The following is a 144179-nucleotide window of genomic DNA, read 5'->3' as shown; positions in this document are numbered from 1 at the left end:
CACGCCCCCAATGACATAGCTTTCTTCCATTAGGCTCCACCTCTTAAAGGCCCCAGCACCTCCCAACAGCACCCCAGGCTGGTGACTAAGCCTTCAACATATGGGCTTTTGAGGACATTACAGATTAAAAATGTAGCATTGGCCGAGGTAAATAATACAGGTCTATTTAAGACAAATGGAAAATTGGGGAGTTTTTTTTTTAAGTAGAATAATAATATGAGCTAACTAGCTTTTGCAAAATGTCATTTATTTCTGACTGTTCCACGAACCATAACAAGGTGGAGATGGGATGGGGAGACTCCACTTAGTGCCAGCTGAGGAAGAATTATATAGCAAAAATATAAAACTCCTGAAGTGGGCTGAGCGTATGACCTTCAGGATGCAGAATCTGAGCTGCTATGTGTGGTCAGAGCCATATCTATCCAAAAGTGAACATCTTTGCATCCCAGCAGCAAGAGGTTGACGAGACGGTGTGCACAAGAGCCAGAAGAGCAAGGCTGTGGATTCCGAGGGAGTGGGCGGGACCTGTGGAAAGGAGCAGGCAGCCATTGTGATTTCCATTCATTGAAAATGAAAAGAAGAAAGGAAATTAAATGAAGTAAGCAGCCAGCCGACTCGAGAAGTAAGAAAAGGAGCTGAAAGTACTGTGCTAGCAAATTGGAAAATTGTGATGAAATTGGTGTTTCTCTGGAAAATCATTACTGAAGCTCATTTAAGGCACAAGGTAATCTTAAATAAGGAGCAGAGTGATTAAGAGGGCAGGTGCCATTGATAGATGGATATGGTTCAACTCCAGGCTCTACCACTTACTAACTGGGTGAACTTGGGAGAGTTGGAATCTCTTCACTTCTAAAATGGGGGTAAAGCTAGGTGTTGGGGTGCACACCTGTAATCTGAGTACTTGAGAGGCTGAGACAGAAGGATGGTAGGTTTGAGGATAGCCTCAGCAATATAGCAAAGACTCTCAGCAACCCAGTGAGACCCTGTTTCAAAACAAAACAATTGAAAGTGGCTGGGCTCTAATGGGCATTTGGAGATAGAATGCCCCTCAGCTCAATCCCTAGTACCAAAGTATAAACAAATAAAACGGAATAAAAAATAGTACCTGCCTATGAATGAATGTAAGAAGAAGTGTGCAGACATATATGAAAAAGTAACAAAAGGCCATCAAGGAAATTCAAAATAAGATCAGATAAACAGAATTAAAGAGTGATTATTGCCGGGCGTGGTGGTGCACACTTGCAATCCCAGCATTTGGGAGGCTGAGACAGGAGGATCGTGGTTCGCGGACAGCCTCAGCTATTTAGTGAGGCCCTCTGCAACTCAGTGAGACTCTTTTTCAAAATAAAGAATAAAAAATAGGGCTGGGGGTGTAGCTCGGAGGTAGAATGCCCGTGGGTTCCATCCCCAGTACTGCAAAAAAAAAAAAAGAGTGATTATTTAATAATGCCATTTCTTTCCAAGTAAATATATGAGTCTGATGCAATTCTAATAAAAGTCCCTACACAATTTTATTTTCATTGTATTTGGTTTCCTTTGATGGGAAGGGAAGGAAGAGAATTTGACAAAGTGACTCTAGAATTCAGCTTGGAGGATGAATGGGCAAAATAGCAAAGCACAACTGGAAACTGAAGAACAATTAGGTTACACTTGCACTATAGATACTAAAATAGGTTATAATGTCTCAGAGATTAAAAGAGCACGTACATAAATGCTGCACATAGATCAATACGATTTATGCCACAATAACTATAACAGTAGCATAGTCAATGGGATAGAATAGATAGCTCCAAGTCAGTCTTTCATGGATCTGACTATATTAGATAATAAAAGTGGCCATGCGAGTCTATGGGGGAAGGAGAAGAATAAATGAGGCCGAGGCCATTGATTAATATTTGAGGGAATAAATAAAGCAAAATTAAATCCTCATCTCACAGTACACATCAGCATAAATTGCGGATTGATTAAAGAGTATAAAGTAATATAAAAATTAATTAAAACTAATAAACAATCTAGACAAAGTTCTGGCAACTTTATCACTGCATCACAGGCATCTGACATCATTTAACTGCCCTTCTGTGTTCCCAGATTCCCTCGAGATTATGTATAAATATATATGATATGTATGTGTGTGTTTTATACATGTTTATATGCGTGTATATGATAGAAATATATTTAAGATTAAGTAAGGTACATATATGCATCCGCATTTGTATTTTGTAAGCAGATGAGTACACACATGTGTATTCACATGTAAACATGCACACACATACACACAGGTAGTGCCCAGGCCCTTGATTTTGTTTTCCAAGGTTGCAGTTGCCCGTGGTCAACCGGAATTATATCATCTCACACCAGCACAAGAAGAAGGGCTGGTAAGTGCGTTAAGCTCTTTTGATGCCGCTCAAAGGTAGAACATTTGCCCATCACATGAGAGACCCTGGGTTCAGTCCCTGCACTGCAAACAAAACAAAGCAAAACAAAAATTTAAAAGAAAGGCTATGCATTCATGTAACTTTGTATTATAGCCGATTGTTATGATTGTTCTACTTCATTATAGTTGTTGTAAGTAATCTCTCTTTCTGTGCCTCATTTATAAATTAAGTGCCATAGATACGTATAAGGAAAAATGTGTTATGCGTGGGATTTGGTACTATCTGCAGTTTTTATTCATTGGGGGTCTTGGAATGTATTCACAGCATGAATAGAGGAGGGATACTGAATGTATGTTTGTGTATTTTGTTTATATTATTTGTTTATGACAAATATAAATATAGAAAGATTTTAGAACAGTACTACACTGTTTCAATTATTGTAGCTTTATATGGTTTGAAATCAGAAAATATATATCTGCTAGCTTTGTTCTTTTTCAAGATCGTTTTGGGTATCTAGAATTCATATTCCATATTAGGATAGATTTTTTTTTCTGAAAAATAAATATATAAATATATGATAGTTTCACCTAAAAAAACAGAAAAAAATATGCTCTAGTAAGAAAGAAAGCAAAAAGAAATATTGAAATGCTATCTTTAAATCATCAAACACTTGGTATCAGACAAATGAAACTGTTATGTGAGATTATCATTTTTAATTTTGGATAAATTGCTATAATACTAGATGTCAACCACTAAGCCAAGCATGGGAAGGAGGGATGGGGAGAGAATGGGGTGGGGATCGGGTGGGGGCTGACTGGGCGATGTGTGCATGTATGTCTACAAAAGTTTGTATCCCACTATGATGTATGAATACAGTGCACCAATAAAATAAAATTAAAAAAAAAAAGAAAGATTAGGGAGAAAGCTTAATTAAGAGTAAAGCTTTGGCCGGGCGTGGTGGCGCACGCTTGTAATCCCCGCGCTTGGGAGGCGGAGACAGGAGGATCGCGCAGGTTCATAGTCAGCCTCGCTGGCTCAAGAGACCCTGTTTCCAAATAATATAAAATAGGTCTGGGAGTGTAGCCCGGAGATAGAAGGGCTTCCAGGAACCCCAGGACCACCAAAAAAAAAAAAAAGAGTAAAGTTTTATCTGTGCTAGAAATTGTGGAAGACTCTTGTCCATATATTTGAAACTTTAAAAATATTTATACTCAATATGTTGTGGATAAGATAAAACTCAAAATTGGACCTTTGGCATGTGTCGGGGGGTGATCAATAAAAAAAAAAGAGAAAGGATTCTTTAGTTAATGTAATCAGTGAGAAAGTCTATTATTGGGAATATGAAAAAAATAATCAAGCCGGGCGTGGTGGTGCACGCTTGTAATCCCAGCATTCGGGAGGCTGAGACTGTAGGATCGCGGTTCGCAGACAGCCTCAGCTACTTAGTGAGGCCCTCTCTGACTCAGTGAGACCCAGTTTCAAAATAAAGAATAAAAGAAATTGCACAGGGGTTGTAGGTCAGAGGTCAAATGCCTCTGGATTCCAGCCCCAGACCTGCCAAAAAAAATAAAAATAAAAATCAGAATTACAGGTAAAAAAAAAAAGCATACCAGAAAATACTGCTCATAACTTCATGCTGATAAATTAGAAAAAGGTGGTAAAATCGATGATAAGAAAACATATATGGCCAAAAAGAGATTCCAAAAAGGAATTAAATCTAAGACAAAACCATGGGAAAAGCAAAAATTACTCGAAGAATGGCAGGGGGCCCAGGTGATTTCACGGATGAGATCATACATTGTTTGAACAAATGTATGAAAATTGCTGGAATGTCTCATCGGTAACACACCCAGGGTCCCACGGAGCCAGGTGGATGGCCGAGGACTGCTGCAGGTGGCAGGTCATAGGGGAGGACTATGGGCTGTGGCAAACTAAGCAGATATGTGTCTCTGCTGATCGATTGCTGGCAGAAAGGTGGACTCATACTGGATTCAATTCAGTACAAATTATAAAATTAGGATGGTGGCCGGGCATGGTATCATATGCCTCTAATGGAGGCTGAAACAGGAGAATCACAGTTTGAAGGCCAGCCTCAGCAATTTAACAAGACCCTATTTCAAAATAAATAAATAAATAAATAAATAAATAAATAAATAAATAAAAGGCTGGGGGTGTGGTTTGGAGGCAGAATGCCCCTGAATTCAATCCCCAGTACCAAAAAATAAACAAACAAAAATGGAAGAGCAAGGAACATCAGCAAACTGGAAACTGAGCTACCAGTTTGCAAGTTCTCCTGGAATTGCTAAAAATGAAACAAACGAGCTCCGCAACATTATCTAGAATTAGTCCTGAAACTCCTTTTTAGAAAAGATAATTCTAGCCTGGCTTGGTGGTGCATGCCTGTAATCCTGATATTTGGGAGGCTGAGACAGGAGGATCGCAAGGTTCGATGACAGCCTCAGCAACTTGTGAGACTCACCAACCTAGCAAGACTCTGTTTCCAAATAAGAAATAAAATTGGGCTGGGGGTATAGCTCGAAGATAGAATGCCTCTGAGTTCAATTCCCAGAACCATAAAAGAAAGAAAGAAAGAAAAGGTAATTCTGATCACTTACATTGACATTATTCAAATATGTGAAATTATCAACGTAAATCTCAATATTAAATATGAGGAAAGAGGGGAGTGGGGAGGGAGCTGGGGGGAGCCCACCAAGTGCTATGTGCACGTATGCACCTATCACTCTGAACTACATCATGATGTAAGACTATAATGCACAAGTCAAGATAACAAGCGATTTCAAAGAAAGTTCTAACATCTGTTTCACATGTCTGTAAAAAAAAGGTAATTCTGTGAGTCAGGTGGGACTTTTTTTTTTTTTTTTTTTTTTTTGGTGGTACTGAGGTTCCTGGAAGCCCTTCTACCTCCGGGCTACACTCCCAGACCTATTTTTACATTTTTATTTGGAAACAGGGTCTCCTAAGCCAGCGCGTGGGGCTGGCTTCGAACCTGCGCGATCCTCCTGTTTCTGCCTCCCAAGCGCAGGGATTACAAGCGTGCACCACCACGCCCGGCCAGGTGGGACATTTTGCTTAGTAACTTTGGTTCAGTACTGAAGCAAGCCAACTTAGTAACATAAAATAAAGAGTTTGGCTGGGCGTGGTGGCGCACGCTTGTAATCCCCATGCTTGGGTGGCGGAGACAGGAGGGTCGCGCAGGTTCGAAGCCAGCCATGCTGGCTTTAGAGATCCTGTTTCCAAAAATAAAAAAGTATAAAATAGGGCTGGGAGGGGCTGGACCGCGCAGAGCACTCCAGACCCCTGGAGAAACCGGTCGTAAGACCCTGGGTCCTGGGCGGGGGCCAGGCGGGGCACGCCGGACCCCAGAAGAGTCGGAGTCGGGGCCGGACCCCAGAAGAGTCGGGGCCGGGGTCACAGGACTCTGGGCCCCGGGCGGGATCGCACAGAGCACGCCAGACCCCTGGAGAGACCGGGGCCCAATCGCAAGGCCCTGGGCCCCAGGCGGGGGTCAGGCAGGGCACGCCGGACCCCTGGAAGAGCCGGGGCCCAGGTCGCAGGACTCCGGGCCCCAGGCAGAGTAGTGCGGAGCACGCTGGACCCATGGGGAAACCGGGCCGGGTCATAGTGCTACTGAGTGCCTGATCCCACAATCTCCTCAAACCACACATACTGTCTTCTCTTATTTTATTTATTTATTTATTTATTTATTTATTTATTTATTTATTTATTTATTTTTGGTGGTACTGGGGTTCCTGGAAGCCCTTCTACCTCCGAGCTACACTCCCAGACCTATTTTTACATTTTTATTTGGAAATAGGGTCTCCTAAGCCAGCTCGCGCGGCTGGCTTCGAACCTGCGCGATCCTCCTGTCTCTGCCTCCCAAGCGCGGGGATTACAAGCGTGCGCCACCACGCCTGGCTGTCTTCTCTTATTAAAAAAAAAAAAAATAGAAAAAGAAAAGGAAAAAAGAAAAATATCGGAGAGGGGTCAAGGCCATGGTGGATGCCAGGATACTGGAGATGCAGACAAAACTTATCCAAATGAACTGGAACTTTTGGAAAAATTCTCCACTAAGGAGGACTGCTGCTTCTCTACATTGATAAGAATCTTGTACATCACCTGTAAGGAGAGAGTTTAGCGGATACCAAGGAGAAAGGCGGTGTTGAAAGCGTTCTCCGCGATGGTGGTGGGGACTTGTATTCAGGAGAAACAGAAATTGGATCCTACCAACCTTATATTTTTGGAGAAATTACACCAAATGTCAAATGCTACCGTCGCGCATGCTTAGGAACACTGGACAACATTCAGAGTGGAAAAAGAGCTTGGGAAAGATTTGAAATGGTGGAGGCAGTGGCAATGGCAGTGGCCAGTACTCAGGGAAGGCAGAGATCAGATGCATTACACCCGGAACCTTTGAAATAATAACCCCAGAGGCAGAATGCTACCACCATGCACCCTCGAGAACGTGGTACAAATGGTTGGGTGAAGAGGATGCTTGGATTAGAGCCTGCCAAGGGGTGAGGCCGCCGATGGGCACAGCAAAGCTGGGATTGGAGCCTGCCGTGAGGCAAGGCCGGTGCTGGAGCTTCCAAGGCCAGGATTGGAGCCTGCCGAGGGGTTAGGCCGGTGCCGGGGCCAGCAAGGCCGGGATCGGAGCTTTCCATGAGGCAAGGCCAGCACTGGAGCCTCCAAGGCTGTGATCGGAGCCTGCTGAGGGGTTAGGCCAATGCCAGGGCCAGCGGCCAGCATCGGAGCCTTCCGTGAGGCAAGGCCACTACTGAGGCCTCTGAGGCTGGGATCGGAGCCTGCCGAGGGGTTAGGCTGGTGCCGGAACCAGCAAGGCCAGGATCGGAGCTTACCGTGAGGCAAAGCTGGTGCTGGGGCCTCCGAGGCCGGGATCGGAGCCTGCTGAGGGGTTAGGCTGATGCTGGGGCCAACGGCCGGTATTGGAGCCTGCCATGAGGCAAGGCCATTACTGGGGCCTCTGAGGCCGGGATTGGAGCCTGCCAAGGGGTTAGGCTGATTCCAGGGCCAGCGGCCAGCATCAGAGCCTGCCGTGAGGCAAGGCTGGTGCTGGGGCCTCCAAGGCCGGGATCAGAGCCTGCCGAGGGGTTAGGTCGGTGACAGGGCCAGCGGCCAGCATTGGAGCCTTCCTTCCACTACTGAGGCCTCCGAGACCAGGATCGGAGCCTGCTGAGGGGTTAGGCTGATGCTGGAGCCAGTGAGGTCGGGATCAGAGCCTGCCGAGGGGTTAGGCCGGTGCTGGGGCCAGTGAGACCAGAATCGGGGCCTCCCATGAGGCAAGGCCACTGCTTGAGCCAGCAAGGTCTGGATCAGTCCACCGGGTAGCCAGGCCACTACTGGGGCCGTCAAGAGTGGGATCGGTACTTGCAACGTGGCATGCACGGAGAAATATCGCAGAAAATAAAAACCAGATGCTTCCCCTAATCAGCAATAACTAGGAGGAAAGGGGCAACAGGAAGAGGTCAAGCTATAGAAAGGGCCCTATAGTGAAGCAATTAAGGTGACCAATCAGAGGCTATGGAATAGGGGAGGATGGAGCCTCTTTAAAACGCAGGAGGTACATAAACAAATGTATCAAAGTTATTCACCAAACAAGCATGGGATCAAGGGAGGGGGAGGGAATGGGATGGAGGCTGGATGAGGGGTAATTGGATGATGTGTGCTTGTATATCCTCTCAAGTTTTGTATTCCAATGTGATATATGATTACAATGCACCAATAAAAATAAATAATAAATAAATAAATATATTTACAAAAAAAAAACAGGTCTGGGAGTGTAGCCCGGAGGTAAAAGGGTTTCCAGGAACCCCAGTACCACCAAAAATAAAAAAGATTTAAAAAAAATTAAAGAGTTTGTCCTTCATCTGAATTTAGCCAAAGGTAAAGGAAAGCTGGACTGCTTTGAACATATTCATTCATTCACTCAACAAACATTTATTGAGCACCCACTATACATCATGCATGCGGCCAGAGCTATAAATAAAGAGCTGTAAATAAAGTTGAAAAATTCTCTGCCCCTATGAAATTCTATGTTCCAGAGATTGTAGAAACAAACAGTGGGCAGAAGCCAGGGTCTTCTGGTCCATTTTAATTTTAAGAATTTTACTTTTGAGCCCGACATGGTGCTGCACACCTCTGATCCCAGTCTTTGGGAAGCTAAGATAGGAGGACTGCAGGTTCTAGGCTAGCCTCGACAACTTAGCAAGATCCTGTTTCAAAATAGAAAAGAGAAAGAAAAAAAATGGAGGTATAGCTCGATAAAATGCTTCTGGGTTCAATTCTCAGTACAAAAAAAAAATCTTACTTTTATAATTAGGACTCCAATCCCAGTCCTGAAACAACACAATGTGTGGGACTCTTCGACCAGCATGAGGGCCAGTCCATGGGGTACAGAGTTGCAACAAGATTGGGCACAGGTCAGTTACTACTGCGGCTGCTGATGGGAACTGGAATTCATTCGTTAACCTTTCCTAACCAGTTCTAAACATGTTCGTTAGAACATGAAGAGAAGATGTTGAAAGTCCAGTTCAGTCAAATTCAAAGCTACAAGCTCATAATCAATTCAAAGCCTTTTTTTCTGTCCAGTCGCAGCTGACCAGGAGTGGAGGTCCTCCCCTGGGAGGAGGCTGGATGTCCTCTTTCTGCCCTCCTTCTCCTTTTGCTGGCTCCCTGGGCCAGCATGGGGTAGGTGGTCTTGGAGGTGGGTAAGAGGTAAATGTCAGGCTCTATTTGCCAGTCACTGCTCTCTGCATAGCTAGCATTCAAGTGCTGTTCCCAAAAAGCGAGCCTGAGTTCAGTTACTCACCTGGTACCCAGGGTCCATGGACACGCCCCTTTTCAGGCATGGTGGCTGCCTGCTCTTTCCCCTTTCCCTGTGATTGTGGGCAAATCCAGCCTTATTTACTTACTTACCTATTTTTGCTAGGGATTAAGCCCAGGGGCATTCTACCTCCAAGCTAAACTCCTAGCCCTATTTTATTTCTTATTTTGAAACAGGGTCTCACCAAGTGGCTGAGGACCTTGCTAAGTTGCGGAGGCTGGCCTTGAACCTGTGATTCTCCCACCTCAGCCTCCCAAGTCCTGGGATTCCAGAAATGCACCCCCATGCTCAACTGCTCCAGCCTCAGCCTCTTGCTAGCATAGTTCTCCAGCTGGGATCCAAGCACCAGCCTACATCCAGGTGTTCACAGACATCGCCCAACTCCAGACAACACCCATGGATTTCTCCCCAGCACCTCGTGGTGCTTGTCTCCAATCCATTGCCAACCTGGAGTCTCCACAGCTCAGTGAGCACTGGCCAGGGAGGGAGATGTCAGTTTCCCTTCCTACAGACCTTACTCCCTTCAAGTGGCCAATTGGCTCTTCTCATTTAACATGATGGGGAAGACCCGCTTCCTCCTCCACCGCAGGGTTGTGATGACAAAGGCTGATGTGCCATGTTTCCCCGGGCCTGCTGCTCACTCCTCCCCTCCCCCTGGAAAGAACGCCAGTCTTTTGCCTGCACAGTCCAGATGGGCATCATCGGCATTATCAGAACGAAGGTGGCAAGACCTGTCTGCATCCCGTCGTAAACTCGGGAGACTCATTTGCCAGCTTCCTGGCTCTGGATGTGGAAGTATCTCCTGCCTATTGTTTTGGGGTTTAAGGCTTTAGCCAACTTTCTAAACCAACAGGAAATGCCCCACACTACATCTTATTTTGCTGATTTTAGGAATGTTTCCAAAGTGATTTTAAGCCTCTCAGCTGTCCATTGAGGTGTTTAACTCATCTCTCAATAATGGCACCTTTGAATTTCTAAATGCCTCTTGGGTCATTTGGTTCTCCTGGTACATAAGTCTCAAGGAAACTGATGAACCATATACTAGGCAGCCATTTGTTATTCTCAGGATGACAGATTAAAACAAATCTCATTAAGAAAGCCAGCGTCTTTAGCATCACAGTCTTATTTATAGCCATAGCTGACATTTATTGAACAGTTAATACGTGCCAGGCACTGTGTTAAGCACTTGTGTGTATTATCATGTGTAATCCTCATTATACAAGAAAGAAAGCCTATTGCTCAAAGTGGTAGGTCCTATTAATATTCTGATTTTATTTTTGAGGGTGGCATGGGAAGGTTATGTAAAAATTTCTCAAGGTCATTCAGCAGTGATGTACTCTGGACCAGAACCCAGCTTCAGTCTCTCCAGACCCCATGCTCTCTACCAATCCATCCGCCAGGTGCTAAGTATGGCTTTTGGTGCTTCTATGGAGTCAGGTATTTCTCCCCAGATCTGGTATGAGTTAGAGAGGAACAAGAGTTCTTTCTCCTGGCAAAGTTGATCCAGGACACCATCCAGGCTCTACCCTGAGTCCAATGTCCATAGATAGGTCTTGGAGAAAGAATAGCTCCAGGCTTCTCCCTCAAAATACCTCAACCTAGAAGGTGGGGGGAAAAAACAACTGCTTGGGGGAAGCTTGGAACCAAAGGGTTCTGCTACTTTCTTGCCATCTTCAGGGTCTCTGCTGTCATTTCTATCCCATGGAGCAAAGCTAAGTCTCCAGTATACTACTGAACAAAATGCAAACCTTCTCCTGCTTAAAACCTCTCAGTGTTCTCCACGACCCTCAGGGAAGTGTCATATTCCTTAACATCCAAGATGCTAATCTCTAGCGAGAGTTAATGCCAGAGCCTCCCACTCTGTCCCTTGGCTCCCACTCTTACCCTAGTAAAGTCCATTATCTACTTGGAGATTAGAGCGAGCTTTCCAAACCATACATCAGACCACGCTACTCTTCTGCTTAAAATCATGCCATGTCTTCACACTGGGGAAGAGTAAGACCCATGCTGTCCATACTGGCCAACTAGGTCTACAACATCTGGCCTGGTCCACCTCCTGCCCTCATCTTCTACCATTTTTTTTCTTGTGCATGAGATTGCTATAACACTATCCTTTTTGCCCTCCCCCAAGCCATGCTCCTGGTTTTTCTGCTGGTAACATTTTCCCTAGATCCCATGAAAGCTAACTCCTCCTACATCCCTGACTCTCCTCAACTCAGTCACCTCTGCACAACACTCCCTTGACCAAGTTACCTAAATCAGTCCCTCTACTGCTGCCAATGCTAGTCAGATGTCACATTGCCTGATATCATTTTATTCACAGATTTTTATCACTACATGAATGATGGAGTTTAGATTTTCGATGTCTCCCAAAGACCCATGTATTAAAGCCTTGGCCACAGGCTGGCTCTGTTGAGAGATTATGGAACCTTTGGAAGGTGAGAACTAGTGGGAGATCTTTAGATAATTGGGGGTGTGCTTCCAAGGGGGCTTGTAGGACTCAGCCCCTCACTTCATCTCTCTCTCTCTCTTCTCTTCTTCTCTTCTTTTTTCCTCTCCTCTTCTTCTCTCTTTTCTCTCTCTTTTTTCCTCTCCTCTCCTCTTCTCCTCTCCTCTCCTCTCCTCTCCTCTCCTCTCCTCTCCTCTCCTCTCTCTCTCTCTCTCTCTCTCTCTCTCTCTCTCTCTCTCTCTCTCTCTCTCCCCCTCTCCTCTCTTCCTAGCCATGAGCAGTTTTGCCTTGTTCCGCACTCCAGCCATGATGCGCTGCCTCACCAGAGGCCCAAACAAGGAGGCCAACCAACCATGGACTAGAACCTCCAAAACTATGAGCCAAAATAAATCTTTTCTCTTTAGAAGTTGATTGCCTCAGGTAATTCATTATAGTCACAACAGGCAGTATAACACATTGCACTGTTTGTTTGGCTGCATATTTCCTTTCTCACTTAGAATGTGAGTTCCTTAGAGGCAGGGAATCTACTTGTCCTGCTCACTTCTGTAGCCTCTGTACCTACAACAGTACTTGGCAAATAAGCATTTCTTAATTTGTTGAGGGGCCTAACACAGCTAATAGGCCTTGCATGGTGTAGTGTTTGCTGTCTGCAGTGAATAGTAAGTATCTGTAATGTTTTGCTTCTTATCTATCAATCCTCTGGAAACAATATCCTCAATTTCCTCTTTTAAAAAATCCCTCATTTACCTCACTCTCAGTCCATGTGGATTAAGATGAGGTGCGTGCCTGTAACCCTAATACTTGGGAAACTGAGACAAGAGGATTGCAGGTGCAAAGACAGCCTTAGCAACTTAGTGAGAGCCTGCTTTAAAATTAATAAATAAGCCATGCTTGGTGGCACAGGCCTGTAATCTCGGTACTTGGGAGGCTGAGACAGGAGAATCACAGGTTTGAAACCAGCCTTAGCAACTTAGTGAGATCCTGTTTCAAAATAAAAAAAATAAAATAAGGCTTTGGGTGTAGCTCAGAGGTAAGATGCCCATGGGTTCAATCCCCAATACACACACACACACACACACACACACACACACACACACACACATGCTCGGGTGATCTTTTTTCCTATGTATTTAGGGATATAAAAATTGTATTCAGGTGTGCATGAACCAAATGGGCCAATGAGATGTTTGTTGTAACTGTCGATAGAGAGATATCCTCTTTCTGCTAGAGTTGCTCAGCTGGTAGACTGTAAGCCACACGCTCTGGGTACCTGAGGACAGAGCCAGGGTAAATATGGAGCCAGTGCAGAGGGAGTCAGGGAGAGATAGAGACGCAGATCCTGGGAGCCATTGCGTAGGGTCCTAAATCATACCCAGTCATTTCTGAGCATCTCTGCCTTGAACTTTTAAGCTACCCCCAAACTGATTGATTAATTTTGTTTTATGCACTTTGAGTTGGGCTTCCATCAACTGTGACTAGAAGCTGCGTGGCCAGTGGAGCACCTCTGTCATTTCGCGTCTCCTTCCCTGTATGAGGGATTGTGCTCATCCGATAAACTTGAAAATGAGTGAAATAAGTTCAAGAGTCTATTGCTGTCATTGCAATAAGAATTTTGGAGATGAATAGTTCTGGCCTGGGATGGTGGCTCCATAATACGGGGACTCAGGCCTCTTTTATTTTATTTTTAGCAACTGTAAACATGTACTTGTTACCTTTTGGCCATATAAGGCAGGTGATGAACTGCCAGTATCCAATCCAAGATCCAGGCAGAAAGAAATTGAAGGGCAAAAGTCATCACACGGGTGCTAAAAAAGTCTGACCAGCAACCCTCTTTGAAGGATATTTTACAGGGAAGCCACAGAATAACCTTTCCCTCTATTTTTATTGTGATAAGATATAGATAACATAAAAGTTGCCATTTTTGCCATTTTAAGTCTATGATTCAGTGGTATTCATCCCATTCACATTGTTTTGTGATCTTACTACTTTCTCTAAAATATTTTATAAACCTAACAAAAATTTTATAAAGCTAACAAAAATTCCACAAAAATAAAGCAATAGCTTCCCATTGCCCTCTCTTCTTAGTGCCACATAACATCCAATCTCTTCTTATGTATTTGCCTGTTCTAGGAACCTCATATAAATAAGATATCTTGTGTTTGGTTTATCTCACTCAGCATAGTAATGTGTTCAACATTCATTCATGTTGTAGCGTATATTTAAACTTGATCCTTTCTCATAGCCAAATAATATCCTATGGTATATCATATGGTAGAATAGAGACAGACAGGTATCAATATATATAACCATATATATTGTAACAAATTATATATACAATTTATTGATAAACACATAGATTGCTCCTACCTTTAGTTTCAACAAGTTTAAATTTTTTCTTTCTTATTTATTTATTTATTTATTTATTTTTATTCCATATATGGTCAAGTTATTTTTGACAAGGTTTCCAAGAACATTGGGTAAAGGAAATAATAGTCTTTTCACTAAATATTGTTGAAAAGTAACAATTACATGATAAAGATTAAAATTGGACCCTTATCTAACACCATATACAAATATTAACTCAAAATAGATAAAAGACCTAAATGTAAAACTTAAGACTATAAACTTTTAGAAGAAAACCTGGGTCTAAAACTTCACAAGATTGAAATTGGTAGTAATTTTTTTGGATATGATTCCAAAGGCACAGGCAACAAAAGAATAAACAAACTTCATAAAAAATAAAAAAAACATTGTACATCCAAAGACAATGTAAACAGAATTAAAAGTTACTGATAAAATGAGATAAAATATTTCCAAATGCTATATCTGAAGGTATATTAATATTCCAAATAGAAATCCTAAAAATTAGCAACAATAAAAGCAGACAATACAATTTAGAAATACATAAAAGATTAAAATAATGAATCTCCAAAGATTTTTATATGACCAATAAACACATGAATATCACTCATAATTTTTATAATATAACTAATCATAACTAAGCACTGGTTTTGAAGACATAAATTCTTTCAGTTTCTGTTTGTCATGGAAGCTTCTTATTTCCCCATCTAATTTGATAGATAGTTTTGCTGGGTAGGAAATTTTTGGCTGGAAGTTGTTTTCTTTCAGAGTTTGGAATATGTTACTCCAAGCCCTTCTGGCTTTCATGACTTGGTTTGGGAAGTCTGGAGTGATTCTAATGGTTTTCCTCAGAATGCCACTTGGCCCTTTGTTTTTGTTGCCTTTAAGATTCTCTGCTTGGCTTCTACATTGGTCATTTTGACAATTATGTGGTATGGGGAACCTCTTCTCTGATCCTGTCTAAAGGTAGTTCTATAAGTTTTCTGGACCTGTGTATCGACCTCTTGCTCTGTGTTTGAAAATTTTTCTGCTATTACTTCTTTGAAGAGATTATTGATCCCTTTGGTTTCACCTTCTTTTCCCTCCTCTATTCCAATTATTCTTAGGTTAGCTCTCTTAAAATGGGCCCATATTTCTTCAATGTCAAATTCCTGCTGTCGAATTGTTTTTTCTAAGTTATAAATTATGCAATTGTTTTTGGAGTGATCATCTTCTAGGAGTGAGATTCTGTTCTCCATATGGTCTAATCGGTTGTTTATAGTTTGAATTGATGCCTTTACTTCAATGATTGCATCCTTTATTTCTTTTAGACTCTCTCTAAATTCTTTTTGAAGGTCCTGTATTATTTCTACAGTTATATTCCTGATTTGATCTTCTGGAGATCTCTGAATTTCTGTGTTATTAGGTTCTGATATTGTAGGGTTATGGGCCTTCATTGCCCTATTGCTGTTCCTCTTTCCTACGAAAGTTTGTGCCTTCTCTTGGTTCTTCCCCGGTCACCACGACTTCACTTAGAGTGCTCTGGATCCCGAGTTTGTGGTAATCTCAGCCGCCACTACACCTTTACTGGGTTGTATTGCAAGGTCTCAGACCCAGGGAGTTAATTGAGGCTGTGCGAGACTGTGGGGGTGCAGAGCTGGACATTTTCCCACAGGAAGCTGCGACTAGGGTTTGGTATCTTTGCCACCACTACTCCTTTACTGAGTTGGACTGCAAAATCTCAGACCCAGGGAGATTATCAAAGTTGTTCAAGTCCCTGGGGGTGCACTGCTGAGATTTCTCCTTTAGGGGCCACAATTTCACTTACGGTTATTGTGTGTGCTAATCTGGAGCTGTCACAGGCATCGTGAATTCACCACTACTGAGGGCAATATGGCGCCACTACCATGCCCTCGACCTTAAGGCTGGTGTATTTCTTTTCTGGTTTTGAGTTCTATTCTGAGTCCTTGGAAGGCGTGATGAGTTTGGCCACTGGGAGTTTTAGACATTCTTTGTGCTCAAAGAACTGCTGGATTACACCCAAATGATCCGCAGCTGCTCACTTCAGATCCTTGTTTACCTTTCCTCTCTGGAGCCTGGTGCTATGAGGCAAGATGGCGCTGGCTCAGCTCTGCAGCTGTGATACAGGCTGGTTTCTTTTCTGGTCTCTAGTTATTCTTCTAGTCTTCTTTTTTTCTGTCCCTTGTGTTTACATCTCTGCTGATAGTGTTTTCTGGCTATGAAAAGTGCTGATTTTGTGGCAATAGAGATCGAGTGTTAGCAGGACTCGTAAATGCTGCTTTTCTTGGTCGCCATCTTCCTGGAAGTCAACAATTTTAAATTTTATTGATCAGAATTTCATCACAGATCTACCCCTCTCTTAGAAAAACTAAAAATGTAATTTTCTTTCAACTAGACAAAAAGTATCTCCAATCTCTACGGGAGTTTTGTTAATGGAAATAAATGATGAAAGAGTGATAGCTAAGCAACTACAGCTTTTTGCAACAATCCACTCCTTTGCCAGCTATGTATTTCTATACCTTGAAAACATTGACCTTTGCTCAAAGGATAACACCCCAAAGTCTTGTCTGTTTAAAAGATGAGATCCTGAGCAACATACAACCTCTCCAGTAGGTTTAGATGCATCTCCTCATGGTCCAAACTAAAAGACAACTTACTTGCTACTAGCCTACCCATTATTCAATAGTGTGGAAATAACCAGATAGCCAATGAAAATGCCTTTTAAAATTAGGGCCTGGAGTACACATGGCAGTCACAGACAGAAATTTGAAATAGCCAAAATTCTTTCCAAGAATGGAAGAAATGTTCTAGCTAGGAAAATCTGTTCTTTTTTCTCTTTTTCTCCTTCTCCTCCTTCTCTTCCTTCTCCTCCTCCTTCTCCTCCGCCTCCTGAAAAAAGGAACTCTCTTATCCATTAATTTCCATCAGCCTCTTCTCTGCCCTCTGGAAGGTTCTTCTTTGTCCATCTCTCTCCCTGGTCTCATCTGAGGTGGAACTAGAGATGACAAGTGTCTTATCAAGCTCATAGATCTTTTAGGAGCATCCCTGTTTAAGGGTTTAACAGTCACAAGTTACTTCATATCAAGATGGAAAACTATTTGGTAACCTATTTTCTTCTCAAAGCTAATATTTAATTAGCTTTGAGATATTTTCACAAATTTTCTCTCAAGAGTATCTGAGACTAAACCTGTTGTTTGGACACAATATTCAAACATGAGGAGTCTGCCACATTGGGCCATATGACTCTCCTGGCATGCTAAACTTCTTTCTTTTCCTCAAACTCATCATGGACAGGGCTTTAAAATGCTAGCCTGTCTACCTGGAATATGGTTTCCCCCTGCTTTTCACTTGCTTATTGTCCTTAAGGGTTCTGTTAATGTGGAACTTCTGGCATACCTTCTTGATTATCTTCTGTGACATTCATTGCCCTAGACCTACCATTTCTCATCAGACCTCTTACCTGCTCTCCTGATGGTCTTAGGTAGGATGCCCTAGAAGCAGCACCCCAGGTAGGGTTTACGTGCACCTGACTTATTGAGGGAGTGATCTTTAGGGAGGAGAAACTCAAGGAGTATGAAAACAGGACGAGAAAAGACAATTGATTTTTTAATTGTGTTTTTAATTGCTGTTTCCTGGGGAGCAGCATAAGTAACCCCTGAGGACTTGCTAAAAATTTACTTTGTTAAGCACCATCCACCTTAGAAACACTAGGAGAAGAACCCACTAATCTGTCATTCACATGCCCTTTATGTGGTGGTGGTGATGGTGGTGGTGGTGATGATGTGTGTGTGTTAGTTGGAGGTTATTCTACCTCCAAGCTACACCCCCAGCCCTAACTTTATTTTTTATCTTGAAACAGGGTCTGCTAAGTTGCTGAGGGCCTTGGTAAATTGATGAGCCTAGCCTCAAACTACTGGGGTTGCAGGCAGGCATCACCACACCTGATTCTTTTAAGTGATTCTAATGCAAACTGATATTTAAGAGCCAGAGGACAAAGTCAAACAAGGGTGTGGTCTGAAATAAAGTTTAGTCTTAGCCTGACCCACAGAGGAAGCATAAATTATATCTGGGAGCTGTTCCTGCCTCTGGCAAGATGCAGCCATCTGCCACTCACCAACTTAGGGATGTCCTGGCAATAGGGGTTTGTAGTTCCTTGGGGAGGCATCTCCCCAGGCAGGGAGCAGGTGCCAACAGCACCTACTGCAATTGTCTTTATTTGCCCAACTGTCTATGTCCTCTTCATTAGACTCAACATGCCGGGTGACCAAGTGCAATGTGTGTCTTGCTGATTATTGATTCTCCAGTGCCTGTTGCAGGTATGACTTCAACATTATGTATGCCTCATTGATTAAGCACATGCTAATTGAGTGCCTACTGAATCCTGGGCACTGTTTAGGGTCTGGTAACTTGGATTTGAACAAGACAAAGCACCTGTCCTCATCAGAGAGATGACAGTAAACACAAACACAAAGAGACATGTATCTCTGTAGATGTGCACACGTGCACAGTACAGTGTTGGATATTAATAAATGTCACGAAGAAAATCAAAGCCAAGCCAGAGAATGGGGAGGAGAATGGGGTGATATTTTAGACAGAGGAGTTGAAGAAGAATTCTCTGAGAAGGTGACATTTGAGCTGACATATGAGTGAAGGGGGGATTTGAAACACAGGACTATCTCGTGGCAGCAGCAATTTTTATGTAAATTTAAAATTACTCTAGAATAAACTTTTTTAATAAAAATGATATCTCAGGGAAGAGGATTTCCGGTGCAGGGAATAGATGGATGAGTCACAGGAAACACCTGGTTTCAGTACTGATAGAGCAGAATGGGGGCTGGGAAAGATGGATAGGTGGCATGCTGATCACTGTCTTCATTTATTTTTAATTAACTTTAAACATTTATCAAGGTATACATGCCCAATTGATAAAAATGTCTGTAGTTAAAAAAAAAAAACTATTCTGGCTGGTCTGACCAGCTTCTTCTCCCCAAGGACAAGGATCATCAATTGTCCTTTTATTGCTGTGGTACCGGGGATTGGACTCAGGGGCGTTCTACCTCTGAGCTACACCCCTATGTTTTATTCTTTATATCCTCACTAAGTAGCTGAGGCTGTCCTCAAACATGCCATCCTCCTGTCTCAACCTCTGAAGTACTGATATTACAGATGTGCACCACCATGCCCAACTCCAGTCATCCATTTTTGTCTAAGTTCAGCTCAGTTCACTCCCATCTCTCCTCTTCTCTTCTCCAAATATAGTTGTAAGATATTTTTAATTCTTCTATTAGTTTCCTTTGTAACTTTCAATGAATGGCCCCAGCTCTCAATTTCCTTCTGTCAGTCACAGACACAGATCTTGTCTTCTCTCTTTGTAACATCAGGATGCTGCACCCCACCTTGCTTTCCAGCTCACAGGAGAGGCTGGTCCTGGCGGCCATGTTTGTACCATGTGCCCCCATCTCCTTGGACACAGATGATGTGGCACACAACACAAGCTGGGCCCATCAGATCACCTCTGCTGGAAGTTTTGAATTGGAACTCAAACTTCTCACTGCAGTTTAGGTTGGTTTCTTGAATGGAAATGACACGAAAACTTGAAAACTGGCACCCATCATCAAGATCAGTGTAGAGAAGGAAAAATAATCTTTTAAACTAAAATTGTGAAAAGAAGGAAAAATGAAAAATGGAATTGCTGCCCAGGCTCCTGCTGATTTCTAATTCTTTGTTTTTGTTCTTAAAACATTGCCATATACCTAGACAGGTGTGATGTCCCTCTGCAACTTAATGAGACCATGTTTCAAATTTTCAAAATAAAATAAAATGGGGCTAGGGGTATAATTTGAAGTTCAGTCTCCAGTAACCCCCCAGGGGAAAAAAAACATTGTCATATCCTTTTACCAAATTTCCCGTTTTTCTTAGCTAGTTCCAGTGAGTTTCTACAGTTTACAGACAAAACATATTCACTAATCCAATATCCCCTGCTACATAATTGGCTTCTTGGGGAATGAGATATGTATATCTTTGTTCAAAGTGCTGAGCAGATTGCACATAGTAGGTGCTCCAGCAGCAGTTACTGAGTTGAATTAGCTGTTGATACTCCTTCCTAAATAACACAAGCAGTCTCACATTCGTGGTGCACTTGTTCCTCCAGAGGTGAGATTAACTGATGTCAGAAAAAAAGCACAGATAGGGCCACTGTACCTGCTCCTCACTAGCTAAGAGTCCAATGGAAGAAAAAAAAAGTCCTTAAGAGAGAATCACACATCAGTCACAAGCTGTCTGAATGCCTCCCAGTTTCCTGCCAGATAAGTGGAATCAGAACGGGTCATCAGCAAACACAGAGGAAGGCTCTAGCGCCATCACTTTAAGGAGAGATAATGCCTTCAGTCTTTGGGGTCCCTGATTGATCTGGCGAAAGAGCCCTCTAGTGGTGAAAATGAGAAATTACATCTAGGCTTGGAAACGGATTTCTACGCAACCATGTACACACCTACACAGTCTATTGAATGAAAGGATGAGGTCACCCCCTAGTAAGTAGGGAGGAATTATCAGGAACTAACTGGCGGCCTCCTACCTCCACACTCCCACTCCAGTCAGGTGTTCTGACTTGCTCCGTATGCAGGTTCAGGACTTCCCACGCTCAGGATCAGCTTGGGTTCTGGACAAGTCACGAAGGATGGTCCTTCCTCCTCAAGCCAAAAGCTCAGTGTAAAGCTCTATTCCTGCAACTCGTGTCCGTTGCCCTTCTTCAGGAAAATTGTCCACATCATGACATAACTGTCACCATGGTCAGTGTGCCCTCCTGACTTTCCCTTTTCACTAGCCTACTACTCTGATACCTCCGTTTTTCTGCTGGGCCTCCTGCACACCACACCCTGTGTGCATGGGTCTCTAGCACAGAGAAGAGGGGGCAGTGATAGAGCTCTTCTTTTACTTGAGGGCTGGTGAGTGGAGTGATCGGCACACTCTTCCTAAAGCTGAAGCCCCTTGGCTTTTGGTTTGTCATCCTGCTAGGGTAAGGCTAAAGGTGGTCCTGGCCCCAAATGCATGTGTTTCCTATTGTGCTCAGTGCGGCAAATTTTCAGCATAAACCATGACACGTAGATATTCAATTAAATGCACATAACTGTACAAAGCTACATTGTCACACTAACATCATACCTACATATATTTACAGCAGCAAACCTATTCACCTGGCCCACAACACTGTACACAGATATATAAAAATATATGCATACATGCTTTACATCTCCAACATTTTCACAGACATCCAGGAGTCATAAAAAAAAAAGTTGAACACAGCAAGGGGAACATTCAAACACAAATCGCCCCATTAGTATCCATGCAAAGCTAAGCATGCACATACATCTATGTCTAACACCAAGAACCAAGTCTTCAGATGATCTCAAAACTAAAATAAAAGCAGCAAAGTCACTGGCAAGTTGTGAGTTGCATTTGAGAACTCTCTGACACATCGCTGCTACTCAGAGAGCCAGAGATGGCACTACTGGAGTGTGTGTGTCTATGATTATCTCCCATTATATTTTTGACAAGTTAAATAACACTCAAGCATGACAGCTGGTTGTGGGCATATCTCAGGGGCTGCAGAAACAACCCAGCAGGCTCAATTCCAGGCACCCACCTCTGACTATCATGTCACAAGGAAAAATAAATTATAAGGGCGACCCTATGGAATGCCTTCAGTTAACTTCACACATGCTTGTGTATATGCTAGAATGCATGGTACTTTTTAAAAATGGTTTAATGCTGATCCCTTGCAACACTGGCTATTTCCAAGGGAGAGAGCTTCGTACTTTGGACTAAGAAAGAACACAGAATTGACTTTACCTGTTTCATGGTCTGACTTAGACAAGGCTGTTAGCAACGGGGCATCACAGGGCCCTTTGGAATGAATCTGACGTCTTCAGTTGCTCTGACACCTTGAATTCCTCACTCTCTCAAATGTAAAGATATTGCAATATTTTGGAGACTAAACTCTCACATCCCTTCGCCCAAGGCCCCTAGTATGTGAAGAACAGAATGTATATATATACACACTTAGCTCCATCAGGAGTACATGCTCCTCTGTATATGAACAGCTCTGGGTCTGATCTGAGCATGTTGTCTCCGTGTTAACCAGAGCTCCAGAGAAAGGAGGGTAGACATATTGGTTTGTTTTCTGGGGAACCAAATTAAGACATATACTACGCACAGATGTGCCTGGAACAACACTTTTTGCCGGCCCAAGTAAGCCAAAGAACCACTTGGTCCCTTTAAGAAGACTCTGTCTTTCGGGTCTTTGGCCTCCCCAGTGTGCTCAGGCAGTTCCCGCAGCAAAGGCAAACTTGCCCTGCTCAAGGGGCCTGGGAGGAGGGGATTTGATTGGAGAATGCTGCGTCGGGTGGGCGCTGAGAGCGCGCCAGAGTGCGCTGCGGGCTTCTTTTCCCTTCCCTTCGCTTAACCCTTCACGGAGCGGAGGAATAGGACCGTGCTGCAGCGCCCAGCAGTCGGGGCGCCGACTGCCCTGGCTTCCCGAAACTTTGCGCGGAGCGTAGGTTTGACTCTGCAGAGCCGAGCCCGCCTGGCTGGCTTGCAAAGGGACGGGAGACAGGTGCAGAGGAAGCGACCCTTCTGAGCCCCCGGACCCCAGCCCAGGCGCTAGAAAGGCTGAGGTGCAGCCGCAGATGGGAGCTGTCCCTTCAGCACCACGGATCGTAAACCCCGGCGTTGGGAGGATGGAGCCTGGGCAACAGGCGGGGAGCTGTCCCTTTCAGCACCACGGACCTTGATCCTCCCGTGAAACCCTCCGGCCCCCGCCCCAGGACTCTGCCTTTTCTCCAGTTTGAGCGGGGGTGTCGGGAGCAGGCGGAGAGCTTTCCTGGGAGGCTGGGGAAGCAGTGAACACTCTTCTCAGCGACTCGCCTCTCAGCAGTGCTATTTTTTGCCATCCGCCCTCACCCCCAGCACACGCGCTCGCGAGCGCGCGCGCGCGAACACACACACACACACACACATACACACAAACGCAGGCACACACACATACACACGCGCACACACACACGAACACACACGCACACGCATAGACCTCTTCGGATTTCTTTGCCTTGAGTCTCCCGGGGCTCTGAGGAGCCAGGCGCATCTTTAACCGAGCTGGCAGCTCCAGGCTCTGGAGCCATGCCCTGCACGAAACCTCGTCCTTACCAAGCTCCCGAGGAATGAAAGGAACCCAGGGACCCTCTGAAGGCAGCAATGATGTGGACCAACCCCCTGGAACCAGCACCCTCCCGAGGGCCATAGAAGACCAGGAGAACTGGAGAGAGCTCAAGACAGGAAATCCCAGCTTTCCCAAAGTCCCTGTGGATGCCGATAAAAGGAGACCTGAATTTTTGGAAGAGCCTGTCCTAGGTTACACAGCCGCAGAGTGATTTCCCCCTCTGGCACTGAACCTCCCCCTCCCACCCCCAGCCGTCCAGAGTACCATGAAGAATTATGAGGATGTGTGACAGAGGTATCCAGATGTTGATCACCACTGTGGGAGCCTTCGCAGCATTTAGTTTAATGACCATTGCGGTTGGCACGGACTATTGGTTATATTCCAGAGGTGTGTGCAGGACTAAATCTACAAGTGATAATGAAACCAGCAGGAAGAATGAAGAAGTAATGACCCATTCGGGTCTGTGGAGGACCTGCTGCTTAGAAGGTATTTACAAATTCCCCTCAATGGCTCTGAATAATCCAGCTTCTGATATTTTGTTCGGGGAGATGGAGGCGGTGATGGGGAAAGAGAAATATTTCAAATCATTTCTGAGGATGACCAGGTGTCCAGGCTCTGCTCCCAGTGAGACGTATGCTGTGTGGGATGAAACTGTTGGGTCTTGCTAATTGTTTTTTGATATTGGCTTCATGCGATGAGGTTTTGTGACACTCTAGGCAGCTTCTGCAGTTGAGAAACCTTCAAATCCCAAATGCCTAGATATGGTGAACTGCTTGAATCTCTGGCTAGAGAGAGGGTCTTTAGATTTGTTTAAATTGCATATAGAAGGGGAGAGGTGGAGGAAGGAAAGGCAGGAGGAAGGTGAGAGAGAGAGAGAGAGAGAGAGAGAGAGAGAGAGAGAGAGAGAGAGAGAGAGTGACACTCTGATTTGGTGCATTCTGAGCTATCTCCTTATTTCCCAACATAGTCTTATCAGCTTCTTCTTCTGAGTTCGGTTTAACTAGATATTGTCATGAACTTCCATTGCCAACCAGTACCGGGGAAACATATGTGAACCCCACCCCCAACCACCCCAGACATTTAAGAAAAACTTCTTCACTAACACACGTTTTATTGTTTGGGATCCAAATAAAACCGAAGTCCTGGGATTTGTATCCACCTGGCTTCATTCCTAAATCATCTCCAAACCTAACAAATAATCTTTCCATGGCATTTACATAAGATCAATTCTCTGGGAACTGCAGATCATCCTATCTAATTCTAAAGATTAGGGGATTTGTCATAAATTAAAATGAAGAGGACAGAGCAATTTTATAATGTAAAGCCCCTGGGTAGCCTCACTCTTAAACTTGCTTTTGCCACCCCAGGACGATTACTCTCAGCACCACCGGGGAATGCCTGGTAATCATGGGGAGTGAACAGAAAGATAAAGAAAATCAAAGCTCTAAGAAACCTGCATGCCAGTGGGAAGACACTGGATTAGAAGGCCAGGAGGGAGTTTTCTTCCCAGGTTTCTCAGGAATCTGTGAAGTTTGTCACAGGCAAAAAAAAAAAAAAAGAAGAAGAAAAAAAATATATATGGGTTTCCGATGAGCCCCTCTCCCCTGCCTGCTATTGGTTCTCCACACCTGCATTCCCAGCGGCTGGCATTTGCCAGGGCTTCTCCAGAACTTGCATTTATGTAAATGACTTAGAGAATCATGCTATGACATCACTTACTAGTATAATATTGCATCATCTCCTGGCCTTCTTCCCATACCCTGATGCTCTGAACAACTCCTCTCCTGACTGTAGCGCGTTACTACAATCGATCGTGTTTCTAACACAGATTTGCAACTGGTGGGAAACCCAGGTAGGAAAGGGCTTACTCTCAATGCAAGTAGGATCATGTGAAGTCAAAAGACCTGAGTAATGCTGCAAATTAGCTTAGTAACCGTCAGCAAAATATTCACCCTCTGCAACTATCAGTTTATTAACCTGAGAGTTTTAAATCAATGGTCTTGCCAATGCTTATACTGGACCCGGTACACTGAGAAAAATTATAATAATTTTTTCCTGAACACAGACAAAAAAATCTAGTATTTGTGATTGTTTGAAATCGCATACAATCTGGCCTGGTGCAGTCATTTACCTTAAGGAAATTCCTATATTGACAATAAGGACTCGACAATAAGAGCTTTTGGTGACTATATGGTTCTAGAGATGACATTTTAAAAGCCCAGGGTATCTCCCAAGCCCAAAATGGCACATAGGTATACCATGTTTTGGTCATTCGCAATCCTTCTGCCTCTTGGAACTAAACCTGGAAATGCAAAATTAAACACCAATTTTGGCCTCCTCCATTATGCTCTGTGGGGGGAAAAAATCGAGCAGAGGAAAAGCAGAGCCCAATGTTCCTGAGCCTTTGCTCAGAATCTCTCAACTGATGGCTTCTCCTTTTCTCCAACATCAAGTCCTACACCCACAATTTGTACAAAGAATTGGAACTCCAGCCAGGCATTCTGTGGGCTTAGTGGGAAAAATGAGAAATTGGATAAAGAAGGAACTGGATGAACTGAAGATGTGGGCAGTCAGGTGAATTCTTTGGAGAAAATTTGTTGCAGTCTTCATACAATTTGGGCAAGTTAGGGTTTTTTTTTTTTTACATTTTAAAGTATTAAGTACAGTAGAATGCACAAACCTTAATGAATAACAGCTAAATTTTTAGCTATGTCTAACCCCCCCCCTTATAACCAACATGCAGATGGGCCTGAATAAAATTTGAAGCCAAAATATTTCTTAATATACTGAATACATCAAGGGTTCAAGGAACTTGCAGGAGCCTCTGACTTCTGCCTGGTGAGATGCATGCAGTAGGTAGCATCTGTCTGAGGCATTCCATTCTTAGTGAGAAGGAAGATGTAGTTCCATCTCCTATCTACCCTAGAACTACAACACCCTTGTTTTCTGATCCTTTAAGTAGCAAAGCATAACTAGGGGAGGGATTGCCTTGTAGCTCAATTTTCTTACAGATAAAATTAAAAGAGTCAGCTCTTCCATACTTTTTTAACAGCCCTGAGACAATGGGGCTATTTTGTTCAAGAGAAGAGAATGCTCTAGAGGGACTTGACAGCTGTCTGCAAATATCTGAAGGGCTGTCATTTGGAAGAGAGATTTGAAATGCTCTATGTGGCCTCAAGGGGGTAGAAGTAGGAGCTAGAGGAAAGCAGGTTTTACCTAAATATAAATATCTATCCAATGTGGCATGGGAGACTCATCAGGAGGTGATGAGCCCCCCAGTACCAATACTGTTCAAGGATAAGAAAGCTACATCAATTGTTTTCAAACTTGGCTAAACATCAGAATATCATGATGAGGTTTTTTTTTAAAAAAAAAAAAAACAAAACTAGATTATCAGCTTCCCACAACTAGATTTTCTACTTCTATATGTCTATGGTGGATATCTGAAATCTGAATTTCCTAAAAGTCATTCTAAGCAATTAGGATGTTAAGGCCGATGTGTATTGAATATTTACAAAGGGCCTAGAGTTGACTGGGTTTATTAATGAGGGTCGCATCACTCAAGCAAGAGAAGGACATTTCCAGTTTTCATTTCTAGAACTCATCAGAACCTCATTTATCTGTAGCTATTACCATGCACCAGCACTATTCTAAAATTTTTGAGAAATTCTTAAAATTTTGATGAAATTCTCTCATCTTCATAGAAGCTCAATGATGTAGGCAATTATTACTCTTATAACTCTGTTTTTTCTTCTTCCTTTTTTATTGGGGGGGGGATACTAGAGATTAAACCCAGGGGAATTCTACCTCCGAGCTACACCCCCAGCTCTTTTTTATTTTTATTTTTTTATTTTGAAACAGGTAGATTGTTAAGTGCCTGGCTAAGTTGCTGCGGCTGGCTCCAAACCTGATATCCTCCTGGCTCAGCTTCCCAAGTACTGAACTTACTGATGTGTGCCACCATGCCCAGCTCATTTTATAACCAAGGAAACTGAGGCCTGATAATGTTATATAACTTGCCCAAAGTCACAGACCTCAAGCCAGCAGTCAAGACTTAACCCAAGCCAAACTGCTTCTCAGAGCACTTGATAGAGAACATTAATTTGTGTTCTGATGGAGAATCTGCTCCAGCAAACGCCCAGACACCTGGGTTTTTCTACTCACTAGTCCCTGGCATTCCTGTTGAGCACTGGCCAAGGAGCAAGACATCCCCCTCCCCAGACAAGCATGAACTCAGAGGCAGCAAAGGACACGCTTTGAATGGAAAAAAAAAAAAAAAACAGTCAACCTATGTAGAGACACCCACACTGAGAAAGTGAATGCCTGACTCATTATCTGGAAAGCGTGTGAGACATTCACAAAGTAGCGCCCCAACCTGCTGCATGGTTTCAATGGCAGCCTGCGAATTTGAATGAGAACATGTTCAATATGTGACTCTCTCATTAAGAAAACCTCTTGAAGTCTTAGATACAATCAAAGTAGTGTATTTCGATCGTGGGAAAGACCGCGGGCCTGGCGGTCTGGGTTCTAATCACATTTCTGTTTCTGACAGTTATGTAAATTATGCCTGTTCTCCTTCAAGCCTCGGTTTACCCAATTCTATGATAAGCACTTCATTTATTCTTTTTTGGGGGGAGGTTACTGGGGGTCGAACTCAGAGGCATTCTACCTCCAAGCTACACCCCCAGCTCTACTTTTTATTCTTCATTTTGAAACAGGGTCTCACTAAATTGTAAAGGGCCTCACTAAGTAGCCGAGGCTAGTCACTAACCTGCAATCCTTCTGTCTCAGACTCTCAAGTAATGGGATTACAAGTGTGTACCACCAAGCCCAGCTGAAAAAGCACTTCAGATCAGACTAGGGGGTAATAAAGCCAAATGCCCACATCCCCTGTGCAGGTACATAAAGAAACAAGTATATCTTGGCCTTCTTAATTTTATGGGGGAAAGGGTGAAACAGTAGGTCTGGAAAGATCTGTGGTAACTGAAATTTGGTCTAAAGGGAACAGTGAGGACCATGGCAAACTAAAGGGCACAGGCACCATCTAAAGACCTCTTACTTGACCAAAGTTGACTCCTACCCTGGAGAAATGTGCACCCAAAGTGGCCCAATATTCCAAGTGAAGAAAAGCCAGATGCAAAAAAAAACAAACAAAAAAAAAAAAAAATCTCAGTCTTAAAATGCAGGCAACTAGCTGGGCGTGGTGGCACACGCTTGTAGTCCCAGCATTTGGGAGGCTGAGACCAGAGGACCGCGGTTCGCGGACAGCCTCAGCTACTTAGTGAGGCCCTCCGCAACTCAGTGAGACCCTGTTTCAAAATAAAGAAAAAAATTGGGGCAGGGGGTGTAGCTCGGAGGTCAAATGCCTCTGGGTTCCATCCCCAGACCTGTAAAAAATAAAAAAATAAAAAATAAAATGTAGGCAACTAATTCAATGATTTTAAAACATGGTACCAGTTTTTACATTGCCAGTTGAATTTGGCACATGGGTTGCAGTTTTGGAGTCCTGAAAATTACCTTAGTGCCCCTCCCCTTGAATCTAAATTTCTGATATTTTTATACCTGATTCCCGAATTACTCTTTATGAACCAATCGCCACCTTTTTTCAATTCGTTAAATAAAATTGGCTACTAAGAAAAGAAAGCCCACTTAGGATTTTAGGACAGAGAACTGAAAATTATGGAAAAGAGGTTCAATAGACTGCTATTTCTGCTGCAGACAGGCCCAGATGACACCAAACATCTGGCTAGAAAAGTGAAAAAAATTATCCAGTTATTAGAAGTTCCCCCATATTTCCAAATCTCCAGATGGCTGACTTTTTCAGCCAGATGGGGTTCCAGCTTTATTTATGTGTTCAGAAACCTTCAGAAAAGCTGCAGAGATGTGGCTGAGGATGAGGGCAAGATAAACACATAGCATTTATTCAGCATTTTCTGTGTGCCAAGCCCTGTGTTTCACATATATTAATTCAGTGTCTTCTGTCTCCCCCAGTAGACTATACACTCTACGAGGCATAGATTCCAGTTTTGGGGGACAGTGGTATATATCCCTGGAGATCAGAAACTGTACGAAGTAGTCATATCTCCTCCTTCAGCCCTAGCTGTAAAGCTGTACCTTCTCTTAGCCATGGGTGCAGATGTACTAGAACTCTCCTACTCCCTTCCGTACTTCTGACCTTCACCCCGTTCCTTTCCATGTACTCTTCCACCTCACTCATAAAGCTCAAGAGATACATGATAAAGTAAAATGGGACCTGGAGTCTTAAGACAGGAGTGAGTGACCTGGACTGTGTTTGTGGGTTGCAGTCAGGATTGGGGAGGTGGCAGAGGTCAGGACGTGAGCATGTCTAGCATGCAGCCAGAATGTGTCCATACAATCATCCGGGTTGTTAAAATGTTGAAATGTTTCAGCCGGTGTGGTGGAATATGCCTGTTATCCCAGCACGTAGAAGGCTAAAACAGGAGCATTGAAGGTTTCAGGACAGCCTCGGCAACTTAGCAAGACTCTCAGAAACCTAGTGAGATCCTGTTTGAAAAACAAAACAAAACAAAACAATAATATTAAAAGAGTCTGGGGCTGTAGCTTAGAAATAGAATGCTCCTGTGCTCAATCTTCAGTACCCTCCCCCCAAAAAAAGGTTAAAATGTTTCCCTACCTGTTGGCCAACAACATCTGTCCCAAGTGCCTGGCCAGCTCCCTAGTATTGCTACAACCACCCCAGCACTTCCTGGGACCTCCCAGAACTTCCTCAGATCCATCAGGTAAAGGGTTAAAACCTGGCTTTCTGACCCTGCCCCAGCCCTGACAAACCACCCATTCTTCATATCTGGTCTTATGCCTCTCTGATTACTAAATATTTTAAATCTTACTACTAGTTGCTTCAGCATTGGAAGAACCTACTCCTCTCTTTCTACCTCAAACCTGGTCCTGTACCTTATGACTCTGTAATCCCATACATCTTGGGAAGTAGACACCTTGAAAATACCTATATTGTTTCACTACTTGAATTTGTTCTTCTGTATCAAAGGTCAATGAGTGACCTGCAGTCTAAGGTTGGGTGGGTTATTTGTGTGGATAACTAGTGTGTGTGCCAAGACAAAAATTAAAACAAGAAATCAGGCAACGCAATGACATGTTCTTCAACGTTCTCATAAAGGAGCACATGATAAGCTTACCAAAGGAGTTGCTTGAGTCCCTGGGAGAGTGTACCTTTGTTTGATTTGGCTCTTTTTTTTAATGGTTTTGGGCCCATTTGCTATATATCTACTTGTAGGAAACCAGGAAAATGCACATTAATTTTTTGCTCAGCAGAGGTGCACACGATTTCTGTTGATTAAAAGAGATAACTCCAAATCGTGTGGATTTATTCCTGCCCTCTATGGCATTCATCAATTTTATATCTAACTTAGTGATCTTATTTCAGAATCTCTTCCACTAAAAATACATACATATAATATCCTCCATTGAACCAGTCTTGTCATTCTGATGGTTTCCTTATTGTTGAGTTGGATAAAACTTGACATGAACTCACTGTGGATTTTAGGAGAGTTGTGTTTTGAACAATTTGAAAATTAGACTTTAACAGGGGGAATAATCTCAGTGAAAAAAGATTTCTAAGGTTCAAGAAAAGGTTAGAAAAATCCCCAAATTGGTTTTCTTTTCTCATTTCTCCTACCAGAAAATGCTCTTCCAGTGTAGAAGCAAGTGCTCCTTTAGTGATTTATTAGATGCCACAGTGAATACTGACTAATAGCAGAGCACAGGGGCCAGGTGGACCTGGGGTCTTCTCTGGATCCTGCCATTTTCTGACTATTAAGACCTGGGAAGTTCCTGAACTTCTGAGCATTAGTTTTCTTATCTGTCTAGTGCTTTTAACCATTTCACTCTAGCTGGTGGTTTCTTCTACCTCTAAATATCATGTTGGCTGTCCACTTTCGGTTCACTCATTTTAGACAATATCTATTTGCTAAGAAAAATGATAGGTTAGCTTCTTACCCCAGTGCCCTCCTTGTTACCAAAACCTTCAGTTCCTCGATGAGTTACCTGTGGCTCCAAGAAGAATCATGCATAACAAATGAGGCTGCTTGAGAGAGAGACTCGCATGTCATTACCAGGTTGGACACTTGCTTAGGAAGCATGACTTCACATTTGCTCCTGTGCCAACCTCAGCAAGGGGGTTGGAGGGAAATGAGAGGGCATGGCAATGGGGCAGCATGTTTAAAGTTATGAGGTATCTTTCCAAAGGGGTTGAAATCAGAGAACTACAATAGCATATGCATACCCATGTTCATAGCAGCACAATTTGTAATAGCCAAAATATGGAACCAATCTAGGTCTCCATCAACAGATGCATGGATTGCAAAATTATGAGAAATACACACAATGGAATTCTACTCAGCAATAAAGAAGAACAAAATCATGTCATTCACAAGAAGATGGAAAGACCTGGAGAACATTATGTTAAGTGAGATCAGCCAAGCACAGAAAGAGAAGGGACATATGTTTTCTCTAATATGCCCAACTAGGAGTATTAGGGATACCAGAGGGACTCCAGATAATGGAGGGGAAACCTCACTAGAAAAGAAGGGTAGGAGAGAAAGAAGGCTGAGGTTGATTAATGAAGGAGCTACATTTGAATATGTGTTTAAGTTTGAATGTAGCCTGGTTAACCTGGACATTTATTGTTGGGACAGAGGGAAAGGGGAAGCTGGAGGAGGGGGAAGATTACCAAGCACTTTGTAAACATATGCCTTTTCCAATATGATCCACATAAAAATAAAATAAAGAATGATGAGGTTCTTGAGTTGACCAGATCTGATGGTAGAAAGCTGAGCTTGAACCATTGTGTCAAAGCTACCTGTTGTTTAAGAAGCCCCTAGCCAGGTCTGTGTGATGTTTGTTAAGAAATTTCTATGCCCAAGGCTGCCTGGCTTGGGAGTTCAACAGGGGCTAAAAGTCATGCCACACTCCACTCACAAAACTCTTACTTTGGTCCAGAACTAAGTCTATCCAAACGGGAGGAGGGCCTTTGAAGAAATGTTTGAACCAACTGCAGTACCAGCACCCCACATATGGGGATCTGAGTTGCTAAGGGTAAAAGCCAAGGTCAGATGGAAATTCCTGCTCCAGTTTGGGCATCCCATTTCAAGGAAGGAAGTCACAGTGGGTCATCACCACAGGTCAACATGCAGATGGAGCCCCAGCCAGTGTGGTAGCTGGAGAGGCAGTGACAGCCAGTAAGAAAGGTTTGCAACTCCCCACAGCTGGACGCAGTGACATGTTGATTTTTTTTTTTTTCCTGTTCTGGTCATGGGTCTCTCAGGGAAATGGAACTTGCTAGCATTGGGAAAAGTCTGACACCTTCTAAAGAAGGGAACCAGTAAAAATTGGGGGGTAGAAAAGCAGAGGTGAAGACGAGAGAGGAGGATCCAGGATTTTGCTAGCATTTTGAGAGTTTACTGAGGCTTGTTCCCAAAAGATGTCCAAAAGCTCTATAGTCTAAGAAGGAACAAAATGCAACGACATGATTTCGTTCTTCATAGACTTTGTGAGGCAGGAGACTCACCTGGGCTCGCTTCCTGGGCTTGCATAAGGTGTCCACCTTCAGGGGAAATCCACCCTTCTCCCTGGGATCAATAAGCAGGTGAGATGCTGTAATAGATGCTGGGGCCTGCTTTCAAGGAAGCTACAGAAGGAGAGGATAGGCCCCAAGAATCCCAGGAAGAGGTGCCAAGGAACTAGCAAAAACAATAGATAGCTAATACTTAATGAACAACTTCTATGTGCCAAATCGAAATTACTGTGGCAGATTGAGCATTCATTTCTGAGCCATTCCATGAGCATTTATTTCTTTATTTAATAGATATACAGATGCCGGGCATGGTGGCGCACGCTTGTAATCCCCGTGCTTGGGAGGCAAGAGACAGGAGGATCGCGCAGGTTCGAAGCCAGCCTCACACGCTGGCTTAGGAGACCCTGTTTCCAAATAAAAATGTAAAAATAGGTCTGGGAGTGGAGCCCAGAAGTACAAGGGCTTCCAAGAACCCCAGTACCACACACACACAAAAAAATAGATATACAGAATGCCAGGCACTCTTCTAAGCAAGCACTTTGCGAATATTACTTAATCCTCATGACTTCAGTTTACCATGATCCCCAATTTGCCAAGAGAGGCACACAGTCAGTAAGTTGGAGCTGGGATTTAAATCTTATCCTCTGCTATCTTTCATTACCTTAGGGCAGGGATTTAGATAAACACTTAGCATCAATAGACTCAACCAATTCTCATAGTAAGCCTTGTCTACTTCTAGTTGTCCAGTTCCAGGAGCGAGGATACTAAGGCTCAGAGAGGTGAAATAGCTTGTATGAGAGCCTGTCGCTGGGTGGTAGATGGCCTGGGATGTGAACTGCAGCCTTACCCTGACCACCACACAGCACTGCCTTGCTTTAAAAGGTCTAGTGGGGTGAGTTTTCTTCTACCTGCCCACTCCCATGTCAAGGAAGTGTGTGCTGGTCATTGGCTTTGAAGTATTCAAGGACTGGAAATATCATTAAAAATACAGGCATAGTGGTACATGCCTGCAATCCCAATACTTGGGAAGCTGAGAGAGGAGGATTGAAGGTTTGAGGATAGCCTCAGAAATTTATAGCAAGGCCCTCTATAATTTAATGAGACCCTGCTTCAAAATAAAAAAAAAAGCAAAACAAGGCTAAGGTTGTAGCTCAGAGTTAGTTCAATCCCCAGTAGCACACACATTAATAATAATAATAAATAATAATAATAATAATATAATAACAATAACAACAACCCTGGAAGTTGCCATTGCTGATCCTAAATCCAAAAATTAATGTCAAGGAAAATAAATGGTGAATAAGATTTAGACCTCATAGCACAAGGGTTGTGATGAAACGCCACCACAGGAGATTCAGTGGGAAATTTTTTCTTAAAAAGGAAACTGCAAACTGGGCATGATGGCACACACATGTAATCTGATTACTAGGGAGGCTGAGACAGGAGGATTGTGGGGTCGTGGCCAACCTCGGCAATTTAGTGAGGCCATCTGCAACTCAGTGAGACCGTATTTTAAAATACAAGAATAAAATGAGGATGAGCGTGTAGGTCAGAGGTACAATGCCCCTGGGTTCCATCTCCAGTAACACACACACACACACACACACACACACACACACACACGCACACGCACCCAGCATTTGGAAGTGAGGGCGAGGTCTCTGACTGTATGGAGGTGAGCCAACCATTGGACATCCTCATGTCTTCTGCATTGGAGCTGGGGTGTTTGCAAAATAGGGCATGTCATTAGGGGCCATGACTGTCCCCTTTCTGAAGATGAAACATGAACACAGTATTTATTTGGCCTCTCTGAGTTTTAAACTCTGGGTTGGGCAGGAGTCAAGAGTTTCCACCCCTATTCCACCTCCTAGTTTCCGGTTTGGACAATTCTATGACATAAGCGATTAGCAGCCAATTTATCATGCAGCATGGAGAGCACCAGACCACAGAGCAACAGAGCGCTGACCTTGGGCTGGAGTGGACCAGAAATGGCAGCTGGGATGAGACTAAGGGCAGGCAAGTTCTGACACCATCCACCCACCTACTAACCTCCTTGTTGTTACCAAATATCCTGTCATCCAAAAGATCTGTTCACCATGTTTTCCTGAATCAACAGACTGGCATCAGGGCCTGGAGAGTGTAGTAGGCGCTCAATAAATATACATGGACTTTGTTACCGAAGAGAAAGTAATTCAATTACCTTAGGCTTCTCCTAGTGTGCCCGTGTCAATTCCTAACAATCACTGTTCTGCTCTTTAGTGCTTACAAACCACCCTTTTAATAATACATCCCATAATCCCAGCCATGATTTCTTATAATCCCATCAGCCTATAGTTTGAGGAAGGCTGGCTTCCCAGGCCTGAAAGTCTCCATGTTATTTCTTGTCTGTTATTTTCCATTTAGATGATCCAGCGTAGCCCAACAGTCCCATTTTTAAAATCCCCTCAATAGCCTGGGTGCAAACTTGGGGAAAGAAAAAGAAAATACACACCATGTGGACATATTGTGCACAAATCCAGCAGACACTGTTTCTATCCCTTGCACCTGAGAGTCTGTATATATATTTAGTTACCTGTATGTTTAGAAACTGGAATTCCATCACTCTGTATTTGGGGGCATATGCTGTATGCATTGCTGCCTCGGAATGCCATAATATCTGCCTATTAAACTAAAGTGGTTCGAAAAGTCACAGGGAACTTCTGAGGCATCTCCTTCCATTATAAAATTCTCCTGTCACCTGTGGAAAATGGTTTCAGCATAGCGTAACTAATATAGATGCATATTTACAACTAATCAGTTTGACCCTTTGCAAGTTCCAGTACAGCAGGACCAATTAGCTGTTTATCAGATGCAAATGTCTTAACACGGGCATTAGCAAGTAAATTCTGACTTCTTGAAATATTATTTTTTGTCAAAGATGATGTTGGCATGGAGTCAAAATGCTCTAGGTGTTTAGGGAGAAACGAAAAGCCCTGTGATGAGCGATGGCTTAGCTCCTGAGCCATGGGGAGGTGTCAGGGGTTGGGATCAAAGAATTAATAAGGTCTTGGCCGAGGCAATTGGGTCTCGGTCATCCCCCAGAGATGATTTTCCAGTTTGAGTCCCCTGAGGTTCACCTGTAGGAACACGTCATTGGCTTAAAATATATGGAGTCTAATTCCAGTAGTATGGACTTCTTCCAAATTACCCTAAAGCAGGAAAGGAGTGTAGGTGAGGTGGAGGTCAAAGTGAGCTTCCTTGCGAAGGTGACATTCAACCTGAAATGAAAAGAGAAACCAGCCAAGTGGCTGTCTAGGGGAAGAGCCTTCCAGGCAGACGAAACAGCAAGTGCGAAGGTGGGGATGTGCGTGGCGTTCAAGGGAGCCAATGAGGCTGAGGAGGAGAAGCAAGGAGGAGAGATCAGCTGCGGGTCCTGGAGGCCACGTCCCAAGCGGCCTTGAAGAGTCATAAGGACTTGGACTTAGTGCAAACTGAGAGCCTTTGGAGGATTTGGGGCAGAGAGGGATGCTGGCAACTGAACCCAGGGGCATTCTACCTACACTCCCGCCCTTTTTATATTTGAATCAAGGTCTAAGTTGTTGAGGTCCTCTTTAAGTTGCTGAAGCTGTCCTCCAGCCTGTGATCTTCCTGTCTCAGCCTCCCAAGTACTAGAATCACAGGTGTAGGCAACCATGCCCACCTTGCCTTTGGAGAATTTTGAGCCCAGGAGTGACATGTCCTTGAGTCTACTGGGCCCCATCTTCTCAACTGCATCATCTTCTGCAGTTTATTCTACAACCGCCCTTTCTTCCCTCAGACAAGAACTTCGGCTCCAGCTTACGTCTTCCCCTGCGTTCTTACTCTGTGACTGGGCACTGTGGAAGAGCATTGCCTTCCTGCTCTCCCTGAAGGCGGGCCCATGGTCCCTGAATCTTTTCTGTGTTTTATTTCTCATAATGAAGAAATGAAGTAGCCAGGCGTGGTGGCGCACGCTTGTAATCCCAGCATTCGGGAGGCTGAGACAAGAGAACCATGGTTCGCGGCCAACGTTGGCTACTTGGTGAGGCCCTCCGCAACTTAGTGAGACCCTGTTTCAAAAGAAAGAAAAATAAAGAACAAAAATAGGGCTGGGCTGGGGGTGTAGCTCAGAGGCAGAATGTCCCTGGGTTTCATCCCCAGTACTGCAAAAGAAAGAAAGAAAGAAAGAAAGAAAGAAAGAAAGAAAGAAAGAAAGAAAGAAAGAAAGAAAGAAAGAGATGAAGTTAAACAAAAAAAGTTATCAATGTAAAAACTCCTAGTACTTAGAAAGTTCTAGTGCTTCCTGAATCTTGCAAAGCTCTTAGAAGCATCACTGGCGCAGGGTAGCCCTTTCCTAACTCAAAGATCCCCTCGCCCTTCTCCAGCTCAGGCTGGCCCCTCTCCCCTCCACAGCCCGTAGAGATGCTAAGGGACTGCTTGCATATGGAATCTCCGGCCTGGCTTCCCTACGCTGTGAGTACTTACCAAGCAGTCGCGGTGTGCTAGACACTCTGCCGGACCCTGAGGAGTCAACAGAGGATGAGGAAGGCAACTTTCCTGCCTCGGGAAGCTCACAGCGGTGTAGGGAGGATGCTGCCAAAGTGGGGGCACCTGTGTGAACAGCGCCTGAAGTTTCTGCAGCATGGAGTAGGAGGCCCTGGATTAGTCAATGTTGGGGGTTGTCATGGAAATGTTCCCTTAGGGATTATGCATCCCCGACACCCCGGCCCTCAGTGGGTGCTCAAAAGCATTTGCCAAACACACAAAAAGGCTTATGTATGGGGACACTGAAGAAGATTGACCTCTCCTGGGGCTGGAGGACAAATGAGCCCTAAGCTTCTGGCTTCTCATCCTTAAGCGAAGGGGAAAGGAAACAGGAAAATAGCCTGTCCCTCAGCATGCGGGGAGACATGGTGAGCGATTACACAGGGTTTTTTCTTCTTCTTTTTCTATTTTTGAACTTAAAAATAAAATCCTGGATATTTGCTAACTATTGCATTCTTTTGAGTGGCATTTTTCCTGTTGTATTTTCTTTTCTTTTTTCTTTTTTTTTCTTCTTTTTCTTTTTTCTTTTTTTTCTTTTGTACTGAGGCTTGAATCTAGGAGCATTCTGCCTTCAAGCTATGCCCCAGCCTTTTTTAGTTTTTGTTTGAAAACTGTCTCGCTAGGTTGCTGAGAGTTTTACTAAGTTGCTGAGGCTTGAATCTGTGATCTTGAACCTGTGTTCTTCCTGTCTCAACCTCCCAAGTAGTGGGATTACAGGCACGTACCACCATGCCTGTCTCCTGTTGTATTGTTTTTAACTAAAACACTTTTTTGTGTGTGGTTGTGGGAATGGAACCCAGGGGCATTCGACCTCTGAGCTACACGCCCTGCCCTGTTTTTTATTCTTTATTTTGAAACCGGGTCTCACTGAGTTGCAGAGGGCCTCACTAAGTAGCTGAGGCTGTCTGCAAACCAGGATCCTCCAGTCTCAGTCTCCCGAATGCTGGGATTACAAGTGTGCACGACCACACCCGGCAACACTTTTTAAAATATAAAAGTAATATAAAAAAATTGATAAGCCAAGTTTTCCTCTCTACCGTCACCACAATCTCATCTCCTCTTTTCCCATTTTGGAAAATAGCTAATAAATATCATTGCCCTACTTTTCTACTCTATCAGGTCCAAGAGATAAGAAAGAGTATTTTTTCTTTGAATTCAAACTTTTCATAATTTACTCAAAAGCTTTTTTTGTGTGTGTGGTAGTGGGGATGGAACCCAGGGACTTTCTACCCCCGGGGCTATACTCCCAGACCTATTTTATATTTTATTTGGAAACAGGGTCTCACTAAATTGCTGAGAGCCTCCCTAAGTAGCTGAGGCTGGCTTCGAACCTGTGCGATCCTCCTGTCTCAGCCTCCCAAGTGCTGGGATTACAAGCGTGCACCACCACACCTGGATAAAAGCTTTTTTATATAAAAAAAAATCTTATAAGCCGGGCATGGTGGTACACGCATGTAATCTCAGCATTTGAGAGGCTGAGACAGGAGGACTGTGGTGTGCGGACAGTCTTACCTACTTAGTGAGGCCCTTTACAACTCAGTGAGACCTTGTATCAAAATAAAGAATAAGAAATAGGGCTTGGGGTGTAGCTCAGAAGTAGAATGCCCCTGGTTTCCATCCCCAGCACTTCAAAATAAAGTATCTTATAATTTGTTAAGATGCCTAATCATTCAAACTATCTTAAAAAGCAAATTACATAGAAGAGCTTTTAATGACAGTCATCCACATTTCCTCTTCCCCAGAGCAAGCAAGTTTTTTTTTTTTTACTATTTTTTATTTTATTCTTCTACATCCATATCTCTAAATAAGATGTTCATCTCTATACCTCCTGATTTACAATCCATTGACTTCCTGCCAAGGTAAGTGAGGATTTAGCTAACTCACTCCACCCTCCATATTGATTAGCTTTCTAATTTTTAAAAATAACATAAATCTTTACTCCTTCCCCACTCTTCTCAAGTCAGACATCTTAGCTTTCCACCTTAGAGAATACAGATATTCACATTCTCTACCTGTACCTCCCCACACTGACTGACAAGATGCACTCCAAGCTGGGTGTGGTGGTGCACGTCTGTAATCCCAGCACATGGAAGGCTGAGACAGGAGGATCACAGGCTTGAGGCTGGCCACAGCAACTTAGGGAGACCCTGTTTCAAAAAAAAAAAAAAAAATTACAATAGGGCTGGGAGTGTAGCTCAGTGTAGAATGCCCCTGGGTTCAATCCCCAGTAACAAAAAAAAAAAAAAAAAAGATTGCCATTTGCATTCTGTTCTGTAAATAAAGCAGTGTCTTCTGTTTGTGCTCTAGATTGAGGCTGAAGTTTAAAAACCAGTGAGCATTATTATGCATCTATAGATGATGCTCTACACAAGGCTAGCTGTTTCCTAGGACTGCATGCTTTTTCTCTTTGTGGATTCCATGTCACGATCTTTGAGTCATTCAGAGAGAACTCTGGAAATGAAGTCTCCTAATGCTTAACAAGTTGCTCAAAGTCATGCCATGTATATGTTTACATCACACTTGAACTTGAGGATGTAGTTCCCATTTTTCTGCAGCTTCTGATTGATTTGAAGGGTTTTTTATGCATCATTTCAGAGCAAAATTAAACTTTCCTCCTCCTCCTCCTCCTCCTCCTCCTCCTCCTCCTCCTCCTCCTCCTCCTCCTTCTTCTTCTTCTTCTTCTTCTTCTTCTTCTTCTCTCTCTCTCTCTCTCTCTCTCTCTCTCTCTCTCTCTCTCTCTCTCTTTTCTTTGGAGTGGGTAGTGGGGATTGAATCCAAGAGCATACTTCTAAGATACACAGCTCATTTTTTTGGTTTTTCTTTTTGTTTATTTGTTTTTGGTACTAGGGATTGAATCCAGGGGCATTCTGCCTCCAAGCAACATCCTCTTTTTTATTTTTATTTTTGAAACAGAGTCTCCTTGATGGTTTGATGAGAATCTCACTACTTGCTTTCTTTCAACCTGTGCTTCTTCAGTCTCAGCCTCCCAAATACTGGGATTATAAAAATGAACCAACAGGCCAAGCTCTTGGCCCCTTTTTAAATTTTGAAACAGGGTCTCACTAAGTTATAGTATGTTGGCCTTGAACCTGTGATTTTCTTGTCTCAGCCTCTTAGGTACTGAGATTACAGTCATGCCTGTAAAATTAAACTTTCTAAAACACAAGACCTATGTGAGAAAAGGGAATTTTCTGGGGAAATCACTCCTCTCATTTCTTTTCCTGCTTCCTCAGTATAGTCTAGTAGTTAAAAACTCAACCTCCACATCAAATTGCTTGGGCTCAAATACCAGACCAACCATCTATGGTTATGTGGCTTTGAGCACATCACTAAACCTCTTTAAATCTTCCTCTTCTATAAAATGAGGATTCTCATGGTACCTACTCACAGGGCTCCTAGGGGTAATTAATATTTGCACAGCGCTTAGAACATTGCCTGGCTCACGTAAATACTAAGTTGTGTTGGTAATTAGCATCTTCTCTGGGATAAACAAACTGGACAGAATCTGCCCATCTGCATCATTTTATTAACGACAAGGAATCGCCAGGAGACCAGACTCAGGGCCTTTGGTGACAAGTCTTGGGCCTGCTTCTTTTCAGAGCAATAATGGTAATCAAAACCTTATGGAATCTATGTGCTAGAATATCCCCCAGATCAGCTGTACTGGGGAACCATGGGCAACTAAAGAGTAACAGCAGCACCTATACACTGATTGTTTACATGTAGCATCTTAATTCCTCCCAATTATTGGACTGATAAGCCAAAGGAACCCCAGGGTGAGGAGGGCTTCCCAAGATCCTTCTGGGAGGTCAGCAAGATCAAAACTATTTCAGAGTAATAATAAGAAACAATCTGCCTTATTTACTGTGTTGACACTTGCAATGATAACAAAACCTGCTGTAGTCTGAGCACACATCGGGGAGCTGACTCCCTGGTTATTGTATGGGCTACCACCACTCACAGAGAAAGAGAGTGCTACTTTCACTTTAAAATATCCCTGGTGATCTAGGCCTGGTGGCACATGCTTATAATCCCAGTACTTGGGAAGCTGAGACAGGAGGACTGGGGTTCGCAGACAACCTCAGCTACTTAGTGAAGTCCTCCACAACTTAGTGAGACCCTGTTTCAAAATAAAGAATAAAAAATATCCTGGGGGGTGTAGCTCAGAGGTAGAATGCCCCTGGGTTCCAACCCCAGTATAAATAAATAAATAAACAAATACCCCTGGTGAAACAAGGGGGATTTATTAAATCTTAAAATTCGAATACTAAATTTTAATATTTGGGTAACAAAATGTGTAGTACCCACAAAGCAATTCAGATACAAAGCAAAGTGGGATGGTGGTCTATAGTCAAGGCCCTCACATGCTTGAGTTACCAGCTGAACTAGCTACTCTTTCCATAAGATAACAGATTTGCTTGCAAGAATGGCTGAAAGGCAAATTATGGTTATTCAGACTTGGGTATTTGGCAGAGATGTTTTTTTTTTTTCAAAAGTGATCTAAGTAAGCCTGTCACTTCAAAGAAAGCAACTGACAGTATTTGTTGCCAAGGATAAAAATTCAAGGTTTCAAATGAAAATTACACTTTTAGAAAACTCATATCTGGCCTGGTGAGCCAATGTGATGTTCATTTTTTAAGAAATATTTTATAATGAAATGTGCCAAATTTAGAAGACCTGCATAACTCAATGAATCAATATTTCCCAAGTGACCAATGCACAGTTATTAAAAAAAACACATGTGTAAAAGATGTAAGATGCAAGCTTAGAACAATGCATTTGAATATGCTCGAGAATGAAAAATTAATAATTTTCGGATTCTACATTGCAGCTAGCCTTTAAGAATCCACTGCTTGTTGAGTTTTGGTGTACTATCAAAGGAGAATATCCACAGATATTTTTAAAGCCTATTCAAAGATCCTCCTCTTTATCAAACACATATTTGTGTGAAGTTCAATTTTTTTTCATATACTGTAGCCTAACCATTTGGTAGCAGATGAAATGCAGAAGCAGATATAAGACTCTGTCTTCTATGAAGCCAGACATTAAAAAGATTTATATAAAAAAGTAAAAAACAAATACGGCTTTTCTCATTCTATTTTGTGTTCTGGAAAATAGACGGTTTTTCACATAAATATGGTATTTATGTTAATGGGAACCTGGTTTTCTCATAATTTTCAAATGAATTTAAAATAAGCACTTTTAAATTTCTGATACAAGAAAGAACAAAGAGGTATAACCCACAAAAACAAGAGCTCATTAATTTGAACAAGCATAAGGGAGGCCCGAGAGCAACAATTTTAGCACCTCTACTGCAGCTATATTTTAATTCTGTTGACAAGCTTCATATGTTTGAGGAGAGAACCTGAAAGAGCCATTTTCATGCCGTTGCCAGATTTTCTCCTAGTGTTGCCTTTTCTCCTCCAGTGGGAGATGAAACGCAGTCCCTCGGCGAGGTCTGGTATCTCTGTTTTTGAGATCTTTTTAGTTGCAGCTAAGCTGAGCGATTGTTCCACCAGGGCTGGGATATAAGAGGCAGCAAGAGGTTTCAGTGGGCCCTGGAAGAGGTGTCTTTGATTAAAATACAACCTGCTGATGTAAAGCTTGATGGGTCCTGGAGGATCCGTGGCTTCTTGTGTCTTTGTTCATGAACACCAACAAAGGTGAGCCACGGCTCCCCAGACAGCCCAGATCTGTGGCGATATTCCTCCCAGGTGAGACAAAGCAAGGTGTGGGAGACCTGAGCTGGTTTCCTGGGGCGGTTGCATTACAATGGGGGGTTACATTTATAAATCACCTACCGTCTAACCTCTAATTTAAAAGACTTTGTGAGGATGAAGAGTTCATAGAACAGAAGAGACTGGGGAAGCCACTGAGCGATCACGCCTCTTGGTCAGTAAAGTGCTAGGTTCTGGGGGGTAAAAAAAAGAGAAATAAGGAGGGGAAGGAGGCTGGGGTCTGCCGCCATAAGTGGCTGCTTCTGTGGCTTTGATTTTTTGGCCAGCCCCACATCCATTCCCCATTTTTCTTCTGGTCATAAGGTTCTGATTTTCTTTTTGGATCGCCATGTCACCCAGTCCTCAGTCCATGTGGTCTGAATAGGATGGACCCGAGTCTGGCTCTCAAGATGAGCATGTGACCTAGAAATGACCTTGGAGATTATCATAAGGCATCTGGAGTTTATGCTAAGCCAGTGATTTTCGACTGGCACATTTGGCAATGGTTGTAGACACTTTTTGTGGTCACAAGCCAAAGGGGAGTACTGTTGAATCTGGTAAGTGAAACCAGGGGTACTGCTGAACACCGTGAGGTGCAAAGGACAGACCTCACAACAAAGGAGTCCCAAATGTCAACAGTGGCAAGGCTGAAAATCCTGATCAAAAGGTAATGAGAAATCACTGAAGGGTTTTAAGCTGAAGAGCAATTCGCTCTGAATTGACATTTTTAAAGTAGAGGTACCAGGTACCATGGGGTAACAAATTTCAGAGGTATAAGGGTAGCCAGGTGGCTTCTGTAATCACCCCAGTAAGCGAAGACTCCTAGGGTTTGAAAGGTATGTGATCTGAAAATATATGTTTGGAAATTGGCAGTGGTTAAAAAAAAAAAAGCCTATGTGTGAGTGAGAATCTCCCACAGGTTGTGAAAAATAAGAGAATAGGTCCAAGAACAGAGAGCTTTTGGGTGCATCCATGAAACACAATTAAGTAATACTAATGACATCTAACACTGTTTGAGAGCTTCTGTGCCAGCTACTATGCTAAGTAATTAACATGATCACATTGGACCCTTTTAAAAAAAACTTGTAGATAAGAAAACTGGAGCACAGAGGGTTTAAGTAACAGGCACAAAGTCATACTTGTAGCTATTCCATAACCACCAAGCTGCCTTCCTAGGCTGAGAAGAATCTTCCAAAAGAAAACTGACAATTCTCAAAAGAGCAGATACACAAGAGTTAGAAAGATAAAGGGATGCGGTGGTGCTCCAGGAAGAGGAAACATCATGTATAAAGGTCTGGAGGCTACAGGGAATATAGCATAAGAGAAACATTTAGTAATGGCTGGAGCCAAGTGGAGATTCCTGGCAGGACGAGTGCAGAGAAGGGCAAGATGGGAGAAGTTGATGGGACAGTGCTGTGTGGATCCTGGGAACGCACAAGTATTTAGACATTCTCCTAGGGCAACAGGAACCCTTTGGAAGGTCTTCAATGGGAGTCTAAAATAGTGACACGATCAATTTTTCTTTTTCTTTTTTTTTTTTTAATTTGCAGTATTGAAGATGGAACCCAGGGGGATTCTACCTCCGAGATACACCCCCAGCCCTATTTTTTGTCTTTTTAATTTTAAAAGAGGGTCTCACTGAGTTGCAGAGGGCCTCGCTAAGTAGCTGACGCTGTCCACGAACCTCAATCCTCTGGTCTCCGCCTCCTGAGTGCTGGGATTACAAGCATGTGCCACCACGCTAGGCTCAATTTTTCATTTTTGAGGCTTACTTTGGCTGGACCGTGAAGAAAAGGAATATTAGTAGACTGATTAGGAAACCTTAATGCAACAATCCAATAGCAATGCTGGGCTCCCTTTTTCAGTAGTGATAGCAGTATTCACCATCACTTTGGGAGATACTTCAAAGCTGGCATCGACAGAATTTTCCGATTGTTGTATGTAAAGGGTAAGGAAGAACAAAGCCAAGGACCCCAAGTTTTCACCATTCACCTTTGGATGGACTATGGTTCCCTTTTCTGATGGAGAGGTGGTGAGCTGGGTGTGCTGTGTCCTGTCTAGCATTCAAATGGAGGAGTTCAAAGGACCACTGGACATCCTGCCGCAGAGCTCAGAAGTGAAGTCGTGTCTCCTTGGTTCTACATACACGGTTACACTTTCTGATCACAAAACACTCAAACATGTGCATTCCAACCTCTGCTAATTGTAATGGAGACAGCCAGATGAGAGGCCATTAGATGAGATTCTGCGTGACAGATTAACTGATGTTGAACGTCTGAGTGCAACATCAGGAGGTCACCGCGGTCTAATTGGGTGCGGAGAAGGTTGCCCGGGTCACGGGAAGCAAGTTGTGCGTAACCATCATTTCAGCCTCCTCTTCTATTTCTGACTTATCATCTTGTTTTGAGTGAGCATTGCGGAACCCTTTCATAAATGGTGACCTTTTGAAATTCGAAATGATGGTTTCTGGCTAATTTCCATTCCAGCCCTAGGGCGGCTGCTTGAAGGTCATGGGCTTGGAGCTCTTGACTGTCTCTAGCCCTGTGCTCTCAACCATAATTTGGAAAAGGGCAGTGTTGTTTTCATCCTTCAAATGTCCATCATTCAGAGGAAGGATCATCGTTCACTTGCGTGTGACCGCATTCTATTTGAGGATGAAAACCATAATAAGCTTATGTTAATAACAAGGCCGACCCAATCTGTGCTGGAGAATTTAGGGGCATTTTTTTTCTGCAGTTATAATAATGTAATTATACTATTACCTAGAAATTCATTGAGTTTCAAGGGACAGAAACCAAATTCTAATTGAGTTAAGAACAGAGAGAGCTGGGTGTGGTGGCACATACCTGGAGGCTGAGAAAGGAGGATCAAAGGCATAAGGTCAGCCTCAGCAATATAGAGAGATTCTCAGAAACTTAGACCTTGTCTCAAAAATAAATAAATAAACAGACAAACAAATAAACATGGGGGGTGTGCTTCGGAGATAAAATGTCTTTGAGCTCAACCTCCAGCACCAAAAAAAAAAAAAAAAAGAAAAGAAAAGAAAAGAAAGGAAAGACCTCTATAGACTCACATACCCGAATAATATAGAAATATAAAAAAAAAAAAAAGAAAAGAAAAGAAAAGAAAGGAAAGACCTCTATAGACTCACATACCCGAATAATATAGAAATATAAATATGGTTTAATGTAGCAATTAAATTCACAACTATAAAACTATAATCTCTTTCTCTCTCTCTCTCTCTCCATTGTCCTCCCTGCTTCCTTTGGAGCAATGGGTGAGTAACTCAGGAATACGAGGTGGCTAACAGTGGCTTTAGGGCTACATTCCATGCCCAAATCTAGCACAAGTATGAGCTTCTTTCCCTGAAAACTGCATTAGCTTTGATTAGGTCACGCAGCTCTTGCAGAACTAATGGCAGCAGGCAAGGCAGTGTCAAAGCGCTGATTGGCTCAGGTCTAGTGACCCAGTGTTGAAGTGGGAGAACCATGGCTCTCAGAGGTAACTGTGATAACGACCAGCAGCCCCTGCTGGGCAGTCGGCCACACGCTCTGCGGGGTTCCACACAGCATGCATTCTTTTTATTTTCATTTGTTCCTCATTACAATCTTTTTGAGGTAGATACTATTGTTATCTTTTTAATCATGAGGAAAAACGAAATACAGGGAGATAAATAAATTGTCCTGGAGCCAAAGCTGTTAAAAGACAGAGCCAAGGTAAGGGGAGGTAAAGGAACCTCCTGCAGCCCCACAGATGGTGTTATGGTGAGATACACGAGGTTCCCTGAAGAGCTCAGGTATAGAGTTCAGAGCTGGTGTAATTAGATCATGAAGGCTGCAGTCTCATCGGGGGTAAGTCCATTGTAACCCAGGGTGGCAGACTGTGTCTGGCTTAGGTAGGTCTGTCGAGGTGTGACCTTAGGACTTGCTCCTGGCCTCCGTGATGTGAAAGCAGAGCCCTTGCTCTCCCTGTCTCTGCTTCCTACTGCCACACCCTGAGCTCTGCAGACCCAGTGTGACATGGACTACAGTGGGAATGTTGACAGGGACAGGCAGTCAACGTGAAGCCATGGTGCACATTCAGGCCCTCTCCCCGCAGAGCCTGGGGTGCTAACCAAAACCCCGAGGCACCCTCCTGCCTCAGGACGGTGTTCCCAGATGGCCATCTGTAACTCCGCACTCCAGGGTTATCACTGAGGCTTTCAAACTTGGCTCCGTCGTTTTTCTCATGACAAACTCTATGAATGAGACAGGACCCAAGAGTGTTCCCCCCATTAATGAGGAGATCAAGGTGCAGTTTCATTAAGGGATAAGCTCTGCATCAAAGATCAAGGAAATAGTGGGACAAGAGACTGGGACCCAACACCCGCCCTCTTTCTGACCCTGCAGAAATGTAGCCTAAGGGCTTAGTAATGGCTCAGGGAGCCAGGCAAGCCTGGAGACTCCTACTGGGCTTATTACAGGCTTATCCTGAAGACTTAACCCCCTGCCAACACACACTACCTCCTTGTTACTTTCTGTGCTTGTTACAGGCAAAAGTCAGAACCAGACTGGGGCACAAAATTACCCTCAGAGATTGGAAACTGTAAATTAAACTATTTATGAATCAATGTATTCATATTAAATGTATCTCTTGTTAAATTTGCATGCACATATATATCACATGTACATGCACATATACACTATGTATATATATGCACACCTACCTATGTATACATATACATAGAACAGATATATTTCTGCATTTTCTATTGTGGTTTTTTTTTTTTTTTTTTTTTTGGTGGTAATGGGGGTGGAACCCAGAGGCTTTCTACCTCCAGGCTATGCTCCCAGACCTATTTTATATTTCATTTGGAAACAGGGTCTCACTAAGTTGCTGAGAGCCTAAGTAGCCGAGTCTGGCTTCGAACCTGTGCGATCCTCCTGTCTCAGCCTCCCAAGTGCTGGGATTACAAGCGTGCGCCACCACGCCCGGCTCCTATTGTGTTTTTATCTATATTCAATTTCTGAGGTTCTATCATACTGTAGTTTAAATTAAAAAATACTGCATCATACTGTAGTTTAAACTTAATAAATTAAATTAGCTTCATAAGATGTTCCTCCCCACCTCCATTGTTAGAGATTGAACCCAGGGATGCTCTACCACTAAACTATATCCCCAGCCTTTTTATTTTTTTTATTTTGAGACAGGGTCTAGCTGAGTTTCCCAGGCTAGACTCAAACTTGCGCTCCTCCTGCCTCAGCCTCCCCAGTGGCTGGGATTTCAGGTGTGCGCCGCTGCGCTTGGCCTCACAGGGGCTTCTTGATTAATGTCTTACCTTTTATAGTTTGGCTTTCCCATCAAATTTCTGACCATTCTGTCAAGTTGACAGAAAAACTGGGATATTAATAAATATTTAATTAATAGACTAACTTGGGTATAGTCAACATCTTTAAAACATTGAGGTTTCACAGCTAAAATAATAGCTTTCATTTATTGAGGTTTACGACTTGTAAAGAAACTTTAATATTTTCCTCATTGAAGCTTATACATTTATTGGAGTCATTATTTCTGGGTACTCTGCTTTTAGAAACTTTTGTTAACAGGTGGTACATTCCAGTGTGTGTGTGTGTGTGTGTGTGTGTGTGTGTGTGTGTGTATCTGTGTGTGTGTGTATCTGTGTGTGTGTGTGTGTATCTGTGTGTGTGTATCTGTGTGTGTGTGTATCTGTGTGTGTGTACACACGCAGTGGAGATTAAACCCAAGGGCGTTCTACTTCTAAGCCACACCCCCAGCCCTGTTTATTTTTATTTTAAAACAGGGTCTCACTCACTCAGTTGCGAAGGACCTCACTAAGTTGCTGAGACTGACCTCAAACCTGCCATCCTTCTATCTCAGCCTCTCAAGTACTGGGATTACAGCCATGGGCTACCATGCCCGGCTTTCCAGAATATTTTTAAGTGCTTAGTATTGATAATAGAGGAGAAAGCCATTATTAATTTGTAATTACTTATTTGTAAGTTTCTTGAACTTGCATACTACTGCCAATTTTCATTCATCTCACTTGTATTTCCAGTTGCACAATCTTATCATCTACAAACAAGAGAGCTTTGCTCTCTCTCTATCTATCATCTATCTCTCTCTGTGTCTCACTGCCCTTTTTCCTTCCACTGGGGCTTAGAGAATGGTGTTAGATAATGGTAGTGGCCAAAGTCCACCTCACCTTGCTCCTTACTGTAACTGTTATGGATGCCTTGTGAGCAGTACGCGTCCAAGTGTGGTTATGGATCTTGTTACATATATCTGAGGATACACCCAGAATTATACAAGCCCAGGAGTCTGCACTGTCGCTAAATCCTAAGGTGATGCCTGCTCTCTCTTTCTCTAAAGTGCAGAGTTCCTATAGGGTTTTACCAAGAAGCTGAGTACTTGCTATTGGTGGAGATAGGTTTTCTGTATGATGCTATCAAGGTTCTTATCAATGTCTCAATAACTTAGAAAAATTTTTGTGTGTGTTTTACTGGGGATTGAACCCAGGAGGATTCTACCTTTGAGCTACACCCCCAGCTCTTTTTCTTTTCTTTTTTTTTAATAATTTTTTATTAGTGCACTGTATTCATACATCATAATGGGATAAAAAAAATACTTTTGTAGACATACATGCACATATTGCCCAGTTAGCCCCTACCCGATCCCACCCCATTCCCTCCCCATCCCTCCTTCCCATGCTTGGCTTAGTGGTTGACATCTAGTATTATAGCAATTTATCCAAAATTAACAATGATAATCTCACATAACAGTTTCATTTGTCTGATATCAAGCTTTTGATGACTTAAAGATAACATTTCAATATTTCTTTTTGCTTTCTTTCTTACCAGAGAATATTTGTTTCTTTTCTTTTTTGAGGTGAAACTATCATACATTTATTTATTTATTTTTCAGAAAAAAATCTATCCTAATATGGAATATGGATTCTAGATACCCAAAACGATCTCGAAAAAGGATAATGCTAGAAGATCTATATTTTCTGATTTCAAACCACATAAAGCTACAATAATTGAAACAGTGTAGTACTGTTATGAAGGCAGATATATAAACCATTGGAGTATTGTCAAGTTATTTTTGACAAGGTTTCCACGAACATTTGGTGAGGGAAATAATAATCTTTTAACTAAATATTGTTGAAAAATAATAATTACATGAAAAAGAATAAAATTAGACCCTTACCTAATACCATATACAAATATTAACTCAAAATAGATAAAAGACCTAAATATAAATCTTAAGACTATAAACTTTTGAAGAAAATCTGGGCCATAAAACCTCGCAACATTGAAATTGGCAGTGATTTCCTGGATATGATTTCAATGGCACAGGCAACAGAAGGGTAAACAAACTCCCTAAAAATTAAAAAAAATTATATATCCAAAGACAATGTAAACAGAGTTAAAAGTTACTGATAGAATGGGATAAAATATTTCTAAATGCTATATCTGAAGGTATATTGATATTCCAAGTAGAAATCCTAAAAATTAGCAACAATAAAAGCAAATAATACAATTTAGAGGTAGGTAAAAGACTAACATAAATAATGAATCTCCACAGATAACCAATCTTAGTTGTCTGTTGGATGGAAAATCTTGTTTCTCTGGTTCTGGTGTGTGTTACCTATTTCTTCTTTGTAATTAATCTCTTTGAGTATTTTCTGTAGTGCTGGTTTTGAAAACATAAATTCCTTCAGTTTCTGTTTGTCATGGAAGCTTCTTATTTCCCCATCTAATTTGATAGAAAGTTTTGCTGGGTAGGAAATTTTTGGCTGGAAGTTGTTTTCTTTCAGAGTTTGGAATATGTTACTCCAAGCCCTTCTGGCTCTCATGACTTGGTTTGGGAAGTCTGGAGTGATTCTAATTGGTTTGCCTCTGAATGTCACTTGGCCCTTTGTTTTTGTTGCCTTTAAGATTCTCTGCCTGGCTTCCACATTGGTCATTTTGACAATTATGTGGCGTGGGGATCCTCTTCTCCGATCCTGTCTAAAGGGAGTTCTATAAGTTTCCTGGACCTGTGTATCGACCTCTTGCTCTACGTTTGGAAAATTTTCTGCTATTACTTCCTTGAAGAGATTGTTAATCCCTTTGGTTTCACTTTCTTTTCCCTCCTCTATTCCAATTATTCTTAGGTTAGCTCTCTTAAAATGAGCCCATATTTCTTCAATGTCAGATTCCTGCTGTTGGATTTTTTTTTCTAAATTAGAAACTATGCGTTCATTTTTGGAGTGATCATCTTCTAAGAGCAAGATTCTATTCTCCATGTGGTCTAATCAGTTGTTTGTACTTTGAACTGAGGCCTTTATTTCATTAATTGCTCTCTCTGAATTCTTTTCGAAACACCTCTATTATTTCTACAGTTATTTTCCTGGTTTGATCTTCTAGAAATCTCTGAATTTCTGTTTTATCGGGTTCTGATGTTGTGGGGTTGTGGGCATTCATTGCTCCAGTATTATTCCTCTTTCCCATGATTTCGGAAGTTTGTGCCTTCTCTGGGTTCTTCCCTTGGGTCACTATGACTTCACTTAAGGTGCTCTGGATCTCGAGTCTGTGGTATCTCAGTCCCCACTACTCCGTTACTGGGTTGTATCGCAGAGTCTCCGACCCAGAGAGTTGATAGAGGCTGCTTTAGACCATGGGGGGTGTGCCAGGTTGGGCATTCTCCTATGGTATGATATCTCTGCCACCGCCACTTCCCCACTGGGTCAAGTCCCTGGGAGTGCAGTACTGGGATTTCTCCTCTAGGGCCACAATTTGACTCACTGTTGTTGAGTGCGCCAATGGAGCTGTAGTGGACTCGGTGAATTCGATGCTGCTGCCGCCGGTGACAATATGAGGCCGCTGTCACGCCCTCAGCTGTGAGGCTGGCGTATTTCTTCTCTGTTTTTGAGTTCTGCTCTGTGTCCCTGCAGGGTGTGCTGAGCCCAGCCCCTGGGAGCTTTAGACACTTCCTGTGCCGAAAAATCTGCCAAATTCCACCCGGCTGTTACTCAGCGGCTCACCTCGGCTCACTGTCCGCCACTCCTATCTGGAGCCTGGTGGGCTGTTGAGTGCATTGGTCTGGTGCCGTCTGGTAAATTTGACGCTGCTGCCGGCAGTAAGGCACTATTGCCGCGTCCTCGGGCGTGAGGCCAGCGTATCTCCTCTGTGGCTCTGAGCTCCGTTCTGAGTTCCCCTCCTCTCTGGGGCCTGGTGCTGCAAGGGTAGATGGCGCGCTGCTCCACTCCACACCGCAGCTCCGGCTGCAGCACTGCGGTCTGGTTTCTTTCTGGTGTCTCGTTTTTTCAACCTTCTTTTTCTCTGTCCCTTGTAATTACATTTTTTGTTTCTCTGCTGATGGTGTTTTCTGGCTATGAAAGGCACTGATTTTGTGGTAATAGAGATTGGTTGTTAGCGGGGTTCGTAAGCCCCACTTTTCTCCGTCGCCATCTTCCTGGAACTCTTTTTATTTTCAAACAGGATCTTAGTAGGTTATTGAGGGTCTCGCTAGGTTGCTAAAGCTAACCCAAACCTGCCATCTTTGTATCTCAGCCTCCCAAGTACTGAGATTGCAGGTGTGTACTATCACGTCTGGCTTAGCCAAATAAGAATCTTAATCAAGCATGGAGATATTGTGATTTATAGAGGTTTTACCCCCTTAATCTTATTAGGAGGAGAAGTTGTGTTTTCCTAGTAAATTCTCATATTAGTGAATGTTTATATTCTTATAATAAGTGGTTTGGGGCAATTTTTATTTTTATTATATAATGCTAAAAATAAATTCGCTTATGTGTTGTGTATGTGTGTGCATTTAGTTTTGAAACCAGAGTTGTAGTAACTTGATCGAATGACTTTTCTATGTTCTGACATAGATCAAACTTGCATGTAAACCTTCATATAAACCCCTCTGGGCCTGGGGCCTTTGGAAAGTAGTGTTTTGACAACTTCATTCATTGCCGTGTATCAATAGCAGGTCTTTTTCTGGAGTCATCTCTGTTTCCTGGAAAATCATTCAAACTTCATAGAAATGTATAAATGTTTAAGTACAGAGTTGAACAGTGTGATTGTTTATCATTTACTTTCTTCCAAGTCTGCCTTTTTTTTTCTTTCTCTATTTTCTCCTTTCGTCTCTAACTGCACTCATAATTGGTGTCATTTCTTCCAAGATTATGCCATTAAGTTGTCTTTCAGTCTTCAAGTGTTCGGCTTTGAGTGTTTACCTCTTTCTGGGCTTTTTTTTTCATGTATTTTTTAAAAAGCTGGGAAGAGCTGTTTGAAGGCAGCTAGCCAAATGCCATTTCTGAGCAATCATTTTTTGCTCCTGGGATTTTTTTTACCCCAGATTTAACATTTTTGTCGTGTCGAGGTTGGCATGTTTTAATGTGAAGAGGTCCTTTTGGGGATCCTAACCCACATTCAGCAGGGTCATTAGATCTCTCAAATAAGTGTCACCTGCCAATGGTGCTGGTTGGTCCGCTGTTCCTGTTTACACAGAGTCATTGACGACGCAATCTGACCGGAAAAGTTCAAGGATGCCGCACTGCGGTCAAAAATTAGCTGAGCATCCTCATCCTTGGGAGACAGCCTGATCGTGAACTCACATCACCTGCAATGGGCTCCCTGAGGAGCCGCATCCCCTGGGCTGCTCAAGACAATGGCGTTCGCTCCTGTTTCTCACGCTCACCAAGATTTACACCAGGCAGGGCACTGTGTTGGTCTTCAACGCACAGAGCTGAAAAGAGGTGCCCACTTCCCTCCTGAACTTTGAATAGGAAGAAAACCCTGGCTCAGATACGTGACCTCCTGCACCGCCAGGTGACGCCAGCAATTTTTGTTTTTACTTCGTAAACACTGCTTGAGTTCCCTCTTCGAAGATTATGAGTAGACGTGTTTACTGCAACCAAGGACACGATTTCAAAATTAGAAAAAGAAGTAATGATATGCCCTGCCCTGTTCCAATCCTATGTCACCCTCAACAGCTATGTGTGATTCCTCTATGCCCCCTCTGCACACACACACACACACACACACACACACACACACACACACACACACAGAGAAAGGGACATTGTTTGCATTTAAAATTTAATCAAACTGTAGCTATCAGCCTGCCACTTCTTCCCTAGTACATCTTAGTTATCTTTCCAGGTGGACAGACACTAGAGATTCAGTGCAGTCTTTTTAATAGCTACATAACGTTCCACTGAATGGAATCCCTTCCCTTTATCCAACCCTGTCCTTGTCAATGGCTGTTCACTTTGTCTCCAATTGTTGTTACTGTCATCATTGTGCACCAGCGCTTTCTTTTTCTTTTTTTCCTGGCTAGACGCCCCATAACAAGATGTCCGGATCAATTAGGATGTGGTATTATAATCTTAATAGATATCGACAGATTCTTATTTGAAAATATTGTAGCAAGGGAAATTTATCAGACAATGTCTTCATTATTAAAATAAAGAACCCACAAGTACAAAGACTTTTGCTTTGAAAAAAGAACTCCCAGGAATGGGGATTGTCTCCATCAGAATTCTCACTGCAGTAATCCAAATAAACTGGACCACACAACGTAGAGGAAGAAAGATTTATTTGCTCACAGTTGTGGAGATTTGAGCATCAGTCCATGCCAGGCTGGGTCTGCAGAGCTCAGGGCGTGGTGGCAGGAGGCAGAATGAGGGAGAGCAAGGGCTCTGCTCTCTTCTGGAGGCCAAAAGCAAAACAGGGAGCAGAGGGAGGAGAGACCCTATATAATCCCAAGGCTGTGCCCCACCTTCAACATGGCTGCTGGTTTCCCTGCCTGGTTGGTTTTTGGTTGTTTGTTTATGTGTGTGTGTGTGTGTGTGTGTGACTTGAACCCAGGGGAATGCTACCTCTGAGTGACACCTCCAGCCCATCTTTTATCTTTTATTTTGAAACAGGATCTTACTAAGTTGCAGAGGGCCTCACTAAGTTGTTGAAGCTCACCACAAACCTGTGATCTTCCTGTCTCAGCTTCCCAAGGACTGGGATGACAGTGTGTGCCACCATGCCCGGCTTAGGAGGACCTTCTAAATCCAACCCACTACAAGGTAGAAGCATAAACATGAGCCTTGAGTTTCAATTGTCCTTAGCATCCTCTGTTGCCACCGACACACTGGCTCTCATAACAGGAAGTCTGCCATTCACCTCGAACAATGGCAAAACCAAGCCATGCAGGGATATTTTTCTGGAAATAATAAAAGCAGCAACACCATCTATTATTTTCCACACTGCACTCTAGTGCATCAAGCGCATGCCTTCTGTTTTGCTCTCCCATCTATGGAAGAGAAAAACACTCTCACCATCCTCATCTTTCAGATGAGGAAGCAGTAGACCTAGAAAATGTAAGTCACTTGCTGTAAGTCACACATCTCGTAGGTGACAGAGCTGGGATTTGATCCTCATTCTGCCAGATCCAGTGCCTGTGCTCTGAACCACAGTGCGGGGTTTCTCCAAGGATGCCATTGCCTGAACTGCCCCACCCCAGCCCCATGACAACCCTGACACTCACCTGCAGCGATGGCAGGGCCAAGCCTCACTTCCTGGCATGGAGGAGGAGTCTTTGCACCTCCAGGACTCTTCCCATGCAGAGAAAGTTGATTGATCCCCCAGGTCCCCGGGACAATAAGGCCACCGTGTTGGCTTGCTCCTGCACATGGTTCAAAAGGCAGCTTCCTTCTCTCTCTCTGTCTCTCTCTATCCCACTCTCTCTTTCCTGCAGCACAGAACTGAAATAATTAGGAGGAACTGAACACCCTCAGTTTGATCTCTCCTTGTTCTCTTATGATAGGAAGCGGCCATAGCTAGAAGTGTAAATCCTGAAACCAAAGTGATCTGGGCTGGGAACCAACTTATTCACCTTAAGCAATTGTTCTGAGACTCTAAGCCTGCTGATCTGCTGGGCACTGTAACCCTCCTACCCAGTGTCTTGTCTTCTTACCAGAGCATCATCTCTTTGGGAACAGAACAGGCCACTGTCTATCCCCCTTGGCATATAGGTCCTGAGGGAACCTACATAACCCTGGAAAGTATTGCTTCTTAATAGTCAAATTCAACAATTTCTTTGTTAGGCATTTTTTGTTTTTTTCTTTTTGTACTGGGTATTGAACCCAGGAGCATTCTACCTCCAAGTTATGCTCCCAGCCCTTTTTATTTTTTGGTTTGAAATAGGGTCTAGATAGGTTGATGAGAGTCTCACTACATGGCTGAGGCTTCCTTGAACCTGTTATCTTCCTGTCTCAGCCTCCCAAGTACTGAGATTGCAGGCCGTGTCACCACACCCAGCTCAACAGTGTTTGAATGTAAGGTGGAGGGCCTATATGGGGACAGGGGAAGGAATTCACATTTTTCAAAGGCTCACCATGTGTCGGATGCTGTCCTAGAACCTAGAAAACATCCAACTCTGCAAAATAGGCATCATATGAGAAAGAAAAATGAAATTTAGCTAGGTAAGGTGGAACAAGCCTCAACAAGTTAGCGAGACCTCCTGAAACTTAGTGAAACCCTGTTTCAAAAACTAAAGACATAATGCCGGGCATGGTGGCACACGCTTGTAATCCCCGCGCTTGGGAGGCGGAGACAGGAGGATCGTGCAGGTTCGAAGCCAGCCGTGCTGCCCTGTTTCCAAAAATAAAATAGGTCTGGGAGTGTAGCCCGGAGGTAGAAGGGCTTCCAGGAACCCCAGTACCACCACCAAATAAATAAATAAATAAAGACATAAAATAGGGCTGGGGGTATAACTCAGACGTAAAACACCTCTAGGCTGAATTTTGGGTAACACACACATACACACACTGAATTTGAGCAGAATCAATATAATTTGCTAAGACTAAAGGGCTAGAAATAATGGTGGCTATTATTATTTATCAAACATTTTTTATGAATACTCATTATCCCAAGGGCCCTGTTTGTTGCGCTCCCCCACTTCTCTCTCTGAAGAACTGGGGGTGGAACCCAGAGGCATCCTACTTCCAAGCTACACCTCCATCCCTATTTTTTATCCTTTATTTTGAAACAAGTTCTCAATAAGTTGTGGAGGGCCTCACTAAGTAGCTGAGGCTGGCCGTGAACCTGCGATCCTCCTGTCTCTGCCTCCCCAGTACTGCCGCCATGCCCGACTGCACTGTCTCTTTTAATCCTCACAGCAACCTAACACGTCAGTTCTTTTATTGTCCTCTTTGATGGATGAAAATGGTGAGGTCCTAAGTTAAATGATTTATCAAGGGCGCTCAGTAAATACTGGGGCTTAGATTTGAAACCAGGTCTTTCTAGTGCCTTAGAAGCATCCCTTCCTTCCCCTGGCCTTGAATATATAGTTTTTCATGGCAGTCATTCGAATTTAAATGTTCATCTCCCTGGAACACCTCCAAATGTACTGTCATGTAACTATCCAGACGGTCCGAGCCTTGGAAAAAGGAGTGAGATTCCATCCCCGACTGTCTTCAGCCTTCATCCTCTGGGCTCCGTGGACAACGCTTCTCATGGCGAGATTCTGCATCCCGTCTCATGGTCACACATACTGTCTGTGCTTGGCACAGCCTGCTGTCTCCATGGAACATCTGTGGCTCACTACTTCTGTGAGTGACTCTATTTTCCACACATCTCCGGCTCGTTAGAAAGCAAGGCTCCTATTTGTTGGTGGATGTTTGCAATCTGAGACTGAAACACTGCAAAATGATGATTGAGCTGATTCACACTGGAGGGGAGTCCGTCACACACACACACACACACACACACACACACACACACACACACACCTCTTCATTAGTGATGACTGATCTCTGGCACCTGATTCAGTGGGTATGGTCACTTTGTCCACCATGTGGCAAATTGATTCTTGATGATGGGATCCCAGCTGGGATTTTTTTTCATGCAGCGATCCTTGCAGTCAAATGTCCTCTGGACCACCGGATCAGCAGAAATGACAGCTACAGGAGCAGGGGAACTACAGCCCAGCCACCCCAGGGCTTCCCCTCTCCTCCTCTAGAAATGTACCTTAGGACTTCCTCAACATTCCTCTCAGATTTTCCACTTCTGGTCTTTGGCCAAATCCAATCTTTAAAAATATACATTTGGCAAGAATCTGAAAAAAAAAATCTCTTCAGATTGTTATGTGATGGTGGGGGAAAAGACACATTTTTTTTTAACTCTAAAAAAAGCACCTTAGCATTTTGTAGGCTTTTATAATTCTGAAACAGCTGAAATGCTAAAACTTTCAAGTTGGCAAGATTGAAAGTGAAATCTGCAAGGCTGGTTTGATTTGACAGGAGTAGGAGCCTTGTGTTTCAGAGGGTTTGATGAACCTGTGGACCTGAGCCCTCAACACAGGGGGTGGCCACCTACTTGCAGGGAGCCCTTCACACCTGGCCCTGTCTCTCTTCCAGCTACCAACACAGCTCACTCCAGGAGATTCTCTGGGGCTGGTCCACAAAGGTGACACCACTGCCTGCCTAGCTGGAAGCTTAGCCTAGTGGTTAGAGAGCCCATCTGTGAAGCTGGATCACTGGGGTTTGCAGATTCCCCCATCTGGGGGACCTTATTCAAAAACTCTAATTCCCTTGTGACTCAGTTTCCGTATCTGTGAAACAGGGGTATAATCACCACTTGATGAGATTGCCTGAGGGCCCAATTGAGTTAAGTTTTAGAAAGTGCCTTAGAACAATTCTAAAAATATGGAGAATATTCCATAATATGGACTATTATTTATTAAGAAAAAAAGCTCAGGTTTGAAGGTGTGGGGTAGTCCAGACGTGGAAGATAAGAGAACAGTGGGCAGTCTGGTCTTGGAGGGTAAGAAGAGCTTGGAGCCTCCAGGTAGGAACAAGTTTAGCACAAATACTGTCAATGGTGAAGACATACCATGCGTTCAAAGCTCTGCTGGGATTCAAAGTTAGTATTTCATAGATTTGTTGAGTTATACCCATTTGGTTCCAGAAAGGACCGAGAGAGATTTCTAGGCCTAAAAAATAAGACAAGTTAGGTAATCTTTAAATTGAACCAAAAAAAAAAAAAATGTGAACAGAACAAAGCCAAGAACTAGTCTAAATATCCACATCCCAATGAACCACACTGCTGCCAAGGGTAGCTCATGGGGCCAGTGACAAATCAAGCTTCCTTGCAGCCCCGTGACCAGGCAAAGCCTGGTCAGCTGCATGTCCACTGTGCTCTGCATGCAGGAAAACACAATGGCTGAGCGGGCTCCATCCATGGCTTTTCTTTGGGTAAATTACTTACTATCTTGGAGACTTGAGTTTCTGGGTAATGAGAATAATAATTATTGTCAGGAAGTTATTTTGAGGGAAAAATAATATATATTGTTCTAGTCAACATTCTTGCAGCTATAACCAAAAAAGACTGGCTACATAACTTAGAGGAAAGAAGATTTATTTTCTTACGGTTGGTTACAGGCTCAGTGCACATGAGTCCAGGGACCTCGAATCTCAGGGCATGGCAGCAGGAGGCAGAGAGAGGGAAAGCACGTGGGCTGTGTTCCTCACATGATGGAGGCCCAGAAGTGAGAAAGAGATCAGGGGGAGGAGGAACACACACCCCTAGGGACCACCTCCTCCAGTTACACCCTACTGGCCTAGATCTTCACCCTGGGTCTCTACCACTGCTGGGATTACAACCCTCATGACTCAATTATACCAGCTCCAAACATTAATGAATTAGCTCTTTAGGGGATGTTTTTATATCTAACTATAACACATGGGTTGTTTAACACAGCCCCAGCCACTTCCCAAGCAATCAGTACATAGTAGCTAAAATAAATAAAATGTAGAACTTAAGAGATATATACATGCTGGGCGTGGTGGCGCACGCTTGTAATCCCAGCATTCGGAAGGCTGAGACCGGAGGATCGGGGTTCACGGACAGCCTCAGCTACTAAGTGAGGACCTCTGCAACTCAGTGAGACCCGGTTTCAAAAATAAAGAATAAAAAATAGGGCAGGGGGTGTAGCTCAGAGGTCAAATGCCCCTGGGTTCCATCCCTAGACCCGCAAAAAAAAAAAAAGAGATATATACAGCTGGGTGTGGTGGTGCATGCTTATAATCTCAATACTTGGGAGGCTGAGACAGGAGGATCCCGGTTCATGGACAGTCTCAGCTACTTAGTAAGGCCCTCTGCAACTCAGTGAGACCTTGTTTCAAAATAAACAATAAAAAAATAGGGCTAGGTGTATAGCTCAGAGGTAGAGTGCCCTCGAGTTCAATCCCCAGCACTAATAATAATAATAATAATAATAATAATAATAATAATTTAAAAATAGGTCTAGGGGTGTAACTCAGAGATAGAATGCCCCTGGGTTCCAACTCCAGTACTGCAAAAAAGAAAAGAAAGAAAGAAAGAGAGAAAGGGAGAGAGAGACAACTTTCCTGAGCACCAGTATCAGATAGATAGAAACATCCTCCTTTCCGAGAGGATGATGTGACACAGAACAAAATATGGTGTCCTCAACAGAGCCCGATGGCAAAATCCCCAAAGCAATTTTGGACAGCGCTTGGGACCGTAGCAGAAGTACAGGTTGGGTCCTAGCCTTGACACTCACCAGCTATGTGACCTTGGGCATGTCACGTTACTTTCCTGAGGCTATACGCGGGCAAAATAACAGTCGCCCCTTGCAGGGCTGTTAAGAAAATGAATGACACGAGGTCTGACCAAGTGTGGCATGCATCCACACAGACATTTGAGCGCAGCAATTTTAACTTGTGGATGGGGCACAGATCATAGACAACCATCCCTTGGCATCCACGGGGTGGGAGATTTGCTCCCAGGACCCCTCACAGATACCAGTGCCCACGCCCCTCCTTTGGAATGGTGTAGCATTTGTATATAACCTATGTTTATTCTGCACAGGCTTTAAATCATCTCTCAGTTATTCATAAGACCTAACAGAGTGTAAGTGCTCTGTAAATAGTTTGATACTGGAGAGTTTAGGGAATAAGGATGAGGAAAAAGTCTGCTCATGTTCAGGACAGATGCGATTCTTTCTATATATTTTCAATCTGCTGTTAGGTGAATCGGAGGCCCAACTGTAGGCTTAAATAATCAACTGGAAAGTGGAGAGATACCAGGTGTGGTGGTGCATGCCTGTCATCCCAGTGCTTGGGAGGCAGAGAGAGGAGGACCGCAGGTTTGAGGCCAGCATCAGCAACTCAGTGGCCCTCAGCAACGTAGCAAGACCCTGGTTCAAAATAAAACAGCAAAAGGGCTGGAGATGAGTTTGGAGGTAGAATGCCCCTGGGTTCAATTCCCCACACCAAAAAAAAAAAAAAAAAAAAAAGTAAAAAGAAAATGGAGACAACATCCTTGAGGGAAGAGACGGGGCAATAGAAAGACCTCCTATTTCATGGGCCTGCATGAAAGGCCATTTCAGGATCCACCTTAGAAAAACTATTGGCGAAAGGCAGATACACGGGGCTGAGTTTCATAGTCTGCTGGTCAGGAGCACAGTATAGTCAGACTGTCCTGGGTTCAAGTCTGTTTCCGCCATTTACCAGCTCTGTGATCAGGAACGAGTTACTTTCTCTCTCCGTGACTCAGTTTCCTCATCTTTTTCTTTTCTTTTTTTTAATGGGCAAGAGACTATAATAGTGTCTAGTTGTGATGAAGTGAACTGGCACACTGAGACACAGTCCACAGGGGCAGACCACAAAGCTCACCTGAGTGTTAGCCGTAAATACCAGGAGGCAGTGGAGAAAACTGAGGAGGGCCCAGGGAAGGAGGGGAGGGAGAGGGAGGATGTCACTTTGGAGGGGGGCAGGATGGCGCGCGTGTGCTTTAGGATGAGCTGGTGGGGAGACGGAGATGGAGGCACATGAAGGGTGGTTATTGATGAGGTAAAGACCTGGGGGCGACAAGCGAGATGGGCTCCTGGGTACAGGTGGAGCGGATAACCGGCTGGAGGAGGAGGAAACGTTCTGGATGAGCAAGGTGGCAGCTAAGTTTAGCGCCGGGAGGGAGGGATTTGAATATGCATGTCCCGTCCCGCTGTGCCAAGCAGCTCCATTTTCCAGTAGTTCCTCTGGGGAGTCACGCCTGGGGAGAGAGTCAGCAGGAATCCCTGTGTTCAGCATGCGCGCGTTCTTTCTGGAACAGGCTCCTGGCTTCAGCGGGCTCTCCTGGGGGGACCTGAGAGGGACCTTCTCTCCTTCTGTCAAAAGAAACTATGTGATTAGAGCCACTGGGTCAGCAGGGAGCCGAGGATTAATTCTCTTTTGACTGCACGGTGTGGGGGGGGGGGGATTCGGTCTTGCATCCGGCCTATAACCAGCCTGGGAAGGGAGAAGGGTCCCTGGTTTCCTGGCATCACTCTAGGGCTTAACTACCCACCTCCCTGCCTGCCCTGTCTTCTCCTGTTGCTCTCCCAGCCCCAGCCCCAGCCCCAGCCCCTCTTCGCTCTCCCCGTGCTCAGCTCCTCTTCTCCGGTTCCCTCTTTATCTCTCTCCCACAAATCTATATTCAGTTTCTGTCTTCCAAAAAGAAAAAAGTGAGTAGGAGGACAAATTGTTTAAAAGCAACGCAGCTATTTTAACAAAATGCTCTTTCCTTTGAGTCAGTCCTAAGAAATTTGAGTAAAATCTCAGCCAGAACCAACCAAAAAAATCATCCTGAAAAAAATAAAATAAAATGAATTAGAAAAAAAAAAGACAACTACCTCTTCTATCACCCTTCACCCCTCAGGTAGAATGGGGAATGGAAAAGACCAAAGGGGAGGCAAAGACCCGTGTGTCTGGGAAGAAAACTAACCCAGATGCTTGCCGAGAAGGCCAGGGAGCCAGCAGGTAGAAATCGAGACATTTATTCAGTTGTTTGGGTGCTCTTGGGAACATCTGGATGATTGCTTGTGGAGACACAGTCCTTCCCATCTTGGCCACTTGAGCATGAGTACCCTCCTAAGTCAAGAAGTTTTAATCCCTTGGATTTAAAGGTCCTGGAGCCGAACTAAAATATTTAAAGTCTTCTCTGTTGGAAGAGTCAGAATCTTAACTCTAGTCTCAGCTCTCCCTTGGCTTACTCTGCACCCTAAATAATCATGCCTTTCAGAGGTTCCTGCTTCCTTCTCTACAGAACAATGGACGCACTGGACGACATAACAGTCTTTCAACTCTAACACTGGGTCTCTAGTTCTCTTTACCCTTGTTGCTCTACCTGGCAGCCAGGTAAGAGAGTGGACTTTGGAGCCATGCTGCCTGCATTTCAATCTTGCCTCAATACCTGTTGGCTGTGAGTCTTTGGACTCCCAGGGTCCTCAGTTTAAAACAAAATGGGTAGCAATGGGCTCGTGCATTTCACTTTACCCCTCCCATTCAAGAAAGGACAGAAGAATGTAAATGAATGAGAAAAAGAACCTGTGGTCCTTACAAAAGGTCAAGCGCACATAACCAGCACACGCCAAAGCCTACAATGTTATTGGTAATAGCATTCCTTGATACCCTGCACAGCGGACAGTGAAACCCTCTGCAACGGAGACTGGGAGGGTCTTCCAATCCACTTTCATGTCATATTCCGCCTAACAAAGCTGAGAACCAGAGAGTGGAATGATGTGCCCAGCATCCTTCAGCAGATGTTGCTCCGTGTCTATGAGAAGTGCCAGGGAAAGCCAGCAAAGTGGAAATTATCTCTTACTATAAGGCCCTGTATCTGGCTCTGGGATCCATAATGGTAATAATATGGGTGAGGAAAAAAAAAACACTTAAAAATCGTGAATCTTCCAAACTAGCCTATCAGTCACCTCTCTTTGCAATCCTCTTGTTCTCATTCTTCCTCTTCCTCCATTCTCCTCCTCCGCTGCAGGGACTTTCTTCCTTCTGAGAAAATTCACTGCTTTGGAGGGTTCTTCCCACAAACCTGGTGTTGTGCACCTGCTCAGAGGCAGAGAAGCAGGAAGACAAATCTATGCAGTTGTAAAATTGCTTCCTTTTGCTTCTCTGCAAACTCTCATCTGGGAAAGGACATTGGAAGAAGATGCCAGGAAGCCTCCTCTCCAGGTGGCTGGGCCAGCATCCCCTTGGCTTGGGGATGAGAAATTCCCTGAATCGGTGAGTGTCGAGGGACGCAGCCCCACCCCTGCTGGTAGCAGAGCTGCCCATGCCAGAGCCTCAGGGCTCCCAGCCGCTGCTCATTAATGCTGCCCGCAGGTGGAGGGAGAAGTCCTCCTGCTCCAGCAGGCGGAAGGTCTGGGTTCCAGGGCACTAGAGGAGATAATTGTCTTTATAGCCAGGGGACTCTTGGCGAGGGGGTCAAGTGACTTCTACACTCCAAAAACTGCAGGCAGAGACGATGAAACCACACTGTCCTTAGTTCCAGGCAAAACACACAAATAACAGATATTTTAGAAGCAGCATTCTCTCGTGGATAGAACAATGAGGGTATGCGAGGGGACTGGAGTCTTGCCAGTTAGGAGAGCCCAGTGAGGGTTCATCTGGCAAATTTAGGAAAAATGATTCTCACCCTGAATGTTTCATAGGATTGGGGTGAGAGTTTAATGAGATGCTAGGCATAAGAGAACTTTGAAGGTAGCGTTGCACTTAATTCCTTCATCCATCTATCCATCCATCCATTCCTTCATTGATTCAGTCAATCCAGTGATAGATACCAGGTTCACTATCTAAGCACTGGGGATAAAGCGGTGGTAGGTGGACAGGGGACCTTCCTCAAATGTGTGTGGGAAGGACAGCAGTGCACTGTAGGCTGTGCTAAAGCTTGCTTTCTCAGGAGCGCCCCCCAGAGGCCACGTCCTAGACTTCCACCTGCCCCCTTAGTCCAGTCTCTCTTCACTCTGACCCACTCCTCTGGTCTTTTCTCCAGCTCAGGGTTCATATGGTCAATCCAGCTTACTCCAGATGGGTAGCCTGAACTGGAGCCCAGATGTGCTCCCTGGAGGCTCCCGTATGTCCCCGCTGCCACCAAGCTGCTAGCTTCAGAATGTGCCCGCACTCCGCCAAGTGCCTTGGCAAGACTGCTGGGATGGGGGAACCCCAAACACAGTCTCAGCTCACTCCTCCAGGGCGGCCACCGAGGGTGGCTAGCTCGCAGCCTCCTGAGAGGGTGCAGCTCCCAGCCTGGACTGCCGTGACTCTTCAAGGTATGAGTAATAGAAACAACTGACATTTATTGAGTGATTGTGTGATTTATGGACTAGGTGTTATGCTGAGAAATCTTACCTCAATGCACACCTCTCCTCCCCCAAGTGCGTGCGAAGGAAGAAATGTTCTAGGTTGTATTATAATGCATTTTTCACATGGAAACTCCTTTAATCCTTAAAACTGCTCTGAGAGGTATAGGATTTTCTCCATTTTATAGATGAGGAATCTGAAATGTAGAGAAATGAAGTCACTCTTCCAGGTCAGAGAATAGATAAAAGAGCCAGGGCTTGAACCAAAGTTATCACCGTTGACTGGGATGAGCCACTACCTCCCAGAGGAAGACAATTCTGTACCAGGTGCATCACATCAAACTAAGACACGGAGATCTTTAATTCGGGTTCAAGTTTTCCCCCAGGATGGCAAGGTCAGGACACTCCACAATAGCCCTTCTTGCTCCTGGCCTTTTTAGCCTTGGTGTGACCTCCATCTAGGATTTCTGTTTTGCTTTGTTTTGTTTTGTTGGTTGGTTGGTTCTGGAGATTGAACCCAGGAGCATTCTATCTCTGAGATACATTCCTCGCCCTATTTTATTTTTTTACTTGGAAACAGGTTCTATTAAGTTGCCAAAGGCCTCCCTAAGTTGTTGAGGCTGGCCTTGAGTCTGTGATCTTCCTGTCTCAGCCTCCAGGTACTGGAATTACATGTATGCACCACTACACCGGCATTTATTATTTTATTTTTGAAACAGAGTCTTGTTAAGTTGCTGAAGGTCTCACTAAGTTACTAAGGCTGACTTCAAACCTGTGATCCTCCTCTCTCAGACTTCCAAGTGCTTGGATTACAGGTGTGTGCCATTGTGCCCAGCATTTACTATTTCATTTTAAAGCAGGTTTATGCTAAATTGACGAGGGCCTCAATAAGTTGTTAATGCTGGCTTCAAACCTGCAATCCTCCTGTCACAGCCTCCCAGATACTGGGATTACAGGCATGCACCACCATACCAGCATTTGTTATTTTACTTTGAAACAGTCTCACTAAGTTCTGAGGGTCTCATTAAAATGATAAGGCTAGCCTTGGACCTGAGATCCTCCTGTCTCACCCTCCCAAGCACTAGGATGACAGTCATGCACCATGGCTAATCTCTCTCACCATCAGAGCTGGTTTTCCCTGATGGGTTTCCACAACTTCATATCTTGGCTTCTTTCTGTAAATCCGCCTGCTGCTCTTGCAGCCCTTCCAGGCCTGCATATCAACTGTCTCTCTGGCAAAGAAACAAAATGAAACCTCTTCCTCACCAAGCTCCCAGCCGTGCACAAAAAATTAATCAATTACAGTTGAGATAAGAGCTGCAAAGAAACAGCTCAGGGGCTGTGGGAGGCTGCCGTTATCTCTGAAGACACTCCTGAACCATCCTCCAGAAAGGAAGGACTGGGCTTGCAGGGGATGTGCGCTCATCCCATGGATATTTCAAGATCTCCAGGCTCCCCAGAATGCCTTTTCTCTTTTCCCTTAAGCGAAGATATTCAAGAATTAACCCTCTTCCTCCCTGGTGTATATGACAACTACTAGCATCTTTGAATAATTCAATTGATTTATATTATAAAACCAATATTCTCAATACCATCCATGGTTATTGATGTCTCTTTGGGTCACAGAAGTCCTGAGGAGGTGATAAGCCACAGGTCAGACAGGGCTTTATCATGCATTGAGAGTATGCCAGACACGTGGGGTCTGCAAAAGAGCTGACCTGTGATTGCCCCTCAGACAGGGAAGGGAGCCAAACTGCATCTAGAGGCAGTGGTCCTCAGACCTAGCTGCTTGGGATCTGGGGAGTGCCTACAAATTCTGCTAGCTACCCTTGCTTAAAAAGAACTTAAACCAGATTCCTGGGCAACAACCTCCTTGGAAGCTGCTCAGGGGATTTTAAAGGGCAACTGGGCTGAGACTTGGTGTGCTACAGGAGTGGGGGCTCCGAACACCTCTTGACTTAGAACTGTAAACAAGAGAGGACACAGCTCAAGCTCAGAGGATTTATCCATCCATCCATCCATCCATCCATCCATCCATCCATCCATCCACTCATCCACCCACTCACTCAGCGAATATCTATTGAGAACCAACTATTCACAGGGGAGATGGAGAATCCTCCAGGCTCAGAAACCTGGGCAAAGCAACTTCTTTAGGGCTAGAATTTAGGTAGCTTAGCATTGACTTTGGAAACTAAGACCTCTGAGAATCAATCATGTAAGAAAGGAATGATCAAATGATGGCTAGGGGTTGGGGCAGAGGGTTTGGGGTAGATCTCAGCCAGGTTCTAGGATCTCTTCACTATGTAGTCATTTTTCTTTGTTACTACAGAAGTAATGCATTCTTCACTATAGAAAACTTAGAAAGTAAAGTGTGAAAGTAACAAGTAATAATTATCTTTATAGTCTCTTAGTACAAAAATAATCTCCACTGGGTACATATATTTACATTTTATTTATTTATTTGTTTGTTTGTTTCTTTGTTTTGGTGCTGGGGATTGAAGCCAGGGGCATTCTACCTATGAGATACACCCCCAGCCTGCTTTCTTATTTTATTTTTATATTGAAATCGGGTCTTGCTAAGTTGTTGAGAGCCTCGCTAAATTCCTGAGGTTGTCCTTGAATCTGCGATCCTCCTGACTCAGCCTCCCAAGTGGTGGGATTACAAGCATTCACAAATATACCCAGCTCATATATTTAATAAACCATTTATTTTAGAATAGTTTCAGATTTGCAGATAAACTGTCAAGAGTTCCTGTCCACATCATCTCCTGTTGCTAAGGTTTCATATTAACACTACACAATTGTTCTAAGGGGCCAATATTGACACATTACTATTGACCAAATTTCTTGCTTTATTCTGATGTCCTTAGTCGTCTTCTGTTCCAGGACACCATATCATGTTTAGTCACTGTGTCTCTTAGGCTCCTCCAGGCTGTGACAGTTTCTCAGGCTCTTCTTGTTTTCAATGGCCCTGACAATTTTCAGAAACCACCACCTGGGGAATTGTGTAGCATGTCCCTCAACATGTTTTTGACTGAAGCTTTCCTCATGATAGCATCACAGGGGCTACGGGCTTAGAGAAGGAAGTCCACAAAGGTCAAAGGTACTTCTCACCACATCCTCTCAAGAGGACCTGTCAACATGGCCCATCTCTGAAGAGGTGAACCTTGATCACCAGCAGAAGTCTTGTGAGTCAGGTTTCTCACTGTAGAGTGACGCTCCTTTCTCTCCCTTTCCCTAGAGTACACTTTGGATGTTCTTCACGCACAGCCCACCCCTAAGTCGTGTGGAATTAGGCTCTGCCTCCTTGAGGGGGCTGTATCTACAGAAATTATTGGAAATTCTTTTACATAACAGATTGTCCAGCATGGATGCATAGATTCTTATTTTATACTTTGGGTTATAATGCATTACTACATAATTTATTTTGTTGTGGTTTGTGGGGGGGAAAGGGTAGGCATTGGGAGCTCTTTCAGCTGACTTCTGTACTGAGTTGGCATGTCTTCCTTGGTTTCTGTTTTGAACATTTTCTTCTTTTCTGGTACTACAAGTGCTTCAGGCTCATCTTGTCTATTCTCTGTCCAGGTCCTATAAGCAGCCATTTCTCCAAAGGCCGCTGGTGCCTTTGCTTGTAGAAGTGAAGGCCTGGGAGCCCTGAGAAGACCTAGGGATCTTGGATATTTGAGGAGCACCCAGATCTCAGAGGCCAAGTTCTGGGTGCCAGGTCTTCTCATTGCCCCTGGGCTACTGTTGTTTCTAGGTCCTTTTAATGGAAAATATAGATAGTAACTTAGGTTTAGGAACATGATTGTAATTAGTCTTATATTTATCTCCCTTAATATAAGTCCCATGAGAGAGGTTATCCTAGGATGTGTGTGTTATGATATATGATGATCCAGGGCTTCATACCGATGTCTTCCATTCAGATCCAGTGTCACCTGCCTCATCTACCCTTCACTATTCTTGATGAGAGCCATATTTTAAAGGCTTTTGATTTGTATCACCATATTATCTTTTAAGAACTTTTTTAGGGGGTGAAAAAGGAGCTGTTTGCCCTGAACCTATTTTCTGTTAATCAGGTTTTAATCAAGTTGGGTGCTCGCGCGCACGTGCACACACACACACACACACACACACACACACACACACATCCTAGGATAACATTTCTCATGGGACTTAGAGTCCTTTTTGTTTGGAGAAAAAAAAAAATCAAAGCCTAAAAGTACTGTGTGCTAACTCATCTACTTTGAGAACCAGAGAGCGCTGGTATCAAAGAAGAACTCCAGGTGGGAAGCAGTGACTGATTCTATGTTTATTTCTCACTTTGTAGAGTCTTCTCCGGAGCTGCCACTGAGGTCTTTTGATCTGAACTGCTTCTATACTGCCTTTAAATCCTAGATAAAGAGTTATTCTTTGGTTCCCAACTTGGGAGCCATGAACTTCAAGGGGCAAACAAGGGGCTCCTGAGCCTGTGTGCAGAGTCATGACATCAAGTGCCTGCAGACACCAGGAGGGTTGCCTGTGAGAGGGGGCTGGGGAAAGACTATGACAAACAGGAAATCACATGGCCTGTTATAGGAATGGGGGCCCAATATCACCAGGTCTTCCATGAACTTCTACAGTTTATAGATGTTGGTTATGATTGTCAACCTTCCCCAAATGCTGCAAGATCCAACTAAAGATGTCCTCTGGCAGGACCAATTAACTTCAGACCCTGGGACCTTTACTCTCTTATTGATAGAAAATGAACAACAACTCAGTTATGTAGGAATCCACGAATATCTCTTTAACATTAAAAGGATCCAATGCATGAACAAATTGGGATAACATTGGGTCATTTCATCTAGCAGAAAAGGCATTTGCCCTTCTCTGTTTCCAAGACTGATGAGTTCCCAGACAAGTTGGAATCTAGTTTGTCTGAAGGTTGAGTAATTAACATTGGAATTTAGCCAGCCAGCAGAGGCAATGCGACCCAAGAGGGCCAACCTCTCTGTGCAGAGTAGGGAGGAAAATGGTATCTCGCCTCTCCAAAATGGTCCCAGAGAGTGTGCAAACAAGGACTGGCCTCCACCTACCCAGCAGTGCTACCCCTCTCATCCTCTGAGGACTGTCTCCTTTGCTTTTCTGACTCATGACTCTTTTTCTCGGGGCTACAGGGATTGCTTTGAAAGTGCCATTCAAAGCGGGGAACGGGACTGGGGGAATTAGTATCCATCTGGCAGTATGGATACCTCCAAATGAAAACCATACTTCAGTCATTCCTCTTGGCATGTAGCCTGGAGTCTCCAACCCAAGAGACTACTATTAGTTGGCAATAAAAGCACTGAGATAGTCATGCTTTTTTCTCATAGTTAACAACTGTATATGCTGCTGGTCATCTGTACTCCCCCCACATCTGCACCTCCTTCCTGCTACCATAGATAAGGAGGTAGATCTGGGTTTTCTGATCATTTCCTGGGTGAGTTGCTGCTCATGGGCTCGCTCTGAGTATCTCCTGAGATGACATTAGTAGGGGGTCTAGATCAAAGCATCCAACAGTGTCTATTTCTAATCTCTCTCCCTCTCGCCCCATACCCAGAACCCCTAGAGCCTCAGGCTACATAAAAGCAGGAGAAGTTCCCAGGCTTTCCTTTTTATTCCTCACCACTTATCTTCCAGCTTCCACTGTGCTCTCTCCCTCCAGTCCATTTTTCACACCGTAGCCTCAGTAATCTTTTGAAAACACCCGTAAGGTCGTGCTAGCCTTCTGCTTAATATTCTCCAGTGGCTTCTCCTGGGTCTGTAAAAATAAGCCTCCTTATCGCAGCCAAAAACCTTGTTACTCAGAGTGTGGTCCTTGCATCGGGAGCATCAGCAGCCCCCTGGAAGCTCGCAAGGGGTGCAGCAACCCAGTCGATCCAGCCTATCCCATCAGGGTCTTCATCCTCATGAGAACCCCTGGAGATGGATGGTATAAGCTTAAGGGGGAGGCCTGGGGATTGAACCCAGGGGTGCTCTACGTCTGACCTACACCCTCAGTCCTTTTTATTTTGCAACAGGGTCTTGCTAAGTAACTGCGTGCTGGCCTTGAACCTGCTATCCTCCTGTCTCAGCCTCTCAAATGCAGGGATTACGGGCATGTAGCACTTCACGCTTCTAGGTTAAACATACAGTTTTTAAAACCCTAGGCTTCTGGGCTCCACAGCAGTGCTCCTCCATTTTGGCTGTACATTTAACCCCCCGGGGAAGTTTTAAAACACACTAATGAACTAGGTGCGGTGGTGCAAGCCTGTAATCCCAGTATTTGGGAGACTGAGATAGGAGGATGGCAGGTTTGAAACCAGCCTCAGCAATTTAGTGAGACCATCAGCAACTTAGGAAGGCTGTTTCAAAAACAACAACAACAACAATAGGACTGGGGGTGTAGCTCAAAGGTAGATTGCCCCTGGATTCCTCCCTCTGTACTACACAAAAACACACACATACGGGGGGGTGGGGGGGTGGTGGCAGGCACCAGTGATGGCTCCATCTCCGCACAGTGCAAGCTCCCAGGAACTACGAGAGCCTCAGCTGTAGTTGGAGCCATTGCTATGCCTGCGCCCTCCTTGCTCACCTATCCAGCTTCTTTCCTACGGCTTCTCTACCTCCCTCTGCTCCAGCTCCACCAACCAACCTGTCCTTCATCCTCTGGGGAGCTCTCAGGTCCCCCAGGCTTGCATGCCCCAAACCCAAAATGCTCTTCTCCCCGCCAGTCCCCGGGCATCGCTGAGGGCTCTTATTCAATGCCGCCTTCTTGGGGAGCCCTCCCTCCCCTCTCTCTACCAGCTCTGTGTCCACTCTTTGATTCCCTCCTATGGATTGCTGTCCGTGGTCAACCTATTTCTATATCTGTTTGCTTGTGGAAAGGCTGTTTTTCTTCATTTGAATGCAAATTCCAGGAAGGCAGGAACCTTGTGGGCTTTATTTACCAGCAAGATTGGGCAAAAACATGTGTCAGGGGAGTCAGGGGGAGGCCTCTTTAAAAATGAGAGTTGACTTTAAAAAAAATGATCAAAGTAGTCATCAGGGGAAATTTTTTGAATTTTTAGACTTTCTTATACATATTTTAAGGAGAGTGGGTTTTTTTAAATTGCACATGGGAAAGCATATCACCATCTTCTTAGCGCTTGGAGCTTTTCTAAACCCTATATCTTTATTGTAAGGGGTCACATGCATTTAGAGAAATGCACACATCAGAAGCATACAACTCAATGAGATTTTACGAATGGAACACACCTGTGTCACCAGCACCTCAGTGAAAGAAGAACCTCTGAGATGGCCGCCGGAAGCCCCTCACGTATCCCCGGTGGTCTCTGCCAGTCCTGGAAGCACGCTAATCTGACTTCTAACAGCATAGACTGGTTTCTCCTTGAGTTTTGCCCCAATATCATTGCCTCTATGAGCCAGTGACAAGGGCAGCCAGCACCTGGCAGATTCAGGATGCTCAGCGGGTGTTTGTTAAACAAACCCATTGTTGAGTGAGTTAGTTACTTTCCTCCAAGGACCTCCATGAACATCCTTTTTGGAGGAGCCAGGGTGTGTGGCTTTCAGAAGCTAAACTGTCAGATTTAAACTACAAGCAAACTGATGGACCCCTAATGCAAACTGAACCCATCAGTCATGATGAAGGTACCACCTAGAGGAGGCTATGGATGTGTGGGACAGGGGGATTATGGGAAGTACCTTTATCTAATGCTCAATTTTGCTGTGTACCTAAAAGTACTCCAAGTCTATCTTTAAAAATTAAGAGCAAAGAGCAGCTGGCCGTGTTGGCATAGGCCTGTAATTCCAGTACTTGGGAGGTTAAGACAGGAGGATCACAGGTTCAAGGCCAGCCTCAGCAGCTTAGTGAGACTCTCCACAACCTAGTTAACATAAAAATTTAAAAACCCTTGTTTCAGCATAAAAATAAATAGGGCATGGTGGCACACATTTGTAATTCCATCATTTGGGAGGCCGAGACAAGAGGATTGCGGTTTGAGAACAGCCTCAGCTACTTAGTGACGCCCTTCGCAACTCAAGGAGACCCTGTTTCAAAAGAAAGAATAAAAAATAGGGCTGGGGTGTATCTCAGAGGTAGAATGCCCCTGGGTTTCATCCCCAATACTGCAAAAAATAAAATAAAATAAAAAATAAAAAGGGCAGGAAATGTAGTTTGGAGGTAGAATGTCCCTAGGCTCAATCACCAGTACTAAGGAAAGAAGGAAGGAAGGGAGGAAGGAAGGAAGGAAGGAAGGAAGGAAGGAAGGAAGGGAGGAAGGAAGGAAAAAGAATAACAAAAAAGGAGCAAAGGAAGCAGAGCTGACCTTGACCTTGACCTTGACTCCTCTCAATCACGGCCATTGGCTGGTGCCTTTGCCAGGTCTGATTGGTAGGAGCTTGTGACTGAAGCAGCCAGCGAGCGTTCCACAGTGCCTGTTCTTGGCATCATCCACCCAGCTGTGCCCGGCTCTTCACGCATTGACGGGCCTCGTCACAGCAACAGCTTTCCTTGGAGGCACTGCCCTACGCGATTCTCTCTCTGTCTGGGGCTCATATCCAGCCCCTCAGCCGCTCAAGGGTCCTGCCCTTCCTTCTGGGTGTTTTAATCTCCCCTCTGGCAAGAGAAGCAGTGGCGTGAGCAAGGTAATGGGCGAAGGGCAGTTTCAGAAGCAGAAGGTGCCTCCACTGTAGTTTCCTGTGCAGAAGAAGTATGGGGTAAAGGAAGGAGGGGGCTTCTGAGACGGAGCCCAAAACACAAGGGCCACCTGGCTGCCGTGGGCTTTAGGACACTCGAAAACCTATGCTTGGGTGAGGAGATGAGCCCAGGACCCAGAAAGAATCCAGGAACGGAGGATGGCAACATTTAAGAGGGACTGAAGGAAGTGACCAGGATAGTCCCAAGGCTTCACGGCCTAGGTAAGCCTCTTCCAGTACAGCATACAGCCAGGCGGGGTGAAGGCGGGTACCCCATTTTATTCTTCCATCCTCAAGAAGGAGATCACCTGTTTGACTTTAACAGCTCTGGCCTCAGAGTATTCTGTTCCATCCAATCTGCTTGTCCACTGACAGCGTCCATGAAAAGCACTTTATTGATTAATATTCCCCAGGGTCAAAGGGATCGGTCCATAAGCATGTGTTATGCACCACTGACCTAACCGCCTTTCCTGAATCAGCTCATTCGAGCTTCATGATAGCCCTCCCAGTTGTCAGTCTCATTTTCTAGATGTGGAAACTAAAGGCCCAGAGGTGTGATGCGCCCTGCTCGAGGCCACACAGCCGAGGAAGCAGTGGAGCGGAGCTCTGAGCACAAGCACCTCATCGTGGCTCTGTGGCTTGCTGATGTGCGCAAAGTTCAAGCATGTGGGCAAAGAAAAACAGCTGATGAGTAGACAGGGGAGAAAAAGAAGGCAGAAAGAGAGAGTTGCTGCCCAAAGCGCACTAAGTGCGCTTTCTTAGTTTATGTTTTACTCCCAACGTCTGGGCTATGAGATAAAGGGGGCTCTGAGAGGTTAAGCAACACGCTCCACTTTGCACAGAGCCAGGGCTCTAACCCCGACCCCCTGACACTTGGGAAAGAAACTTTGCTCTTTGCAGAAAGCTACGGTCCATGAGACGCTTTTAGCATGAGCGAATCTCCAGATAAGCCTGCAGCCTGGGTGGTGATCCCCCAGCGGGCTGCCGCGTGACTCATTTGTCTGGGTGGTGCATGCAGCTCCTAGGACGATGCCTGGTGAGTGAACCGCCGAATTACAATCCATGCGTGTTCACGCAGGGATGCCCGGGGCCTGGTGGGAGTCGGGAAGAAACAGTGCAGGAACATGCTGTGTCAGTAATGATTTCTCTGCCAAGCTGCAAGAATCGTCCTCTCGAGGAGTAAATCAGACCATCCCCAGCAGCAGGATGGCAAGGCGGGCCTCTCTGATGAGGTGACATTTGAGCCGAGACCTTAGTGGAAAGGTAAGGCCGGCTGCCAGAGAATATGGAGAAGATGCATTCCAGGCAGAAAAAACAGCATGTGCCACAGCCCTGGGGCAGCGAAGAGCTTGGTATGTTTGCGGCTGGCATGGCTGGAGCTGAGCAACCAGAGGGCTCCAGAGGTAGGAGATGAGTGTAGGAAGCCAGACAGGCCCAGGTCATGGGGGCATCATGGTCCCTGGTGGGGAGCAGCTGGAGGGCACTGGCAAAGGAGTCACGTGATGTGGTTTTCATCATAAAATATCACTAAGGAAAAGAAATGAGCAACAGAAGGAAAGCAGTGCCTGGGAGGCTGAGACAGGAAGATGGAACAGAATTTCCTTGCAGGAAATGGATGGAACTAGAGACTGTTTTATGCTAAGTGAGATCAGCCCATCCCAGCAAGTCATATGTTTTCTCTCTTATGTAGAAGCTGGGGTGAAAATAGACTTCAGATAAATGAGAAGAGAGACCAATGGAGTAGTGGAAGGGGTGGGAGTAGACAGAGGAGGCCTGAGGACGGAGACAGTTCAAACGGTGCCGTGCCCATATACGAAGTCGTCATTGCTGAGCTCACTAACACATGCGGGGCAGGATCCCGAGGAAATCCCGCCCGGTGCTGCGTGTTTGTGTGTTTACATCGCTCGGAAACTCTCTATGATGCATAATTACCATGCAACAATAACAGAAGACTTAAAAATAAAAAAGAAAGTCACATGACTCAGACAGGGTTTACCCTGTGCCCCACCACCCTTCTAATCACCTGCCACCTCTCACCTCCTCTGATCCTCATGAAAACCCAACGAGATCGGTATCACCCATTTTACAGAAGCAAGAGGCTTCCCGGGTCCCTCTCACGTGCCCTGAGCCCCCAGCCAGTCCGCACAGACCAGCTCAGGGCAGGGATCCCCTGAGGATGTCGGAGTCAAAGGGAGACAGAACTTCTCCCCATAGCTCAGAGCATGTCCCTGCAGGGGGCAAATGCCGGATCCCTGCCAGGTCCTGCTTCCCCATCAGAAGGCGCTCTCCTCCTTAAAGTCAGGACGCAGGAAGCCAGCCACAGGGCGCTTGATGGCCTCTATCCGTCACAGCAGGGAGCAAAAGCTAGAGCACACACTCCACAGATGGACACCAAGCCTCAGTTTCCCCAGCTATGAAATGGGGACAGCATTAGTGTCCCCCGGGGTACTGTGAGTCACTATATACACACAGCGCCACTGAAAGGCATCAGGCACAGTGTGAATGCGTTAAAATACGTGATCATGAAATAAAACCATGGAGAGTGAAGAAGCAGAAGAGAAGATGCTTTGCCAAGGCTGGACCGTGGTCTCCAGGCCAGGCGCTGCTGGCCTTGGTCAATCATCACGTCTGTCCTGGACCTGACCCCTGTGGGGGTTGATTTGCAACAAGGCTGAGGTCCTGAGGTTGGCCTTCAGCACTCAGCTCTCAGTAGGAGGCCAGAGTTGGCCAGAAGGAGCTGAACACTCCTGCCTGGGCTGGGCTGGGCTAGACTTTGCAGTACAGAAATGTGGCTGATCCCGGGACCTACCGCTCCCCGGCTGGGAGGCCGCAGGTGCAGCATAGATCTGAGCATGAATATGGCCAGCTAGACAGCTCCGCTAGGATGTTCCTGGTTTGATGGATTGCATAACAAAGAGAAGTATTTCTTAGCACTTAAATATAGTACAAAGAGAGAAAAGTCCAAAGCTGGACTATTGAGATGCTAAGCCCAGGTCTGCCACGCCTTGGCAGTGCTTTCTTGCACAATTTACTTACCCTCTCTGTGCCTGTTTAATTGTTGCTTAAAAAAAAGTGGATGACGATAAGTATCTTATAGTGCTGTGGGGATTAAGTCAAAGTGTGTTGCTGTCACTAGTAAGTATAGTAAAAATAGCAATCATGGTGTGTATAACTATTTGTCTATTTTTTCAATAGCAGAGGCTAAAATGTATTCACAAAACACATTTGTTATTCTAAAATCTTTATATATATCATATATATATATATGCTTCTTTATTTCTCACAACGACTGTTCTCTTGTGTCTCCAATTCCTATTCTCTCCAATTTCCAGAGAGAGAGAGAGAGAGAGAGAGAGAGAGAGAGAGAGAGAGAGAGAGAGAGAGAGAACTGAGAAAGGAGAGCAACTTGTCCCAGGTCACGCAGCTAGAAGTAGCAATGTTGGGACTGAACTCGGGCACTCTGGTTCTGGAGCCCAGGCTGCCTCAAGAGTTTTTTCAGAGGTGGCCATGGGGACATATGCCTATAATCCCAGCTACTCAGAGACTGAAGCAGGGAGATCACAGGTTTGAGGCCAGCCCAGGCAATAGCACCAGACCCTGTCTTAGAATTAAAAATGTATGTAGCTAAGTGGTAGAGCACTTGCCTAGCATGCATGAGGACCTGGGTCCAATCCCCAGCACTGCAAAAAACAAGAAAGTGGCAAATTTCAAAAACATAAAAAGGATGTGTGTGTACGCAAATACTAATACATATATGCATAGTATATGCTAATACAATGCCCTTTTATATAAGGGACTTGAGAATCCATGAGGATGTATGTATTTGCTAATATTATGTATAAGCATATACGATGTATATGAAAATACTGTGTATAAGCATATATGTGCATACATGCATGGTATATGCAAATGCCATGCCCTTTTATATAAGGGAATTGAGCATCCATGGATTCGGGTATCCAAGGTTGTACTGGATATGTTGTGTATGCTGAGAAGTAATGGTTCTTTGATGGAGTCCAATGCAGAATGAAAATGGGGAACCGCTCTTCAAAAAAGATGAAGAATTTCAGATGAGAAGTAAGCACGTGACCCTTCAAAACACAGGCCCCTATGTGACTGTCCTGGTCGAACCCCATGAAGCTGGTCCAGTGCGGGAGTCTGGATCCCCTCCTGCCTCAGTGCATCTGGGTGGCCATGTGTGACCGGAGCTCCAGGCCTGCGCTCTAAGGGCTCTGGCCCTGCCCTGCCACCCAGGGCACCATCATGTGAAAAGTGTGGGAAGCCCTGTCCTTACGGTGCGGGGAGACAGCAGTCTCTGTGCCATCCCCAGTGTGTCTAAACCAAAGCCCAGTTCTTTCCTCTGGGACTTATTAGCCATCAAAATGCTCTGTGTGTGTGGGCTGCCCCAGCCCTCACGGTATAGATATATATGTCCCTGCGTTCCCAACGGCTCCCCAGCAGACATGTGGCAGCTTCCTTCTGAAACCTGGCAAACGCTCCAAGGACTCTCGCCTCCTCCTCCCCTTCCTCCTCCACCCCTGCCCACTCCCTCATTCTCGTGCCTTCCAGGAGACCCGCACAATCAGGAAACCCAGGTAGGGGATGGGGGTGGGGTGGAGCATAGGAGCTGGGGACTCTGAGCTGAAGGTGATTGAAAAACCCAAGTCCCCAAGTTTGCTGGGTTTCGAGTCCCTGGGGCCACTGTGTAGGAAGCTGTGGGTCTGTGTGGGATAATTTTATTCTCCACCAAGATTCTCAGGGATACAGGAGTGTCCCTGGGACCCAGGAATGACCTTGCCCACCTGACATCCCAGAGGATTTTTAGCAGAAGCCACCATCCCCCTAATATCAGCGTCCCCAGTCCCTTCCCACCGCCTCTCAGAATTACTTATAGAAGTCTGTTAATCCAACAAGTATCCATTCTGTGCTCACAGGGGCCAGGCCACGTTGGCACACTGCTGGTCTGCTTTGTATCTTTCACCAAGATTTGCCCAGGTCTGCATTGCACCCAGACTTTTGGGGGACTAAGGTCTACTGCGAGTCCAAGGAAGGGATGCTTGGACTTGGCAAGTGCTTCTCCTCGGCAGTCAGAGTAGCCCCCACCTCCCTCTCCCTGCTTGGATCCCCTGCCTCACACCATCTCAACTGATAACGTTTACCGAGCACGTACAACGAACATGCCAGGTTTTCCATAAGCGCAGAGCTCCCAGCTCCTACCCTCCCGGGTGTCTGATTGCGTGGGTCTGCCGGAAGGCCTGAGAAAGAGAGAGAGTGGGCTGGGGTGGAGGAGGAAGGGGAGGAGGAGGGAGGAGACCAGAGTCCTTGGAGAATCCGCCAGGTTCCAGAACGAAGCTGCCACATGGCTGCTGGGGAGTCGGTGGGAACACGGGGACATATATATCTATGCTGTGAGGGCTGGGCAGCCCACTCGTGGCTGCTTGGGCACTGTCTCATTTAAGCCTGCGGCAAACTAGGAAGTTTGCACTATTAGCTCTATGTGACGGAGGAGGAGAGTGAGCTCAGACAGCAGAAGTAGCTTTGCCCGAGGTCACGCTGCCGAGGAGCCAGGCTACTGCAATGACTTTGAAATCTCCTTCACTTGGGGGATGTCCGGAACCTCTGGGCTTCCTCCATCCGGCAGAGCATCCTTCCTTTCTGCCTCCTACGCCATTCAGTTCCCTGCCAAGCGCGCCCCCTAGTGGCCCGAGCCCTGCACAGGCTCAGCCTTGCCCTCCAGCCCTGCCCAAATGTCCAGCCACCCCTCGGGAGAGTTTGCTGCTGGCTCTGCTGTGGCTTTCTCATTGCCGGTCTGTGCTCTCCCTCCCCCATGAGCCCAAGCTCCCTCGGGAAGGTCATGGCCTGCTTCTCCGTGTCCCATGTTGCTCCCTGGGGCGCCACCGGATTGACCCATTTGTGGCTTTGCTGAGCTCTGGGCCAACTCCCAGCAATCTGTGCAGCAGCCCCGCCCCAGCTGAGATGCTCCAGAGACCCCACCCCCTCTCCTGAGGCCTTGAGCCTGAGCGCCCAGGATCCTGGCTGCGCCCTTGGCTCCTGGACGTGAGCAACACAGCTCTGCCCCCTTTGCCCGGCGTCCACCAAGGTCCTGGAAGGGTAGCCCCCAGTGGAGCAGAAACAGACCTGGTTCCAATGCCACAGGAAGAACCTAGTTCAAACAGAACTTGGTTGGCATTACAGCCCAGCTAGTGAACTTTAGATAAGTTGACTTCCATGAACTGTACTGTCCTGACCAGTGACATATAGATACTAATGTACAGGAAGCTAGGTGTGTGACCCCAGTACTTGGGAGGCTGAGATGGGAGGATCACAGGTTGAAGGCTAGCCTCAGTAATTTACCAAGACCCGGGTCAAAATAAAAAAAAAATAAAATCGAGCTGGGGATATAGCTCAGAGATAGAATGCCCCTGGATTCAGCCTCTAGTAACACAGGGGAAATATATTTTTTCATATCTATTTTTCATACATATATTTTCATATACATATATATATGAAGGTGGAGGAGCCGCTGTGCGCTGAGAGGGAGAGCTGGGGTGCAGGCAGGCCCTCCTTGCTGTCCAGGTTCCAGCACTGGAGAGCATGTGTCTCCTCCTTTCTGCTCAGGCCATGGGGCCAGCTCTGGCAACATGCGGTACGGAAAGAACATGACCCTGTTGTGGCATCCCAAGTGTCTGCAGGTGCCCCCACCGCCCTGACCGTGACTTCTGTGTTTGTCGATAGCATCTGTATTTGTTCGTTTTCTGTTACGATACTAAAACACCGGAGGCTGTGTACTTTATAAAGTCATGAGGCGCACTTAGCTCACAGTTTTGGGGGAATGAGACCAGATGGCCTCATCTGTCTGGCCTCTGGGGAGGGTCACCTTGGCTGCCTCATAGCATGGAGGAGTGGGGAGAGAAACAGCTGTGTGTAGAAGAGGCCAGGCAGGCAGTATCCTCACTGCATAACAACCAACCATCTCTGGTGAGAACTCAGGCACCAAGCCCTCTGCATTAACCCCTCCCGAGGGCAGTGTCCCCGGTGACCCCGTCACCTTCTCTAGGCTGTTAGAGGTTCCTCTGATTCTCCCGTCCTCACCCTGGGGACCAAGCTTCCAGCACGGGAAGTCTTGGGCGACACACTCAAATCGCATCCGAGCACAGCAGCACCAGTGGCCATAAGGAGGTGTAGCCGGTGCTGAAAATGAGCTGGAGAGGGGTGTGCAAAGAGAAATGCCCAGGCCCCGCAGCATCGGCATCTCCTGGGGGATGATGGTTAGAATGACAGACTCGGGCTCCATCCCACAGCCGCACAATCAGAAACTCTGGAGCCATAGCCTAGGGATCTGTTCTTGGTGGCGCGTGCATGGTACTGGGGATTAAATCTAGGGGCATTCTGCCTCTTAGCTACACCCCCAGCCCTATTTTATTGTTTTATTTTGAAACAGGGTCTCACTAAGTTGCAGAGGACCTCGCTAAGTTGCCGATCCTGGCCACGAACCTGTAATCCTCCTGTCAGCTTCTCAAGTATATTTACCACCACGTCTGGCTTAGACATCTGTGGTTTAAGGAGCCCTCCAGGAGACACCGTGCCCCCTGCGGTTTGAAAAGCGGGAGCCCGAGGGAGGGCTCATGGAGGTGGGTGCTCCAGCATCTGGGCCTTTGCTCTTGTCGGCGCCCTTGCCCGGATGCTCTTCCTGGTTCTTAAAGCCGCTCAGAGGCCTCCTCTCTAAGAAGCCTCCCTCAGCTGCTGTTGCTAGCCTTTCTTTATAGCACCCAACCCATGCAGTGCTGGGCTCATTCTTTTCTGTTCTCTTGGATCCTAAGGCCAGAAGGTTTGTCCGTCTAATATCCTCTGCATCCCTAGAGGCAGGCATGGTACTTAGTACCCAGTAAGTACTTAGCATCCTCCCTCTCTCTCTCTCTCTCTCTCTCTCTCTCTCTCTCTCTCTCTCTCATTTTTCTAAGAAACACCACTTCTTGCTTGGCAGCCAGCCTCTGAGGCCCTCCTGCCTGTCAGAAGCACACCCCCTGGTCATATCGTGGTACCTTCCAGGCTGAGTCTCTCAAAAACACCCGCCCATGCTCAGGAGGCAAATTCCTGTTACAGGTGGAAGCAGAGGGGCTTTGGACATTATCCAATTGCTCTAATCACATGAAGGGCGACTTCTAATACTACCACATGAGGCACGGAAAATCCACACCCCCTAGTCCGATTGAAGGGGTGTGGGGGCTCACTAGCCCCGTTCTTCTGCCAGGCAGGCTACCCAGCAGCCCCAGCAGTAGGAAGCTCCCAGGCCACAGGCACTACCCACCACCATGGATACGTGGCGTGGAGAGATGGCATTAAATCACATCTCACCACACAGTGAGAAAGCTATTTCCTTTTCAATTCACAGCACCGAGCGGGAATTTAATAACATCATTTTGTTTACATTGTGTTTATTTTTACAGTGGCCTTCTATTTATGGCTAGAGGTACTAGCTCTCCATTTACGGTTGAGTTATAAAGTTTCCGTTGACAAATAAATTTCAGTGAGAAAAGAAACTGAGTGGATTTCAAGGGAAATGTAAGATAAAGACTAAACTAAGTGATAGAAATGTGTGGAGGGAGGGATAAAGAGTAGATGCTGTAGGCAGTAGAGCGTAGGTCCACAGCCTCATGCTCGAGTTCATTCAGGAACTAGAATGTGTCAGATTTTAGGAGGAAGTGAGGGATCGCGTCCCAAGGATGACTTCACACCTCTGGGATGACCTTCTGTGACCAAACACAGTCATTGCTTGGCGGTAAAACTTAGCCACGAAAAGTGAGATAAATAAGGGCCAGAAATCGTTTCTCAAGTCAGCTCATGTCAGATTTTACTGCCAAAGCAACTCCCAGAGATTTTAATATTTTTTTTTAATTTGGGACAAAGGATTGTGGATTGTAGAAATAATACTTAATGATCCAGGTGTGGTGGTGCACAGCTGTAATCTCAGTCCTTGGGAGGCTGAGACAGGAGGATCACAGGTTCTAGGCCAGCTTCAGCAACGTAGCAAAGCCCTCAGCCACTTAGTGAAACCTTGTTTCAGTAAGTAAAATAAAATAGGGCTCTGGGTGTATATCAGAGGTAGAACACCTCTGGGTTTAATTTCCAGTAGCAGATGAGAGAGAGAGAGAGAGAGAGAGAGAGAGAGAGAGAGAGAGAGAGAGAGAGAGAAAGAGAGCTAGAGAGAGAGAGAGAGAGAGAGGGAGGGAGGGAGGGAGGGAGAGAAAGAGGAGAGAGGAGAGAGGAGAGAGGAGAGAGAGAGAGAGAGAGAGAAAGAGAGCTAGAGAGAGAGAGAGAGAGAGAGAGAGAGAGAGAGAGAGGGAGGAGAGAGGAGAGAGGAGAGAGGAGAGAGGAGAGAGAGAAGGAAATCATATCAATGCTAAAATACTAATATGAATGCTAGCCGAGAACTAACAAGCATGTTCCTGTGCTCCACGCCATATTTATTTGACCTTACACAATCCCCATGCCAACCCTAAGAGTTAAGTAGTATGATTATCCCCACTCTCCCAGATGAGGAAGCCAGAGCCTCGAGCCATTATGTTACTTGCCCAGGGTTCCCGCTGGTGCCGTGGTGGCATTAAAACTAGAAGCCAGGCGGGCTGGAGTAGGGGAGCAGGGAATGGCCCCAGAGTAGACCCACCATGCCCGTCCCCAGCCCAGGGCCCGGGGATGAGGAGCCCCACTCCCCCACTCCAATTGTAACTCAAGTGGCAGCAACATCCCTTTGTTAGGTGAGAAAGAGGGACCCCATGTCCAGGTGCCCAGTGAGACGCAGCCCGGCCATGATGCCATTGGCCGCTCGGAGGAAGCCTGGAGACCTCTGTACCCAGCGGCAAGTGCCTCATGGCTGCCATTTCTTTTCTTTTTAGCCTTCAACCTGCTGCCTTCTCGCCAACCACTGTGCCCTTGGATTTTTCTTCTTTCCCTATAATCGCCATTTTTTTTGAACACACAAACCCTGTGCCAGACGGGTCTTAGACATTTTCTTATGCATTACCTCTGTGATTAGAAGATTTTTAAATTTGAAAAATACAAGAAATTGGACCCAAGAAAGTAAAATTCGCATACAACCTGTTTTTTTTTTTTTAAAGTACTTTCATTCATCTGTTGTGGTAGTGGTGCACGAATGTAATTTCAGTACTTGGGAGGCTGAGACAGGAAAATCGCAAGTTTGAGGGCAGCCTCAGCCACTTAGTGAGACTCTCAACAACATGGTGAGACCCTGTTTCAAAATAAAAAATAAAATAGGGCTGGGGGTGTAGCTTGCAAGTAGAATGCCCCTGGGTTCCATCCTCAATACTACACATAAAATAAATACTTTAATTAGTGTATTATAACTGGAAATCATAGTGAACTTCAAAGTGATATGAACATACATACACTAGATGATATGAAATACACTCGGTGTGTTTCTGCATCCCACCCCTCCCCCACTCTGTCCCCACACGTTAGTGAGATTGGTAGGAATACCTTCATACATGGGCATAGCATGTTTTGAACTGTTTCCTACTTAAAACACACTTTTTTTTTGGTGGTGGTGGTGGTACTGGGGTTCTTGGAAGCCCTTCTACCTCCAGGCTACACTCCCAGACCTATTTTATACATCTTATTTGGAAACAGGGTCTCTTAAGCCACTGCGGCTGGCTTCGAACCTGCGCGATCCTTCTGTCTCCGCCTCCCAAGCGCGGGGATTACAAGCGTGCGCCACCACGCCCGGCTACAACCCACTTTTAAAATTGGAATGCAGGAAACAAAAGTTGTCTATCCCCACAGACTCTTCCATTCAAAGTTCATCCCCTCCACAACCCACAGAGGCAACATTTTGAAAGCAACCCCCTCAGTCCTTTCCTGGGCGTATTGACACCCATCAACGTTCCTGTTGATATCCATGACTACTGTGCCTATATCTAAATTGATATCTGCTTATTCAACTATCAGTCCGCAAAGTGGCCTGTGGCTGGTTGATCAGATGGTGCGGCGCTCACCTCCCGGGGATCCTGGCCACACACAGTGCCTTCTAACCCACCCCCAGATAGCTTTCTTTCTTTCTTTCTTTCTTTCTTTCTTTCTTTCTTTCTTTCTTTCTTTATTGCAGTACTGGGGATGGAACCCAGGGAATTCTATCTCTGAGCTATACCCCCAGCCCTATTTTGTATTCTTTGTTTCTTTTTTTTTTTCCATTTCTCTGACCTCTTACTTTTTTTTTTTTTAATTTTATTTTATTGGTGCACTGTATTCATACATCATAGTGGGATACAAACTTTTGTAGACATACATGCACACATCGCCCAGTCAGCCCCCACCCGATCCCCACCCCATTCTCTCCCCATCCCTCCCTCCCATGCTTGGCTTAGTGGTTGACATCTAGTATTATAGCAATTTATCCAAAATTAAAAATGATAATCTCACATAACAGTTTCATTTGTCTGATACCAAGCTTTTGATGACTTAAAGATAACATTTCAATATTTCTTTTTGCTTTCTTTCTTACCAGAGAATATTTTTTTCTTTTTTTTAGGTGAAACTATCATATATTTATTTTTCAGAAAAAAATCTATCCTGATATGGAATATGGACTCTAGATACCCAAAACAATCTCGAAGCAAAAACAAAGCTAGAAGATGTATATTTTCTGATTTCAAACCATATAAAGCTACAATAATTGAAACAGTGTAGTACTGTTCTAAAGGCAGATATATAGACCATTGGAGTTAAATACAAGCCTAGAGCTAACTTCTTCCCTATATTGTCAAGTTATTTTTGACAAGGTTTCCACGAAGATTTGGTGGTGGAAATAATAATCTTTTAACTAAATATTGTTGAAAAATAATAATTACATGGAAAAGAATAAAATTGGACCCTTACCTAATCCCACATACAAGTATTAACTCAAAATAGATAAAAGACCTAAAGATAAATCTTAAGACTATAAACTTTTAGGAGAAAATCTGGGTCATAAAACCTCACAACATTGAAATTGGCAGTGATTTCTTGGATATGATTTCAATGGCACAGGCAACAGAAGAATATACAAACTCCCTAAAAAATAAAAGAAAATATTGTATATCCAAAGACAATGTAAACAGAGTTAAAAGTTACTAATAGAATTGGATAAAATATTTCCAAATGCTATATCTGAAGGTATATTAATATTCCAACTAGAAATCCTAAAAATTAACAACAATAAAGGCAAACAATACAATTTAGAGATAGGTAAAAGACTAACATAAATAATGAATCTCCACAGATAACCAATCTTAGTTGTCTGTTGGATGGAAACTCTTGTTTCTCTGGTTCTGGTGAGTGTTACCTATTTCTTCTTTGTAGTTAATCTCTTTGAGTATTTTCTCTAGCGCTGGTTTTGAAGACATAAATTCCTTCAGTTTCTGTTTGTCATGGAAGCTTCTTATTTCTCCATCTAATTTGATAGAAAGTTTTGCTGGATAGGAAATTTTTGGCTGGAAGTTGTTTTCTTTCAGAGTTTGGAATATGTTACTCCAAGCCCTTCTGGCTCTCATGACTTGGTTTGGGAAGTCTGGAGTGATTCTAATTGGTTTGCCTCTGAATGTCAGTTGGCCCTTTGTTTTTGTTGCCTTTAAGATTCTCTGCTTGGCTTCCACATTGGTCATTTTGACAATTATATGGCGTGGGGATCCTCTTCTCCGATCCTGTCTAAAGGGAGTTCTATAAGTTTCCTGGATCTGTGTATCAACCTCTTGCTCTATATTTGGAAAATTTTCTGCTATTACTTCCTTGAAGAGATTGTTGATCCCTTTGGTATCACTTTCTTTTCCCTCCTCTATTCCAATTATTCTTAGGTTAGCTCTCTTAAGATGGGCCCATATTTCTTCAGTGTCAGATTCCTGCTGTTGGATATCTTTTTCTAGATTAGAAACTATGCATTCATTTTTGGATTGCTCATCTTCTAAGAGCGAGATTCTGTTCTCCATGTGGTCTAATCGGTTGTTTGTGCTTTGAATTGAGGCCTTTACTTCATTAATTGCATCCTTTATCTCTTTTTGGCTCTCTCTGAGTTCTTTTCGAAGCACCTCTATTATTTCTACAGTTATTTTCCTGATTTGATCTTCTAGAAATCTCTGATTTTCTGTTTTATCAGGTTCTGATGTTGTGGGGTTGTGCACATTCATTACTTCAGTGTTATTCCTCTTTCCCATGATTTCGGAGGTTTGTGCCTTCTCTGGGTTCTTCCCTTGGGTCACTATGGCTTCACTTAAGGTGCTCTGGATCTCGAGTCTGTATTATCTCAGACCCTACTACTCCTTTACTGGGTTGTATCACAGAGTCTCCGACCCAGGGAGTCGATAGAGGCTGCTTTAAACTATGGGGGGTGCCAGGTTGCACGCTCTCCTATGGTGTGATATCTCTGCCACCACCACTCCCTCACTGGGTCAAGTCCCAGGAGGCACAATACTGGGATTTCTCCTCTGTGGCCCGCAATTTTACTCACTGTTCTTGAGTACGTAGATGTAGCTGTACTGGACTCGGTGAATTCACTGCTGCTGCCGCCGCAGGTGGCAATATGGCGCCTCTGCCACGCCCTCGGCCATGAGGCTGGCGTATTTTTTCTTCTCTGGTTTTGATTTCCACTCTGAATCCCTGCAGCGTGTGCTGAGCTCAGCCACTGGGAGCTTTAAATGCTGTCTGCGCCGAAAGATCCCGCCTGGCTGTTCCACATCGGCTCACCTCGGCTTGCTGTAGCCGTCCGCTGAGTTCGCCGCTGCCGCCGGCAGTATGGCGCTGCTGCCGCGTCCTCGGGCTCGTGTGTCTCCTCTGTGGCCCTGAGCTCTGTTCTCAGTCCGCTTTCTCTCTGGAGCCTGGTGGATTTTTTGTTTTTCTGGTGATGGTGTTTTCTGGCTATGAAAGGCGCTCTTTTTGTGGTAATGGAGATTGGTTGTTAGCGGGACTCTTAAGCCCCGCTTTTCTCGGTCGCCATCTTCCCGGAAGTCCCCTGTATTCTTTGTTTTGAAACAGGGTCTCACTGAGTTGCAGAAGGCCTCACGAAGTAGCTGGGGCTGTCTGCGAACCGCGATCCTCCAGGTCTCAGCCTCCCGAATGCTGGGATGACAAGCATGCGCCACCACGCCCGGCTCCAGATAGCCTTTGCCTGACAAACATGAAATGACGCCTTCTACACTGATCAGCAGCTTTTAATCCATTATGAACACGTTTTCCTGGCCACACACAAGGTCAGCGCGTCCTCTTTCTCTGTGAGAGCTGCCGGAGAGCCCATTGCATGGACGCTTCTCAGTGAGGCCAACCCTTCCCTTCTTCGGGGTCGTCTAAGGAAGGCTTTTCATTGACGCTGACTTTTAATATCCATAGCAGCCTTCTGAGCTTGGTATCACTCTATTCACGTTAGGCTAAGGAAACCGAGGCCCAGAGAGGTGGAATAACTAACTCGAGGATGCACAGCTAACAAGGGGTAGTCCTAGGATGCAGTCCCAGGTCAGTCTGCCCTCAGGTGTATGTAAAGCGTTTGGTAGTGAGGATGGGTCACAGAAGTCAGGGGTCACAAGTCACTCGCAATAGCACCAATACATGAATGGGAGCATATGGATATATATGCTGGGGACTGAGCCCAGGGGCATTCTACCTCTGAGCTATACTCCCCAGTCTTAATTTTCTTATTTATTATTTGTTTGTTTGTTTGTTTGTTTTTGGAAACAGGGTCTCACTGGATTGCCGAGAGTCTCGTTAAGTTGCTGAGGCTGGCCTCAAACCTGCATTCCTCCTGTTTCAACCTCCCAAGTACTGGGATGTTAGGAGTGTCACGGCCACACCCGGCTTCTATACATTTTTAAGCTAAATTTTCAAAAAGACAAATGACAACAATAAAACCTATTAGCAGCATGAGCATCCTTCTGCACAGAAAGCTAAAGTGCAGGAAAAAAATGATTGGCCGACATCACATAGGAAGTGGCAGAGCCAGGATTTGAACCTGCATCTTCTCAGCTTGCGTTTCTTATGGATTAACAGATTTCAGCCCATGAGCCTAAGTGTGTGCTAATACAACTTTATTTTCCTACAAGTGAACGCAGTTTTGATTTCCTTTCCACACGTGCACCGTGCAGTTTTCCCATCTCTTCTCCTGGCACAATTATTTACCACAGTCACACAGTACAAAAATTTAGACATGCTCAGTGCCTGTTTGCCTCGCACCTCACACCTGACACACCAAGCTTCATTAGCCTTGCCTTCAAAACACAGGCGATCGGTTCCAGAACCCCCAAAACCAAGATCCAAGGCAGCTCGAGTCCCTTATATAAACCCATGTACTATTTGCATAGAACCTACGCAATCCTCCCACATCCTTTAAATAATATCTAGATTACTTACAATACCTGATACAATGTAAATGTTACAGAAATAGGTGACGCTCTGTATTGTTTAAGGAACAATGCAGGAGAAAATTTAAAAAAAAAAAAAAAAAAAAAACGGGTGCGAGTGTTTAGTACAGACACAGAGTCTTCTAATATTTTCCATCCCCACTTGGTGGAATCCACAGAAGCAGAACCTACAGACACAGGGCTGGCCGCAGGATCTGAGCCCAACACAAGGGCTCCCTCACCTCCGGAGCCGCACGTTCACCCCACCTGCTTCCCGCGCTTTCTAGCTTGCCTCCCCCCACCACCACCACCCAGACCATTCTGCACCCTGCAGCCCGAGGCACCACTTTTTATTTTATTCTCCTCCTTCCTTTATTGGTGCATTGTAATTATACATTACACTGTGGTGCGGAGTGATAGAACATCCACGCACACAGCCCTTGGAGTGTTCTCCCCTTCCCGGTGCTCGTCTTTGAGGTTGGCGCTGCTGGTTTAATACACACGCACAGCATTATTTCAACTGTTACCTTCTTTGCGTCCCTGTCGCCCCCTCCTCCCTCCCCTAAACCCTCTCCATCACTCCGCGGGAGTCTCTGCAGGTGTATCTGGGGTTACCCTGGTTTCTCAGTTTCTGTCTAGCTTCCACATTTGAGAGAAAGCACACAACTATTCATTTTGGGACTGGTTAAATCTTGCTTGGTAGAATATTTTCAGGTTCCATCCATCTTCCTGCAAATGATGTAATACTGTTCTTCTCTCTGGCTGAGTAAAATTCCATGCTATGTATGGCTACTTATGGAGAGGGGCCATGCTGGGTTGTGTGTGTGTGTGTGTGTGTGTGTGTGTGTGTGTGTGTGTGTGTGGTACTGGGGGTGGAACCCAGAGGCTTCCTACCTCCCGGCTCTACTCCCAGCCCTATTTTATATTTTTATTTAATAACAGGGTCTCACTAAGTGGTTGAGAGCCTCACTAAGTAGCTGAGGCTGGCTTCGAACCTGTGTGATCCTCCTGTCTCAGCCTCCCAAGCGCGGGGATTACAAGGGTGCGCCACCACGCTGGACAAGGGGCCATGTTTTAAATGCGCACCACATCTATCACTGCCCTGCTCACCCTCCCGTCCCAGTCCCAGTCCCCTTCATCCTTGGAATCAGACCTCGGAGCTATTCTCTTCTGTGATGCGTAGCTCTTCCTCCCGTGTCCCGAGTCCCAGGGAGAGCCAGGCCCCAGAGATGGGGTGAGGCGGGCTGGGAGCACCTCGTTGCTGAGCGCAAGCCTCAGCGATCTCTACTGCTGGGGAAGATAGGGTCCTCTGCGCTGCGCCCTGGGCTGGCGAGGCACAGTCTTCTCGTTCTCGTGCTCATAGCAAACCCGAGAGGAAGAATGGATGAGCCTGGCTGCACAGACCTGGAACCAAGCCCGGGAGGAGTGGGGGGAGTCGCCCCGCTTTGCAGGGTGACCCTGGGGCAATGCTAGGACTGAGAGACTGTGACACGGTTAGAGCCCAATAAACGATAGGTGCTGCGGCCGGAGACGTGGCTCCGTGGTAGAGTGTTTGCCTGCCATGCCCAAGGCCCTGGGTTCAACTCCCTGGCACCACAAGGAAGGCAAGGACAAACAGTAAAGCTCCTGATTAATGCTAGGTCCTGCTGTTCCAAGATGGTGGTTCTCTATTTGTAAGGTGTCCTGGTTACGCATAAGAGAAACAACACTGAGTGGTGGCGCACACCCCTAATCCTAGAAGTTGGGAGGCTGAGACGGGAGAATAGCAGGTTCAAGGTCAGCCTCAGCAACTTAGTGAGACCCTGTTTCAAAATAAAAATAGGGCTGAGTGTGTCCAAGCTAGAATAACCCTGGCTTCCATCCCCAGTAGCAACAGAAAAAAAAAAAAAGGAGAAACATATTTCACGTAAGCAGAATAAGTCACAGGGGACTACTGGCATACAGAACTGAAAATCCAAAGGTTTGCCTCATTCATATATGACTGAATCCAGGAGCTCAAAGGATGTTATTAAGATCTTTCAGATCTTTCAGCTCTATTCTCTGTCTTGATTTTACCCTGGAGTCCATCTCCTCCCCAGGGTGGCTATGGCAGCTACAGCCCCAGCTCTGTAGTTAGCAGTGGAGAAGAACGCTTTAGTCATAGTTCCAGAAGGATCTTTGCTGGGGCAACTCGGTCACTTGTCCGCACTTGGGTCAGGGTGGTGGAACGTGCTGATTGGGCAGAGCTAGGTCAAGGGCCTCCCCGGTCAGCCAATTGCTACAGCCAGGTAAATTTGGAATTCTGATTGGCCAGGACTGACCATAGGCCCACCCCCGAAGCTGACGATAGGTCACCACCCCAACACACCCCAACACTCAGGCCACTGAGAGAAGCCAAGGGAGCAGAGTGGAGGCCAGCAGAAGGGAGAACGGGTGCCCTTCCAACGGCTAGAACAGCCGTCCTCTCCTGTGACCTCAGGCTCCCTGACTATTGCACAGAAACGCGCTATCGCCTGCTCCATCGCCACCTGTCCCGAGCTAGCCTGGCTAATGACGCTTAACTGGAGGCTCCAGGCTAGAAGCTCAGGCCAAAAACAGAGGCCCCCATGCCCTGGAGACCCAAGGCAACAGGTGGCTGGGCTGGCCCCCAGGGAGGGGAGTCTAGCCTGCTCCTCATGGGCAGATAAGCCATCTCAAAGGAGAGGGCTGGGCTTAGAGACCCCAAACAAGAAGCCAGATCCCTAGCCAGGTCTGGTGGTGCACATGTGTAACCCCAGTACTTGGGAGACCGAGACAGGAGGATCGCAGGTTTGGGGTTAGCTTCAGCAACTTAATGAGACGCTGCTTCAAAAAATAAATAAATAAATAAAAGGGTTGGGGATGTAGCTTAGAGGAAGAGTGCCCATGAGTTCAATCCCAGCACCACATTAAAAAAAAAAAAAATAGAATAAAATCTGAGGGCCCAGCCTCGGAAGGAAAGTCCTGGATAAGGAGGCATCTCAGCAAATGAAACTTAGAAACAACACTCGCCACTCGTCCCTGTCGCCCACGTAGTCACTGGTCTGTTTAACACCCACGAGGTGCTGGGCACTGGGAAGATGGCAGAGAAGAATGCGCAGCCGCTGTCTTGGAATTTAGAGTATAGTGGAATGAGCAGGCATAATTAGACTCACGATTAATTATTCATAATAGGTTCCTGAAGGAGAAGCGGCGGATGCCGCGGGAGCACATGATCAGACCGCCTCAGCCTGAGGACACGCTCAGGGGAGGGCTGAAGCCCAAGTAGGAGTTAAATGGAAGAGGGGTGGTGAGGATGTCGGAGAGTGTGCATGCAAAGGCCCTGAGGCAGGAGAGAAACGCAGAGCCCGCACAGGGCGACTCGGTAAGAAGGATGCGGAGATGGGCAGGAGCCGGATGATGAAGGCCCATGGGCCAGGTTGAAGATTCCTGCCATCATCCAGAGGAGGCCGCTTTCCCTGAGATTCCTGTACATGAGAGCCTGAGAGACAGGCAGGAGGGCAGCGGAAACTTACAAAGCACCTACGTGTGTGTGTGTGTGTGTGTGTGTGTGTGTGTGTGTGACTGAGTATTGAGCCCAGGAACATTCTACTCTGAGCTGCAGCCCCAGCCCTAGTTTGTTTTTTATTTGAAACAAGGTCTCACTAAGTTGCTGAGGGCTCCGCTACATTGCCGAGGCTGGCCTTGAACCTGCGATCCTCCTGTTTCAAGCTCCCAAGTACCAGGACTACAGGGGTGCACCTCCATGCCTGGGGACGAAGCATCTTATCTTTACCAGGCCTTGCAAGATGTTTAGGACGCAGTGGAGTTTTCTTGTGAAGAAGTTAGGACCTAAGCAAGGCGGTAAATACCCACAATCCATTCACATACAATCCTCAGAGCCACAGAGGAAGTGACCGGGTGTGCTTAAAGGAAGGTGGGCACAAGTGCTCCCTGAAGGCCAGGACAGAGAGAGGTCTGGGTGGAGACAGTGGCCTGGAAGTCATGAAAGTACCGACACTCACAGAGTCCCGCACACACACAAGCACCAGGAGGCCACTACATCCTCTGCTTTCCCAGCATGCACTTGTTCTTACCACTGTGGACTCCAGGGGTCCCCACCCTCACCCCCACAGACACATACTCCTCTCCTTGGGCACACCCTGCTCAGAGACAGCCCTGCCACACCCCATTTTATTGCAACTCAAAAGGAATTTGGGGGCACAGTGGGCCGGGGGAAGGGGAAGCTGGCGGAGGGGACCCCATTCATTTTCCTGCCCCGGGCCCTGAGTCCAGCCTGGAGGGAGGGTCAAGTGCCATGCAGGTCAGAGGAGGACCAGCGGGCTCTGTGCCGCCAGCACTCACTCCCAGCCGTGGTGTTTCTTAAAGCACCAGGACTATTCCTGGATGTCAGGTGCAGTTAATGGTTGCTGTGGCAACCACCATGCTTAATGAATAGAAGAGAGTAAAAGACGCCAGATAAATGTCAGGGCCCGGGATGGATTTGCTCATGAGCAAATCCGTTAGCGGCTGGGCAGAGCTGCCCAGCGAAGGTTGAAATGAGCAGTCCTGAGCAGCGGGAAGCAGACCCAAGAGCCTCTCTTCCCTGTCTCGATGGAACACAGTCAGGATGCACCAAATGTCACACACACATACACACACACACAAAGGTGTGGCCCTGTGTACACACGGTAAAACATGGGCTCCGGTTTTGTGGGTTTGATTGTGCACCTGTTTATGGAATTTGCAGGGGGCAGACATCCAAGCACAGATCTCTCAGGAATAAAGGGATAGCACTTATAACACAAAACCAAACAAGGCCAGGCCTGGTGCAGGCCAGTAATCCCAGCCATTCGGGAGGCGGAGGCAGGGGGATGGCAAGTTTGAAGCCAGCCTGGGCAATTTAGCAAGACCCCGGCTTCAGATAAAAAGGGTTGAGGATGTAGTTCACCAGTAAGATGTGGCTAGGTCCAAAAATTGGACCTTCTCCCCCCAAAAAATCTTCCCCCCTAAAAAAATAAATATAAAAGAAACTCTTCTAGTTTACTTTTATTTTGTGGTGCTGGGGATTGAACCCAGGTGCATTCTACCTCTGAGCTATATCCTAGCCCAATATTCTTTTTTTTATTTTGAAACAAGGTCTCACTAAGTTTTAGAAGGCCCCACTAAGTAGCTGAGGTTGGCCGCGAACCCAGGTCCTTCTGTCTCAGCCTCCCAAGTCCTGGGATTGCACACGTGTACCACCACTCTGGGCTTGGATTTTTTTTTTTTTTAATGAAGAAAGGTGTCAAAAGAGGATTTAAAAACCCGGGCATGGTGGCGCACACTCGTAATCCCAGCATTGAGGAGGCTGAGACAGGAGGATCGTGGTTTGCAGACAGCCTCAGGTACTTAGTGAGGCCCTCCGCATCTCACTGAGACCCTGTTTCAAAATAAAGAATAAAAAAAAAAATAGGGCAGGGGGTATGGCTCAGAGGTCGAATGCCCCTGGGTTTCATCCTTAGACCCACACACACAAAAAAAGGATTTAAAATACTATTTTGAATGTTAAGCTTTCCATGCTATATTGTCATTGTGTTATTTGCATGGGACCTACAGGATGGATTTGATAAGAAACCCTAGGTTAAAAGCTGCATGAAGACTGTCCCCTGGAAGCCAGGCATGGTGGCGCACGCTTGTAATCACAATATTGGGAGGGTGAGAAAGGAGGGTTGCAGGTCCGTGGTCAGTCTCAGCTACTTAGTGAGGCCCTTAGCAACTTAGTGAGACCCTATTTTAAAATAAAAAAAAAAAAAATCAGGCTGGTGGGGGGGGTTGTGGCTCAAAGGTAGAATGCCCCTGAGTTCAATCCCCAGCACCACAAAAAACAAAAAACAACAACAAAAAATAGAGCTGGAGTATAGCTCAGAGGTAGAATGCCTCTGGGTTCAATCCCCATTATTTCCAAAAATGAAGGAGGAGGAAGAGGAAGAGGGGGTGGAGGAGGGGGAGGAGGAGGAGGAGGAGGAGGAGGAGGAGGAGGAGGAGGAGGGAGAAGAGGAGGGAGAAGAGGAGGAGAGGAGGAGAGGAGGAGAAGAGAAGTTCCCCAAGCTGACAGTGTGCCTCTGTGACCAAGTGTGAGAATGATGCCCAAGCCTGTTGGTGCCTGTGAAGCCCGACTCGGTCTAGGGGATGGGCCAGCTCTGCCCTCATAGCAGGGGCGGGCACGCAAGCTTCTCCCTTGGCCATAGTGCTCACTCACTGGAAGACCTGGAACAAACTGTCTCAGTCTGGTTTGTGCTACTATAACAGATCACCTGAGCCTGGGTACCTTATAAAGAGCAGAGGTTTATTTCTTATAGTTCTGGAGCCTGGTTAGTCCAAGGTCAAGGGGCTCTGGCCTTGAAAAAGCCTCAGAGGTTACCTCTTAAAGACTTTATCTTGCAACACTGTTTCACTGGGGCTTAAGTTTTCAGCACATAAACTTTGGGGAAGGCATTCAAATCATAACATAAGTGTTGGATGAGCTCCATCCCCAAGTCCTCCAAAACCACCCAGCAGTTCCCCAGGCATGGTCTGAGAGGCTCGGGGAGGCCCAGTCCTGCACTGGAGTGACGGCCTCTGTGTGGCTGCATCTGGCTGCAGAGGCTATATCACCTTCTGGAGCTCAGAGCAAAGCTCTTAGACCCAGGTGCAGCCAAATCCTAGAGGTGCCTGTTAAAAAGCACAGACTCCTAGTGGTGCTGACTCTGTGCATTGTGGAGAGGGCCCGGGAATGTGCTTCTGACATTTTTTTAAACAAGAGCCAATTGAAAGTCAGCCAAGTGAGTCAAGTGTTTCCAGGTACCCCTGGAAGAGAAGTACAAGCAGCTGAGTTGAAGGTACCACTGTTCTCTGGAATCCCAGCAACCTAGAGCCCCACCCACCCCCGCCACAGCCACAGTAGTCAAAGGGGATGCGTTCTCCACTTTTAAAAATGACTACCAAGGCAGGATTAAGAAAGATTTTGGACTCTAAGCAATTAAGTGACCAGATAACCACCTCATCCTCAGGAATTTCCAACGTTAAAATGATAATGCTGAACCAGGTATGTTGGTACAAACCACTAAGCCTGGTCCTTGGGAGGCTGCGACTGGAGGATCATAGGTTCTAGGCCAGCCTTAGCAATTCAGCTGGACCTTCAGCAACTTAGTGAGACCCTGTTTCAAACACACACACACATATATATATATATATATATATATATATATATATATATATGTATGTATGTATATGTATATATATATGTATACTTTTCCCCCCCAGTACTAGGGATTGGACCCAGGGCCTCACCTGTGCTATGCAAGTGCCCTACCACTGAGCTACGTTCCACAGCCCTCAAAATAAAGACTAAAATAGGGTTGGGATGTGGCTTAAAGGAAGAATGCTCCTGGGTTCCTGGGTTCAATCCCCAATACCATAAAAAAGAAAAAATAATAATAATGAGCTATTAAATAAGGAAAATCAACATACTTCTAATTTTTCCCCTCAGCATTTCAGTGCTTTTTTGGTAAATGTCAAATATCAAAAATTTTCCAGTTCTCATTCTCTCTTTTTCTCCATGCCCCTGCTTGGCTGACACCCCAAACCCACAATTATTCGGTCTCACTGGTTCACCCTACATCAGTGCCTATGGAGTTTCAGGTTCTGTGCTGGGTGCCAGGCTGCAAGTGTGAACTAAAGCATACTCTGCCATCTAGACTCGGCTGGGCTGGGCTCTAGGCTCTACATCCTGGGACTGACCGGACCCTGGGCTCTAGGCTAGGTTAGGGTTTAATCTGGACCTTCAATCAAATAACTAAGGACCAGGGGAAACATTTTACCCCAAACCTCCCACCCACCCAATGGGCTAATTAAGCAAAATGCTCAATACCAGGTTCTTTGGAATTAAAGCAGGATGATTGATTACATACAGAGAAGGACAGTGACCCCAACAGTCTTCCCCTTCTCCGCTTCCTAGACCCCCCCCCCCATGCGTGGAGACAGGATCCTCTCCTGGCTGGCCATGTCTCTCTGAGAGGAGGCAGCTGCACTCTGGCACCACTGCGGCTCCATCCTGGTCATCAGAGGCTCCTTTAAAGGGCTCATGGTCCCTTTCAGCGATTTAAAAATCTAAGTCAGAGTGTTTTTCGTGCACTTAAAGCCTCCAGAAGCATGGACCGTACACTTTTCTGGTCTCCATCTGGGCGGGTCAGGCGCTCTGTGACCTGGGCTGCTCCTCAGTGGGTGGGTCCTACTTCCTTTGCGGTCCCTCCCAAAGGCAGCTCCAGCCGCCTTGCGCTGGCCTTGGTTCTGGAAACTCATTAGGCGTGACCCTTCCTGCAGGGCTTTGTCCTGGGCTCCCTCTGCCTGAAGGCTCTTCTCTCAGAAGCCTCCCAGTGAATGGCTTCCTCGAGCTGCTCAGATCACCTTCCTAGAGAGCCACCCTCAGCATCCTCTCTCCAGAGTTGATTATTTTCATGGGATCTCTCTACCCCAGTCTGAAGTTTGGGGTTATGCTGAGTCTATATTTATTGGTTTGTTCTGGGTCTATTTATTGGTTTATTCTGATCTATTTCTTACTCTGCAGAACATTCCACTAGAGTATAAAGCCTTGTGGCCCAGACCCTAGTCCGTTCTGCTCAGTGATGAGTCTCAAGTGCTCAGGACCATGCTCCGAAGAAGCGAGTTGACTGTGGTGTCTGTGAATTAAAAGGATGAATCAGGCCGGGCGTGGTGGTGCACGCTTGTAATCCCAGTATTTGGGAGGCCGAGACAGGAGGATCTCAGCCAACCTCAGCTACTTAGTAAGGCCCTCTGAAACTTAGTGAGACCTTGTTTCAAAATAAAATATAAAAAATAGGGCCCGGGATGTGGCTTGGAGGTAGAATGCCCTGGGTTCCATCCCCAGTTCAGCAAAAATAGATAGATTAATTAATTAATTAATTAATTAATATTTTAAAATATAAAAGGATGGATTGGACTGTGCCCCAACCACAGTTCCATCTCATCAGAAGGACTTGTTTATTTCTCATTAACTTGCTCTCTCTCTCCTGCCTCTCTTATTAGAAGCAGTCAGTCCTAATTGCTATACCCCCACATGCTCCATTTTGCTCAGAGAGACCAGGTTTAGTTCAGGGTCCTCATTACCCGTGAATTCATTATCCGAATCCCTGCATCTTCCAGGTTGCACAAGCAGGGGAAGGAGCCCTGCCTTAATATGAACGTGTGCCTTAATGACCCGACCACTTACCAAATCCGTCTCTACTTAAACATGCGCCCTCCAGCCCCCGCCCCACCGAATGCTCCGCGGTTCCCAGTCTCTGCCTGGCAGCTCATCTCCCATCGCCCGCGCTTGTCAACATGTGACAGTACAAAGCAAATAGAAAGCGAAATGTGCTGTGCCAACCGTGGGCCAACGTGGGCCACGCACCAACAATGGAAGAAGAGAAAATTGACACGGGCGATGACATGATAGACACATCCAGCGATTTGAATATCAAAGGCTTAACAGAAGCCCTTGGGAAAACTTGTGGCGCACTCGGAGACTTTTTTTTTTAATGACCCACTTTATAATCCTGCTGTGAGAATCAGATTTTATGATCCTACAAGGAAAGGGAAGGATGACGTATTGGACCATCATGCTACTTGATCAGAAAAATGGTGCCCCCCCTTCAAAAAAAAATATCAACATGACTTTCCTTTTTGTTCACCCCAGTGCATACTTAGAAAAGATCAAAGATCAGACAGAACAAACATTTTCATCAGTAATAATTTCACATCCAGGGCTGGGCAGGGTGATGCATGCGTGAATCCCAGGACTTGGGAGGCTGAGACAGGAGGATCGCAAGTTCAAAAACAGCCTCAGCAACTTAGTGGGACTCTGTTTCAAAATAAAAAATAAAACAAGTCTAAGGGTATAGCTGGAGGTAGAAGGCCCCTGGGTTCCATCACCGGTACCACAATAACAACAACAATAGTAATAATAATTTCATATCCAAAATAATGTTGGAAGCACATTTTTGTATCTTTGCTGTTCACTGTGATAGTAGCCTCTCACTATTTTCAAGCGTGTGCACGTGAAGATCATGGCTCGCACTCTCAGAAACACAGTTAAAATCACCTTGAAAACTGCATGGTGGCACATGCCTGTATTCCCAGTTCTTGGAAGACCAAGACGGGAGGATTGCCAAGTTGAGGACCAGCTTCAACAGTGTAGTGAGATTCGCAGAAACCTAGTCAGACCCTGTTTCAAAAGAAGAAATAAAGAGCGTTTGGGGAGTGTATTGTTCAGAGATAGAATGCCCCTGGGTTCAACCTCCAGTATCACAAAAACCAACCAAACAAAAATTACCTGGGACCACTGTAAACCCCATGTGCCCCAAAATTCTAGGGACAGAACCCAAGGCTCGGCAGTTTCCAGGCCTCCCTCCCTCCCTCTCCAAGGCAATTGCAGCCATCACCAAAAATCACTGTTTTAGGGTATCTGGGTTCTCATATAACAAAGACCTGCTGTAACACCAGGCAGTCAAACATCTCACATTCAAGGGGCTGCTTTTGTTTTCTTAACCCAAGTGCTCAGAAAGCACAAACAAACTTGATATTTGCTCTTCTTCCTGATATCTCAAGGCAAATCTATTACAATGGGGATCTAACAAAAAGACTTTCATGGCTGGACCCAGAGCGCTGGCTTCTAGCCAGCCTCAGCTTTTAGCCCTAAGCTGGGCTTGGGGTGCCAGGAATTTTGGTTACATTGGGCTCCAGGTGCTGGGTTGGCCATGTATCTGAGTTGGTCCAAATTCTAGACATGGCATCTGGGTCAGATGAGCTGCTTAGGAGTGCCCGCCCTCACTCTGAGTATAAGGTGACTGCCCCAAGGTTGCGCAGAAGCCATCAAAGCCTACCCCAGAACCATCAATGTGGGCTGTATAGAGTCTGGAAGAAATGGGTGTACATAATTCTTTCCAGAAGATCACTCAGGAGTTCTGTATATGTCCTCTTTTTCCCCTGGAGGGGGTACATCCTGGAGAAATCTGCCCCCGCAGACCCCCATTCCGGTGTAAAATTCAACTAGTTGAGCCTAAAAGTCTCACTACTCCAGGCCTCTCTGCTCTGGGCCCAGTATTTCTTGACTTAAAGCCAAGAACACTAGATGCAGAGCTGTTTCTGAAGGGCCCAAACAAACTCTAACTTGTCCTTGGCCAAACTTGGCATATCTGGTGGTCTGGGCCTATTCTCTCTGCAGAGTGATGGCTCCTTGGGCTCCCTGCCTCAATTAGCCAGGCAAGGTTGTATGCACACAGACGCACCCACAGACACAGGTCTGCACATAAGCATGCACGTTTCTGCCAGGATAGGGAAAGACTGTACTCTCCAGATTCCTACTGGCTTACTCCCAGTCCAGACCCGAAATTGAGAGAATAAGGACATTAGACCTGTCAGTCAACCTGCATCTCAGTGTCCATCATCATGTTAGTACTATTAAGAGGCCTTTGCTAAAAGCTTAGAACCGGGCGTGGTGGCGCACGCTTGTAATCCCAGCGCTTGGGAGGCTGAGACAGGAGGATTGCACAGGTTCAAAGCCAGCCTCAGCTACTTAGTGAGGCAATCAGCAACTTAGTGAGACCCTGTTTCCAAATAAAATATAAAATAGGTCTTGGAGTATAGCCCAGAGGTAGAAAAGCCCTTGGGTTCTACCCCCAGTACCACAACAACAACAAGAAAAAGCTCAGGTACTGGTGTTGGACAATCCTTGGTTTTATGCTTGCTTTCCCATCTCTAAATGTGTTTATTGAATTAACATATACTTCCATAATACTGACCATGTACTAAGCATCTCTTTAATAGAGGGGGAAACTGAGGCATACGAAAGCCAAGCAACTTGTAGCGAATGTGTGGCAGAGTCAGGATTCAAACACACTGGCCCCAGAGGCCCTTCTTACCCTGCCCTATGAATGATAGCAAGTCGGCTTCACGAAGCTGCAAAGAAAACCCAGAGAGCCCTTCACCCGCTGCCCGGCAGAGTACATCTACCCGACAGTTGATAACATAAGGATTGCTTTGGAAACACTCAACATTCTGGAGATTATAAACACTTAAAAAATGAGGCTATGGAGACTCAGGGGAATTAAATCACCTGCCTAAGGGTTTGGGCTGCCACAGCAAACTACTGTAGACTGGGTGGCTTATAAGTCATAGAAATTTAGTTCGAGTTCTGGAGGCTGGAAGTCTGAGATCCTGTTTTGTTTCCTTTAAAGAACAGTCATTTTAGCCAGGTGTGGGGACACATACCTGTAATCCCAGCACTTGGGAGGCTGAGACCAGAAGATCACAGGATCAAGGCCGACCTCAGCAACTTAGTGAGGCTCTCAGCAATCTTGGGAGTCTCTGTTTCCAAATTAAAAAAATAAAAATAAAAAGGACTAGGGATGTAGCTCAGAAGTAGAATGCTCTTGGGTTTAATGCCTAGCACCAAAACCCAAAATATCAAAAACAAAACAAACAAAACAAAGTGCAGTCATCTTGTTCATTAATTTACTGGTCTAGACTCTCCTCAATGAGAATGTGGAGACTGAGGACCAGAGCCTCCTGCCCTGCCCACCTGTGAATCCCTAGGGCCTAAAAGCAATGTTCACGGCTCAATTCTCACACCTCCTCTCCCAGGTTGTGGTCAGCCGTCCCTTCTCACCTGTCCCCACTGGGTCTATCCTGCAAGACCAAGCACCGCTCACGCCTAACACTCCAGCTGCTGAGTTCCCAAATGACTCTCTCCTGCTCATTCTCTCTTATCATCACACACACACTTCCCTCTGTTTGGAGAAACACACCTCCCTCCTTCTGATCGACTTCTAATTAACCTTCAAGTCTCAGACAGGATTGTGCTCAACACTCAGTTAACAAAAATCACTCTGCTGAGTTCTCAGGTGAGGGAATTTTAGGTGAGAGAGGTGCTTTATATGCAATCCTTTCCATTCTGTTTGAATTTTCTATGTACATATATATATTTTTAATTTAGCAAGGATCATCTGAATATAGGGTAATGGTCTGCTTGTTGTTTTCTTTAGTGTGTGTGTGTGTGTGTGTGTGTGTGTGTGTGTGTGTGTGTTACTGGGGATTGAATCCAGAGGCATTTTACCTCTGAGCTACTTCTGCAGCCCTATTTTATTTTCTATTTTGAAATAGGATCTCACTAAGTTGCAGAGGGCCTCACTAAGTAGCTCAGGCTGGCTGTGAACCTGTGGTCCTCCTGTCTCAGCCTCCCAGGTACCAGAATTTCAAGTGTGTGCCACAGCATCTGGCTATATATTTCCCCACTAAAAGTAAAATCCTACTAAATGTTATTCTTAATTACCAGGACCACAATGACTTAGTTATTCTCACTTTGTTGTATGGATTCATAGCCTGTAAGAAACCATCTAACTGAGCCCTTTCACTCATTTTAATATATTTTTTCTCTAAAAAAAATCATTTTCAGCTTTCCAAATAGACTCATTCTATCACCTGGAAAAAATGGTACCTTTATTTTCTTTTTGAGGGGGAGTACTTGAGGTTGGACCTAGAAGTATTCTACCTCCAAACTACACCCCCCAGATCTATTTATTTATGTTGCTTATTTGTTTACTTTTATATGCTTTTATTGGTGCATTATACTCCCACATCATGTTGACAGTGGCATACATGCAGACAGTATTTAATTCCCCCTCCTCCAGTCTCTCACCCCCTCCCCCATACAGAGTACTGAGCTCGACAGTGGTATTTTCACATATATACACAAAGCCGATGACAGTAATTCTTTCAATGATCCTCACTCTTCCCCCTCCCCTTCCCCTAGACAGCCCACTTGGTTCCACTGAGGCTCCTCCTCCACTATCTGGAGTCCCTCCAGGATTCCAGTTCCTCCCTAGCTTCCACATATTAGAGAAAACATATGACCCTTCACTTTCTGTGACTGGCTAATCTCATTAACATGATGTTCTCCAGGTCCTTGCATTTTCCTGCAAGTGACATAAGTTTGTTCTTTTTTTTATCACTGAGTAGAATTCCATTGTGTGTATATCCTATAATTTTGTAATCCATTCATCTGTTGATGGACCCCTAGGTGGGTTTCACAATTTGGCTATTGTGAATTGTGCTCCTATAAACACGGATATGCATATATTACTCAGTTCTCTGATTTCAGCCCCTTTGGAAAGATACCCGGGAGAGATATAGTCATATTATATTTTGGGTTCATTCCCAGTTTTCTGAGGCATCTCCACACTAATATCCGTAGAGGCCAAGCTAATTTGTAATCTCACCAACAGTGTAGAAGAGTTCCCATTTCCCCACATCCTTGCCAACATTTATTGTTAATTTACTTCTTGATGACTGTCATTCTGATTGGGGTTAGATGGAATCTCAGTGTAGCTTTGATTTTCATCTCCCTGATATTGAACATGTTTTATGTATTTATTAGCATTTGTATCTCTCGTGAAGTGTGTTTAGTTTAATTGTGCATTTTTTGATTGGGATTTTTATTGTAAAGTCTTTTAAGTTCTTTGTATATTCTAAATATTAATCCTCATCAGAGGGATAACTGGCAAAGACTTTTCCCCATTCTTTAGGCTTTCTCTTTAGACTCTTGATGGCTTCCTTTGATGAGCAGAAACTTTTTAGTTTAATGCCATCCCATTTTATTGCTTCTTGTTTTAATTTCCTGAGCCATGGGTATCTTGTTGAGGAAGTTTTTACCTGTGCCTTTATGTTGGAATGTTGGACCTACACCCTCCTCTAGTAGCTTCAAAGTCTCTGGTCTAACGTCTAGATCTTTGATCTATCTCAAGTTAACTCCTATGCATGGTGAGAGGTAAGGATTTAGTTCCATTTCTCTATAACTAGATAACTAGTTTCGCCAATACCATTTATTGAAAAAACTGTCGTTTTTCCAATGTATGTGTTTGGAACCTTTGTTGAAAACCAATTGGTTATAACTGTATATTTGTTTCAGTATCTTCTATTCTGTTCCATTGGTCGATGTGTCTGTTTTTGTGTCAGTACCATACTGTTTTTATCACTATAGCTCTGTAGTATAATTTAAAGCCATAAATTGTGATGCCTCCTGCATGGTTTCTTGTTGCTGAAAATTGCTTTGGCTATTTTGGGTCTTTTCTTTCTCCATATGAAATTTATGACTGATTTTTCTAGATCTGTGAAAAATGATATTTGTATTTTGATAGGGATAACATTGGCTCTGTAGATCACTTTTGGTAGAATAGCCGTTTTGATATTTATTCTGCTTATCCAAGAGCAAGAGAAATCTTTATATTTTCTAAGATCTTTAATTTCTTTCTTTAGTGTTTTGTGATTTTCATTGTAGAGATCGTTTACCTCCGTGGTTAAGTTTATTCCTAGGTATTTTATTGGTTTTGAGGTTATTGTGAATAGAATTGTTTTCTGGATTTCTTTCCCAGTGGATTCATGGTTGTCATATAAAAAGATTACTTTTTTAGGCTGATTTTGTATCCCACTACTTTGCTGGATTTGTTAATCAGCTCTTTGTTAATCAGTCTTTTGGTTGAAGTTTTGGGGGTCTTTTAAATGTAGGATCATGTCATCTGCAAATAGAGGGATAATTTTAATTCTTATTTTCCTATTTGAATTCTTTGATATCCTCCTCTTGTCTTATTGCTCTGAGAAGAGTCTCAAGGACTATATTGAAAAGGAGTGGTGATAATAGGCATTCTTGTCTTGTTCCTGATTTTATAGAGAATTCCTTCAGTTTTTCACCATTCAGTATGATGTTGGCTTTGGGTTTATTATATATTGCCTTAAAAATGTTGAGGTACATTTTTTCTCTTCCGATTTTCTGCTGTGTTTTTGGCACGAATCCATGTTAGATTTTGTCAAATGCTTTTTAAGCATCTATTGACATGATCGTGTGATTTTTGTTCTATTTATTTGGTAAATAATGTGTATTGACTTGCATATGTTGAACCAGCCTTGCATTCCTGGGATGAAGCAAACTTGGTCATGGAGTACAATTTTTTCTTGATGCAGTTTTGAATGTGTATGGCTAGTATTCTGTTTAGAAGTTTTGCATCTATGTTCATCAGTTATTTGGTCTTAATTTTCTTTCTCTGAGAGATCTTTATTTGGTTTTGATATTAAGGTGATACTGGCCTCATGGAAGGAGTTTGGAAGAATTCCATCTCTTTCTGTTTCACAGACTAACTTGCGAAGTATTTGATTTAGTTCTGCAAAGGTTTTGTAGAATTCAGCTGTGAATATCCATTTGAACCTGGACTTTTCTTTGATGAAAGGATTTTCGTCGCTGTTCGTATCTTTGCTTGCTATTGGTTGATTTAGGTTTTCTATATCTTCTTGGTTTAATTTAGGTAGGTTGTATGTGTCTTGAAATCTGTTGATTTCTTCCATGTTTTTCAGTTTATTGGAATATACATTTTCAAAATAGTTTCTGATGATCCTCTGAATCTCCCCACTGTCTGTGGTAATGTCTCCTTTTTCATTTCTGATTTTAATAATTTGGGTTGATTTTCATTTGGTTAAGTAGGCTAAGAGTTTGTCAATCTCACTCATCTTTTCAGAAAACCAGCTTTTTGTTTTGTTGATCTTTTGTACTGTTTTTTTCTCTTTATTTCATTTATTTCTGCTCTGATTTTAATGATCTCCTGCCTTCTACTGGCTTTGGGATTAGACTATTTCTATTTTTCTAGGTCCTAGAGGTGTGTCACTAGGTTATTTGGTGACTGTTTTTTTTTGTGTGTGGTACTGGGGTTGGAACCCAGAGGCTTTCTACCTCTGGGCTATATTCCAAGACCTATTTTATATTTTATTTTGAAACAGGGTCTCACTAAGTTGCTGAGAGCCTCACTAAGTAGCTGAGACTGGCTTCTAACCTGAGTGATCCTCCTGTCTCAGCCTCCCAAGTGTGGGGATTACAAGCGTGCGCCACCACGCCTGGAGACTTTTTTTTTTTTTTTTTGGTGGTACTGGGGTTCCTGGAAGCCCTTCTACCTCCAGGCTACACTCCCAGACCTATTTTTTATTTTTGGAAACAGGGTCTCTTAAGCCAACACAGCTGGTTTCGAACCTGTGCGATCCTCCTGTCTCCACCTCCCAAGCACAGGGATTACAAGCGTGCGCCACCACGCCCGGCGCCTTTTTTTTTTTTTTTTAATGTGGGAAATCAGTGCTACAAATTTTCTTCTTAAAACTGCCTTCAAAGTGTCCTATAGATTTTGATACATTGTGTCTCTATTTTTGTTTAATTCTAGAAATTTTTTATTTCTCCTCTCATTTCTTTTCTGATCCAATCCTCATTCAAGAGTGTATTTTTCAGTCTCTATGTATTTATGTAATTTATTTTGGTCTTCCTATTGTTGATTTCTACTTTCATTCTACTCTGACCTGAGAGATGCAGGGAAATATATTATTTGAATTTGCTAGTACTTGCTTTGAAGCCCATGATGTGATCTATTTTGGAGAAGGTTCTATGAGCAGCTGAGAAGTGTATTGAGGTATTACTGGTTGAAACATTCTATATATGTCTATTACGTCTATTTGGTTTATAGTATTCTTTAGGTCTGAAGAATCTTTACTCATCTTTTGCCTGAAATATTGACCCAATGATGTAAACGGTGTGTTGAATTCTCCTGATATTATTGTATTTGGGTCTGTTTGAGGCCTGATGTCCGGAAGAGTTTGTTTTATAAAAGTGGGTGCAGCCGGGCATGGTGGAGCATGTTTATAATCCCAGAATTTGGGGGACTGAGACAGGAGGATCATGGTTTATGTACAGCCTCAGCTACTACTTAGTGAGGCTCTTTGCAACTCAGTGAGACGCTGTTTCAAAATAAAATGTAGAGCTTGGGGTATAGCTCAGAGGTAGAATGCCCCTGGGTTCCATTTCTAGTATTGAAAAAAAAAAGTGGGTGCACCCACATTTGGGATGTTAGTGTTTACTATCATTATATCTTCTTGTTGGGTTGTTCCTTTCGGTTATAAGAACTGACCCACTTTGTTTCTTATGTTTTAGCTTAAAGTCTGTTTTGAGCTGGGCATGGTGGCCAATGCTTGTAATCCCAGCATTCGGGAGGCTGAGACTGGAGGATCGCGGTTCAAAGACAGCTCAGCTACTTAGTGAGACCCTCTGCAACTCAGTGAGACCCTGTTTCAAAATAAAGAATAAAAGATAGGGCAGGGATTGTAGCTCAGAAGTTGAATGCCCCTGGGTTCCATCCCCAGACCTGCAAAAAAAAAAAAAATCTGTTTTGTCAGATGTATTTATTTTTATTTTGAAGTAGGATCTTGCTAAGTTCCTGAGGGTTCTACTAAGTTGCTGAGGCTGTCCTCAAACCTACAATACTCCTGCCTCAACCTCCCAAGTTCTGACAACACAGGCATGTGCCACCACACCTGGGTTCATTTTTTTCTATTGCCTATAACTCAATTTGTATACTCACTAGAACTTATAGAACTGTGATCAATAATATGCACAATGATAGGCATTCTTATCTTATTCTTTAATAAAAATGCTTCAAGGGTTTAGTTTTTAAGGAGCACTGGTGTAAAGGCACACCTTTCCTCCTATGAAGAAAGAATTTTTTCCTTGTCTGGTATAATCTTCTCTACTCAGGATGAAGTGATAGTCACCACCAAACCAGTCTCTGCAATTCTACTTCAACAGCTCAGGAAATCTCTTCTGAATATTTCTTCCATTCCAAAACTCTTCCCAAGCTCCTGTGCCCTCTTGGGTATCACTCCTGCCCTGTACTGGCTCCCCACTAAATTCCACAAGTATGGGTAGGGGCTAACTGGGTGATGAATGCATGTATGTCTACACAAGTTTTTTTTTTAATCCCATTATGATGTATAAATACAATTCACCAATAAAAAAAAATTTTTTTAAAGAAAAAAAAATTCGGAAGTAGCCACTAGATTTGTCCTTAAACCAAACACTGTTGGTCCTCTTTCTGGTTTGGTTTTCTCCCTGCCTCAGGGCCTTAGCTTAGAGCTGTTTTAAGACAGTGTTTATCTCTGTCTTCAGAATCCCTGCAGTTGGTACCTTTTCAACATCTCTTTGGTTTCATCCAGTGCAATTTATGGGCAAGTCCAATCTCAATCTATTTTCTTAGATTTACTGATATGGGGAAATCCTCCTAAGAAAATGTAAGTGAGAAGAACAGCATGGTCTTAATCTTGCTAAGTCATTTTTGCATGAAAGCACAGGGAGGGGGGTGGAAGAAAGCCTGGAAGGAAATGTAAAAATGCTAACGAATAGTTATTTCTGGGAGCCAGCAATATGCTACGGATATGAATGGCCAAGTTCACTGTATCATGAGTGTGTGTCTTGGGGTGGCGGCAGCTTCAGGATGGAGTCTTCCTGGAGGAAATTCTCATTTCCCTTTCCTTTTTATATTGCTTTTTAAAGTCTCACCATGTTGCCAATGTGTCTCTTCTGGTCCTAAAATACCTACCCAAACCAATGGTAGTAATAGCTGTAATTTATTGAGTTCTTACTTTGTGCCAGGAAGTGGTACAGAGGGCTTTCACAGCACTGCCTGATTAAAAGATTTATGTGTAAAGTGCTGAGAATGGCGTCTGGCACCGGGACCAGTATTCCTGCCTCCATTAATTCTCATGGCACCGCCATGAAGTCGCCATCCCTCTCATTATCACCCTGTGGTAGGAGAAGATGCTGAGGTCTGGAGAGGTCATTTGCTATTCATACCACAACCAATAAGGGGCTGGGTCAGGATTTGTACGAAAGTGAGACTCCAAAGACTGGGCTCTTGCTAAACACATTTTGGGCTCAGGGGTTGCAAACTCCAAAATATCTAAAGGGATGAGCAAGTATCATCGGGATCAGTTGGAGACCTTGACCAACTGGAGGACTCGTGCCTGGGCTAATGAGGGCTTGCTGTCATGTGAAAATGTGGGACAGAGCTCTTCTTTTTTAAAGAAAAATTGTAAATCAGGTTTCCATGTGAAATATCCTGAATATGTATTTATTTGTTTATAATATTAGGGATTGAATTCAGTGTCACTAGACCTCCAAGCCACACTTCTAGTCCTTTTTTATTTTTATTTTTATTTTGAAACAAGATCTCACTAAGCTGCTTGAAACTGGCCTCCAACCTGAGACCATCCTGTCCCAGCCTCCCAAATACTGGAATTATAGGCATATGCCACCATGCCCAGCAAGATATCCTGAATTTTAAGTTGTAGCAACACATTTTTTTTTTTTTGCAGGTCTTGGTTCCATCCCCAGTACCGCAATAAACAAACAAACAAACAAACAAACAAATCAACCAATCAATAAATAAAAATATGTGATAAAATATGCCAGATAAAAGAAAAACACAAAGCTGGGCATGGTGGTTCATGCCTGTAATCCCAAGATTTAGGAGGCTTAGACAGGAGGATTGTAGGTTCAAAGCCAGCAATGCAGTGAGACTCTCAGGAACCTAGTGAGACCCTGTTTCAAAACAAAAAATAAACATGGCTCGGGGTGTACCTCAGAGGTAGAGCACCCATGGGTTCAATCCTCAGTATTACACAAAGAATGTGATAAAACCATATAGCAAATAAAACCACAAAACAAAACAATCTGCAACCCAGATTTCTGCAGCCCAAAGCCACCATCATTTGCTCTAGAAGCCCCAGTCTGGATTAAGCCTCCACCAAATTCCCCGCTGCCTTTCACCACTGCTTTCTGCTTTTGCCCTCACAGGACAGAAATCATCAACCCAGGCTTCGGCCAAGTGTTTCTTAAAGGGCCAGAGAGTAACTACTTTCAGCTTTACCCTCGGCCAGTCCCAGCTCCTCCTTAGCAGCATGGAAGCCACCACTGAAACTGTGTAAAAATGGGCGTGGTTGTTCCAAGAGAACTTTAGGTCTAGGCATGATAATTTGAATTTCCCTTATTTTTTTTTGCTAATCATGTAAATATGCAAAGGCCATTCTGAGATCACGGACGGTACAAAAACAAGTGGTGGGCCACCTGGGAGTATGTCTCCAGGAGCCACTGATTCTAAGTCCTAGTTTGCTGGTTGTTAGTCCTACTTTTAAACGGACTTAAGTCATCCCCAGTAAGCGCCCATTTTTCAAGCAGATGCAAGAGTGCACATAATCCCAATTTCCCACAGTGATTCTGATGCGTCTGTTGCAGGAAGGAGGGGGTCACCCTCTATCTCACTTGAACCTTTTCTTCCTACAAAATATTTCATGCAAGCTGTAAAACAGCTAACAGTAAGCTAATGCCACAGCCAACATGCTTGCCCCTGGAATCATCCTTGCCCCTGAAATCACACTGGCCCTGGAATCTATCTGTGATGGGGCACCATGGGCTGACCTCATTGCCACCATCAGTTGCAGGGGACAGATTGCAGAAGTATCATTAAGCCACCTGGCAAAAGACTTGGCTTAGAACTCGGAAGCCCTTGGAAGTAGTGCAAGTCCCAACATTGCTTAGGACCTTGGACTTGGGACTCGGCCAGAACTGCGCTTGAGCGAGGCACTTACGAGCTGTGTCCTGGGGGAAATCAGTAATGGCCCTGAGTTTCAGTTTCCTTGCCCGGAAAATGCTTGTGCAGATTGGCACCTGGACTATTGTAAAAAGACAGCATGTGTTATTTATGATGATTTACTATCCGGTCAACTGGAAGGAGTGAGGCTTAAAAACAAAGAGAAATGTACAAATGAAACTCTGGAATCTGAACAAGAAAAATCAAGGCCTTTATGTTTTGTTTCAATATTCCTAGGGTCTTCTTACCTGGATTCTCTTATTTTTCTTTTTGGTTATTAGTGTATTCATTTTTGTTTTTATTTTTGTGGGGGCTATTTTTTTTGGAACTGAGAATTGAATCCAGGAGCATTTATTTATTATTTAATTTATTTATTTAAATTTTTTGTTTGGAAACAAGTCTTGCTAGGTTGCCGAAAGTCTAAGTTTCTGAGGCTGGCCTTTAACCTGCCATCCTCCTGTCTCAACCTCCCAAGTATTGGGATAGCAGGTGTGCACCGCCATGCCTGGCTCTCAGTCTATTCTTTGCCTGGTGATCAGAGAAACAAAGAGATGTTATACATATCTAATTGCAATTATTGTGAAATGCTCCTGGCTCAGAGTCTACTTAGAGTAGGGGTTAAATAGTACCCTTATCCTTATAATAATAGACATAGTGATAGTTGACAGAATAATCATCGCTATTTATAGTGTGATGGTAAAACCACAGGCTTTGGAGCCTGTTCTCAAATATTTATTTTCTCACTCATCAGCCATGACACCTTCATCCCCTCTGTGACCCTTATGCCAATGTTACTAGCCCTTACTGACCATAGGATAGAAAAAATAAACAGGTAGAAAGGAGACCGATAGGAAGGAGAAGTAAAATAGAACTTTGATATAAGAACCTAGTGTTAACATTCCTCAACCTCTACTCCCCAAGCTAGTTCTTCTTCCTAGACCCATCCACCCCAAATTCCTGGGAAATCTATAGATCCTAGAGTTAACAAACAAACAAACAAAAAACATAATTGCCCTGTGCCTGTTAGCAAGACAGAAACCTTTAACTTAGGACACTCTCCAGCTTATCTGTTGATCATACAATGGAGACCATGGTCGATCTGAGGACCCTAAGGATGACCAGACTATAGAAACTGCCTGTAGACTGCCTTCCCAAACCTTCCCATGCCCACCCTTCACCGTGTTTTTTTTTTACAGAAGAACCCTGCACCTCCAAAATTACATCTCTCTCTTGAGGTAGCCCACATCCTACCCTGAATGTGTGTTTCCTCCTTTCCTAAATAAACCTCTGTCTGTGTCTCTGTCTGGCATGTACTGAAATTCTTTTCCATCACATAAGCCAAGGACCCTGCCAGTGCTGAGGTGGGTTTTCTTCTTTGTAAACTCCTCAGACTGCTCAAGAAATCAACCCTCCTCTGTGACAGCACCTCCGAGGGTGGTGGGCCAGAGTAATTGAGATAAGGATTGTACGATTTGACCCATGTGCCTGGCCTTTTGGAAGCTCTTAATTAGTAGCAGCTATTATTATGAAGTGCCTACAGATTTGCAAAAAAAAAAAAAGATCTCATGTTGATACATGGCCTTTATTCTTATAATAACTGCTCTGAAACATAAGCGCGGCTCTGCCTGATTCTCACCCTTCCTTTTCTGCCTCTCACAACACTACACTGCCCCTCACCTCCTGCTGTCTCTGCAGACAGGGAGGAGGACAGGAACGCATGATTTCATGCTGTGCTTGTGGCGAGATGTTCTGAATATTGTCTGTCATTTGTAAGAACTGACAGAGCCATTAACTGCCCCAGAGATTGGTTAATTGGCTAGTTAATAAACACCCACAATGATGATCAAACATGCACGATGAGCGTAGTCAAGTTTACACTGAAGGTGGGAATGGAGGTAAAATGCCAATGGCTTCTTTGAGATGAATCCTTGGTACTTCTTTGGCTCCACACAGCAAGGGACAGCGATCCTGGTCCCTGGTGTGTGGGCAGAGGGAGAGAGGGAGAGGGATCATGAGGCTGGAGCTGAGCAACCTTGGAGAGAGTGGATATTCCAGAATGGCTGGATTCTGGATCTGCTCCTTACCTGAGTGCTCTCAAGTGAAATTCTTAAAGCCTGGCTTTCTCATCTATGAAATGGGAAGACTCACATAAACCCACCTCTCTTTTCCTTTAGCTAACAGGAGGGTTAAGACAGTCACATAGTAAGTGCATATGCTTCCAAGTTTTCCACCCATCTAAGTGGTTGCCAACACCATACAGCATTTCAGAAGCAGAGCTGCTCAATCTACTTTTTGGGCTCTATGAGTATGTCAGTTGACCTTAAGTTACTGTGACAAAATAACTGAGATTAATCGATTTTTTTTTTTTTTTTTTTGGTCCTAGGGATTGGATCCAGGGACCTTCTACCACTGAACCATACTCCTAGCACTCCTTTTATTTTATTTTGAAATAGAGTCTTGCCAAGTTGTTAAGAGTCTCTCTAAGTTGCTGAGCTGGCCTCCACCATGGAATCCTCCTGTCTCAGCCTTCCAAGTACTGGGATTACAGGCATATGCCAACACATTTGGCTGACAAATCATCTTTGCAGGAGGAAAAGCTTATTTTGGCTCATGGTCCATGGCCAATTGGCTCTGTTGTTTTTTCAGCCAAGTTCATGGTAGAGCAAAGCTGCTCCTTCCCAGGGACCAGTGAGCACTGAGGGAGAGGAAGGGCCCAGGGTCCCAATTATCTCCTTCAAGGGCAGCTCCTGATGACTTAACTTTCATCTAACTAGGGCCCACCTCCTCAGATTCCTGTCTCCCCACAATACCCCAGCTAGGAACCAAGCCTTTAACACATTGGCCTTAGGGGGTCATTCAGGATCCAAACAGCAACTGGTCTCCTTGAGCCCTAAATAAAGATGTTGCCAGGCCCACCAATGCACAGCTCCCAGTAACCAGGGGATGGGTCTGCACCATGTGGTTAAGGATCCAGCCTAGGCCCCAGAGATACTGCTTTCTCCCCTTGGCTCAGGACCACTCTTGTTTCCACAGGGGCATTCCGAGGCGTGTGCAAGAAAATTGATCACTTCCCTGAAGATGCAGACTACGAACAGGATACAGCCGAATATCTCCTACGTAAGTCATCTAACTTCCGGGATCCTCCCACTTCCGGGGCCCTCCCACTTCCGGGGTCCTCCCACTTCCAGAGCCTCCCCTGGGAGGAAGGGAAGGATCCCCTGCCATCCCTCAGTTACATCTATCTGAGTTTGAGGTTCCCCAAGTAACAATTTCTAAGTGCAAAAGAGCTTCAGGTGTTACTAGACAGAGGCAGAGGCATTCACGGGGTTCTGATATTTAAGTCTCTTTAATCTCAGTGAGCTGGAAATAGAAAAAAAAAAAAAAAAGAAAAGAAAAGTAGGTGAATCAAACCCAAAAGGTCTTTTTAGTCTACTTAGGAGAAAAATCTAAGGAATTTTCTTCAACTTGAATACAAGTTTTCACCTTCCCCAGAGGGCTGATTTGAAGTGCTAATGGGCAAAGTGCTAATGGGTGAGGTGCTAATGGGCGAGGAGGTCCCCAGGGATGAGGCCTGGGCAGATAAATACACACCAAAGTTTACTTCTTTGACTTCCCTTCAGTTTCAATCCTACTGGGACAGGGCCAGTGTCTCCATAGAATTTTTCCAAGGTCAGTAACCTGGATAGGGCATAAGCAGTCATAACTATGGCACAGAGGGGCCGGTAGAGTGTGGTGGCTTTGAGCCAGGGCTCCGGAACCTGACTGATTTGGGCTTTGACCCTAGTTTGACTCCCTACTGGCTGGGTGGACCTGGGGCAAGTTGCTTTACCTCCCGATCTCTTTAACTTTCTTCATCTGTTTCTGAGATAGAGATTATAATGTCATTTATCTGACGGGGTCATGAAAATTAACTAAGCTAATGCATATTACACTTCGCCCCAGGCCCAACATGTAATCTCAAGGCAGCTTGGGTTAGCTCTTGTTTGCTGCTTGGAATTAACAATCGCATAGTTCAGTTGCAGACACAGGATGCTGTTTGTCATTTATAAGAACTGACAGAGCCATTAACTGCCCCAGAGACTGGTTAATTGGCTAGTTAATAAGCAGCCACAATGATTATCAAACACACACAATGAGGTTAGTCAAGTTGATGCTGAAGACAGGAAAGGAAGCAAAATTGTTCAAGACACACGGGGAGTTTGGTTTGGGATTTAAATGTGATTTCTGTAACTCCTTCAGGAATGTCTGTTGAGCTCACTCAAAAGGAAATATTTCAAGGCACCGACTAATTTGCTATTCGAGAGTGTTAGATGTTAAGGTTTTTTAATGTGATAATAAGTAAATACAAACTAAGAAACTGGTCTATGTAGGTTATGTTTATAGCTCACGACTCAAGTGTTTGAGAGCTGAGGCGTAGCTCAGTGGTAGAGGGTGTGCTCAGCATGTGGCTTGCGTGAAGTCCTGAGTTCTCCGTTCCCAACAGAGGAAAGGAAGGGAGGGGAAAGAGTTTAGAGTTTTTTAATTAAAATCATTTCTGGCTCCTATCAGGCCTGCTAGTCTGCAGACGGCCCTGTGTCTACTTCTGAACCTTTAATTACACAACAGCAGAAGTGGTATGGGGTCAATCTAAAAGAACAGTCATTTTTAGGCTGGCTTTTTGCATATAAACAGGCCAGTTCTCTCGTTTCAGTCTCTCTTCACCCACTGGAATTTATCCAAACCCCTCATATCAGCAGCTCAAAAAGGTTTGGTATGTAGCCAGGCATGATGGTGCATGCTTGTAATCCCAGCATTTGGAAAGCTGAGACAGGAGGATCGCGGTTCGAGTACAGCCTCAGCTACTACTTAGTGAGGTCCTTTACAAATCAGTAAGACCCTCTTTCCAAGTAAAGAATAAAAAAATAGGGCTGGGGTTGTAGCTTGGAGGTAGATGCCCCTGTGTTCCATCCCTAGTACCAAAAAAAAAAAAAAAAAAGGTTTGGTGTGGGAAGGAAAAGTCACGTTTAGAGATGCAACATACCCCAAATCGGGGGTGCGACACCGATGGCCTGGACCTCCTCAAAAGAGACTGGCTTTGGAGTCACTCGCTACCAGTAGGATTTCACCAGAGTGCCCATAGTTTTATCTTTGTTTTTCTTTCCTACTCAGATGAAACATTTTGACGTTCACCCTGCTGGAGACTAAACAGAACCATGACTACTATTCTACCACCTGCAAAATTGGCTCTAAGTTCTTTGAAGAGATCAATTGCTTTTTGGACAAGATATTTTTTTCCTCTCCAGAAGTGTGGGGCCCTCTTTTCCTTCCTCTCCTCTCAGCCCCATCCCATGGCCCATTCACCAATAGCCACGGAATCTAGTTCAGTTTAAGAAAGGACCTTAACAAGCACACAGATTTTATGGAATCTCTGACCTAACCATTTGGGGCCAAGGTCATGTTCTGGCGGGGATCTTCTTACCTACCATAGAGCTGATGCTGCCAGTTCCCATCATGTCCCATGGCCCTGATGCAACTCAGCTTCTATGGATGTTTTCTCTGCTGTTTTCTCTTTCTCATGTATACTTTGGGGTAGGCTATAGCTTAAACCTATATCTTAGTCTGTTTTCTCTTACTGTAACAGAATACCTGAAGTTGGGTCATTTATAAAGGTTTGTATGGCTCACAGTTCTGGAGGCTCAGAAGCCCAAGAACATGTGCCATATCTGCTTGGCATCTGCTACGGGCCTTCTGCCTACATCACAGTGTAGAAAAGAATGTTACACAGTGAGACATCAAGTGTGCCAGCTGGAGTCTGACTTCTTCAGTTCCCAGTGCTATCGGGGGAGCCCCATACTTGTGACCTCATCTAATCCTGATTGCCTCCCAAAGACCCTTCTTCTATTATAATTAGCATGCCAATTCAGAAATTACATTTCATCACATAAATTTAGCACTGGAGCAGAAAATTAAATAGTCCCCAGGACCTGTTGAGTAGGAAATCCCCCCAACACAGCACCGCACTTAGCAAAGTCCTTCTCAGACATAATGGTGGGATTACACGGGAACAAGCTGACCTCCCCACCTGCAAGACCCTAACTGAGCTCTGGAAAGTTTGGACAGGAGAAAGAGGGAAGGAAAACAATAAAACCTTTCTGTTCTGAAGCCACTGTGCGTGCACTGGGCTGAGTCATGCAGGGTGAGCTCCAACCTAAGCAGGAGAAAATGGCAGCAGAAACCCCTATTTTAAGGCAAACACCAGCAGCCAGAATGAAATCTGCTCACATCCTATTTGTAGAGCAAAAGGTGGGGTGGGGTCTTACCACCGATGGCTTGTGAAATGACTACTTCACCACTTTGAAAACGGCCACATTTTATACATCACATATGTACACATTTCAAATCGACACCGTCCTTACCAACATCATTCAGTAGCTTTGGATGTTTGAAGCACTTCCTTGGGGTACCCTTCAAAGGTTAATCATGTTTTGAACTTTTTGAGAAAAGAATTCTCCTTTAATCAAATAATCTCATTACGTTGAACATCCGAGCAATTTCAACCAATACACAACGCAAACGATCTTTTTAAGGGCTGGTTCACAAGTTCCAAATGAGTGCTTGAAACTGCTAGAGGAGACAGACCCATCCCCAATAACTGGGGGGCTGTGCACCCAGAGTCCAGGTAGAAATCCACAGGTCACACATGAACATTTTTAAAAAATTATTTTATCAGTGCCTTGCAATTATACAGCATAGTCAGACTCAATGTGGTAAAAAAAAAAAAAAATACACATGCACACAGCTCTCGGAGTATTTCCCTCCACATCTCACCGGCTCTCCCCTCCTGCCTCCCCACATGACTTAGTGAGAGGGGTAGTAATACCTTCACATAGCGCCAGCGTATCTTGGACTACTTCCTCCTTTAGCCCTCCCTCTTCCTCTCCCGAAATTCCTCTCTCAACCCCTTCGGCCACTCTCCAAGTTTCTCTGCATTATCCAAAGTCTCTCGTGTTTCCCGTTTTCTCCATTTAGGAGAAATTCCTAGCTTCCACATACGAGAGAAAACGAATGACCCTTGACTTTCTGAGACTGACTAATCTCACTCAGCGTAATGTTCTCTAGTTCCATCCATTTTCCTGCAAATGACGTGATTTTGTTCTTCTTTGTGGCTGAGTAGAATTCTATTATGTGTATACACCGCAGCTTCTTTATGCGTTCGTCTGGCTATAGTTTAGCTCTTATGAACTGCACTGCTATCAACAAAGATACGCATGTATCATAGAGTATTCTGGCTTTAATTCTTTAGGAAAGATACTGAGGGGTGGTGTAGCTGGGTCATACGGTGGCTCCACTCCTAGATTTTGAGGAACCTCCAAACTGATGTCCACAGTAATATATATGTACATTTTTAGAAATTATCAATGAATTCCTCCCACAGCTGGACCCATTAGAAATAAGCTACACTAAGCCAGGCGTGGTGGCGTGTGCATGTAACCCCAGCATTTGGGAGGCTAAGACAGGAGGATCATCGCGGTTCACAGTCAGACTCAGCTATTTAGTGAGGCCCTTTGCAACTCAGTGAGACCCTGTTTCAAAATAAAGAATAAAAACTAGGGCTGGGGGTGTGGCTCAGAGGTAGAATGCTCCTGGGTTCCATCCCCAGTACCACACACACACACACATACACACACACAGAAAAGTAATAATAAATAAGCTACACCACACTGGGGCCCCTGAAGCCACTCTTCTGTGAGAACACTCTCTGGGTGGGGAAGGGGGTGTTAAAGGAACCAGGGGGTCGGTTCTGCCTTCTTCAAGAGTCAGAGTGAAGAAAAATTTCTCCTTTGCCCTCTGAAGGTTCACTGTACTGAATTGAACATAGACTAAAGAAATAGTAGAAAGGGAATACAAATTTATGAATGAGCAAAATGGGGGGAAATCGTAGCATGCTGGAAAAATCACAGAGGTGTGACTACTCAGGAGTCCCACAGGATTTAGGAACTGATATGCCCATTGTTTCTATGGGGGAGGGTGCAATAAGCGATTTGGAGGGGGGAAGGGAATTGGGGGAGGAAATTCAACGGGCCTGGGACCAGGACTGGCTAGCAGAGTGACAGTGGACTGTAAAAGAGTCTCCGCGGGACCAAAATAGAGGCAAAGGCGTGTGACAAGTCTGTCCAAGTCTGTTGACACACTTCAGTCTTTCTTCCTGTGAAATGAGTTCAGTTAATGAAAACCTAGAGAAGAGACCAGAGATAATTGCTTCCTCTTTGGCGGGTCTGGACCTTAGGCAGATAAGGGAAATTTGCAGAAAGCCTCTTCCTGCTGCTGGGGGCTTGGGGAGTGGTGGGGCCCGTGGTGCAGAGGAGACAAGGTCAGGGAGACCTTGATTCTGAACCTGCCTCCTGAAAGGCCTTTTCATTTCCTTTAGATCAAATTACTTGCCATGCCAAAAAAAATATATATATAAATATAAACATATTTCCAAGTTACCATTCTCTGAACTCCAACAGAAGCCTGAGCATAGCAGCGAATCTCTGAAGGATGCTGAGCAGGCCGGGAGCTCCTTCCCCCACACCTAAATCTCCCCACAGGTTTTCTAGGCAGTTTGAAACCCCTCCCAAAATGTCACCATCACAGCCGGGGGTGTGAGGGGCAGAGCTATCTGGGATCCTGAACTACCTCGATCTTCCTGTTGGGTCACTGGGGGGAGTCCAACTTGAAACAAAGTCAACCCCTCCATCTTCTCTTCATTCAGAGAACCCCATCCCTGTGGGGTGTGGCAGTGCACACCTCCTGTAATCCCAGGAGGCTGACTCAGTAGGCTTATATTTGGAGACCAGCCTCAGGAATGTAGCCAGACAACCAGACCCTCAACAGCTTAGTGAGACCCTGTTCCAAATTTTAAAAATAAAAATAAAGGGGGGGACTGCAGGAATAGCTTGGTGGTAGAATGCCCCTGGGTTCAATCTCTGTTACGGTTTTGGGAGAAGATGTTACGGTTAGGGAAACTGTCCCCAGGGACCTTTGTTAGACCCCTGGGGATAATTCCCCCCAAAGCCCACAAAAAAACCACAAAACCCACGGGTTCTTGTCCTGAGCTAAGGATAAATATGCAATAGCCTGGACTCTTGCTGAAGATTTAAAGAAGTTTATTAAAAAGACAGAAAAAAGAAATACAGAAGACAGTTACAGCCTCATGTTACAGGTTTGAACGAAATCACCAAAAATCCCTGGATGGAGAGTATTCTTATAGTCAGCCCGACCAGATGGGCGGCAGGTCCTTTGATATGTAGATATCCTGCCCTGTCTCTAACCCAGGTATCCTGCTCTGTCTCCAACCCAACCAGATCCACCCCCTCTGGGGCAGGGCGGGCAGCTCTGTCTCAGGCACAGACCCCCACACCTTTTGTTACACTCCAAAATGTGTTAAGTTGCTTCTCCATAGGATTTCCTCACATCCTTGAGGAACTGCCTCGCTTCAGAAATGTAAAAAGGTCCTAGGCTTCTTCTATGCCTTTGCTAATTATCCATGGTAAAATCTGCTGCCCTCTCCCCACCGTTCCTGGCTTTCTTCACTACCAAAGATATATTTTAAAATTGGAAATCTTTCCCAATACTGGTACATTAATACATTTTGAAACCTCTTCCCAGTACTGGTACAATCTCCAGTACAGAGAAAGAGAGATTGAGAATCCCGCCCTTGTATGCCTGTAGCTCCTTACTCCAGGGCTCCTCCACCTTCTCCTTGGGAAAGGCTAGAGCTAGCTCGCCACACCTGTGGAGAATAAAGCTTAAAACACGGAGTAGTGGAAACTCAGCTTTGAGCCTCTTGTGGCCAAGATGAACCGGTTGATCCTGCCCCGCCCCCATACCACTTCCGGGCAGGGGTCCTCTCAGCCATCGCTCCACCATTCACTCAGCAAAGAGTAAGAGTGGCGGCCCATCCACCAGGGAATTCTGATGGCTTTAACTTTCAACTATAAAATACACCCCGCATTCCACCAGGTACCACCTCTGATCTGCCCCCCAGTCCAAGTGGAGGTTAGCTCTCCTCCTGGCCTCTGCAGGTCTATGGGTCCTGAAGTAGCCAGCCCCTGGAGGGCCCCACCCTGGCTCAGTGCTCTGCTCCCACCGCTTGGAATGTTTAACAATTTGGAAACCAGAGATCTTTCATTATTTTTTTCTTGATGTATTAGTAGCAACTTAACACAATTTGGAGTGTAACAAAAGGTGTGGGGGTCTGTGCCTGAGACAGAGCTGCCCGCCCTGCCCCAGAGGGGGTGGATCTGGTTGGGTTGGAGACAGAGCAGGATACCTGGGTTAGAGACAGGGCAGGATATCTACATATCAAAGGACCTGCCGCCCATCTGGTCGGGCTGACTATAAGAATACTCTCCATCCAGGGATTTTTGGTGATTTCCTTCAAACCTGTAACTTGAGGTGTATTTTACCTCCAAGCTACACCCCCAGCCCATTTTTTGTTGTTCTGAAACACAGATTCATGAGGTTGTTGAGGTTCTTGCTCAGGTGCTAAAGCTGTCCTCAAACCCGTGATCCTCCTGCCTCGGCCTCTCAAGGACTGGGATTGCAGGCATGTGCCATTACACCAGACTGGAACCAGAGTTTTTTTTTTTTGTTTTTTTTTTTTTTTTTTTTGCAGTACTGGGGTTCCTGAAGCCCTTCTACCTCTGGGCTACACTCCCAGACCTATTTTTTATATTTTTATTTGGAAACAGTCTCTTAAGCCAGCGCGGCTGGCTTTGAACCTGCGCAATCCTCCGCCTCCCAAGCGCGGGGATTACAAGCGTGCGCCACCAGGCCTGGCAGATCTTATGTTTTTGTTTAGTATAAGGCCCTGCAAATTCTGTAGCTGACCCTGCCTGTCATCTCTACTAGAATGTAAGCTCCACGAAGATACAGCCCCTGGCTCTTTTGTATATCTATGGACACAGAATTCATTCCACTTATATATTCTGGTCTGTTCATACCAGGAAATACAGACGATCCCTGTATTACGATGTTTGGTCTTGGGATTTTTCGACTTTGCAGTGTTGCAAAAGCAATAAACATTCAATAGAAACCTGAGTTTGACTTTTGAATCCGGAGCGGCATCAGTAAGCGGCAGCTCCCAGTCAGCCAGCACCGTCACGTGGAGAAACCACCAAGACTACTGAACTGGGCAGCTGGGACGTCCAGGTCAGGTGTGGTCAATGCATTTTCAACTTAGGATATTTTCAATGTACCATAGGTTCATGGTGACTTAACCTCACTGTAAGTCAAAAAACATCTGTACTCTTGTACTGGTTGAGCAAGTACAGACCCCCCACTACCACCACCATCCTGGGACCCCTCTCCCAGAACCTTAGCCTCTCTCTTGAGGCAGAAACCCAGGCACCGACACAAGGGGCTGCCTCCAGGACTCCTTGGCCACAGGCCCTTTCCAAGGGCAGCACTGGCATCTTAGTGGGTGATAAACATTCCTGCAACTGCCCTACACCCAGCAGGGCTCCTGGAATCTAATAGGTTTTCGGTCAATATTTGCCAAATGAATACATTCCTGGGTTTTAAGTGGGCATCACCAGGCTCTGTATTATGCAAATGCAGGTGTGGGCTGAGGAAGAGGCCGCATTTTGATGAGCGGCAAATGCTCGGATAGAAGTCTCCACGTTCAAGGCTGGATACGTAATTTGCAGGTCCTCATATAAAATAAAGCCCCTGCGCTCCAGATGTAAAACGCAGGCGGGAAAGCTTTTTTTCTTTCTTCTGCAGTCTCTCCCTCTTGGCCTGTCATAGTGGTTTTTACTTTTTGATTTTGTTGTTTGGCTTTTGGGGTTTGGTTTATTTTTTTATTTTTTGGTCCTGGGATTGAACCTGGGGGCCATTCTACTGCTGAGCTATACCCCCAGCACTATATTACACACACACACACACACACACACACACACACACACACACATATATATATATTTGGAAACAGGGTCTTTCTAAATTGCTGAGGACCTGACTAAGTTGCTGAGGCTGGCTTCGAACCTGCTGCGATCCTCCTTCCTGTCTCAGCCTCCCAAGTCCTGGGATTACAAGCATGGGCCACCTTGCCCGACTGTCCTAGTCCTCTTTGTTATTTAATGTCATACTCTCTTGGACAGGGGGACACTGTTGGAGTGAGTGTGAACCCACCCACGATCCTGGGGCTTGCTTGCACTTGATTCTCCCTGTGTTTATGCCCAGGCCCCCAGCAGGGACAAAGGGTGACAATGGTCACTTGGCAGAGGCAGGAGAGAGCTGAAAACCATCCCAGGGAGGTGAGAAGGTAAAGAGATGATGGATGGTGGGTAGTCAGAGGCCCCTCTGAGCCAAGGTCCCCAGCTCCTGGCATGCCCCAGAAGAACTCAAAGACAAACGGTTTAGACAGCTGAGCGCCGTGGGACACGCCTGCAATCCCAGTACTTGGGAGGCTGAGACAGAAGGATTGAAGGTCCTCTGCAACTTACTGAGACCCTGTTTCAAAGTTAAAAAATAAAATAAAATGGGGCTGGGAGTGTTGCTTGGAGGTAGAACACCTCCGAGGTTTAATCCCAGGATTGTGTACACACATACTGTTTAGACTCAGGAAGGCGACTAAAGAGTGCTCACCCCAACTACCAGGCCCCTGAGCCGTGGTCTCAGGCCCATGTTGGGGTGGGAGGGCTTGTTTTGCAATTTCTATGTTTTCTTCCCTTAGGCACCCCACGCCCCTGGCAGGCAGATGCCAGGGCTGGCTGGGGCGCAGGTGAAGCCTGTCTCCTTCTCTCCGCAGGGGCTGTGAGAGCCTCCAGCGTCTTTCCCATCCTCAGCGTCACGCTGCTGTTCTTTGGGGGCCTGTGCGTGGCGGCCAGCGAGTTCCACCGCAGCCGGCACAATGTCATTCTCAGCGCGGGCATCTTTTTCGTCTCTGCAGGTGAGTGATGCCCCCCAGCCCCCCGACCTTTACGGACCTCCCCTAAATCAAAGCCAGGGCCGAGTGGGGAAAGTGATGTTGCTATTCAGGGTCCCCCACCAGGAGACAAGCAAGACAATGTTCAACACGTTGGGCTAAGGCTGAGGACTTAAAGAATCTCATTAGAACCAACGATGTGGAAACTCTAGCTAAGGGTGGCAGGGTCGGCTCAAAGAGAAAGCGAGACTGGTGAACGAAAGAGCGTATGCGTGTGCTTGCACGTATACGGAAGGTGGACACGTGGACACGCGTGTGAATGAGGAGCAGATTCGGTGTATTTGCAAAGGCTCCGCCAGCTGGATGTAGTGGGGGCATGCCTGTACTCCCAGTGCTTAGGAAACTGAGACAGGAGGATGGCAGGTTTGAGATCAGCTTCAGGAAATTAGCAAGATCCTCATCAACTTAGCAAGACTCTGTTGCAAATTTTTAGAAAATGAAAAGGATGGAGGTATAGCTTGGAAGTAGAATGCCCCTGGGTTCAAACCTTAGTACAAGAAAAGCAAAAAGTAAAAGAAAAGAAAAAGGGACTTCATCTTTCAGTCTTTCTGGTTCCTTGGGCATGATGTATATTATGCCTGGTCCTTGGAAACACGGGTTTGCCAGTTAACTATTATACACAGCTTTTCAAGATCTCAAATGCTCATATCCTCGGAGCATCTCTGGGAACAGAGCAAGGTGAAGACCAGCAGCCCAGGTGCTCTCAGAAATGTGCCAAATAGCGTCTCTGAGAAGCAGAGGCTCGAGGCGGCGAGAGGACAGGGGCACTCTTCAGGAAAGGGTCCCATTCCCAGCCACCTCTCTCCACCCTTTGCCCCATCCCTCCTCTACTCTCATCTTCCCCTTCCTCTGGGTTTCCTTCCCTCCTTTCATTGTTCTACTCTCTCTTCCCATCCCACCCCTCTCAAGGCAGATGGAAGCCGTCCAAATGAATCGCTCTACAGACCCAAAAAACAAGGCAGGGAGGAGAAAAGGCAGGACCTCTCTTCCTGGTGATGCACACTACAGCGGTCCCCCTCATCCATGGACCCGTACCCCACTCCCTATGACTTGGTTCCCTTGGTGGGAAGGTGGCAAAATAATCATAGCATCAACTTCATAGGGTCGTTGGAAGGAGTCTGGGGGTAAACAGCACAATGTCGTTTTCTAATATTGGAAAACGCGGCAACTCTACAGTTCAAAGCCTGGAGTCCAGCACCCCGTCCTAGTCCCCATAAGACCTTGGCTAGGTTCCTTTTACTTTTGTTTCTTCTGTTAAACAAGAAAATGAGAAGCATCCAGCTCTGAGTCTCTGGGAGTCCATTCACGTGGTCAGGCAGGATGCCGCCATCTTGCCCCGGGGAGATGTGGTCAGCCCGAAGGTGGCTGTGGTCTCAGACCACGCTCTGTGTGGAAGGATGTTAATAAGCAGCAAACCCAAGCACTTGTTTTGCTCTGAGACACAGTCCTGTCACTGATGGCCCCATCCTGGCTCTGACTGACCCAGAGCATCAGTACCAGTGTTATGCTGATGTGCAGTTTTCTAAGAACAAGACAAGATCATTATTTTATCCCCCAAGGGGACTGTTAGGAAAGCGTGTGTCACTAGCAACTTTATTTGCACAAGGGACATTGTGAAAAATGGCAAATAGATTAGATACATGGGCACTGAAAAGCCCAAAGGGGAAGCCAGACGCTTGGGGCCTAACCCTAGAACCCTCTACTGATCTCCCCCAGGAACCCCAGGAGTCTCTGTTTTGCCACCTATAAAATGAAAGTATCGGCAGCTTCAACACCCTCCAATGCTCTTTTTGACTCAGTTATACCAAGCAATCAACAGCTCTTTATTGAGCACTTACTGTGTACCAGGCATGTGCATAACTGGGCTTAGAGCAGTGCCTAGCATCTGGTGTGTGCTCAGCACTTAGTAGCTGTTATGTACAGTGCGTATTTAATGCTCACTTCAACTCAACTCCTTCATTTTTTTCCAACATATGCCCTGTGCTTTTGCTTTGGCCCAGGCTCTGGACTAGGAGCTGGGGCCCCAGCCATGAGCAAGCCTGGTCCCCGCCCACAGAAAGTTCACAGTCTAACGCGTGGGATGAAGCAGTCACCCCCTCACATCTTGTTCTCTCTGAACCTCGCTCCTGCAATCTCGGTCTACTATGGCTAAGAGTCTGGGCTTCCAAGTCCACTAGGATTATGTCCTAGATGGATCAACACAGGAAGTTCCTTAACCTCCCTAGCACGTTGGTTTCCTCCTCTGCAAAAGGGGGCGTCATTTGTTGAAAAAGCAAATAATTGAGTGAATTATTGCAAGAATTGCGATGAATTGCAATAATGCGTTCAAAGGATGCCTTCAAAGACTCTACACAGCGCTTGGCACCCAGCCAGTGCCCACCTCTTTAACCTAGTTTGACATCTGAGCTGCTCTTTGAACTTTTTTTTCTTTCCTTCCTTCCCACCCCCAGCAAGACCTCTTTGGGGGGAGAGGGCGCTTCCTAAACTTGGCCAGCAAGATTTCCCAGCCAGCAGAGCAGAGGAAAAACCTTGGCTCTGCAGAATCAGGGGGCCTCACTAGAAGCCGCCTTCAGTGAGCTGAAATGTCTTTGAAGTCTGCCTCCCATTTAACTTAAAAATTCATGTGAATTCTGCTTTCGCCTCCTTATTATACCCATGTTAATTTTAATATAAAAGAACGTGTCTTCCTTACTAATCTCCCAGCCAAATTGACACTACAGGAAGAGGAGCCGTTTTTCATCCTCTGGTTTCTTGCAGCCTGACAGAGGGCTGCCTGGGTCAGCTCTTACATTGAGAAATGGTTCCGTGATTAGAACATGCTGAGCACATGCAGGGTACTGCCAAGAGGACAGAGGGCAGGTGTGGACCCTGGCCCTGCACTCCAGGGGCAAGTCCCAACAGAGAATGCCCAGAAGCGATATTCAAAATATTAAACACCTTCCTACATGTGCACCAGCCAATCAGAATGGCAGCCCTGAAGCAGATGCTGTGGCCCTGCTCTGCCACGCTTTAACCCTTTAGTTGCTTGAATATAGGGAGACCCTGGGGAGACCTAGAAAGAATACAGAACATTCCAGCAGTGGAGGGCAGAACTCAGAAGGTTCTGGAAATGGTTACTTATCAAGTAGTGTTGGGAGCTATAAGAAGAACAGCTTCCATGTCCCGCCACCGGACAGGTAGCTTAAATTTGGAGGTAAGGAATTGCCAGCTGGTATACCAACCCCTTGAGTCATTGTTGGCACCTGGACGAGGCCCTTGAAGCAGAGGGACAAAAAGAGACATCTCCCCTTTGGCCCAATGATGTGAGAAAAATAGCCAGAGATGAGCACGGCTTTTGGAATCTCCTGTCCCTTCTCATCATTCCCTAGAAAATCAATTTCCCTTCAACGAGCTGAGCAGCTCTTCCTAATGTTACCCTGTTGGCACTTGGGGAGACTAAGTCTATGCAGGCTTTGTCTTTTGGAGAAACCGGCTTTGTGTTCCCAAATTCTAGCTCTCAAAAACCAGCCGACCTAAGGCATTATCTTATTCTGTGCAGGTAAAAGGGCACAGTCAACTACCGTCCTTTCTTCTGTCCATTAGTTCCCCAAACTGCAGCTCTGGACCCACACATGTCCACAGGACGGCTGCACTGGAACTGCCCCGCAGCTCTTCCAGCCCCAGATAGCCAAATCGCCCCTTTTTCTAAGAGCAGTCTCTGCCACCTCTTATTTTTCGCTCAGGGTGCCACCAGCCTCCCAGTCATCCCGGCTAGAACTCCGGCAAGCCACCCTCAGTTCCTTCCCTCCCTCTCCTTTCTTGGCTGGGCTTCAGGGTCCAGCTCAAATGTTACCCCATCTTCAAAGCCAGGTCCTCAGCCTCCCTCTCTCCTTTTATTATTCTTGAATCATTTTATGTGTGCCTTCGGTAGCGCCCTTAATGTATTTTGTTCTAATTGCATTTCCGTGTCAGCCTCTCCTGCTAATGGTGAGGAATTCAAGGGCAGGAACCCGTATCTTGTTCATTTTACCATCCTTGTGACTTAATGCCAGAGATGAAGCGTTGATGGAGTCAATTGCTTCCGAGGGAACACGAAGGCATTCTGAGCTCTCCGGTACGGGCCGTGGGCGAACGACGCGCCCTTTAGCTGAGTGTGCGCTGCCCCAGACTCAGCAGCACACTGTTCTTCCTGTCCCAAGAGACTGACTTTTGCAAGAGGACCTCCGCGGTGGGATTTCTCAGCCATAATCCATTCTCCTCTCTCCCCGTTATCTCTACCTTTTCTATAAATATTTCACAGTCTCCTCTGAAGTTTACAAAGCCTGTGTGTTCCTTTTCCCTCTTCTCTAGGGTTAAGCAACATCATCGGCATCATCGTTTATATCTCGGCCAACGCTGGAGACCCCGGGCAGCGTGACTCAAAAAAAAGCTACTCCTATGGCTGGTCCTTTTATTTCGGAGCCTTCTCTTTCATCATCGCGGAGATCGTGGGCGTGGTCGCCGTGCACATCTATATCGAAAAACATCAGCAATTACGTGCCAAATCCCACTCGGAGCTCCTGAAGAAATCGACGTTCGCCCGCCTTCCACCGTACAGGTATAGATTCCGGAGGCGGTCAAGTTCTCGCTCCACTGAGCCCAGATCCCGAGACCTGTCCCCCATCAGCAAAGGCTTCCACACCATCCCTTCCACGGATATCTCAATGTTCACCCTCTCCCGGGACCCCTCTAAGATCACCATGGGGACCCTCCTCAACTCTGACCGGGACCACGCTTTTCTACAGTTCCACAACTCCACGGCCAAAGAATACAAAGAGTCGCTGCATAACAATCCGGCCAACAGACGCACCACGCCTGTCTGAGCTGACCTCTGACCTCCACCCCGCAGCCCAGCACAGCCTTGGGGGAAGTGTACACAGATGTCTCTAAGGTTGCATGGCATGGTCCTCGTGATGGTATTACTTCTTACAAAGAATGAAGCCAAATGGACCTCAAGCCCTTTCCCACATGGGTCCCCCGCCCCCTAGCCGCCAGGTCTGAACCCCTACATCCTCCTTAACTTTTCAAGCCTATCCCTAATGTCACCCCTCTCTCTGTGTGTATCTGTGCCAGATGTTTTCCTTCCTTCCTTCTTTGCTGGAAGGACCTCCACATTCTTCCCTCCTTGGAAGAGGACTTTAGTAGAAGTCACGGATGGTGGCCAGGGGGGATTTTCACATCCCCATCAGGTGCGCGCACAGCTGTCCCCATCGTCCACCCACACAGATCCTCAGGAAACCAACCACCCAGGTGGCCCTGAGGGAGGCATTCACCTTTACATGTTAGGAAAAAAACATGACCAGAAATCAAAGATGTCAGAGCCCTGAAGCAGCTAATGTAATAAGCACTCATGTTATTAAAGGTTTTGCCTTGTCGTAACCAACGGAGCCAGGGTGTTTTGTTTTGTTTTGTTTCTGAGTGTTTCCTATGCAAGCTCGCTCCCCTGTCCCTGAACTGCCCCGTCTCTGTCTTGGAAGCTGAACTGTGCCCACAGACACTCTGGAGACTCTAGGAGGTGATCCCATTTACCTCTTGTGGTCAGTGAGATGTTCCCTGGAGATGTTACAGTCTGTTTATTCTTTCGCTGGGATTCCTGCAGGCTGCCTGGGAGTGTGAACTGACATTCAAGATCTAACCCTGGATACTTGCACTTCCACCCTCCATCTCCTCATCTGTAAACTGGAACATGATAATAGCTCCCTCCCCCAGAGAAGTTTAATTAAATGCCACATATAAAATGATTAAAACATTGCAAAGCTGGCCATGGTGGTTCACGCCTGTAATCCCAGTCCTGGGGAGGCTAAGACGGGAGGAGTGCCGGTTCGAGACCACCCTCAGCAATTTAGCAAGACTCTCAGCAACCTAGCGAGACTCTGTTTCAAAACAAAAACTAAAATGGGCTGGCGATGTAGCTCAAAGGTAGAACGCCCCTGGGTTTAATCCCCAGTACTAAAATAAAAGAATTACAAATAATAATATATATTTAATTTCAGAGGGATTTGGAGCATGGCAAACCTTATATTAGTCAGTTCACACTACTTTAGCAAGGACATAGGCTGCATGGCTCAAACAACAAACATTCCTCATAATTCTGGAAGCTGGGGAGTCCAAGACCAAGGCGTCAGTGAGATTTGGTTCCAGGGGCCTCTTCCTGGCTTGAAGACATCTGACTTACTGTGTCTTCACAGAGTTGAAAAACTGATCTCTCTTCTTCTAGTAAAGCCACTAACTAATGCCATCCTGGAGGCCCCACCCTCTTGACCTCATCTAACCTCAATTAACTCCCAAAGACCCCCCCCCCCATACCATCATATCAGGGGGTGAGGTTTCAACAGCTAAATGTGAGGGGCATTACTGAAGGAAGAGGATGGCCAGATGGGACCCTCTCTGTATGGGTGGAGAGGTACACACTCCTTGGGCGCTCTGGGAGAGAGCATGGAAGGACAGTTGAATATCTTGAATAGTTGAAATGAGAAAGCATGAGAAATATGTCCGCTCTGCCAATAGTGACTTCCTAGAGAGCTTTTGGCATACGCCCGGCACTCTGCAATTCCGAAGAGCTTTCCCACGTAGGGCTTCAGCCACAGCAGGAGGTAGGGTTACTGTACCATGAGCTCACGCTTACCTAGCCAGGCCATCTAGTGCCATAATCGTGCTAAACCACTGGATCTTCCCAGTAACCTCAGCAAGACAATGTAAGCCATAGCCTCATTAACCACTTAGGAAAACGAAGCAAGACAGAGATTATGTGACTTGCCCAGATTTTATCCCCATTACGGGAATAATCTTGGGAAACTAGTAACTTGCCCACATGTGTACAGTAGATTTTATTGTACACTACCCACTAGAACAATTCATTTCATTGACCATTTAAGATTTGCTGCATGCAAATGGCTCATGCACATCAAATTATATCATTTAATCCTGGAGGCAGCACACATTCGTTTTGGCAGATGAGGAGAATAGCGGCTTAAATTGCATGTCTTATCAGAGCACCGTGGTGCAAGCTGGTAATCCCAGTACGTGGAAGGCTGAGACGGAAGGATCACAGCCTCAGGAACTTAGCAAAGCTCTCAGCAACCTAGCCAGACCCTGTTGCAACATTTAAAGATAAAATAGGGCTGGGAGTGTAGGTGAGAGGCAGAATGCCTGTGGGTGAGAGGCAGAATTCCTCATTGACACACACACACACACACACACACACACACACACACACACACACAGAGTTTCTTAGGTGCTAATAGGCATAGTCAGCATTTATATCTGCACCTTTGCTTCCTCTGTGGAGTGGCTGCCCTACTATAGTAACGTTTTCCAGATTGTAGTCATCTGAGTATAGCTCTCATGAGTTTTTTCATGTCCGCATGCCACATCAACAATCATTTACTTAACTTTCTAAAAATTGACTCATATTCTCTTTCAATAAATATATTTTGGAGAGTAATTTTATAGCATCACTATTATAAAAAGAAAACTAGAATTACATGCCATAAGCAAATGATAGCTGAAAAAATAAGTATAACAATAGCAAAACAATCACGCTGTACTTGAGTTGTTGCTTGTCCCAAGCTGAAGATCGGCCACCTCCTCTTTGTCAGAAAGATACAACCAGCGGTCATGGTGGTACATGCCTGTAATCTTAGTACTTGGGAGGCTGAGACCGGAAGATCATAGATTCGAGGCCAGCCTCAGCAATTTAGTAAGGTCCCTCAGCAACCTGGCAAGACCCTGTTTCAAATGTAAAAAAATTACAATAGAAATGGAGGTAGAGGTTGGAGGTAGAATGCCTCTAAGTTTCAAAAAATAACAAAAACAGACAGTGTTAGAGAGATGTTGAAGGGCCTAGCACTAAAAGGAGATACTTAATTAGAAGAACCAAAGGAGAAGTAGAAAAGGAATACCTTTCTCAAAGTGTAATTTGGTACCCTATGATATAGAATCATCTCTTCCCATCTTGGTGAACATCAGCCACCCTTGGAGACAAAGGATCCAAGGGCAAATGGGCGATGCCCCATGAGGAGGAAGGAGTAGCAGCCACCTTGGGGAAATCAGGGCATCTAGCTGGACATAGTGATACATGCCTGTAATGCCAGTACTTGGGAGGCTGAGACAAGAAGAACACAGGTTCGAGGACAGCCTTACAACATAGTGAGACACTACTTCACAACAAAAAAATTTTTTCAAAAAGGGCCGGGGTATAGCTCAGAGGCAGAGTGCCCCAGGATTCAATTATCAGTCCTGGGGGAAGGGGGGAACAACATCTGGGGAGCTGATCCAAGAAGGAGAGAAAGGTTCCAGAGCCTTAACCAGCTGGGCACCGGCCCTTGGTGCCAAGTGTACAAGCTTTCTGCAAAGCCAAAGAGCTGGAAGAGAGAAATGGGCACCTGACTCCTGAAAGGACCCCATGCACCATCTTGGTCTGCTCCCTGCCAAGAGTTAACATGAGGATCCTCAGGGAACCTCTGCTTCAAGATGACTCAGCGGGACCCAGCTGGCTGGCATCAAATAAGGATTAATATTACCACTGCCAGATTGCAGCCAGGAACCTGGCTGGTCCTTGTCATCCAAATCTCTGTGAAGTGCACTCACATGTGAGACCAGGGCACTGGGCTATGAATGCCACTTATTTTGTCTCTTTTAGTCCTAACCCTTGAGGTGGGTATTGTTATTAAAGCCATTGGATAGATGTAGAAACTTGTCAGCAGCTAGCAAGGCAGGAATACAAACCCATGCCTGACTTCATAGCACAGGCATCAGCCGCCCCTGAGCATCCCGGGTTGTGCTTCTCCAATCTCTTATTCCACCACTGAGTTCTCCATCTCCTCTTCTGCCAAATGCAGCTCCCGGCCCCAGCCCATTCATTTCTGGACCACAGTATCCTTCTGCTAATCTCACATCCAGAGCCCTTGCGTTTATCTTTCCAGCTGCCAGACTGATCTTTTACTGAGTTGTGCCTCTCTTGCTTTCTAGAGGAGAGGGGCAGCTTGCCTCAACATTTAAGCACAAGGACTCTGCAGCTGGCCTGGTGTGATGGCACCCACCTATAATCCCAGTACTTGGGAGGTTGAGATAAGAGGCTCATAGGTTTGAGGACAGCCTCAGCAACTTAATGAGGCCCTGTTTCTAAAAAAAAAAAAAAAAAAATAGAAAGGGCTAGGGGTATAACTCAGAGGTAGAATGTCCCTGGGTTCAATCCCCAGTACCAATAATAATAATAATAATAATAATAATAATAATAATAATAAACAATAATAATAATAAAGCAATTCTGCAGCTGTATCTGCCCACGTGTGTTTTTTTTTTTGTGGTACTGGGGTTACTGGGGTTCCTGGAAGCCCGTCTACCTCCGGGCTACACTCCCAGACCTATTTTTTATATTTTTAAATTTGGAAACAGGGTCTCCTAAGCCAGCGTGCACAGCTGGCTTTGAACCTGCATGATCCTCCTGTCTCCGCCTCCCAAGCTCGGGGATTACAAGCGTGCGCCACCACGCCCGGCCATCTGCCCACGTTTGAATCCCAGCTCTGCAGTTATCAACCATGAGGTCTTTGATGAGATTATCTTTTTGTGCCTCAACTTCCCCATCTATAAAATGGGCACAAAAATAGCACTCATTCCATAGGTTTATGGTGAGGATTAAAGGGGTATGTATTCATAAAGTGACTAGGGGGAAAAACTTAAAACATAACAAGTACCGTGTAAATGTTAGCTGTTATTATTTAATGCAGTTTCCACATTTATACTTTTCATATTCAAGTCTCTTCCCACCTAGACAACCTTATTTTCCGTATCTTGTTAGGACACACTGTTGATCCAGTCAGGCCAGTGATCCTGGCTATATTTCACGGCCTCAGTCAACATTTTCGCTACTATAACTCAAAAGACCTGACCACACAACTTCAAGGAAGAAAGATTTATTTGCTCACAGTTCCTTGGAGATTGGGGTTGAGTCCATGTGAGGCCGGGTCTGGTGGCGGGAGAAAGAGAAAGGAAGAGAGCGGGGCTCTGCTCTGACATCACAGAGGCCTGAAGCAAGAGAGAGGGCAAGCAAGCCGGGAATTCAAAGACACAAGCACAGTCATTAAGGTCACACGCAGGGACCCACTCTCTCCAGCCACACCTGCCAGCCTGTCCTACCACCCAGTAAATTACCACGAGGGTTGTAATCTCTCCTCATAAATCCAATGTACTGTTGAGATTACAACCTTCATGAGTCAATTACAGCACTCCAAACACCAATTTATGAGTTCTTTTTTTTTTTTTTTTTTGGTGGTACTGGGGTTCCTGGAAGCCCGTCTATCTCCGGGCTACACTCCCAGACCGATTTTATTTTTGGAAACAGGGTCTCCTAAGCCAGCGTGCGTGGCTGGCTTCGAACCTGAGCGATCCTCCTGTCTCCGCCTCCCAAGCGCGGGGATTACAAGCGTGCGCCACCACGCCCGGCCTAATTTATGAGCTCTTTAGGGGACATTCTATATCTAAATATAATGCTTATTTCCAGTTCCCGGCCTTTGCTGATAAATATTACCCCTGCCTGATTTTACTTATCCTCTTCAAATTCTATCCATCCTTCAATGTCAGAATCAAGCCTCATGCATTCCATGAATTCTTAGGTGAATCCCCAGGCCACACAATCTCTCACTTCCTGGCAGTCATACATACATACATACATACATACATACATCTATTCTGTACTTATTATCTGGCACCGGCTACGTATCAGCAACAACCACAATCTCAACAGCTGGGACCACAACGGTCCTTATAAAACTCTTAGTCCAGTGGGAGACGAGTATTAGGCACATGAACACACGCATTGACCTCATTTAAAATGTGACTTCTGCTGCGAAGGCAAATACAATGCAGAAAGTACCAAATGTAAACAGAAATTGCTAATTTTGCTGGGTGGTCAAGGAAGAAAGCATGATAATAGAGTCAGACCCGCAGGAAAAGCTAGAGATAGCCGGGTGTGGTGGCCCAGGCTTGTAATCCCAGTACTTGGGAGGTTGAGACCGGAGGATTGCAGGTTCACAGCCAGCCTCGGCTTCGTAGGCCCTTCGCAACTTAATGAGACCCTGTTTCAAAATAAAAATTAAAAAATAGGGCTGGGTGTGTAGCTTGGAGGTAGAATGACCCTGGGTTCAATCTCTGCAAAAAAAAAAAGGGGGAGCAGAATCTAGAGATAGCTAAGTAAAGGGAAGGAAGTGTAGAGTGTAGAGTGGAGGGGATAATAGTATATACAAAGGCCCTGAGACTGGAGTCTGGAGCACAGGATGGGGAGAAAAGCAACATCAGACAGGACCAGAAAGGAAATCTGGGCACAGAAGATGCAATGTCATAGGCAGTGGAGAGTTGGGATTTTGATCTTCAATGCATTCATTTAGAAGCCGTTTAAGAGTTTTTAATGAGGGAAACATTAGGCAAGATCTAACATGGATATTCATAAGCTCAGTCAGTTAGGCATCTGATGAAATACCAGTCCCACGTTGTTTTGTTTTGGGTACTGGAGTCTGAACTGAGGAACAATCCTCTACCTCTGAGCTACACCCTCAGCCCTTTTTTTTAATTATTATTTTTATTTTGAAACAGGTCTGGCTAAATTGCTGAGAGTTTCTCTAAATTGCTAAGGCTAGCCTGGAACTTGCAATCCTCCTGTCTCAGTCTCCCAAGTCCTGGGGTTCCAGGGGTGTGCCACCCCACCCAGCCTGAGCATTAAGTTGAAAGCTACTTCCTTCAGGGCTTGTATTCTCTCCTGCCCCACCCACAGTCCCCTAGAGGGCAAAGATCACCACATCCTGGACATGCCTCTGACTCCAGCCACAGCCAATAGGATCACAAGTTTACACCCAACAGAAAGCCAGCGACTCCTCTCATAGGGCAGCCAGCAGCCTGTGTTTGTAAAGAGACCTCTAAAGGAAAGCAGAGCCTATTGGACAATCTCCACTAGGGACTTCAACCAAGAGACCCAGAAGGCAATGTCTACTTGGTGGCAAGGGGCAGAACAACACTAGCCTGGGGCCTAGAGCAACAACACTGGGCTAAAAGGAAATCAGAGTTAGAAAACGTTGTTCAGGGGAGAGGACAACTCTGCAAAGCCTTCCCATCGTATTTAAAAGACATCCACCTCGCTGCTATGGCCTCCAAGCTCACGTGCTGAGCTTCTGACTTCATTCCACGCCATAGTCATCTTGCCACCTGGCTCAGGGGGCCTGTCCTCCCTTCGCAGCCCCTGACTGAGCCAAACAGATGTCTGCCTCGGGCCTTTGCACATGCGGTTCTCGCTACGTGAAGTGTCTTCTCTCTCTTCTTGTGGTATCTCTCTTTATACGTCCTTGTCATCCTTCAAGTCTAAGCAGACAGCTCCATCACCTTCTCAAAGAGGACCGCTTCGCCAGCTCTCTGAAGGAGATGGTCGGCTATTCTCTCCTACCGGTAATCCGTGCTTACTCCCTTGATAGCTTGAAGTTTTGGGATATTTTATTTTTGTTTATTTGTTTACTCTGTGTGTGTGTGTGTGTGTGTGTGTGTGTGTGTGTGTGTTAGTGAGGACTGAATCCCAGGGCATTCTACCTCTGAGCTATACCTCCAGCTCTTTTTTATTTATTTATTTATTTTAAAACAGGGTCTTGCTAGGTTGCCAAGAGTCTCACTAAGTTGCTGTGATCCTCCGGTCTCAGCCTCCCAAGTACTGGGATTACAGACATGTGCCACCATGCTGGGCTCCTTCTCTACTTATTTGTATAGGCTTTCCCCCATAAGAACGCAGGTTTTGGGACCACAAGGTCAAGGTCCTTCACCGTCTGGTTCTCCACTGGATCCTCCACGCCTAAGGCCCGGAGGAGCTCAAACATCTGAAGCAGGCAGGATGACCCTGCACTGTGGGCCATTTAGAGGACAGCAGAAACATCACAAGACCGAAGAATGAGCTCCTGGAGAGAGAGAGAGAGAGAGAGAGAGAGAGAGAGAGAGAGAGAGAGAGAGAGAGAGAGAGTGTGTGTGTGTGTGTGTGTGTGTGTGTGTGTGTGTGTTACTGGGGCCTTCTACTCCGAGCCACACCTCCAGCCCTATTTTATGTTTTATTTTGAAACAGGGTCTCACTAGGTTACTGAGTCTCGCTACATAGTCAAGGCTGTTCTAAAACCTATGATCCTTTTATCTCAGCCTCCTAAGTCCTGGGATTACAAGCATGCAAGGACACGTCCAGCTTTCCTTGGATTCTAATAGATTTTCCATCCCATTTCCCTGAGGCTCAGCTGCATCCCATTCTCAGATCTTGGGATACTGTTTCTGCACCTCCTCAAGAACCCCCCTTTCTTGAGCAAGCCTGAGTGGGTCTCTGTTCCTAATTGCTGAATGAACACTAACAAGAACCATTGTCTCTAGAAGATTGCAGAACTGGGGAACACCCGGCCATAAGGGTACAGCTAAGCATTCCTCTTAGAATAAAAGCCAGGCCAGAATGGTAATTAATTATAAAGCTGGGACAGGAGAATTGCAGGTTTGCGGCCAACCTCAGCAACTTAGTGAAGCCTTCTGCTACTCAGTGAGACCCTGTTTCAAAATAAAAGAATAAAATAGGACTGGGGGTGTAGCTCAGAGGTAGAATGCTCCAAAGTTCAATCCCTAGTAACACACACACACACACACACACACACACACACACACACACACACACACACAATATACATTGAGTATGGTGGTGCACTCCTATAATCCGAGATATTCAGTAGGCTGAGGCTAGAAGATGGAAAATCCAAGGCCAGCCTTGGCAACTTATCAAGACCCCGTTTCAAAATAAAAGGAACTTCAGAGTGCTTGACTAATATGTATATGGCAGAAAGAAGGCAGGCAGGCAGGCAGGCAGGCCGGCCCTTAAAGCAAGCTCAGATCCAAAGACCTAAGACAGAGAACCAGGAACCAGAAATCCGGTGGCAGGATCTGAGAGTTTGGTAAACCATCGGTGTAACATCAAAGCCATCTGTTACAGTTTACATATAGAATGTCCTCAGAAAACGATGATACATTGTCAGTGCAAAATGTTCAGACTAGACAAATCCATCGCTGAGCTAATAAATGGATGGATTTACTGGGTGGTTACTGAAGGCAAGTGGGCTGTGGCTGGAGGAGGTAGGTCACTGGGGCCTTGAGGACCATGTCCGTCCCTGGCCACTTCCTGTTTCCCTCTCTCTGCTTCCCAGCTGCCATGAACTGAGGGTGGTTTTCCTCCTCCACCAGCCTAGGAGACCATGGGCTGAAACCGCTAAAACTTCTGAAATTATGAGCCCTAAATAAATCTTTCTCCTTCTAAGTTGTGCTTGTCAAGTATTTTGGTCACAGCAACAACAAAACAAAAAAAGCTGACTAAGACAGCACTCTAAGACAATAGCTAATCTATGTCACCCAGCAAAAAGCAAGTTACTCTTGCATGTTGTATTCATGGAATGCTGATTGCCACTTTGTAAATAAAGAGCAAATCAAACAAAAGCAAGTTTTGAGATAGTAGTTAGTAGTTAGTGGATCCTTCTAGGATGCTTTAGGTAAAAGGCTGTTGCCTGCAAGTAGCACCTAACTCCAACCTAACTAGCTTATATCAGTCACATAGACTTGGGCTGTCATAACAAACTCCCAAACATCAAATTATCACAACAGGCCTTTTTCCTTGGCCACACAAAGACTAATGAGGTGAGTGGCATTTCTGGATGCCTCTGCTCTAAGCAGTGGCTCAAGGATCCACACTGCTCTGTCTTGTAGGTTCGGCCATCTTGTGGCTTTAGGGTTGTACTGGAGCCATTCACCTGGCCAATGCCAGGTGGGGAGAAGATGGACAGTCTTCTACCCAAACTTAGTCACCTTGGCCAGGAAGTCACCCATTTCATGTCATATTCCTTTGGTGATAACAAATCACCTGGTTCCACCTAGATTCCAGAGGAAGGGATGCTGAAAATGTCATCCGTGGCTGAAAAGCAACTTCCAAATAATAATCCTATATTATATAACATGCGCACATATCTTTGGTGGGTGATCAGTCATCCCTGCCATTAAACCTAAATAAGAAAAGTATATCCTCCCTAAAAATGAAACTCAAGGTAAAGTGGACTTCAAGGTTGCTTAATTCAATAGCGCTTAGAGATAAATTCCAGAAGCCAGATGTGGTGGCACACATCTATAATCCCAGCAGTTGGGAGGCTGAGACAGGAGAATTACAGGTTCAAAGTGACGTCAGCAACTCAGTGAGGACCTCTAAAAATTAAAATAAAGTAGGGCTGGGGATTGTAGCTCAGAGGCAGAATGCCCCTGGGTTCAATCCACACTACCACCACCACCAGAACGAGATAAATAAAGAAATTCAAAGACCCAAAGTCTTTGCATTTTTCCATATTTCTACCTATAGGCCAGTATCACATCATATCATTATCAGATATAATATCATTTTATATCCAGATATAATGCCCTATAACATCCAGGTATTATGTCCCAAAATATTCAGGTATAATGTCTAGCAGAAAGAGCTGCCTCTTCCTTTTCTTTGTGTTTTTAGGAGTGGAGAAAACTTGCTCAGAAGCATTCTAGTAGACTCTTAGTCTCACGGGACAGAATTGGATCACGTGTGTACTCCTGAGCCAGTGGGGGCGATGCCTTAGCATGAGAGACCAAGACCACAGTTCTCAGGCTTTGCTGCACCTTGGCATCACCTACAGGAATTTATTATTTTTTTCTGTATTGAGGATTGAACCCAACAGCATTCTACCTCTGAGCTACACCCCCAGTTCTTTTTGTATTATTATTATTATTATTATTATTATTATTATTATTATTTATTTTTATTTTGAAACTGGGTCTCACTAAATCACTGAGGGTCTTGCTAAGTTGCTGAGGCTGATCTTCCTAAGCACTGGATTACAGGCATGCACCATCATGCCCAGCAAGAAATTTTCTAAAAATAACAAATTTCCAGTCTGTATTCCAGAGATTCTGGTTTAACTGGGCTGGAGTAGGGCTGGACTTCAGAAATCACCCACGGATAATTTGACCAAATCGCATTCACAGTTTCCTTTAGCTTGACACAGAGGGTGTTTATAAAAATTATAAACTTTAAACAATGAAGCAAATGGGGCAAAGGTTAACAACTGGTGAATGTGTGTAGGGGGAACATGGGAGCCCTTTATATGGTTTCTTGTGATATCTTTTCCTATAGATAGAAATTATATTAGAATAAAAAGTTACCATAAGGTGGAAAAATGGAAACTTACACCTAAATGCCAGGATTTGGGGCTTTTCTTGAAAAAATACTCAAGCAATCTGGAGAAACTGATTCTGTATTCCTGCAGAAAATTACAAGCAGATTTCTGCTCAAGTATCTCCAGGGCAAGGACCTGGGCATATGTATTGTTGGTTGGAGCTTGAGAGATTCTTAAAATCAGGTGGGCTTGGGGATCACTCTCTGAAATCCTTTAAATGTCTATTCTTTTTTCCCCCTCTCCTCTTCCATCCTCTCCCAATCTCTAAGTATAGCCTGGATTATTTTTTGCCAAATGCGGCACCTTGCACTTGCCCACACTGAAGCTCGTCCTTGGCAGCTCCTCTGCCCACTCGCACAGCCTGGCGAGCTCTCCCCGAGGCTTATCTCCAGCGGCTTGGCATTTCACTACCTGGCACCACTAAGTGTCATCAGCAACGGCGCCATCACCACGGACACCTCCAGATCAGTTAGGCAAATGTCAGACGAGACAGGTCCCAGCACCGGCACCCCACTGTGCTCAATTAATTAATTATCTCAGTCATAACACCATGTGACAAGTTGCAAGAGAGAAAAAATACAAAGAAAAGAAAGAATCGAACTGTGGCTAACTTGAGCAACGGGAATATGGTGTGAGTTCAGGGCTTCTCAACAGCAGCACTTTTGGCAGTTGAGGCTGGACAACTCTCTGTGGTGGGGGACTGTCCTGTGCACAGCAGGATGCTTGGTAGCACCCCGGCTTCCACCCACCTGATGTCAATAGTGTAACTCCACTCCCTCATCATGTTGTGACAACGAAAAATGTCTCCAGGCATCATCAAATGTCTCCTGGAGGTGGGGAGGCAAAAGTTACTCACTATTGTATTCATTACTCCTGAAATGGAGAAGGGAAATTAAAGAACTAACCTTCAGCCAGGTGCGGTGGGACTCATTTGTAAGCCCAATACTTGAGAGTCTGAGACAGGAGGATCGCAAGTTCAAGAACAATCTCAGGAATTTATCAACCTCCGCAATTTACCAAGATCCTGTTTCAAAAAAAAAAAAAAAATACGGCTGGGGGTCTAGCTCAGAGGTAGGATGCCCCTGAGTTCAATTCCTACTACCTAAAAAAAAAAAAAAAAAAGGAACAGCTAAGCCTTAGGAAAGATGGCAACCTATGTCATTCCTGGGTTCTAGAAAGCAAGGACGAACGAGATTTGAATCCCAACTCTACCACTTACTGCTTGCTGACCAAAAAAGTTACTTAACCTCTCTGTGCCTGAGTTCCCTCATCTATAAAATGGGGTGGTCAGGATATGATGCACTATATGACGGGAAAACATTTCCCTAAATAGCAGTAGTTTAAAACACGTGCTATGTGCCCAATGAGCTCAGCCAGGGCTCTGATCACGTTGGCCACTCTAGGAGACCAACTAGATAGAGAAATCCCATCATCTGCATGTCGCTGGTCAAAATGACAAGGAGAAAGAAAAGGACAAACTGGCTGATAAATGTTTCTACCTGTAAGTGGTATACACCATTCCTACTCTAAGTCACTGATCAAAACAAGTCCAGATCTATACCAAATGCGAAGAGTGTGGCCAAGTAGAAACTTACATGCCTGGAAAAAAAGAAGAGGAAATGTCTATTGACAAACAGTGCAACTGTCTAACACAAGTCGTAGTAATGGGTTCATATATTTGTTGGGAAAAGAAGTGGTTTGGGGAGTAAAGGAATGAGGAACTTTAGACCAGGTTCTTATATTAAAGTTCTATTTTCTGCCTGTTTCTTTTATTTCTTTTATCCTACATCACTACAATCTTTCTTTTAACCCCACCCTGTCATCAGTAATGAGACACTTTGATTGAGGGCCACCGGGCTCTCTTTCTCAGCACTGATCCCACCCCCCCCCCTCTGGAACCCCAAGGTCAACATCCTTGCCTCAGATGTGGGAGTCACTGAAGTCTTGTGCCTTTGAAGTGTCCCAATTGACTTGCATTTTACATATCAAGGGGGAAAGGGACCATAAATCATTATTGACTAGAAAGACAGGGAAAGTGGCAGAGGTCTCAATTAGTTGGGACAACAAGAGGAACAAAAAGAAAGTCATTATGCAAATGGAAGCGGGCCATTCCACCCAAAGAAGATGTCTCCTTTGAACACCAGGGAAGGGGATTAAAGCACCTGGTTCACCCCAATTCTGTGTGAATACTAAGCTCCTTCATGATTCGGCTTAGGCCCAGGAGCATCAGGCTTCTGAAATGTGAACACTTTCATTTTCTTCCATAATTATGTTAGCATTAACTGTTCTAGATTTTAAATATTTCACAACACTGGCCAGAAGCAAGCACAGTAATAAATCTTAGGTTTCTCCAACAGGAAGTCAATCCACGCAAGTAGCCTCTGGTTTTAGTTACTTTAGGAGAAATCAAGTCACAGCTGAATTCACTCCCCTTTCCTGTCACTCGTCCACGAGACCTGCAGTCTCCACCAGAGGAAAGAGGGTGGAGGGAGGGGTGTCAGAGTAGTAGCTGCTAAGGAAGGTAGGAACCTTTGGGGCGAACTCCTGCATAACCACCTTCAGAGTTGCCCTTTCTCTTTTGTTTCAGCTAAAACTCTTTGGAAGAACTTTGGGACATCGACCAAGGTCACCGAGCCAAACTGACTCATTCTTTCAGGCCACCAAGAGTAAATTTGTAACCAAACTCTGGTACCTGCCCTAGTATGTCAAATCGAATAATTGAAACCATCCTTTAAGAAGAAGGAATGTTATTGACTTACTAGCAAATAAGAGAAACCAGTGGCAAACATTCAGAACCAAACTCCAGATAACGCTCCGTGATCATCCTGCTATGCTTCTTAGAAGGGACACAATTCATGTCTAAGTCATCCTTGAGTTGGTTCTTCCTCAAACCCACAGGTGTCAGGTCTTCACCGCTTTGGTCAGTAAACTGATAAGAGCATGTTATTTGTGAACAGGGGGAGAGAAAGAGGTAATGAGAAAAAGCGTAGAAGTGGGAAAATGTCAGCTTTGAAACAGGCCATCTGTTGGCTGCCAGGGTCAGAAGCGAGCCCTGTTACAAACTTGGCTCACTCTTCTGAACTGAACATGCCCAGAAGCTTTCATATCCACCATCTTGATGACTCTGACCTGAGTGAGCATGCCCAGAAGCGCCGTGTCACCATCTTAGCTTTTTTGAACATATGCTCTATGATCTTGACCTGAGCATGCCCAGAAATGTGTCTGCCATTTTAACTTCTTGAACTCTGACCTTAAATTGAGTATACTCAGCAATGGCCTGCCCTTAAAGTGCTTTCCTAAAAGAACACAGATAGGCTTCCCGAATACAATCCCCCTGCTTCCCTTCCTGCCAGACAGCACTGCTTAGGAAATAACCCCAGTGCTTGTCTTACCTACTGCCAGCCAATCTTTCTCCATGGTCGAGCTTTTTAACTTTGGGCTCACCAGGATGAAAACTCACTGTGTTCAGTTACGGAAGCGTATCCTTTTCCACCTGCATAAGGGAACAGAAGCCAGGAGATATCTGAGATGGAAATCTGTTGGAGAGAAAAGCAGCTCTGGAGGAAAGGATATTTGATCACTGGCGGCCTTCAGAAGTGTGGAGGAAAATAAGGAGACTATCAGAGAACAAACAGATCTGTGCCTTAGGGGTCCACCTACCCATTGTCAACAACCTCCCTTGATATCACCCATTGTTTCTGTTTAGTGTATCTGTATCTGTCACCAGATACAGGTCTGAGGAGGTCCCCTAGAAGGGAGAGGGGGACCCCCACTCAGCCCTGACGGGTTCATCAGAAGAGGCACAAGCAAGGATTTATTTAAGAAAGCGAAGACTTATTTAGGAAAGCAAGCAATAGCCTAAGGTGCTCAGTCAAAGGAAGAAAGTGTGTGAGTGCTCAAGAGTGGGACGCCTGTCTAGGGGTCTCAGGCTCTTCTTTTTAAAAGGAATTTTGTAAATGGTGAAGTGCATGGGGCCGACGTCAGCCTGGTGAGCTCAGTTCTCTTAGTCATGAAGCAGGTCGGGTCACCGTGGTCTGGTTCTTTCAGAATCACTGGGTTGACGTCATCCAGTTAACAGATCTAGCTAATGGGTGTTTGCACCCATATCAAAAGTCTGTACTAACATCTTCCATTGGCTTTATTTTGCCTAAAGAAAATTCATTGCATAAATGAGCAATGTTTGT

General features: G+C 45.1%; 1 protein-coding gene across 1 annotated transcript; it reads left to right on the top strand.

Moving 5' to 3' along the window:
• Nucleotides 1-23536: 23536 nt before the first annotated feature.
• Nucleotides 23537-128580, top strand: CACNG3 (calcium voltage-gated channel auxiliary subunit gamma 3; the record flags this gene model as incomplete). The annotated part of the gene is made up of 4 exons (XM_080702130.1): nt 23537-23747; nt 113821-113904; nt 123563-123703; nt 128069-128580. 4 exons carry the CDS (start codon nt 23537-23539, stop codon nt 128578-128580), a joined length of 948 nt encoding a protein of 315 aa, XP_080558256.1.
• Nucleotides 128581-144179: the final 15599 nt, after the last annotated feature.

Source organism: Muscardinus avellanarius, assembly GCF_963383645.1.
Source record: "Muscardinus avellanarius genome assembly, chromosome: 10".
NCBI lineage: Eukaryota > Metazoa > Chordata > Mammalia > Rodentia > Gliridae > Muscardinus > Muscardinus avellanarius.
This window is presented reverse-complemented; position numbering and strand designations above follow the sequence as displayed.